The sequence below is a fragment of the Ochotona princeps genome, chromosome 8 (genome assembly GCF_030435755.1).
Source record: "Ochotona princeps isolate mOchPri1 chromosome 8, mOchPri1.hap1, whole genome shotgun sequence".
NCBI lineage: Eukaryota > Metazoa > Chordata > Mammalia > Lagomorpha > Ochotonidae > Ochotona > Ochotona princeps.
The window spans coordinates 30,547,039-30,691,217 of NC_080839.1; the positions used below are offsets into that span (position 1 = coordinate 30,547,039).

The 144,179-nt window shown below is 40.8% G+C and overlaps 1 pseudogene; it reads left to right on the forward strand.

The window, feature by feature from the left end:
• The first annotated feature begins 42,050 nt into the window (after positions 1-42,050).
• LOC101532597 (pleckstrin homology domain-containing family A member 1-like) lies at positions 42,051-108,927 on the forward strand (annotated as a pseudogene).
• The last annotated feature ends 35,252 nt before the right edge of the window (positions 108,928-144,179 follow it).

Below are 144,179 nucleotides of genomic sequence, written 5' to 3' on the forward strand. Positions count from 1 at the left end.
ATCAAAATACAGACTGGCAAAAGGAGAGAGAGAGAAAAAATGGGGCTGGGAGGAAGAGACAGACAGAAAGTGAGAGAGAGAGAACTCTTTGCCCTGGTCTACTCCACAAATGGCCATGATGACTTGGGCTAGCCCAGGCCAAACCCAGGAGCCAGGAACTCCATCCAGGTCTTCCATGTGGGTGACAGTAACCAATACCTCAATATGGGATGCTGGCATGGCAGATGGTGGTTCAATCAGCTGTACCCAAAGACAGCCCCGAGATTTACACCTTAATCTACATAAACTGCCTCTGTTTCCCACCAGTGAAACAAATGACTTCCTCAAAGAGCATGAGCGACACACAGAATAGAAAGTGGGTAGAAAATGTAATGGATACAGAAAGTTCACCAGAGGCTGGAACCCCCACCCAGAAGCTTCTACTATGTTATTCAGCACGAGATAAAGGGCAGCTCCAAAGCTTTAGGTGGGCAGGTGCTGGCATGCCAAGTGTGCACCAGCTTTTCATATGCACACTGCAGACAGATGTGTCCCAATGTGTCCGCAGCCATCACCTCCGGGTAGCCTGAAAGACTCACATTTCTTTGCATTTCTGAGTCTTCTGTGATTAAAGCATGTACGTGCTCTGCAATCAACTGAGAGAGCGTGAATCTCCACACACACCATGGATGTTCTTGTGCCCACATTGGCTCCTAGCCAGTGTCCTATGATGAGGAACAAGCCCTCACTTCACGAAAGAAACCAGCCTCACACGTTGGGTCAGCAGACCACACTGTGACTGACTTTGAGGCCCTGGTGTGCTGCCAATCTCCATTGACCATGCAGTGCCCTAGAAGGTCCCTGGAAGGACCCAGAAAGTGGTCCCTGCGCTGCCATGGCCTTCAGTCAAAGGATAAACCACGGACAAATCAGAATACACCCTGCAAAACGCTGTCTGCTCTCCTGACACCAGCTGTAGATGCGGTCAGAAGACCGACTCGGGGGAGACAGAAAAGTACGCATCCAAAGGGCCCCTGGGGGCAAATCGGCACAGGAGACGCTGCAGTGCCCACCCAGCAACAGTGGAAGAAACTGGTCCCCTGCCTTAGAAAGGACGCACGGGCCAGGGACGCCAGCACCACACAGCCCTGGCCCTCAGCCCTGCTGGCCGTGATTCCAGCTGGCCAGGCCTCCCCTCATGACCACGGCAGCTGAGTCAGCCCCAGCGCCTCGAGAAGCCTCCCCGGCCCTCTGGGCCGAAGGCCACCCAGCGCTTTTCCCCCACTTCTAACCTGGGCAGTCACGAAGAAGCCGAAGAAGTCATAGCACACGTCCCCCTCTTCCGTCACCGTTAAGTTCTTCTTTCTTCCAAGTTAAAAAAAAAGAGCTACACCTGGTTTTGTTCGGTCAGAAAGCGTGGCGTTCCCAGCGACCGGAAGCCCGCCCCGCAATCCAGGAAGAGGCGGCAGAGGACCAGGGCGTGCTTTCTGTGGAATCAAGTCATGGCGCACCCGAGCGGCCCGGGGCGGAACACGCCTCACGTCCGAAAGACGGCCCAATCACTAATTCTTTACATTAATGGACACTAAATAAGCCATTTTGGGGATGTTTGGATCCTGTTTTCTTGTAATTTTTCTCTATTTTGCTGTTACCAAATAAATCCGTATATTCTTTGTCACTGTATTTCTTGTATAACAGCAGTCAGGGTCCATAAAACTTGCAGTGTGTGGGCCCACTTATAACAAATCATCATAGTATGTTTTTTTTTTTTTTTTTAGTTTTAAGGACTTCTTTAAGTACAAGGATGGGGCTGAATCAATAAAAATTGGAAATATAGTCAAAGACCTTGGAGACATGAGCTAATACCAAAGTGTTATAATAATATACTTTTACACAGTAGTAAACGGGCTACCAAGTGCACTTATTTCACTTGGTAATAGAGACATTGTGATCCCTAAATTATAGGAGGACCCTTCTACTTCAAAGCACTTAAGTGACTTACCTGACTTCCTGTGCAGCTGGCAAACAGATAAAATTAAACTCAGACCTAAATATTAACAAACTTTAATTCAGAAGTCCTGAAGGAATATGACGTATTTACATGAACTATACTAGCAATCTTCACTTAATAGCCTCATATTTTACTTCCTCAAAGTAATTATCAGATTTTAAGGGGGGAAACAACCTTTACTTATTATACAAGTATAACTTTGGGCAACCAGATGCATCAAAACATTATTAGCAATAAAAGGGCACAACAAAGTGCCAAAAGACTGGAACATATAAGGATTCTAGGGAAGATCTGCTTGTTAGAAATATTATCTGAGTCCTGCATAATGGCTCAGTGGCTAAGTCCTCACCTTGCACACATCAGGACCCCATATGGGTGCCAGTTCATATCCTGGCTGCTCCACTTTCCAAACAACTCCTTGTTTGTGGCCTGGGAAAGCAGTAGAGGATGGCCCAAAACCTTGGAACCCTGCACCCACTTGAGAGACCTAGAAGAAGTTCCCGGCTTCTGGCTTCAGATCAGCTCAGCTTCCGCAGTTGTGGTCACTTAGGGAGTGAGCCAGCAGATGGAAGATCTTTCTCTCTGTTCTTTTCTCTGTAAGTCTATCTTTCAATAAAAATAAACCTTTTTTAAAAAAATCTTACCTGTTCTCAACACTGTCATTAACACAGGTTCAAGATTCTGTTTTTCCTTGCAAAGATCAGAAACCTGACAAATAACTTCACCATCTAGCAGTCATGGAGTAGATGCTTGTGCATTTCAGATGAAGATCATCTTCTAATAATGTCAGACTTTGCCATGCTAATAAGCGACCCTGATAGCCCATCTTCCCTTCTTCTAGAAGCTCTCGTCTCCCACAGAAAAAGCGAGCAGTTTCTAAGGAACAGCTCTTTCCTCAGGCACATCATATCCACCAGAATTTCGGAAGCATCTCCTGTTTTTCTTTTACACAGTGAAATACAGGAGGTCGTCGCATTTTGAAGCCATGTCCCATCATAAAGCCACGGTTAGTACAAAAAAAAAAAACCCTCTAGTAGGGCATTTTAGCACACCTAGCCCAGCTGCCACTGCAGCCCAGCAGCACAGTACCCCATGGAACGAAACATCAATTGTTTCCCTCATACTCAGGACTCTGCCTCAGAGCTGCAGCTACCACTGCACACAGTATTTTATCATGGAGCATTGCACCAGCCAAGGAAAAGATCAGTATTCAAATATGATTTCTACTGATCGTATGTCATTTTCAACTCATCAGAATTAACATGCTGTGGTTGAACCAGCGGTCTGTACTACAGTCAAGGTTGACGTACTTCATCCTTTAGCTGCCCTCCCCCCAAAGATAAAAGATAAACAGTACCTCTGTTACAAACAACTACAGTCATATCAAGAAAAGCTGTAAGAAGCCCTGATTATTTAAGGCTAACTGAATCCTGACAGTGTTAAACCTAAGGGCATCTGATTACTCTTGAAATGATAACTCTGATGTGTGGAAGCTGCAAGTAGAAATAGATTGCAATTAGTTACTTTAATTTTTACATACAGCTTTTTTAACCCAATTATTCCAACTCTGCCCTGTTTTTTCTTCGAGAAATAACTAAAGGAAATCTAATTTGCTGTACAATTTCAAGTCATTTCCTCTTTTCATGACCACAGTCTTATTTAGTATAAGACTGGAGGCTATGGGCTGGCACTGTGGCATTAGTGAGTTAACCTGCAGACGGCAACACACGTATCCTATATGAGCACCAATTTGTGTTCACTTTCTACCCACACTGCGAACACATCTGGAAAAGCAGCAAAGGACAGTCAAAATATGTGAGCCACTTCATCCACATAGGAAAGCTGGATGAAACTCCTAGCTTTGGCCTGGCCCCAACCTGGCCAATGGTGACTATTTGAGTACTAAATCAGTACATGTAAGATTCACTCCTCTCTCTCTCTTTCTCTCTTGTTTGCTCTCTCCATTTCTGTGTTATTTGTTCTATAACTGCTTTTCAAATAAAAGAAATCAATATAAAAAAATTAGATGCTCTATTTTTTCTAATGTAGCATTAAGTCACATTTGTTTTTCACCCTTAAATCAAATATATAATTAAGTAAATAAATTATAAATAAATATATATTTGTTTATTTACTTACTTATTTATAATACCAGCTCATAAAAATTTAACAAGTCATTCCATTATTTGGTAAAGAGTTATTTATTTTATTACAGCCAGATATACAGAGAGGAGGAGAGACAGAGAGGACGATCTTCCATCCGATGATTCACTACCCAAGTGAGCCGCAATGGGCCGGTGAGCGCCAATCCGATGCCGGGAACCTGGAACCTCTTCTGGGTCTCCCACACACGGGTGCAGTGTCCCAATGCATTGGGCCGTCCTCAACTGCTTTCCCAGGCCACAAGCAGGGAGCAGGATGGGAAGTGGAGCTGCTGGGATTAGAGCCGGCGCCCATATGGGATCCCGGGGCTTTCAAGGCGAGGACTTTAGCCACGAGGCCACGCCGCTGGGCCCAATGTCACTCATATTTAAGGAAAATGTTTTCATTCCTGCTGCCATAACTTCAATCACAGTCACCACAAAGTATTTAAACTCAAAGAATGTGCTGAGGTGAGCTATGTATTAACTAAAGTACATTATCAATCCTATCCACTCCTTCCATAGATTACTAATTTCATGTTACTTCAAAAGACAGAGTCATATGGTTATTGGTGGCTTATCCAGGACTTGGGCATAAACTTGGGCAACCTTGACAACTACTCCAGATCCACAAAACACAATTTTTATGAGCATCACTTAAATATTCCCAGTCCTCAGCAAGGCACGCACATTCTCCTGAGAATACTCACAATCACGCCGAGCTACGTTAAGCTGAGCTTCCATGCTTCATACTGAGTAGATGTTCACATCAGGACTGCAGGTACAGATTTCTGATGTGGACACACGGCATAGGATTCCAAAGCTTTCTGAAAGACAATAGAATCCAACCTGAGTTTGCTTTTTCTTTGTGTTTCTTTAAGAAAGGGAAAGATAGGAACAAGATGAACCTCTGATCTTTTTGTTATAATATTGCCAAGGGCTTCCCAACCCTCTGGGGTACAAAGGGTTAGTAAACCATTCCTTAAAAAGAAACTAAAAGAGGAAATTGGAACAAATGAGCCCAACCAGCATGTCAACCTTGATGAAAAGAATCTTCTATTAAATGCATGCTTGCCTTGTTTGGACTTTTCTAAAATTCTCCAAGTTCAATAAAAATTACGCTTCAATACTCTAAGTTGCTAAATATAACAACGAAAACAGACACGCGACAACTGAATAGTATCCTATAACCATTTTAAGGTGTATAGCAGCTGGTAGTGTATAAACTAAAACTGAAACGTCAACGAAGTAGTCACAGGATGTGGTTAAGAACTTTCATTTTCTAACATATTGGTTACTCAATACCATGTCAATTAACTCCATGATGTTGTAAATTGTTGTTGATGTTGCGTTGTGGCTTTTCATTGGAAGGGATGATATTCTGCCAGCTCTACTTTCAGACCAGAGATGGTCTCCCAATGAAACTGTTTAATTTATCTGGACAATAAGATGCTGGACTCTATGCATGGTGCAGGCTGGCAATGAAGGAATCATGACTGGATATAAACTGTACTACTGTTACAATGTGGAGGAATCCAACATATGGGGGGGGGGGGAATCCCAGAACCTATGAAACTGTGTCATAAAACGAAAATCTTATAAAAAATGGATGCTTGAAAGCTTCATTCCCGTTTCTCTTCCTACCTTCCCCTATGCTAAACATGTCATCTATCATTTTTAAAATAACTCTGTATTAAGAAAAAACTAAGGAAACCTTAGTATCTTAAAATACCTCTTACTGTGGCAAATGCCAGATTTTGAAAGGCCTTATTGAACATTATCTTGTGTCACATAATAGTCACATTGTTGTGTTGATAACAAGCCTTTTTAGAAACTAATTGCTTTTTCCAGAACTTCCTTCTCATGTTGCTGAACCACCTGGGGAGGATACACAGTTTCCAACCCAGTTTCTTCATGTCCTATCAAGATACTAATACTCTCCAAGGAATCAATGTACTTAGCACTCACCTATCAAAGCGCATTCAGGAGTCACCAGGTTTCTCCCTGGACTTTAGATATCAAGATTTAACTAAAACCATGTCTAGACATGGACAATTCAACCCTTAAAATGAAACCCAGAAGAAACCCAGAGACTGGCCAGCTTTTCACAAGCCGTTCTGTATTTCCACATCTAAAATAATCAGAATCTTAATATATGATTTTCATATCTGTCCACCAATTTAATATTGCTGATAGGTATATAAAGATTAAAAAAGTTAGATTCACTGCAATTTTAACTACTGACTTGCCTTTCCATGCTAACAAAGTACTGTTCTTTAATTAAAAACTATTTAAAATGCCAAGAAAAGGGCCCAGTGCAATGCCTCAATGCCTAAATCCTCACCTTGCATGCACGGGATTCCATGGAGATGCTAGTTCATGCCCAGTCTGCTCCACTTCTAATGTAGCTCATTGCTTATAGATCTAGGAAAGCAAGACAGGATGGCCCAAAGTCTTGGGACCCTGCACCTATGTGGGAGACCCAGAAAAAGTTCCAGTCTCCTGGTTGCAGGTCAGCTAGCTCAGCTCTGGCCATTGCAGCCGTTTGGAAGTGAATCAGCAGGTAGAAGATCTTTATGTCACTCCTTTCTATAAATCTGATCTGCCTTTCCAATAAAAATAAATAAATCTTATTTAAAAATTACCAAGAAAGACAAAAATACTACACAAATAATTAGTGGTCTACATCTGAATCAAACTAAAATATTGTGAATAGGTATCGCTATACCTTAAGAAAAGAGAAAAAAGAATTTATTTGCCCTTGACAGTAGCAATATGTTGCTGTAACAAACTACAATTCTTCTTCTGAAGGTCCAAATATACTATAAAGTAAACATCAATATGATAATGTCACAAAGTATATTTATTATATTTAGTTTTTAGAATCAACCTGTACAAGGCATAACTGACTCAATAATAAACATGTATAAAAAATGCACCACCTCTATTGCTGTACATAAAACAAGCTCCATAATAAGACAGTGTTGACTACTTCAGATTTAAAAGATATCATTTGTAAAATCAAAAACAAGCAACAGGTTGATATGAACTGCATTATGAATTTCTTGAAATAAAATACTGATGATTCTATAAAAAGATGAACAAAGATTATAAAAAGCAATATATAGAAGAAATAATAATTTTCAAATTCATTGATAATCAGGGAAGCATAAATTTAAAACTAGTAATATGGGCCCAGCAGCATGGCCTAGCGGCTAAAGTCCTCGCCTTGAAAGCCCTGGGATCCCATATGGGCGCCGGTTCTAATCCCAGCAGCTCCACTTCCCATCCTGCCCCCTGCTTGTGGCCTGGGAAAGCAGTTGAGGACGGCCCAATGCATTGGGACACTGCACCCGTGTGTGGGAGACCTGGAAGAGGTTCCAGGTTCCCGGCATCGGATTGGCGCGCACCGGCCCATTGCGGCTCACTTGGGTAGTGAATCATCGGATGGAAGATCTTCCTCTCTGTCTCTCCTCCTCTCTGTATATCTGGCTGTAATAAAATAAATAACTCTTTAAAAAAATAGTAATATGTAATTTCTGTTCCATCCAGTTTTAGTAAGGATAAGACACTTTCAACTGCATGTAGGCATTAAATTTTAATTTTAATTTTAATGCCCTTCTCAGAATAATTTGGCATTATCTGCCACAGTTTAACATGTACATGACTCTTTATTTCTATCTGTAGTAATATAGCCTAAAATATTATTCAACCTAGTAACAAAAGTGCATGTAAAAAATAATCACAGAATATTTTGTAGTGGTAATAATTAGACAGAATTACTAAACTACCCCTTAACAGGTGAGTAGCTGGTTATATTTTTTTACATTGATTGACACAACAAGTTCTAGTGCAGTGAGTAACATTATTTCCATTTAAAAAAAAACACTGAACCAACATCTGTTTAGAGACATATTTAATGTTCAATGCTTATAAGGTCTAACAATTAAAAGGTTTTAATTTTAAGGATGCACGAACATATATATGTATATACATACCCCAAAGCAACGTCTTAGGTCAGTAAGGAAAGCACAAGAGAAGTTAATAATTTTAAAAAGAGTATATGTGTTATTTTTACATAAAAAATAAAAGAAAAAGTGAATCTCCTATGTGTCGGTACAGACTTAAAAATAAGCCCATCCTGGTGAAATCAATAGGACAAATCAAAGATAAGGATGAAGAAAGAAAAAAGCCTGAGCCACGGGCCCACCCTCCTATTTCCATGCTAAAGCTTCCTTGTTCATTTAAAGTTTGCCATCTTGCTGCTTCCTACCTTCCACATTAAAAAGGTGAAAATAAAGGGATTAAGTATTTCAAAAGTGAATTCCTTCTATTCATATTAGTCAGGAAGAAGTGGTCTTCCTTGAACTTGTTGCTCTTTTTTAAAAGATTTATTTGGGGCTCGGCAGTGTGGCCTGGTGGCTAAGGTCCTCGCCTTGATCCCATATGGCTGCTGGTTCTAATCCCGGCAGCTCCACTTCCTCTCTATCTCTCCTCCTCTCAGTGTATCTGACTTTGCAATAAAAATAAAATAAATCTTTAAAAAAATAAATAAATAAATAAAAGATTTATTTGATCTACTTAGCAGTAAAATTCTGTGCCATGAGCAGACTAAACTGAAGCAGAATGTATCATTTGATAAGGAAATGAAGCTAAGAATCCTGCATCAACTCAAAAATGCCAATTATTTCCAGGAAGCAGTTGATACGAAGATATTAGATTATCAGAGAAAAATATTACAGTCAAAGTACATTAGCCAAAATATAATTTGTAAAATGGCTAAGGTGAAAAGACACAAAATTTTCTTTGTAACCTGAACAAGATGTCTTAATACTTTGTGCATACCTCATCTGAACAAGAACTGGGTAACTGCAACCTGTTAGAAAGAAATGAGACACAACTCATCACAGTAGTGATTTTTCATTGAGATTTTCAAAAGTTCCGAACAGTAGAAGATATATCAAGAAATAATCAATATTTAACTGGAAGTGTTAAAAATAATGTCAAACCATATGTCTTAACCGCACTGTCTGGGAATTGGTGATTTAAAGAAACAGAATCCACAAAAACAATTCCCAACTCAGCAGCTAAAAGCCAGAGAACTGTAAACTCTCAAAGCTACCTTTAAACATTTTAAGGACTGTAATATTGCAACAATAATGGGGAAAACAGTAAGGGTAGGGGAAGGGGGACAGAGGGAGGAACCACTGTGACTATGGAATTGTACCCTGTCTTGCAATGACATCAGGGTTGCTCCGGAATCGCCCCCCCAAAAATAAAATTGGATTAGATAGAGAGAAAACAACAAGGAAAGCTTAGTACCAAACAGGAAATGGTTAGCCTAGACTCACATATACCTTGCTAGGTAGGACACGAACATAAGTTACTCCTCACTAAGGTATTGAAGATTTCTCTGCACACCGCTCATAAAACTGCTCTGCACCTCAACTGTTGACATATGCCTTGTTAGAGTTACAAGTCAACATGGACTATTCCAAAACCCACCAAGTTCAGTAAAAATTATGCTTCAACACTATAAACTGCTAAATACAAAAATGAAAATAGACACGAGACAACTGAATAATACCCTATAGCCATTTTAAGGTGTATAGCAGCCAGTTCGGTATATAAACTAAAATTGAAATGTCAATGAAGTAATCACAGGATGTGACTTTCATTTTCTAACATACTGATTACTCAATACCATGTCATTTAACTCCATAAGGCTATAAACAGTTGTTGATGTTGTGTTGTGGCTTTTAATTGGTCGGGATGATATTCTGCCAGCTCTGCCTTCAGACCAGGGATGGTCTCCCTAAGAAACTGTTGAATTTACCTGGACATTTACATGCTTGCAATGAAAGAATTATGATTGGATTTAACCCTGGAGACTCCCGGATCCTCACCAAGGACTATCAGTACAGGCACCAAGGACTACATCCCAACTGCCAAAGAAACCACGGGGAACTGGAGTGCCTTCAGAGGCCGAGAACTCTGAGGTTATCCACCCTCATCTGGATCTACCACATCGGATGGAAGAAGCCCAAATCCTTCCTTGCAGGATCCAAGTCCATCAGAACAACAGCCAGGAACCCTGAGTGGTCCGCAGAAACAGGACAGTAAACTTCCTTCAGGACTAGGGAGAGGAGCTTTCTCTCTGGTCCTTACTTAGTTACAACTTTGGATCCCCACTCTCTCTTGCAATGACCATCAGGGTCGCTCCAGAGCCACCCCCCCAACACACACAGATACACACACACACAAATTAGAATAGATAGGCAGAGAACAACAAGGAAAGCCTAGAACCAGACAGGAAATGGTTAGCATGGACTCACACATACCTTACTAGGTAGAACACAAAGATTATTTACTCCTTAGTAAGGTATTGAAGATTTCTCTGCACACCCCTCCTAAAACTGTTCTGTACCTCAATTGTTGACATATGTCTTATTAGATTTATAACCCAGTTTAGACTATCCTAAAATCTTCCAAGTTCAGCAGAATTATGTGTCAACACAATAAACTGCTAAATACAAAAATGAAAATAGACATGAGACAGCTGAATAGTACCCTATAGCCATTTTAAGGTGTATAGCAGCCAGTTCTGTGTATAAACTAAAATTGAAATGTCAATGAAGTAGTCACAGGACGTGGTTAAGAATCTGCATTTTTTTTTAACATATTGGTTACTCAATACCAAGTCAATTAATTCCATGATGTTGTAAATTGTTGTTGATGTTGTGTTGTGGCTTTTCATTGGAAGGGATGATATTCTGCCAGCTCTGCCTTCAGACCAGAGATGGTCTCCCAAAGAAACTGTTGAATTTACCTGGACAATAAGATGCTGGACTCTATGCTTGGTATATGTTTGCAACGAAAGAATCTTGACTGAATTTGAAATGTAATACAGCAACAAGTTGGATGAATCCACCATGGGGGGAGGATACGGGGAGGGGTTGGGGGATTCCCAGAGCCTATGAAACTGTGTCACATAATGCAATGTAATTAATAAAAAGTATATATTTAAAAAAAGAAAAAAAGAATTATGATTGGATTTAAACTGTAATACTGCAACTAGGTGGAGAAATCCACCATGGGGGAAGGGTGCAGGGAGGGGTTGGGGTAATCCCAGAGCCTATGAAACTGTATTATAAAATCAAATGTAAAATAAATAAATAAAATACAGCACAACAAATAAAAATAGGAAATATAAAAACAAATAAGAATAGATTTTGTGCAATGCACAGGTATGTTTCCAAGATGACCACACTTACCTCATCCCCTGTCACCCTTCAATATTCCTCCCTACCTCACCTCTCTTTATCAGTTTTTACAAGGTCGCAATCTTAATCTACTACACTCTCACAAACTTAATTTACCATTAATCATAATAGTCAGCAAGTAAATGTCAGCTGCTCTGCTTCTGATTCAGCTCCCTGCTATTGCACCGGGAAAAGTGGCAAAGACAGCCCAAGTACTTGAGCCCCTGCCATCCACCAGGAAGGCATGGATCAATTCCAGACTCTAGGCTCCTGGTTTTAGCTTGACCATCCCTGGTCAATGAGGCCATTTAGGGACCAAATTAGAGGACGGAGGCAAGCTGTTACTTGTTCTCTATCACTCTGTCTTTTCAACAATGTTTTTTAAGAATTATTTATATTTTATTGGAAAGGCAGATTTACAGAGAAGAGAGACAGAGAGGAAGATTTTCCATTTGCTACTTCACTCCTCAAGTGGCCACAATGACCAGAGCTGAGCTGATCCAAAGGCAGGAGCTTCCTCCTGGTCTCCCAAGCAGGTGCAGGGTCCCAAGGCTTTGAGCTGTTCTTGACTGCTTTTCCAGGCCACAGGCAGGGAGCAGGATGGAAAGTGGGGCAGCCTGGACACAAATCAGTGCTCATATGGGATCCCTGTGCTTGCAAAGCAAGAACTTAATCCACTAGACTACTGTACCAGGCCCGTGAACAAATCTTTTAAATATACATAAATAAAAAATCTTATTGGTGTGGGTAAGACTACTCTAAAACCAAACACATGGTCATTGTATAGGCTTATATCTCCCAAAAAGCTAGATGGTCTAATAGTGGTATAGTGAAAAGCTGTATCTTGATGTTGACGTATATATGCTTTGGTACACAGATATCATTTTGATGTCAGTACTATAGAGCAAATTAAAAGTTAAATTTATAAATAACTAAACAGAACTATACTCTCCAGATCATAACTTCATATTCTCAATTTCTTTCTCTTGTTTCCTATGTATAATTATAACCATATTGTTTCCTATGTATCAATAACCATATTGTCATTCACTATTTTGGTTCTCATGTTTCTAGGCTCTAATGCAGACCTTTCAGGATTAAAATACCTGCCATGTTTGGGTAGAGTTTCAGTGAGTTCCACAAGGATTCAGCGTTCAAAGCAATCCCCACTGTGAATTATCAAAAAGGTGGAACACGAACCTTACCTCAGCGCTCAGAGGTGCAACCTTTGGGATGTGATTAGGTTTAGTTAAGGTTGTCAGAATGGCGCTCTCATGACTGAATGCTGGCAGCTTTGTAATAAGGGGGAAAGAAACCAGAGGCATATATAATCTTCCTTGCTCTTGCTGTAGGATGTTCTACACTGCCTCTAGATTGTGTCAGTCAGAAAAGGGTAGGTGTTTGGAACAGTGATTAGGTGGCTTTTTGGGATACTCACTATGTTAAAGAATCTGGTTTGACACTACCCTCCTCACCTTGTAATCCAGTTTCCTGCTCATGTGTACTCTGACCACACCAAAGGATAGTTCAAGTACTGGGATCCCTGACACACATACGAGACCAGTGTTGTATTCAGGCTCCTGCCTTCAGCCTGGACCAGCTATGACTACTGTGGACATTTCAGTAGTGGACCTGTGGATGGGAAGACCTGTGAATGGATCTGTCTCTGTTGCCCTCACACTCTCTGCCTTCCAAATAAAACAAACTAAATAAAAGTAGAAAGAAGACCATCACCAAATGGGATACCCTCAATCTCAGAATCCCAGAGCTGCGATCCAAAATAAGTATCTCTTCTTTACAAAGTAACTCAGCCTTAGAAATTTCATTATTGTAAGGTAAAACATTAATGCACAGCTTAATTGCATGCTTGAAGAGGAAGCACTCAATAAATACAAATCAGATTTGGCAACATCTTAATGGTATGTAGCAATGAACACATAGCCAAAGAAGCGAGTTGTCACTAAGCCACCAGGGTGCTGTCACGGGTCGCTGGGTGATTAGGAGGTGCACTAAGAGGTCCCCATCACACTGATACTCAGGTTGTGAGCACACACAAAACAACAGTCATGGAATTTAAGCCAATGTTTGATGCACACAAAAAAACTGCAGAATTAAACAAAGCAAGAAGGTCAAATGGAGGACAAAAATTAAGATCAGGAGAATGAAACTAAATCGGTAAAAGGTGTTTTTGAAATGCAAAATCTTGTACTAGACAAGTACCCAATCCAGCTGCACTTAAGAAAAACACCTGGAGAAAACTGATGCCAAGACTAGTGCATTCATGGATACTGTGAACCATTTAGTCATGCTTCATAAATTAGTAAGATCACAAAAGAGATCTAAGAATGTAGGGGGGAAAGTGCTTGATATTCGAAAGAAGGTATGGGAATTAAAACAAACTTCAGAAAGTTAAGTTTTAGAAATACAAATTAAAGAAAAAGATTTGGACAGTATGGAAAACTGCAACAAGATATAGATCACAGGACAAATTCTCCAGATGGAGACAGCCCTCGCACAGTCATTCTGTATGTGATCCTGAGGCTCATGTTGGGGAGTAAAGCTAACTCCACAGAACACTGTTTCAAAAGGAACTGTTCTGCAACTTGAAAAGAATCTCACCAGGGGCTAACAAGGATTCTATTTTGGTATTTTTGGGTTTGTCTTTGATATGTCATTTAAACAGCAGATTTCAAGGGAAATGCTTTTTGACACGATTGAAATATTGCACATTTTTTAGCTTGAGTTGACACTATAATATAAACTCTGTTGTTTTTAAATACAATAATTAAGATGACTGCCATACTCCAGAAGAACTCTGTAATCTTATTCTGGGAAGGAAGACACTTACTCCAGCTTTTCATTCAACATGTACATATTTTTCGTAACATTCCGGGCTGTCCCAACTCATACTAATATATTTGTTTATTTATCATACCAGAGTGTTAGAAAATTATAAACAAAATTGTTAACAGTTGCAGTTATTTGTAGTGGAATTATGACTTTTTTGTACATTGAACATATATTTCATAAGCTAAAAATAAAAGGAATAAATGTTACTCTCTTACTAATATAAAAATATTACTTGCCTATTATTACAGTGTCCCAATTATTTCCAAAAATTCTATTTTGACCTCTATTAATCATGACTTGCTGTTTATATTGCAAACAATATAATTTTAGAGGAAATGTATTCCTGAAAAGATGTACTACAATGGATAATATTAATTGAAATCTGCTTTTTAATAACAGAAATCAGAGATTTGCCGAACTTTAAATTATAAATACACATTTGTAGAATTTTTTAAAAGTGAGATTTAAAAGAATTATTTCTATAAACAGCAATATTCACTTGCATTTGGTGTCTGCATATCTTACCAGCATACCACTATTTCTCATTTCTGCCTTTTACAGAAAATTCTATCTGAAACAGCAAAAAATTAAAAGGACATGCCAATTTATGGAATACAGTACACAGGAAAAATTACAATGCCTTTTTCAAGGACAAGTTTCAAAAAATTTTTGAGAATTTCATTCCATGTCTCCAGGCAATGAGATTACATATAAATACAGTCTTGACTTGTCCAAATAATTTAGGGTAAAAATTTGTATAGCAGATTTTCCATTGAAATATAGAAGAGTTTTGTTCCAAAACAGGCTGGAATCCTAAGTACCCAGGGAAATGGAAATTAAAGAGAGAGAAAGAAAAGCTTTTATTTTTAACTCCTTGGGATTAATAATTTCTATGAAAGACACTATCTTATTTACTATATCTCCAAATTAATCAAGTATATCTCCACTTGGCAATGCCCTTTTAGAGAAAAGTGTTATTTTAAAAAGCACAAAAATGTTTTTCCCTAGTTGTGGACAACAGTCTAGGTTGCACTGTACCTAGGCAAGTGTTACACAGCTGGAAGAAAAGCAGCCAATAGCTGGCAGGCATCTGGGATGTGATTAATGCCCAATTTGTGTTAACTATACCAATGTGAGCACAATTGCTATTCTATTTTTTGTTGCTGTTGTTTAAAGATATGTAGGGGACAGATGCTGGCATGCTAATAGATAGGATCTGCAGACTTGTGCACAGGTTTGCATGGGCCCTGGGTAGGTAGGCAGGGCCCCAGGCTGACACACCAGGCTTGGAGATCCACGGGCATAGGGGGATGTGGATCGCTCAGGGAAGTAGGTCTGGAGATGTATGGGAGGGAGGACTGCTGAAGGAGAATGTGACAGGTGAGCAGTGACTTCTGGGGGATTTCCACCAACCTAGCAACTGCACAAACAGATAAATGAGGGGGTTGAGACTGGGTGGTTTACAGCAGGGAAACTGGAGAATGTTTTGGGGACACACCAATACTCCTGCCCACGTGGTAGGTCCAAGCTGGGATTATTGGTATCAACCACCATAAAATGGCATACAAGAAAGCCATGAATGTGGGGCCTGCCTGGCCAACCAGGAAGTGTTGGGCCAGGCGGTAGACCATGTTAGGATGGGCCATGACACTAACCAACTCACAAGAGAACTGGGTCTGGAAGCAGATTCTGTGGGGATCATGGACACACGGTGGGACTGCCATGCCACCTGGTTTGATTGAGGGATTGGGTAGTGATGGCTGAGCTAGGCATGATCATGGAACTCAACAATACTCATGGGTACTGGGGTTGGGAACAGGCTGGGCTGGACATGGCTATCGCACCTGTAGGTACACCCAACAATAGGGTATGGGGCTGTAATATCCACCAGCACAAAGGAGAACACTGGGAAGCAGACTGCTGGGTAAGGGCTAGCACCCTCTGGCGTATGTGAGATCTGGACCTGGTATGAAAATTTGGGTAACTCCCCTTGTGGGCTGTTGTTCCTACTGGTGAACAAGTGATTTATGTCAGGTATTGGTCAGGCCAGGCAGGGCTGCTTCACTTGTCAGCAGGTGTGTGGTTTGGCTCTGTGGGAGCCAGATAGGGCAGGGTCAGGCCATATCAGAGCACACTGGGACGTGCAGGAGCCAGGATAGAGTGCAGGCCATACCAAGCTAGCTAGGCTAGGCTATAACACCTACTGGTTTGCATTAAAGTCAAAGATTGGGGCAGGCTGGGCAAGGCTAAGCTGCAGCACCCACCAGATGTGGGTCAGGCTAGACTAGGCCAAGCTGCAGCATCTAATGGCAAAGACCAAGCTGGGTGATGGATTATACCAAGCTGTGTTGGAGCACTGACATGCACAAGGTCTGTGGCTGGGAGCCAGCTGGGTCGGGGAGCTAAGCAGATGCTCCTACTGGGCTGCAGTTCCCACTACTGAGTGTGAAAGCCATGAATGGGGGTAGTGCACTTGGCTGGACATGGCTGCAGCATCCCTTAGCATGGGTGTGGATTGGGTCTGGGGTGAGCCAGACTAAGCTAGGCTCTTAACACCTTCTGGTGCTCGCAAAAGCCAGGGTAGGTGTAGAACAGGCTGGGCTAGGTCTCTGCAACCACTGAACCATGCAAGAGTTAGGTCTAGGGTTGGGCCATGCATGGCTAAGCTGTAGCACCCAACAGTAAGAGCTGGAATGGGTGTGGGCTGATCAGGCAAGGCTGCTGTTCTTGCGAGGACAGTAGGTGGGTCAAGTCAGGCTGGGTCACAAACCCCCTGGTGTGCATGAGCTCTATGACTGGGAGGTGACCTGACAGAGGAGTTTAGGGAACACAGTCCTGCAGGTGAGCATAAGACAAAGGCTGGTAGCAGCTCCAAGCCAGGCTGCAGTAACAACCAGCATACATGTGGGTCAGGTCTGGGGCAGGCCAGACTGGGCCAGTTCATAGTACTCAATGGCAGACTTAAGAACCAGGGTGGGGTGCAGGATGGGCCAGGTTGGGCCACAGCGCCAGTTCACATTATGGCCAGGACTAGGGGCTGGCTGGGCTGGGCTAGTCTGTAGCACCTGCCAGTATGAGCTTGAACTGGGGGCAGTTCAGGCTGAGCCAGGCTGCAGCACCGCTGGCAGATGCCAAGGTGAGGCAAGCCATGTCAGCCTGATCCACAGCTACTACCAGAACACATAAGACCAAGGTTGTGAGGTGGGTACGGGACAAGCCCAGCAGGGGAGCTGCGGGGCTCCCCTACTGTATCACTGCTTACTGCTCCTGCTGGTGAGAGACTGAGGGCAGACAAAGCTGGGCAGGGCTACCATACCCATTGGCCTGCCTGTGAGCTGAACTGGGGGGAGAACCAGGCTAGGCTAAGTGACCTTATCAGGTTACTGGGAGCAACCCTCTCCCCTTTTCTCTCCACTTCACCCAGATACCAGAAAAGAAAAGGAGATTGGAGGCAGTTGTCTCATCCACTTTCCCCCATACATGAACCCACACCAGCCTAACCTGAAGTCCAGATGGGCATGCATCCCTCTCAACTACATAAACATCATCAAAATTAAAATGAATTTATTATTTTAAAAATGTTTTTACATCCTCTTACATTCAAGAGCTTAAAAAAATCATTTGAGGAGAGGTGTGGGAGATCACACCTCCTTGAAAACAGAAGATAAGCATATAGGCATACAAACTGAGTATTTACTTTGCAATTGATTTTCCTTTAATACTATCTTCTGTAAAGAACAGAATGTTCTTCAGAACTCTGGGCTTAGAGAAACCTACCAAATATTTAAGATTGAGTCTCGCATCATTAAAAGTATAAAGGGAGGGCCTACCTCAGTAGCCTAGTGGCTGAAGTCCTTGCCTTGCATGCCCCTGGATCCCATACAGTCACCTGTTTGTGTCCCAGCGGCCCTGTTTCCCATCCAGTTCCCTGCTTTTGGCTTGGGAAAAGAGTCAAGGACGGCCCAAAGCCTTGGGAACCTGTACGTGTATGGGAGACCCAGAAGCTCCTGGCCTCTGGCTTTGGATCAGCTAAGCTCTGGCTGTTGTGGCCACTTGCGTAGGGAACCAGCGGACAGAGGATCTCCCTGTCTGTCTCTCTTCTCTGTATATCTGACTTTCCAATAAAAAAAAAAAAAATCTTTAAAAAAACATAAAGTATAAAGGGTGAATGGCTGAGTCACAAGCAAATACTCAACTGTGATTAGCAGCATTTCAATATTTTCTTTTAAATTCTAATTTACCGGGCCCGGCAGCGTGGCTTAGCGGCTAAAGTCCTCGCCTTGAAAGCCCCGGGAACCCATATGGGCGCCGGTTCTAATCCCAGAAGCTCCACTTCCCAACCCGCTCCCTGCTTGTGGCCTGGGAAAGCAGTTTAGGACGGCCCAATGCATTGGGACCCTGCACCCGCGTGGGAGACCCGGAAGAGGTTCCAGGTTCCCGGCTTCGGATCGGCGTGCACTGGCCCGTTGCAGCTCACTTGGGGAGTGAATCATCGGATGGAAGATCTTCCTCTCTGTCTCTCCTCCTCTGTGTATATCTGGCTGTAATAAAATGAATAAATCTTTAAAAAAAATTTTCTAATTTACCAATTCTAATCAAGTCACCTCGAATGACTGTAGACACTCCACTGAACATAGTCTTTAAACACAGAATGTTAACAGTAGTTTTAGCAAGTAATACTTCTAATCTGCATGCCTGGAAAAATTTATAATGTATTTCAACTCTTGGCCTTTTTAGCATTAACAGAAAGCTCTCCCCAGACTTTTCTCTAATACCACCCTTGGTTTTGCTTCTACTCTTTATATATTCATATTGACATATTTAATTACCATTAGTAAAGAATTTAATAAAATTGAGTATAAATGGAAACTCAAATAAAAGCTACTCTTTAAGAGGTAGTTATATGGTCTTATGCAGCAGGTTCAGAGTTTGGAAACTACAGCTTTCCTGCCTTTGTAATCCTTTCTGCCAACCTGTGAGTCAAATGGCTCACCTATCATTCCCTGGAACCTGGGATCAAAGAGGGAGGGTCATTGTTATGTAGCCACTCCCCTCCCAAACCCCCATAAAAGCTCACTAGGGAAGGGGCTCACTCCTCTCCTGTTCACCTGCCTTCGACACACTTGCCCTCTGGCTTCCTGTAGACAGACTTCAAGAACAAAAAGTCGTAATCTCTCCCCTTTACCCTTTTCGTTTCTGGCTCACTCACCCTGAACGTGCCCCACAGGTTTGCATTCCTCACCCTCTGAATAAAGCTTACCACTTGCTTAAACCATGTCAGTGTCTGTGCTTAAAATAACAAGAGGCAAGAACGTAGAAAATAAATATTTGGCCCAAACAGCAGCATGTTCTATTTTACCCTGAATTTAAGGGAACCTGCTCTGTAAGCGCATTTCAGGTTTTTGGCAGCTGATTCTCCAGTTACATGTAAAATTTAAAGGAAGAAGCATTAATCTTTAATGAGATAGCCTGGAAGTATTTCTTTGTGTAATCAAAAAGGAATTCATTTGTAAATTTGGAATACCTTTGACAGAAGGAATTAAAAAAAAAACTTAACAAAGCAGATTTGACCTGTAAAGAAACGCTCTGAATTATTTTCTAAAAATGCATACATATACTGCATACATTATAGAACTCAAACATGCCTTGAGCACAGAAAATGAGGATATTAAGTTTATATATAGGAGGGTTTGGGAGGAAACTTTACCACTTCCTGCTGAAAAATTCACTCAGGAGATAAGGAGGACCAGGTTCTTAACATTACACTGTTAAAAAGTTTCTGATGTTGGGTAAGCCACATCATTGGGCTCACCCAACTTTCCTACTTTAAAAGAAAAATGTGAGGAGGTAGATATTCTGCTCCATAACATGGCTGCTCCCAGCTCTGCTGTTCTAACATTCACAAATCATGATGAGCGACCAGTTATTTTCGTTTCTGTTAAAACATCTACCAACAACAGTTAAGTGATGCTTTGCTGAAATTAGTCAATGAAAAGCATCTAGACCTCTAGATCAAGTTTTAATAAGTTTTTTTGAATATGAGAGACACTGAATGCTTCATGTTCATTTTCGTTTCTCTCAATATTGCCAAATTCATTTACTCAAAATACGTTCCTGCATGTTGAAAGTTCTAGCATTTTTTGGTGTAAGGTCTATCTGCTTTCCAAGATCAGTATTTTTTTTTAACAATTCCAGCAATAGTGAGAGGTATCAACTGTTGAAAGGCTAAACCTCTTTCTAAGTGAACAGTGGCTGGGGTTGTTTCTTGCATTTTTAATAAATGCATTTATTCTATTAGGCATTATATCTTATACCCCACTCTCACTAGACTGTGTGCTCTGTGCAAGCAGAGAGAATTTTGAAAAGCACCTAACTCAACAAATATTTTTGAGAATTAGAGGAATGTTGGCAAAGAATGTTAAAGTTAGGAAGATGTGGCAAAATTGGGACTCTTGCTCACTATTACTAGAATTGTAAACAAAAATAATAACCTTGGAAAGCAGATAGGCCTTACACAAAAAAATGCTAGAACTTTCAACAATCTCACTTCTGGGCATGCAAGCAGAAGAAATGAAAACAGTGTCTCTAGGTGGTATTTTCATTCTGATGTTTGGAGCAGCACCATTTTCATTAGCCAAGAATTTAAAGTAAATCAAATACCCACCATGAAATAAAACACCTGAACAAAATAAAATACCCTGAAGAAATAAAACATGACACTTACATTTATATTCTTATATTATCAAATTTTTACCAGGAGGGAAATATTGTCACATGCTCCAACATGGATGAAATTTGAAGACTTTATGCCACATGAAATAAAACAAATATTAGATGCCTAATATCACTTACATGAGGTATTAAAAGTAATAAAATTTACAGAAGCACAAAGTTAAGGATGCCCTCGCCTTGCACATGTTGGGATCCCACATGGGCACCAGTTCTAATCCCAGCGGCCCTGCTTTCCATTCAGCTCCCTGCTTGTGGCCTGGGAAAGCAGATGAGGACAGCACAAAGCCGTGGGTCCCGGAATCCACACTGGAGACCCGGAGGAGTCTTCTGGCTCCTGGCTTCAAATCAGCTCAGCTCTGGCCTTTGCGGCCACTTGGGAGATAAGTCAATGGATGGGAGATCTTCCTCTCTGTCTCTCCTCTCTGTATATCTGACTTTCTAATAAAAATAAATAAATTTTTTTAAGTGTTAAACATGCAGGTCACAATCCAGACTTTTGTGTGATAAGGTGCCAGGCTCTCTCTTAAGTATTCACTATGCCACATATTTTTTTGTCCTCTGTGGTAGAGACAAGAACTTTTTTCCATTTCATCAGCATGGAAAGCTTTAATCTATGCTTCATTATTTTTCTGAATATCATATTGTGAAACAACAAAAAATAAAAAAAACAAGGCATTACAGCACTGAAATGTTAACATTTCTGTGTTCACATAACTTCCTTTTAAAGGTTTACTTTTCATTTTTAAAGAATTAGAGAGAGAGAAAAAGAGAGAGAAAGAGTTCTTCCATATGGCCATTCACTCCTAAGATAAATGCAACACCAGGACTAACCAACCCAAAGACAGGAGCTTTGTTCAGGTTTCTGATATAAGTGGCAGACACCCAAGCTCTCAGGCCATCTTACAGTGCTTTCTTTCCCAAGCCATTAGCAGAGAGCTGGATCAGAAGCGTCGCACCTGGGACACAAGTCAGTGCCCATATTTGTTGCAGGTGTCGCAGGTGGCAAATTTACCAACCAAGGCACAAAAACAGCCCCTATTCATATAACTTTTTAAATGGCAAAACTGGAAAATTCTGTTCTCTGAAACATAGGTCTCCTGTTTCTAGCTACTTGCATACATAAACGTTGAGTCATGTGCATCCAAGGCTGATATTAGAGTGTTAACGCAGAGAAAATACAGTGACAGGTACACAAAGTCAATGCAAAAGCCAACTCACAGAGATCCAACAGCAGTTCAGTTCAACAAGCATTGGTGAGCATATGAAATGTGCCAGAGTGTATACTAGGTACAGGAAAAACAGATGAAACAAACAAGGCATGTTCCTAGTATTTGAGAGCTTTATAACACAGCAAGATGCACATATGCAACCATCATTTTGATGCAACATGACAAAGCACAGGAGACAGCTGGTAGCATGAAGAGTGAGAGGTGCAGATAGGACAACGAGGGTTTCAAAAACTGTGATTCTGGGATTTGCATTTAGAATCAAGGAGTCGAAAAAACCAAGAGTGGTAAGGGCTTCTCAAGTTAAGAAGAAAACATCAGAGGAGACCAAAAAATACCTCTATTATACATGTTACAGAATGTATAGCACATACAAAATAGACAAAGTTACACTTTGTGAGGTAGTGAGATGAAACTAATGTAGTTAAGCAATTAGCTAGAACGAGGAGGATGAGGGTATCAGTCTAACCAATGCTGAAGCCTACTCTACACCGTCCTGTCCCTGCCACAGTCATAGCTTCCACAAAACTAATGCCCAGTATCAACAACAGCCAAACTTACCCAGTAAGGCTGCCAGATACATGACTGTTCTTTATAATGTTATTATGTAAAAGTGTCAGAGCTGACACACCTACTCCCATGATGCACCTGACACTCAACACTTTTGTGATTTCCCAAATAAAGGCGGACATTGCTCCCCCAAACACTGCTCCTTAACACTGTTAAATAAAACCCTACCTCAGATGCTACCCCTATGCCTGGAGATCACGTAAAGCATGCCACAATCTTACTGAATGACACTATTTTGTGAGTGTGCTGCACTCCTTCTCAAGTGTGTACTTTTGCTCTGTCTGCAAATAAATCCTGTTTCTCTGCCTACCTTTACCTACATTTCATCTTTGAATTCCTCTTTTATTGAAGATACAGACCCACACCCACAGCGACTTCACAACAAACTAGAGATAGGTAGAGGCCTCATTTTGCAGGACCTCATATACTAAGCCAAAGGGAATTTAGACATTTCAGATGATGCTAGATAATGAAGTTCTCAATTCATAAGGAATATGTGGCATGATAACAACTAACCTACTGTGGATATGTCACTTCCACTGTCAGAGCCCAGCTTGCTTATTTGTTGAAGAGGGAGCAGGAACTAAATGCCCTCTAAGATCAACTACTTCTAGATCTGATTTTAAAGTTTTATGAAACAGACCTCGCAAGAAGCTGGTTATTACATTTTTCTCTGTATAAAGAAAAACAGAAACTAAAAAACAAAAAAATCAGAGATCTACTTTACAGATCTCATAGAAAAACTGAAAGACTTTAATAAGAGGTCATAAATGATTACATGTACAAATCACTTATCAATTAGAAAGATTACTAAAAGAATACCAAAGCTACGCAGTTCAAGATGTTTCAGATGTGATGACAATATACTGCAAGTCCTTTTTTTTTTTTTTTTGGAGCTGACTCAACTCCGTGTCAGAAAGTTAGCTCTGCTCTCTCTCATTCACACCTCGACAGTCTCAGGAACTGACCCTACTGTCTCCACCTTAATACTGAGGAATCCTAGGTTTGATGTATTAAGCAACTTACTGAAACTCCAAGGCAAGGAGGTGACAAAACTTGTTCTATTTTTCCCAAATCTAATTGAATCCTTAGGTTTTCTAAGCTATTAGTAGTATCATATAAGCAAATGGAAAGGATATACTATTTCTTGGGAACTCAGAGTAAACTGACATAATATCCAACTTTTCTCATTTCTATGTAATGTCTATGCTTCACTTCGTACGCTTAGAAAATGTGAAAACATGACAAAGACAGCAATAGCAACTGAAATACTGTTTACTCAGAAATTATCTGCTTGCTCTGAATAAATGAAATTGTATTTACAACTGCCCGAGTTGCATCCAAAATCCTTTTAAGAAGCCCAAAATGCTTTTAAGCAGCCACTTTAAATTTATTCATGTGTTGAAATGAGCATTGGAACAGCAACAAAAATTAAAGGATTATACCACAATTAAATTAAGAGGCTCCTTAAAATAACAATCCACAAAGCAGGCAAAGACACTAACAAATTCTGTTGTGTGTGGTTTTTTTTTTTTTTTAAGGATTATTTCCAAGGAAAAAAAAGCAAAGATCTAAGCCTTGGGTTGTAGTTATTAAATAGAAAAAGAAAGAAACAAATGAAACAATACAATTCCGTGGTTACTTTTCAAAGAAATGATTCGTGTTTTCACTGTAGACTTTTCTCCCTTTAAATATTTCTCCCTAAAAAGAAAACTTAAAAAAAAATTCTATAAATTTAACACAAACATTTAATTCAACAGCTATTGCTGTTGCCCAACCAGCTAAGGCACCCCAGGAATGTGATAGCAGGAAGAATGATAAACATAAGAGCAAGACTTGATCTAACATGGATTCTCACATGTATACAGCAGAATTCATGTCACATAGAGCGGGAGTGACACAGAAGGAGAGAGAACTTTCATCTGCTGGTTCACTCTACGAGTGAATGCAAATGCCCGGGTTGTGCCACACTGAAGCCAAGGTCCAAAAACTCCATTTGGGTCTGCTGCATGGCTGACCCAGTGCTTGAGCCGTATTTTTTGTTTCCCAGGCACATTAGCAGGGTTCTGGGTTGGAAATGGAGCAGCTGGACTCCAGTTGAAAGTCATAGGAGACACAGACATCATGGGCAGTGGCTTAACACACTGAACCACAGCTTCAGTCCTGCGAGGCTTCTTAAGCACAGGTCACTGGTCCTCACCTGTGATTCAGGAGCTCAGGAATGGAGTCCAAGAATTTGCTTTCCTGTTATTTTCCCTGAGGATGAATGTCAGAATCACATATGCATGCATCATTTTGGACTTGAAGTTTCATGTGCAATTTGTAACTGATAATTAACCCCACTGTTTACAGAGGATTATTTTTCAGGTTTGATGTAACAGCTCAAGACATCCCTTTTAGTTATTTCCAAATAACTAAATGTAAATGTAAAACTAAATAATTTTAATTGGGAAGATTAATATTGCTAAGTTTAACTACAATTCTAATTCAAATTTTTGCAGTAAATAAACAAGAAAAAGTTACATTACTTGCTGAAAAGTTATTATATAGTAGGCACTGTGTTAAGTATTCTCTTTCCTATACAGCATTTTATTTAATCGTTAAAATCTAGCTTGCAGCACTTGCATTCCATATGGTTTGTGTCCTAGCTGCTCGCCTAACAATCCATCACCCTACTTATGGCCTGGGAAAACAGCAGAAGATGGTTCAAGTCCTTGGGCCTCTACACCCAGGTAGGAGGCCCAGAATAATTTCCTGGCTCCTAGCTTCAGTTCAGCTCCAGCTGTCACAGTCATCTGGGGAGTAAACAAGCAGATAGAAACTCTCTCGCTCTTCCTCTCTCTCTCTCTTCCTACCTATCTCTCCTCTTTGTAAAACCTGCATATCAAATACAAGAAAAGAAATAAGAAAATCTATCTTGTAGTGGAAATGTCATGACACCATGAGGTCATTATTTCAATGCCTAGAGCCTGGGTTAAGTCTCACTCACTACACTTTCAACACAGCTTTCTGCTCATGAGCACCCAGGAGGCAGCAGATAACAGCTCAAGTGCCTGGGTCCCTGTCATCCATGTGGGAGATATAAATGAAGTTCCAGACTTATAACTTAGAATGGCACCATCCTGGCTGCTGTGAGCTTTGAGAAGTGAGCCAGCAAACAGAAAATCTTCCCCTTTTTCTGTCTTTCAAGTAATAAAAATAAACATATATTTAAATCTACCTCATAAATGTTCCCTATGACTCTTACTTCCAATTCATTGACTAAAATGTGCTTAGGCTAGTTATTTCATGACCCACATGGTGGAGGAAAGATTTAACTCAAGCAACTGATGCAAGAATTGGAGTTTTATTGCCTTACAACCTCACAAGTAAATGGTGCTGTGTTTACTAGCAATGACAAAATAATCTCAAAGTCTGAATCCAAAATGATAGACAGCAATTTATGATATAGATGTGAGTACAAGACTACTCAAGAGACCAGAGTTTCTGTTGCATGAAAATGTGTTTTGGTTGGTGTTGGGCGTTTCCTGACCAGTAGGCTCCAGGCTACCAAGGGTGAAGCAACAGTGTTCTTTCCCTGCAGAACCACCACAGACAAACTGATGAGGGGTGTGTTTATTATGGGAACTTACAGGCTTAAACAGTATTAGAAAAGGGGGAAGGGAAGGTAAAAGGATGGTCCCAACAGTGTTCCCACCCAACAATGACATTGTAAGTGGCTAGTAAGCATGCCTATCTCTCCGGACTCTACAATCAAGTCACAGGTCATGGTCCTCACCTGGAAGCTGAGCTTCAGGCCACAGGCAGGTAGGCCTTGATTCTGTGAATATGAAAGCTAGCATCCAGGCTAAAAGCTATGCCTGGGGACATATTTATCACATGTGACTGGTAAGCAGAATATGGGTGGCATTTGACTTCTTAGAGTTGCTTATCAGGGATATCCTCACACAGCTTGTTCAAGGACAGAGAAGAGAGACTGGGGTGCAGCCGACTATTCTTGCTGCATGCCCAGTGAAAAGGCCAGGTGAGAGTCTTGGTTAGCAGAGATAATTGTCAGGGGGCTCCTCCAAGGACATGGTGTGCCATGTGCCTAGGCCTCCCACATGGGCTAAGCAGACAGAGATCCAGGGGCAATCACCTACAGGTTGGCCACTAAACATTTTTAAAGGGAAATCTTGGTTTGCAGAAAATTGATGGAGCAACTCAACTATATTTAGGTTAGATTTCTTGGTAAGATAGTTTTATCATTCTCACTACAATTGAAAATATCATGTTAAGATAAAACTCAACTATGAGAACAAAAATAATGACTTGGCACTCAGAGTAAGGAAATGTTCAAAGGAATTAGAAAACTCACTCCTGTTTCAGTTATCAGTGTTTCAAAGCAAAAGCAAAGATTTCAGCAGGGAGATGTAGCACTCTGAAATGGCCAACAGGGCCAGACCTCATCAGGAGTCCATGCAGCAGTTGGGTATCATCTAAGAGATTTGTCTGCAAACATCTTATCTGGGCTATAGGTGGAGAAAAACAAGGTATCCAGATAAAAAAAGAAAGAGATGTCCCGAGAATCAGAACACAGAGAGATGAGATGAACTGTGACTCAGCAACAAGGCATAAAAACAACACATGTTGTAGCAAGAGGCATGTTTACAAGCAAAATGAAATAAAATTAACAGATACTTATGTAGGAATTTTGGGCCAGCAATAACTAGCCTAACTAGTGTTGAGAAAAAATAACAAACTGGATTTGAATCTTCTCGGAACACAAATTAGAAAACAGTGTCAATTGAGTAAATTTCATTTACTGAGGAACTGAAATTCCAAGCATATCTGCAGGAATTTAGAATGGCGGAATCTAGGAGGAAAAAATGCTGATACGCAGTAAAACATTGAAAATAACAGCAAATGATCCAGAGCCTTCCATTGGACCAGAGTAGAAAAAAGATTGCTGGGGCACTAAGTGTATTGGAAGGTCGTGAGGAACTAAATTGAATTCAACTTACAAATCTCCCAACTTTGAGATGAAAATCTTTTCCAAATCCCAATGCATAGAGCCAGAGCAATATACCAAAGAAGGCAATTGTGAAACACAAGCTTGTGAAGATTTTTGAATTGCTAGAACTAAACTCTCCATTTTGGTTTTGGAGTTAGCATGATAGAATTTTATTATTCCTTAGAGAAAAAGGTGTGGAAAGGCACTTTTAAAAGCAGTTCAATTATTTCTTTCAAACATGTAGTAAGTTGAGTTGACTCAAAGCCCTGGCAAGTCAAATGACAGGGATTTACAAAACCACATTCTGGGCCACATTCTGAGTTTTGTAAATTGTATTAAATAATAATACAATTCCAGATTCTTTTTAAAAATCTCTTTTAAAAATCCCTTTTTATATGCTAGCATTTATTTTTTAGGAAAACCTACAAAATATTTAGTGTTCAAAGAGAATAACTTTAATCCAATGTTCTTCACCAAAGATAAGAACACACATAAATAATATACATATATTATTGAAAATGAGGCATACTATGCTGGTACAATCTTATTTTTATACTGAGCTATTCAGATCTTTTTAGACATCATACAAAATTATTACCATTTTCATGTAATTTTGCGTAAATGACCCTATTTAACCTAGGAAATTCTAAGAATAGGTATAGGCTACCAACTTGATAGCACAACCTGTGAAACTATACAGCATCATCTAAAGGACTTCTGCTTCATGACAGATGAAGTATACATGTGTTGTGCCAGACTTTGAGATCCCCAGAAAATAACCAGGAGTCTGAAGTCAATGCAAACACATAAAGGCAGTTTATTCAGACGAGGCTCTCAGCTGCCGCCCCAGTCCAGCAACCAAAGCTGCAGCAGAAGAGGCAAAAGAAGAGAGTGAGGTTGAACAGCACAGGGTTTTTGTACATTTCAGGCCAATTCCATGTAATTATACAGTCATGATTCGTCAGTTTAACTGTTAACTTTTAAAAAGAGCAAGTTGGTAGGCTTCTATTGGTGGGTTTGAAGCAAGCAACTTGCAAAAGTACAAACTGGTGGGCTATAGCATAGTGAGCAAATTATCTAACAAGCACACTAGGGCCCTCCTTCCTGAGGAGTGCTCTGCCTAAGTGACCTGCCAGGTGTCATGCAGACAGTCAGGCCTGGAGTTCACACAGCCCCCAGCCAAGCAAGCAAGGCAAAAATCACAAAAGCAGAAAACTCTGAGGTTCTTCACATGCTCCTCCTATTATTCCAGCATGTACAGCTAAAATCCAGGTATTGCACAGAACCAAAAGTAAGAAAAGTCTAGAAGGTAAAAAGAAGAAGGGAGATCAACTAGAAATATTGGAAGCCAAACAGAAATAGCAAATTTTTCATACTTTCTTCATATTTCCCTATCTTGGACCAGGCAACCCAAACACAACAAGTAAGAGACACAGGTCAAAAAAAAAAAAAAAGATAAATCTCTAGCCAGAAAAATAAAGAACAAAAAAATTCAAATGGGATTAGAGCTGACAGATAACATTTTACAATAAAAAACACTGAGCTACAAAGGATCATAAGAAAGTAATGCGAAAATTATATCCTAATAAGCTGGAAAAATTACAAGAAATACCTAAATGTCTGGATACAATCCACCAAGATTAACTCCAGAAGACATGGAAAACCTAAAAGATCCATAACAAGCAATGAGAAAAGTCTAGGACATGATAGCTTTACCTCTGAATTCTATAAAACATTCAAATAAGAAAAAATTCTAACACTTTTCAAACTACTTCAAAAGAAAGAACTGTATGGAAGGCTACCAAACTTGTTTTAATTAGTAATTATTTTTATTTTTTATTACTTTTAATTAGTTGATTAAGGTGATTAGGGTCAAGGGCTACAGGAGGGTAGGTGAGATCACTGTTTCCACATTCTCTTTTTTTCCTTTCTGTGTCTGGGGGAAGGGAGGAGACAAGGAGAGAAGCCACACCCAGCTTCTCAAACACCTCTGCATCCTGGGATGGAGGCAGCCAACTGACACCATTCCAGGGTCTCCAATGTGGGGCATGGTCTGAGGGTCCTGCTCAAGAGGTTTCAGTGGTTCAACAGTTGCGAATTACTACTGATCTCACCATCCCAACTGTCGCTGTCCCGCAGCAATGGACTTGGTGCACGGAGCCGATAATAACACACGTGGACCCTGACTGATGGTCAAAAGCCGTAGTTTATTAGTGGCATCAGACTTTATACACTGAGGGCCATACAGGATAAGGGAGGAAGTATTGAGCTCATCAACAAAACCATCAATGCTTTTGTTAGGAACTCTTTTGTCTTGTATATTCCACCAGGTGTTCTCATATACATACTGTCCACTCAACTGTTCTTATGCAAATGACATCCAATAAGGTAAACAAAAGGTAGCCATTTGGTTATTCTCCTCCAAATATTATCCAACCAACTGTAATCCTGTGCTCACTGACCTTTTAGGGTCACAATGTCCTCCTATACCAACCAAACACAATGAAATCTCTCCAGAATCCACTGGTTGACATAGTCCACCAGGTATCCTCCACTGGCTCCAATGTTCTGCCCTAGATATGCACCTGGATATGCTGTCCACTGCTCTAAGCCAATGATGAGGTCCAGTTCTGACACATGCATTCCACAGTCAGACCATGGAACCAGCAATTCTCTTTATGGTTGGGGTTCTGAGTCCAGCAGTTGAGTTGGGGTGATTCCGAAAGAAATTTCACCTGAGGTGATCACAGACCTGATTGTTGTGTGTGCTTTTCAGTACAGGATCTGGCACAGTTCATTGCCTCAATCAGTGACTGCAATTGTGAGATCAGTTCAGTCTCCAGCCCTAACTCTTATACAACCCAATGGGTTTTGGAGCCCAGCCCCATCCTGCCCAATACACACACAGCCTTAACAGACACTAGTGGGAGTTGTAGCTTAGTTGGAGCAACCTGCAATAACTACCACCAGGCCCATCCCCTGACCTAGTTCCTGCACTTGCCAGTATGTACAATAGACTTGTCATGTCTGTCCCATGTCTCATTCAGCTCTCATGTGTATCAATGGTCATTGAGGCCTAATTCAATCCAACCAGCCCCACTACCTAGCCCACATACATGCCAGCGGGTGTCACTCTCTATCTAGCCATGCCTGCCCCAGTCCTGATTCTCACACTCACCAATCAGAGTAGTAACCGAAGAGGGAGGTGACCAATGTTTCCCTAATGGGCCCACTCTAGATATTGCACTTTCTAGGTAGTTCTGCAGTTTACCTTGACAGAATTTGCCCCCCATACCAGCATCTGCCAGCTGATGTTGCAGCAAAGCCCAATCAACCCACACTCACTCTGACTACTTACGTATGTACCAGTAGGAACAGTCAACCCAGGCTGACTTTTCCCTAAACCAGCCCACATGAGGCCAACAGGTGTTGTAGCCCTGCCCGGCCTGGTCTGCCCCCATCCCAATTCACACTCTCCATTGGGAGTGGTGGTCCAGCAGGGGAACCCCAGGTAGTCCCCCTACTTCATCCACCCCCTGGGGTCTCATGTGTGCTGGTTGGGTGCTATTGTCCAGTCTGATATGGCCCAGCTCTCCTCAACATTTGCCAGTGCAAGCTGTAGCCTGGCCAGGTCTAGCCTACCATCAATCCAACTCATGCTGGTGGGGGCTACAGCCTAGAACAGCCCATCCAGCCCCCAGTCTGGCCCTCATTTGAACTGGCTTGTGCTGTGACCTAACCTAGCCCTACCTACACTCCATCCTGGTGCTCAGATTCACCAGCAAGTGGTATGAACTGGCCCACCTGGTTCACCCCCAACCTGAGCCAAATGTATGCCAGTGGGTACTATTACCTGCTCGGTCTGGGCTGCTCCCTATGATGGTTCTTGCATTCACCTGCAGAGATTGTGTCCTGACCGAGGAGTTTCCCAAGCTCCTCCATCAGAACCTTTCCCTGTTGCGGACCTCGTGCATGCAAGTGGACAGGATCAGTGGCCTTTCCTGACTGGCCTTCACCCATTATGTTTTTTATTGATGTGTGTTACAGCCCAGCCCAACTTAGTCCATACCCAGACACAGCTCACATATGACTCTGCAGGGGCAGAGATCTAGCCTAGCCCGTCCTACATCTACTCTGGTTCTCATGAACACCAGTGGGTGCCAGAGTCCAGCCCAGTCTGACACAGGCCAGCCCCAGTTCACAGCCATTCCAAGGGATACTGCAGCCATACCTAGACCAGAACGCAGTCCCCACTCTGGCCTTCACACTCACCAGGGCTACCAAACCCTTTCGAAGAAGCCAGCATCACACTGACATGATGACAGGATAGAAGAATAAAATATACGATCACCTTAACATATGTGGATAAAGCTGAAATAAGATTCAGCACAACTCCACAATATAAAACATTTAAGTATAGAAGGAAGAAATTTGAAAGCTATAAAGGCTATATATCACAAGCCAACAGTCAATATCACACTGAAATTAGATCCGTACATCTCACCATATAAGAAATCAATTCAATATGGATCAAAGACCTAAATTTAAGATCTCAAACTGTGAAACTGCTGGAAGAAAATGTAAGGAAACTATTATAAGGAATCACCACAGGAGACAACTTCTTAGGCAAATCCTCAAAATTCAGGAAACAGAAACAGAACTAAACAAACAGGATAATGTCAAACTCAGAAAGTCCTGTACCGTTAAAAAAAAATTATGATCAAAATGAAGAGAGCTCCAACTGAATGGAAAAAATCATTATTATTTACTTACCTGACGGTAAGCGAAAAAAATTAAAAAACAAAACCACAGGTCCAATTTAATAAATGGGCAAAGAACCTCAATAGATATGTCTCAAGAAATATAAGTGGCAAACAAATATAAGAAGCGATGCTCAACATCACAAGCTACTAGAGAAATGCAAGTCAAAACTACGATGAGCTATCATCTCATCTACATCAGAATGACTCAAATCAAAAAGTCATAGAGTAATTGATGCTGGCAAGGATGTGAAGAGGGGACCATTGCACACAGTTGATGGGAATGTAAATTAATAAAGCTTCTGTGGAAAACAGCAAAGAGGTTTCTTAAAAAACTAGAAGCAGACCCATGTGATACAGTAACCCCAATATAACAGGCATACACCCAAAATACATGAACATGCTATATCAAAGAGATAGCTGCCCCCCTCTATATATACAGAGAATGTAACTGTTCAAAACAGTCAATATAGGAATCTACCAAGACATCCATAATCAGGTGAATTCATTAAGAAAATGTGGTATACATACACAATGGAATGTTATTCACTTATTACAAAGAATGAAATTCCATGACTGCAACAAACTGGATGCAACTAAATTACATAATGCTGAATGAAATAAGCCAGATGCAGAAAGACCAATACTGTATGTTGTTACTTATATGCAAAGGCTAAAATTTAAAAAGAAAAAAATGTCTGTGTGTATCAGTACTACACAAATATATCTTTGTTTTATACAAAGACATACAAATATATGAAGCTGCACAAATACAGCACTTTTATAACTTTGTACAAACCAGTGATTAAGAATGCTAAATTGCCATAGTTTTTTATTTTTTGTTTTTTAAAGATTTATTTTATTTTTATTAGAAAGGCAGATTTACAGAGAGAAGGAAATAAAGATCTTCTATCTTCTGGTTCACTCCCCAATGGCGTCAATGGCGAGAGCTGAGTAAATCCAAATGCAGGAGCCAAGAGCTTATTCCAGGTAGGCCATCCTCCACTGCTTTCCCAGGCCATAAGCAAGGAGCTGGATTGGAAGTGGAGCAGTAAGGACAAAATCAGCTCCTATAAAGGATCCCAGCATGTGCAAATTGAACATTGAGCCACTGAATCATCACACCAAGCCCAGAATGCAAAGCAACTATCGTTATAATGATTTGTGATAGTTTAATGATCTGTATTAAAATTTACAGTATACTGGTAAAATGAGCATCTTTCAATTATTCCTTATAGTGCTTGCCTATATTCCTGCTAAAGTGGGATATTTTTATTTCATGAAGCATTAAGCCCCTGACTGTAATGTAAACTAAAAATACACTATTTTAAAAACTAAGAAGAATGGAAGAAAAAGAGTAGGAGGGAGAGTAGAAGGTCAAAGAGAGGAGGAGGAGGGGAAGTAGAGGGTCAGTATCATTTTATTTTAAAATTGTACCTATGAACTATACCAATTCAGTTAAAAACTGAAAAACAGGGCTAGCACCATGGCATAGTGAGTGAAGCCATCAGCTGTGATATCAGCATCCTTCATGGACACCAGTTCTAATCCTGGCTGCACTACTTCCATCCAGCTCCTGCTAACATGCTGGGAAACCAGTGGAAGTTGGCCCATGTGTTGGACTGACACCCATTTGGCACCAGGATGAAGTTTTTGTCTCCTGGTTTCAGCTGGGGCTAGTCCTGGCTTTTGCAGCCACTGGAGGAGTAAACTAGGAGGAGATGGAGGATAGCTTGCGCATGCACTGGCTCCCTCTCTCACACACAATTATAACACATGGTGCAAGAGTGAATGCTTTTTTCTTCAGATCAGGAACAATTCAAGAACATCAGCTCTCACCGGTCTTGCCTGCCTTAGTAATAGAAGCTCTTGCAAAGCAAATGGATGGTATACAGATTGGAAAGGGAGAAACAAAATGTTCATCTTCACAGATGCCATGATTACATACTTTGAGGCCATCAAGTATTCTACTAAAACAAAAGCTCCAGAGATTGACAAAATCAGTACAGCCACAGGATTCAAAAGAAACATCCAAACATCAATTGCATCTCTACACAAAAGCAATAAACAATGACATTAAAAATAAAATTCTACTCATCATCACCAAAATAACGTATACTTAAGTATAAATTTCATCAAAACGTGCAGGACTTGTAGACTGAAAGATGAAAAAACTCAAAGATACAAATAGCAGGAGAGACACACAATGCATTCTGATTGGAAGACTCAGCACAGCACACATAGCCATTTTCACCAAATTGATATACAGGTTTAATTCCCATTAAAATCTGGGAGAAATTTTTGACAGATACAAACTAGATTATTGTAAAACGCATATGAGAAGGCAGAGGAAATAAGAATTGCAAGAGTAACTTTTTAAAATGAGACTAAATTGGAAGGAATCCGTCTACTGCATCTAAGAGCTGACCATATAGCTACAGTAGTCACAAAAAACAAATACTGTTATTATGCAAGTTAACTACAGTGTTCAAACACATAGAGACAGAAAATAGAACATTTGCAGGTGCTCCAGGGAAGAGAAAATGAGGAATCATCATTCATGACTATGAATTTGAATTTTGCAAGATTCAGAGTTCTGGATATTGGTTGTACAACAACATGAATACACTCAACACGACTGAACTACATAGAAGGCAAACATGCCAAATTCCATGCTATGTGTTCATTATCACAATTTTTTTTTTTTTTTAAGATTTATTTTATTTTTATTACAAAGTCAGGTATACTGAGAGGAGGAGAGATAGAGAGGAAGTGGAGCTGCCAGGATTAGAACCAGCGGCCATATGGGATCAAGGCGAGGACCTTAGCCACTAGGCCACACTGCCAAGCCCACAATTTTTTAAAAATAGACAATCTCCTGAGATAAACCAGAAGCAACAACCCTGAGAGACATCAAAATGGAATCTGGTTAAAGTCATTAATATGTTTTCATATAGTTAAAAGAAAAATAAAGTGTAAAGAGTTACAGAATTTATTAAACATGGAGTCCTATAAAACATACCATTAAATCTTTCAACATTTTTAATGAAGTCATTTAAACCACTAAAGAAACTATTATTTTTAAAAAGGCACATGGATGGCTATAGTTAGAGTAGTTTTATGCAATTCTGGTCAAGACATTTTCTTGACGATTCCTATAAATTCTTGATGGGTACCATCAACAAGGAACTTTGTTCTGACTAGAAAGTGATTCAGAAAGAAATAAAACCCTTTTTATGTAACCATTCAAAAATACACAGCAGTTGAAATTATATTTTAAAAATTTAAAGCTCTTCCAATGACAAATGTAACTATAATTTCTCATAACATGAAGAGATTTTTAAATCCAACTGGACTTTTTATGTCACATATTTTAAAATAATGACAGAATCCCTGACTTATGCAATACATACAGTAGAACATCAAGCCTGGATCATGAACAACAGACAGTAGCACCTGACATTTGACAAGAAAGTTTCCAGAATCCTGTCTGGGGGAGATTCATGGAGCCTCTTGCCCTGTGCCATCGCCACTAACATCATCTTAACCTGCATCCTTGGCCAGTGTTCTTAAGATGCCTAGAACATGAGATCTTCCAATAATGTGCAAACTCCTTATGAATGACGGAAAGCAGATGTTCTGCAGAACGCTGCAAAAGGAATTGCTGAGGAGGTAGATGCGCCCTGTGGTGAAACTGAGCTAGCTGAGTACCAAAAGCCCTGGCCCAGTGGGGATGTGCTGCCGGACACTCTGCTCTCAGCGGCTTTCTGGGACACCAAGACTCCTGCCTCCGCATGGAAAGCCACTGGGCAGCTCAGACACCCTCACTTTCCTTAAGGCTTGGGGGATCTGTGAGTATCTTGGCATGTGATGGCAGGCCCTGGGAAGATGGAGAGAAGGAGGGAGTGAACACGGTCATTTTCAGTAAGAGTGGCACCTGTTTATTCTTTGAACATTCACTGCTTATGTTTGAGCTACTCAGTCTCAACTTTCTTATTAAACCTAAGTGCCTCTGAGTTATATAGTATGAGTGTCTGATGAACCTTCAACCCCAAATGAGAGAAATAGCAAGATCTGTCCCAACACAGTATGTACTCACTCCCTTCCAATCCACATATCATTTATGAAGCAATTCTTATATGCCAGGAAATGTTTTAAGGGCTAAAAAACCTAAATATAAATTTAAAATTAATTAAGATTAAAACATTTTAATTAATTAAAATTAAAAATATCTTCCCTCAAATATATTCCCAGGAAATATTTTTTTTCAAAATAGCAATAAGGAAAGATTAGATGGTGCTAGATAAGAATATATGTTGTAGAGAAAAATGTAAAACAAAAAGATGCCAGAATAGAAGAAAGATGAAGGAATTTAGAAAGTTAGATACAATGTTCAGAAAGGCCTCTCCAAGCAGGCAATGCTTGAGTTGGTGAGACAGAGGAAATGCCCTGGGAATGTCAAGGAAGAGACACTACAGGTGAAGTGGAAGGCCCTAAGTTTAGATCACACTTGGCATTTCTATAAAACAACAGGCCAGGGTGACTAAGCAGCATGAACAGCACAAAAGGCAGTGGGACACGAGGATGTTGTTTTTGTTTTGAATATTTATTTACTTCAAGGTCAAAGTTAAAGACAGGGAGAGACATAGAGTTCTTCCATCTATGGGTTCACACTCCCCATCCCCCAATGACTATAGTGTCTGGGGCTGAGTCAGGCTGAAGCCAGGAGTTTCTTCTAGGCAGTACTCATAGTTGGAGGTGCCCAAGCACTTTAAGACCATTTTCTGTTGCTTTTCACAGGCTATCAGCACGGCCCTGAATTGGAAGTGCAACAGCCAGCACATGAGTTGGAGCTCATATGGGTTGCCAGCATTGCAGGTAGCGGCTTTACCCACTACACCACAAAGCCAGCCCCAGACATAAGGTTTCAGTCTCCACAAGGTGCAGATCATCAGGAGCCCCAGTGGGCTACAATCCCATGTGGAGGACCATGGAAGAAATTAACTGAAGGAAGATCATAAGACGGCTTATTTCCTCTGTGTTATCATGAAACTTTATCTACCAATATAGGCAGCAGGCAGCATTTCTGTTACAGGCTGTAGTTTTTAGTCCTGTTCTAAGACTGAGAAATTCTTTTAAAAAATTGACATTTAATTTAGATGCAATATGGTCATTCTGCTTGGTATAATGCAAACAATCACAGGATGCAGAATACCATCAAAGACTAGTTGATTATTCAAAGATGGCTGCAATTAAAGATAAGCAGTGGGCCCAGCGTGGTAACCTAGTAGCAAAAGTCTTTGCCTTGTATGTGTCAGGATCCCAAATGAGTGTTGGTTGGTATTTTGGCTGTTCTACTTCCCTTCCAGCTCTCTGCCTGTGACCTGGGAAAGCAGTAGAGGATGGCCCAAAGACTAGGGAACCTGCACCCATGTGGAACCAGGAAGAAGTTCCTGACTCCTGGCATTGGATCAGCTCAGCTCTGGCCATTTTGACCACTTGGAGAGTGAACCAGTGGATGGAAGATCTTTCTCTCTGTCTCTCCTCGCTGTATATCAGACTTTCCAATAAAAATAAATAAATCTTTTTTTTAAAAAAAGGTAAGCAGTAATGCTGGCTTGGACCAGGGTGCCAGCAATGTGGATGGTAAGAAGCAGTTGTAGTTTTTATTTGTTTCATATCCAAAATTTTCTGCTGATACATGTAGGATATAAGAGAAAATAAAAGTAAGGGCAACTTTAAAGTTGTTGACTTGAACAATTAGATACAAGTTGCCACTTACTGAAGTAAAGAACAAGTTTAAGCTAAAGCACTGTGTAGAGATCAGTATCAGAATGTTTCATTTCAGGAGCTTAGGATCCAAGTAGGGCTACTGAGTTGACACATACAAATACCTGTATCTGCACTTCAGGGAGAGGGAGCACAAAGAGATCTGAGGAAGCAATGGCATGTGAAACCAAGAGACTCTTGTCACTGACAGAAAATATTTCAGAAAAGAAATAAAAAGAATAAAATCAAATCATCTAAATCCTGAAGGCTTAACAATGGCCCTGAAAAGAGAGCTGTGTAATTAGGAGCTTTCCAATAATCCATCCTAAAGCCCAAGGATAGACCAAATTAGGGCAACTCTGCACTCAAAATGCTTGAAGGACTCCTGGGACTGGAGAGTGAAGCCCGCTCTCCTTCACATGACTTGTGGTTTCATCAGGCAGTACCTGCTTAACATCTCTTTCAGCTTCCTGCTGAGCCAGTGTCCCCATTGCTCCCCCAGATCCATGAACGCCTTCTCCATGTCCAACAGGCCAGATGGCTTTGAAAACACCAGTACTTTCATTTACCCTCAATTTCCCATCCTCCACACTCTCAATCCCACTAATTCAGGCTGCACTTCCCAGTTTCCAGCCAGATACCACTTCATACTTCACTCTGCCTTTTAACTTACTAAAGTATACGCTTCTTAGAAGGCAGTTTATCAGTTTCCTGGGACTCCTACAACAAATCATTGCTAACAGGATGACTTACAACTGAAAGTTATTCTCACACAGGTGGAGACCAGCAGTTGTTCATTAGGTTCGGGGGCTGGAGCTGAATTATTCTGGAGAAGAATCCTGCTCACTGCTTGCATTCCCCCCACTCCCTGCCCGGGAGGCTGTCCACCTTCCCTGGTTCATGGCTTTTCATGCAAGAGCTTTTTTTCTCCTCTGCTTTATCATGTTACCTCTCCCTCTTCTCTTATATCCCCCCCTCTGACTCCATAGACAAACCCTGTGAATGCATTTAGGACCTATTAAAATAATTCATAATAATGCCCTCCAACTCAAGACCCTTAACTCCATCATGTCTGCATAATCTCTTACCAGCTAAGGCAATAAATTCACCCAGTCCATGTGTTAGGATTTGGACATCTCCATGAGTCATTAGCTTGCCTACTTCCATCAAGACTGTGATTGCTTTGCTCATCACAACATCTCCAATAGCTAGGGCTGTGACTGTCACATAAGAAACACTCAGTTGGGGCTGGTGTTGTGGCACATAAGGTAAAGCCACCACGTATGACACTCCTATCCAAGTGTGTTTCAAGTCCTGACTTCTCCATTAGCAATCCAGTTTCCTGTTAATGTGCCCGTGAAGACAGTGGAAGATGGCCCAAGTGCTTATATCTCTGCCACCCACAGGGAACACTGATGGAGTTACCAGCTCCTGGTTTTTGCCAGGTGCACCTCCAACCAGCACAGTCATCAGGGGAATGAACCAGAGAATGGAAGATCTCTTCCCAGTCTCCTTCAACTCTGTCACTCTGCATGTCAAATAAATAAATCATTAAAAGAAACACTCACTTAACATTTTTTAATGAGTAATTGAATTTAATGAGTTTTTAATCGCTTGACTACTTCATGGATCTTTCTCTCAAATATAACAAGAGGCAAGTCATCATCTATTATCAATTTACCACTGGTAAAGAAAAAGCTTTTATTTGAGCAAATATGTTTTTTGCTTCTAGCAACAGGTTTGACAACATTTAGTAAACTGGAAGAAGAAAATTCTTGATCAGGTTATTGAGATGAAATATAAAAATACTGGGGCCCGGCGGAGTGGCCTAGCAGCTAAAGTCTTCGCCTTGAAAGCCCCGGGATCCCATATGGGCGCCGGTTCTAATCCCGGCAGCTCCACTTCCCATCCAGCTCCCTGCTTGTGGCCTGGGAAAGCAGTCGAGGACAGCCCAAAGCTTTGGGACCCTGCACCCGCCTGGGAGACCCGGAAGAGGTTCCTGGTCCCGGCATCGGATTGGCGCGCACCGGCCCGTTGCGGCTCAGTTGGGGAGTGAAACATCGGATGGAAGATCTTCCTCTCTGTCTCTCCTCCTCTCTGTATATCCGGCTTTCCAATAATTATAAAATCTTAAAAAAAAAAAAAAAAAAAAAAGAGGGCCCGGCGGCGTGGTCTAGCAGCTAAAGTCCTCGCCTTGAAAGCCCCGGGATCCCATATGGGCGCCGGTTCTAATCCCGGCAGCTCCACTTCCCATCCAGCTCCCTGCTTGTGGCCTGAGAAAGCAGGAGAGGACGGCCCAAAGCTTTGGGACCCTGCACCCGTGTGGGAGACCTGGAAGAGGTTCCTGGTCCCGGCATCGGTTTGGCGCGTACCGGCCCGTTGTGGCTCACTTGGGGAGTGAAACATCGGATGGAAGATCTTCCTCTCTGTCTCTCCTCCTCTCTGTATATCCGGCTTTTCAGTAATAATAAAATCTTAAAAAAAAAAAAAGAAATATAAAAATACTGAAGTTCTCATCAAATTTAAATCTTACTCTAAAGTTCTAATTGGCTCCCCAGTACGCAAATAATAAATCCTTCTGGGAGGACCAGTTCTTGCTGGGAGAATGCATAATGAGAGCTGATGTTGGAGATTCAGTAACCAGGGTTGGGGAAGGTCCCAAGAGCCTGGACCACAAGGACCTTGAAAGTCTTAATTTCATCAGCTTTAATGAGTCGCAACAGTGTTTCTCTCACATGGCATAACTTACTTTAGAAGTTTAAATTCTTAAGAAAAGCAAAGATATGAAAGAAAAAATTGTGTCATTTGAAACAGAAATGTAAATAATAACTACTTTCCCCCTGTGACCACTCAGAATGAAGACATTTTTCATCTTCCCTTCCAGTGAAATGATACCATGTGACTTAGTGCTGGCAGATGCAAAACAAATGGAAGCTATGTGTACGATTTCTAACAATTACATTAAAGAAAGAAGATGTATTCTCTGCTCTCCCTTTTCCCTATTACTGGCTAGACAGTGGCTGTGAGGGTCCCTGTTCAAGCCATTAACTTGGATTATGAAGCAACAGATTGAGAAGGTCAAGCACCAAGGTAAAAGAGATGAAACTTGAAATTACCATATAAATCTCAGACTGCCTACCTCTAGAGGCCCCTGTGTTACACAGAAATAAGTATTTGTCTTCTGCTTTTGTTACTTACAGATGAATCTAACCCAAAGTGGTTCAGAATCTAGCTTCAAGAAGAAAATGCTACACATGAGACAACTTCTAGTAAGCAGAAAGTGGTCATTACCTAGTTACCTCAGTGGAAATTCAGTGACCCTCATTTCACATAGCACACTTTTGGTCATTTACAATTCTTGACCAGGAGCCAGTGTTGTGGTAAAACATGTTAAGCCTCTACCTATACCACTGATCTCCCATATGAATATCAGTTCAAGTCCATATTGCTCTACTGCCTATTTACTCACTTCCATGTTAATGTGCCTGGGAAAGCAGCAGAGCATGGCCCAAATGCTTGGACTCATGTGAGAGACTTGGAAGAAGCTCCTGGCTTTGACCTGGCCCAGCCCAGCCACTGTGGCCATCTAGGGAGTGAACCAGAAAGTGGAAGACTTCTCTTTATCTCCATCTCACAGTGTAACTCTGCCTTTCAAAAAGAAATCTTGACCAAAAAAACATTAAGTAAAATGACAAGAAATCATCAAAGTTATGGTGGTGGATTGTTTCACCATCCATTTTCATCAATTTCCTATAAGATGACTGAAATCATAAAGCCAGAGATAACCAGTCAGAAGGACAAGAAGGATTGTGATCCAGTATTGCTGAAGGAGGTATCCTCTGTCCATGGCTTTAAATATATAGTGAACACAGTCATATGACTTAGAACATTGATCACTGATTTTACCATTCAGAACTTCACTCTGAAGTAGAACACAGGTAAAACAGTGACCAAGAAGTAAAGATTCTAACAAATTACATTAACATATATGAAGCCTATGACTCTAATAACAAACCTAACATTTAAACATTTCCTTCATCCATATACCTATTATCCCAGAAAGTCACAAAATAGTCATCAGGAAAATGAGAGAAAAGGGTAGAAAGATTGAAGAAACCAACCATAAGAGATCCTAGCCCTAAAAACTAAAACTTAGAAGACGACTGTTTTAAAATAAAGAGTTTTATTGGCAAAATCATCACACCTATCCTACAGAAGCTTTGTATCCACTAATTTTTGCTACATAAAAGCCACCCCAAAGTCCATAGTGTGAAACTACAGCGATTCTTCAATATGATTCTCACCATTCCTGTCTGCTCTGTGAGGTGATCATGCTGAAGCAGGATCTCGCATGCAGTTGCACTCAGCCAGTGGTTAGGGCTGGAGTCATGTCAACAGCGGCCTGACATACATGTCCTGTGGCTGATCATGGCCACTGGCGATAACCATACTGAAGCCTGTGAGCCAGAGCACCATATGAGACTTTTGCATAAAGCCAAGCTTCCTCAGAATGCAGTTGTTGACTTCCAAGAACAAGCACCCCACGAAAGCTGGCTGAAGATATATCACACTTTATGGTCCAGCATTGGGAATCATAGCTTTGGTCTAGTATAATTTTAATCTAGAGAACAGAGTTGCATTTTGACAGCCTGTTTTGGCTAGTACGTAGAAATATTATAACATGAAAAGTATTAAAATGAGCATCGGTTATATGAGTAACATCCTTTTCCACACAAAACAGACTAACAAAAATTGAATCAGGCAAGTTTCCTGAAGTAAAATATTTTAGTATTACAATTTTTAAGATTATGATGAATGAAAGCAAAGTCATGACATGTGTAAATCAAGTGTTAAAGTAGTGATCTTAACACATCACCTGCCCCACTCCTGCCCTGCCCACCTTAGGCTTACTTCCCTAATTTTAGCAAGTAGCTCTATCCTTCCTCAAACCCACAAAGCCTCCTCCCATGCCTTCTGCCCTATTACCTCATCTTCCATATCAGTTTTATTCATTCTTCAGGTATCAAACATACCTGCCAAATAAGAGTCACTCAGCATGCCATAGTGCAATGCATGATTCTTTGATAATATGCCGACTTTCCCAAGGAATCATGTGTATGCGTTTCTGCGCATGTTTGACAAACATCAGTGTTACCCCATAAGGACACAAGGCCTGCAAGTCAGAAGACAGGTGGGTTTTAGTTCATTAATTTATCTCCAGGGTGGAAAACTGTACCTGGCAAATAAATAGTAGACTGTTAATAAATATCTGGTGCGCAATCACTGAGAAACTCATGGAAAACACCAAAAGAGTGAAAAAGATTCATCTAGTGAGAAAGAAGAAACAAGCTGAGAGCACATATTTAAGACAGCATGACCACAGATGGCAAGTTTAGAGAAGGGCCGGTGAACGGCACTGTTCCAGCTGAGGAGAGAAACATGGCACAATGGTACAATCCTGGCCACCAGTAGATTGAAGATCTCTCGCTCTCTCTATGTATTTTTCTCTCCCTATCTCTTTGTAGCTCTGATTTTCAAATAAATCAGTTTTTAAAAAATAGTTTAAGAAATGAAACCATGCCCCTACCCTTAATAAATATGGCTATAGGCTATAAGATCAATGCAAAAGAAAGAAAATTTAACTAACAATGAAAACTTTTAAAACGAGCTATTAATTGAAAAGGACTAATAAAGAGCTTACCATAGTATTTCCATGTCTGAAAAAGACAACACACGCTAGAAAAATTCAAGAACAACAATGATTTTTGATAACTCACAATGTACCAAGAGCTATGTTAGTATCTTCTCATTTTCCATCTTATTTAGTACAGCAACTAATCAGTAAAATATGGTAAATGGGGACCAACATTGCTGTGTAGCAGGAGAACCACCATCTGTAATGCTAGCATTCCATGTGGGCAATGGTGTGTGTCCCAGTTGCTCTGTTTCTAACCAAGCTCTCTGGTAATGGCCTGGCAAAGCGATAGAAGACGGCCCAAGTGCTTGGGCCTCTTGTACCCAAATAGGAGACCTTGATGAAACTACTAACTCCTCTGTGTGTGTGTGGGTGGGTATGTATGTATTTTCCCCTCCCTCTCTTAGGTCTGATTTTCAAATAAATAAATCAGTTTTAAAAAAATAAATAGTTTGAGTTGAAATTAATATTTTTCAAAAGTTTAGTAGTATTCAACATTGGAGCCATCCAGTCTGACCTTTGTGTTTTCTGTCATCATCACTCAGTTTAGGTAGACTGTGTGTATCCAAAAATCTATCCACTTCTAGATTCTCTAATTTGTTGGCTTTAGCTGTTTGGAGTAAGTTGTGCAGATTCTCTCTATATCTGTGGTGTCTGTTTTTTCCTGTTTCCTTTTCCTGATGTTTTTGATTTAGATCTTCTTCTTGTTTGGTGCTGGGGGGTGACGCAGTTGGGCAAATTGTGTGCTGATTATGTTGGTTTTTTTTTTTTTTTTCAAAAAACCAGTTCTTCAATTAAGTGATCTTATGTATGATTTGGGGGTGTTCAATTGTAATTATTTCTTCTCTGATTTTTAACTATTTCTTTCTTCCTATTAAGTTTGGTTTGTTGTTTTCCCATGTCCTTGGGATGCTTTCATAGGTAATTTATTTGAAGTCTTTCTGATTTCTTGATATAGGCAATTATTAGCACTTACCTAATTAATTAACACTTAACTAATTAACAATTAACACTGCTTTTGCTGTGTCCCGTAAGTTTTGATACACTGTGTTGTCATCTTCATTCATTTCTAGGAATATTTTTATTTCTCCTATAACCTACTGCTCATACAGTAGTATATTATTTGATCTCCATTTATTTTCCTTGTTCTAGAATTCCCAGATTTGTTCCATTTGGTCATAAAAGACAAATGATAAGCTTACAAATTTTTTTTTTAATTTGGTAAGGCTTGCTTATGGCCTAGCATTTGGTCTATTCTAGAGTAAGCTCCATGCACTGCTAAAAAGGATGTATATTCTGTAACTGTACGATAAAATATTGTACGTATTTCAGCTGGGCTCATTTATTCATAGTACAGATTAGCTCTACTGATTTTCTTTCTAGTTGATGGGTGGGGAACATATGCAGAGGGAGGGTTAGGTGGGAAGTATTACTATGCTCCTAAATCTGCATTGTGAAATTCGTCCACTTTATATAAATAAATCAAGTCTCAAAAACAGCAAAAATTCAGGTGTATCATGTATTATTATCCTTACTTTAAGTGGGAAATCTAAAGAGTTTAAGTATTCTTAAGTAGCGGAGGTTAATTTTAGCTATATAAACTTAGCCTTTCAGGACTCAAAACCAGTATATTAAAATCTTAACCATAATTCTTCTGAAGGCAAAAGCAGTATTTACATTGTAAAGTAAGGGTTCCGTTGGACTCTAGAGAATGGCAGGACTGAATGAAAATGAGGCAGGAAGTATATAAGAGCAAATTGTAAGGAAAAGTCAAGGCATGGTGAGTGAATGGAACAGCCCAGACACAGCTGGAGTCCACTCACAGCTTTCAGGTCCCCAAGGTGATAAAGTCCAACATGAAATTGGCAACAGAATCTGGGCAAGACTGGAGAGAGTCAGATAGCTAAGGCATAGTTGGCCTTCATCTTGTGTGCAGTTAGAGGTAATTGCAAGATCGTGAGTTAACAAGTGGAAATATGAAGATGGTAAACTAGATGATCATTTAATGTAAGTCCTATTTTGCAGATAAGGAAAATATAATCTAATTTAAGTGACTCCTCAAAGTTCATAGTATCAATAGGACTGCAATTTGGTTTTCTGATTATTTTTATTTTCAACGAGAGAGGTACAGAAGTAGACAAAAATTGTAAGACTAGCAGAGGGGAAAACCAGAATCAAAGCTGAATCTCAGGTTTCAGGCCAGAATAACTTTGGAAATTATGACATCACTTTCCAACAGAAGGTATTCATAAGAGTTATACTCTAACATGGATGCCAGTGATTCTTGTCACCTGGTATTTGTATCTTTACGTAATTCCCTTGGCTTGAGCAAGCGTGAATTCTTAGAGAACAGTAGCATCTCTGTGCTTAGATAATAGGAGAGCATAACTCAGGAGCTGCTGGCAGAACTTTCCGCTTGAATGCCCTGTCTAAATATCAAATGGTAAAACTAATGGTCAGAGTATCCTTTAAGAACACTAACCGGGCCCAGCGGCGTGGCCTAGCGGCTAAAGTCCTCGTCTTGAACGCACCGGGATCCCATATGGGCTCCGGTTCTAATCCTGGCAGCTCCACTTCCCATCCAGCTCCCTGCTTGTGGCCTGGGAAAGCAGTTGAGGACGGCCCAAAGCTCTGGGACCCTGCACCCGCATGGGAGACCCGGAAGAGATTCCTGGCTCCCGGCTTTGGATCAGCGCGCACCGGCCCGTTGCGGCTCACTTGGGGAGTGAATCATCAGACAGAAGGTCTTCTTCTCTGTCTCTCCTCCTCTCTGTATATCTGACTTTGTAATAAAATGAATAAATCTTAAAAAAAAAAAGTTTAAAAAAAAAGAACACTAGCCATGAAGGCATTCCTATATTAAAATGTGAAAATCATCAATTTGGAATAATATTACTACAAACTTTCCAAACCGTTTTCAAAAACACTATTTCACTTTCAATTTTTATAACCTTATTTTTTTAAAGATTTATTTTATATCTACTACAAAGTCAGATATACAGAGAGGAGGAGAGATAGAGAGAGGAAGTGGAGCTGCCGGGATTAGAACCAGCGACCATATGGGATCCCAGCACATTCAAGGCGAGGACCTAGCCACTAGGCTATGCCGCCGGGCCCTATAACCTTATTTTTTAAATTCTGTAGGTTTTTAATTCAAATATTCATTACTGATAAGAATTAATTTTAGTAGTCTGTTATACATGCAATTTTAGACATTAAAGGGAGAATTTCAATAACTACTTTTATTCTACATGGTGATTTGATTTTAGCACAGACAAAAACAGCAACATGCAATTGACATTGTAGGACACAGTATTTTTTAAAACCATAGTCATTCTAATATATGGGTCTATAAGGTTTCCATGAAAGAATAAATTTCTATTCTTAAAGTCAGGTATCTTTGATAATTTGTTGTGATTATCCTACCAAATTAATGTAACATCTAGTTGATTGGGTGGTACCTCACAGGATCGCTGCCATAGGCAGCATTCAAGAAATATCTCTAAGTATAACAGAAAGAGATGGAATAAAATAAACTCTGTATGAAAAATGTTATACAACACTACGGCTATTGAGGAGTACCTAGTTTTCACAGAAGAGATTTAATGTGTAAAGAAGCAACAAGAGTGATGCAGACTATAAGAGCTGTGGAAAGTCAGTAAGAAGAATCCATCCAAGAGAAAGGACAGTGAAAGGTGAGCAGCTGGACAGGACAGCGCTGATGCCACTGCCACCTGACAGGCTTCACCCACTCAGTAGCACATTACAGTGTCCAATGCAGATATAACAACCACAAAGTATCGCTGTTGTTTAATACACATGTACTCAAATTCATCCTTATATATTAATTAGATGTAAGTATGCATTACCTTACATGCCTTGTCTTTGGTTCAATAAATTTCCATAAAGGAAAATTTAACTTCATATAAAAATCAATTCCTAATACAGTATTTTTAAGTGGCATGCCTAGCAATCTTATGATATACACTTTTGTTTATATTTCAGGATAGTTTTAAATTTACAAAACAAGTTGTACAGAAGGTTCCTATATACCGTTACACCCATATTCTTGTATTGTGTGTTTACTTTAGAATTACTCTAGGGTACAAACAGTGTTTCTCAATTTATATTGCTCAATTCTCAATTTGTATTGTTATTATAAGGCCCTTGTAATTTTAAAACTTCTTAAATGTCAGGGAGGAAAATGCTACTGATTTAACAGGGTAGGACCAACTATGCTCCTCAAGATTCTGTTGGGAGGGCCCGGCGACGTGGCCTAGCGGCTAAAGTCCTCGCCTTGAAAGCCCCGGGATCCCATATGGGCACCGGTTCTAATCCCAGCAGCTCCACTTCCCATCCAGCTCCCTGCTTGTGGCCTGGGAAAGCAGTCGAGGACGGCCCAATGCATTGGGACACTGCACCCGTGTGGGAGACCCGGAAGAGGTTCCAGATTCCCGGCTTCGGATTGGCGCGCACCGGCCGTTGTGGTTCACTTGGGGAGTGAATCATTGGACGGAAGATCTTCCTCTCTGTCTCTCCTCCTCTGTGTATATCTGGCTGTAATAAAATGAATAAATCTTTAAAAAAAAAAAGATTCTGTTGGGAAAAAAAAAAAGAAAAAGATGCACCAACAAACTTGTTCCTGCCTGGGACCCAACCCTCAAAACACTGTGCTAAGAGGATACTGGGTCAGAGCAGCTGTTGCAATGTTTTTAACCCTACCATAATTTTGGAAACATCTTTCCTCACCAAGACTGAAACTGATCAAATACAGTATAAAGCAACTGCATCTGCCAAAATTCTTTAGAGAAATGCAGTGCAAAGGATATATCTGATCTGGCAGTGCAAAATGTACATGGTAGTCTAACAGTTCGAACTTGTATGATGCAAGCTTAAGGCAGAATTTCTTTGTCCCAGGAAACCTCAACTTTTGTTCACAAACTTCTGATTGACTGGACAAGGCTCACCTATGTCATAAAGAGTAAGCTATTTTATTTAAAGTCACATCTGCAAAAATACTTTCACAATTCTATTTACAATAGTACTGATCAAGTCCCAGACTACCACATGCTAGTCAAGTTAACACCTAATATTTAACCCTTAAGGAAACCTAAATAAACCTCTAGAAGGCAGAGCCACCAAGCTAACACTAAAACATAAAATCCTTACATTTCTAACAACTCAATGCGTAAGTCAACTTTATCATCAATGCCATCTTTTGAATATAGAGCAGATACAATGAGACTTCACAAAAAAGGCCTACCATTGTACATATAATGATATTTAAAACACGACCTTCAGACTGGCCAGGACCATAAGTAGTAAAAGTTATTACTTCCACAAAGGAGTCAAAAGCTCTGAAACAAACTCCCTTGCAGCTTATGTAAAGTCTTTATCGTTAATTAGGATGGAGAAAGAACCTGCCTACTCTATTAGCTATAAGATTCATGAACATTTAGGAAGAATTTATACATTTTTTACTGTAGAAAGTTAAACCATGGTAGCATTTTAGTATACGTAGGTTACCATCTGCAACACTTGCATGTCCTTTTATTTGCAGTTCTAAATTCCTCACACCTGCAAACTTTTCAACCCACACAGCATGTGCTACAACATGATTTCTTATAGTACTCTCTCTTGATGGAAGAGTTATGTTATAATCAAGCACTTTTTTTAAAAAAGGAGGAATCATCTAAATTAAATTCTCAACTTCAGGATTTTTACAGATTGACTCCACTCCTGATAAATATGCTTACTGCATCATTGGAATTTCTTTTTGAATCAGTTTATTGGCTATAGATGTACTGTTTCATGATTATTTGCATTAGATTGAAATATCTAGTTATCATCTGAAAAACAGCAAAGAGTGTATGGTATATCATGATCAGGTTCCCTTCTTTTCAAATCTACTCTGCAGCATCTTTCATGGTTTTTAAAGCATTTAGAACTTTCCATTCTAGCTCTCCTTTTAAAAAGAATTAGTAGTGATCAACTTCAGTTTATTGCTCATCTGTAGATAATATCTTGTCGGCTGAGATTGTCACCTTATCACTTCACTCTGATATACATCTGTAGTGGGTTGAATTAAGTCTTCCAAGAAGATAATACTTAAGCCTAACCTTTGGTAACTGTGAGTGTGACCTTATTTGGAAGCAAGGTCTTTGCAGATATAATCAAGTTAGGATGAAATCGATTGGATTAGACTGGAGCTCAGGTCTAATAACAGATGTCCTCAAGAAGAGAGGAAGATATGGAAACACACGGACATACACAGGGATTAAAGGAGGATAGAGGCAAAGATTGCAGTGTTACTGCTACAAGCCAAGGAAAACCAAAGAGAAGACTCTCAGTAGACACAGGTTAGCCCTGTCGACATCTTGAGATTGGACATCTGGCTTCCAGAACTTGCATAAATATATTTCTTTTGTTTCATATCACTGAATTTGTTGTAATTCATAATAGGAGCCCAATGAAATGAATGTGTATAAAAATTATTCCCATAACCCTATGTGTATTCCACTAAGGAGAACCTTGATTTTCCCCTGTTGATGCCTAAATTAGAAACACTACCATTTATAAAGCTCTTTTTTCTTTATCTGGGGCCTGGCACAATGGCTGAATTAGCTAAAGCTTCTGCTACAAGCTCTGGGATCCTGTCCTGGCTGCTCCATTTCTCATCCAGCTCTTTGTTTATGGCCTGAGAAAGCAGCAGAAAATGGTCCAAAGCCATAGGACCCTGCACCCATATGGGAAACCTGACAGAGGCTCCTGGTTCCTGACTTCAGATCAGCTGTCACCATTGTGGCCACTCTGGGAGCGAACCAGTAGATGGAGGATCTTTGTCTCTCCTTTTAATAATGCTGCCTTACCAATAAAATTAAATGAATCCTTAAAGAAAAAGTCCTTTCATCTTTAGAGAAACACCATTTAATGATTTTTCATACTTCATACTATAATTGTTCTCACTATTAATAACATTGTTATTGTTTCCCGGTTACAGGTTTAGACACAGATCAGAAAGAACACACAACTATTAAGGAAAGATAAGAAGTAACATAAATCACTGATTTCAGACTGCATTCTGTGGGGCACCACTGAGATGAACAAAGGAGCCTACTATCCAGTTTGTGAAATATAATCAGAAACTGTGTTTGGAAGATTTACCCTGGTGTCTTCTGATCTCAGATTCTTACTACAGGATTATAGCACTGGACCATCACAGGTCTAATCGTAACATTGTTTAGGATTTATCTTTATATCTCTGTACTCAAATGTTTAGTTCTCCATATAAACATTGATTAACTTTATTTTTTTCTATTAGCTCTATATTTTAAGTTTACTTATTTATTTGAAATGGAGAGAGAATTTGAGGAAGAGAGGAAGAATCAAATAGAGATCATAAATCCAGTGATTTATTCTCCAAATGCCTGCAATCGTTAGGGCTAAGTCAGACCAAATCCAAATCCAAGAGCGTGGAGCTCTGTTTAGATCTCCCACATGGGTGTTAGGAAATTAAATACTCCGGCCATCAGTTGCCACCTCCCAGCAGGAAGCTGAATTGAAAGCAGATGCAGGATTCCAACCCAGGCACTCCAGTATACAACTCAAGTGTCACAAGGAGGCTGAGCCTCCTGGACTACAAGGCCACCTCTAATGTTATATTTTAAATAAACAAATTTTACTTGAAATGCCTACACTTGAATTCTTAAATACGTAAAATAACAAAATGCTTTTCATTGTACACACACACACACACACACACACACACAGCATTTTGTTGAAAAGCTGGTGTAATTCCTTGGTTTTGCATGCTTTGAGTACCAGCATTTGACCTTAATGATTACCTTGTGCTTACCCAACTACAGAATCAACTTCCAAGGACTTTGTTAAGATAACCAAAAAGTTCATTTTCAATAAAAAAAAAGCACCGCTCTGAAAAGAAATCTCAATTTAGAAGATATTGGAGCAGACATCACTGTGTAGGTACAGTTTGGGTTTAAAAAAACTGAAGAATTTTTTCCTAAGCCAATTATGTCAACATATACATTCACTTGAAGTTACACAGTATAAGCAGTTGATCCTTAAACCCTCCTGTATCCCTTCTCACTGATTAAAATCAAACTATTGTAGCCAAAACCACAGCTCCTATTTGGATTTGGCTCTGGAGCCTTCATGTTCTCCCCGTGCTGCCCAGCCCCTCATCCAACGACAAGCTGTGCTCCATTGTTAGATTGCTGAGTACCAAGTTAATCTCAGAACTCTGCTTAGTGTATCATATACCAAATTGACCAAATTAGGCGATTCTTTCTGAAATCTTTCTTCCTTCCCAGATCACCAGCAATTTGCATCTTCGCTACTCTCTAGTCTTACTCCCTTCCTAACAGAACATTCAGTTGCCTGCTCACTACAGTAGTCATCTTTACAGCAGGTGTGAAGAAAGGACAGGATATTTAAATGCTGTGGAAGACAGTAATATTTGTTTACACTTTGTGTTCCTTCCTCTCTACAATTGCCATGGCTTTCCTGACACTGGGCTTGGTCACTTGAACTGCTTTGACCAGAACACTAGCAGAGTGACATAAGATGTACCAGTCCCCAGTACTCCAGTGTCCACCGTAAGAGCATACCTGGGGTGGGAGATGATCAGATTATCCCAAAGTTTGCTTTTAGATCAGATCTAAACTCAATCCACAGCCTAGAGCCAAGCTCAAAGAATCCTAATGATGCCCAACCAAGCAACCTTGAGACCACAGAACAAAAAACGTTACATAAGCCAATGGAATGTTGGGTGCTATGTGTTACAAAGCACTTTTACAGTAAAAACTAGCAAAAATCAAATCATGGAAACAGAAAGATTATTCTTGAATATGGATCAAAATGAAAACAAATCTTCACAGACATGTAACAGGATGAAAATAATCCAGTAAAGCAACATTAAGACTATTGAAAGTAGCAGCACTAACCTGTTGTCTAAATTCTATTTTAGTGTACCTACACACATAAAGTAGTAGATTAAAACTACAAAACTTCTCAACTTCATCACAAAACCAGGAAAGTGTCAGCTAATATCCTACCAGCCATGGAAGAAGGCACTATGGGATTGGAGATGTCCACAATAATGCCTGAAGCACAGAAATTAAAGTGCCATGCCCACATGCAGGGACAGAGCAATTTGCTTAACTTTTAATGCTCTCTTAATCCACAGCGGTTTGGAATATTAGCTGTTTTTTTCCCCCCTGTGTGTTGTCCATTTCACATTCTTTGTTTTTTTCTCTTTTCAGAGAGAATTATCTTCCTCCACTGGATCACATCTATGGAAATGTTAATCAGAGGCTCTATCTTCCCTTAGCCAAATTGGAAGAAACACATATGTTTTCCTAAAATGTGAATCATGAGCAATGTGATGCAAATACTGAAAATAGCTGGAGAAAATTAATTTGAGAACTCAGCCTGGACAAGAACAGAGACATGTCTGCCCCCAGTGCCATCTGGAGCTGCCTGGGGCTTGTCTGCTCTAAGCCTAGTGATTCAGTCTTCTCTCCAATCCCAACTATTCACTGCCATCTTCCAAGAAACACCCTTTTATTCTAAATGAGTAGAAGTGGCATCTGTTGCTTACAACTGAAGGATCTGAACTGACACCAGGAGAAAACACAGGAGAGGGGAGCAGCGGGATACTCTGCTAGGTAAGAGACAAACAGCCCCGCATCAGCCTCACTGTCCAGATTTGTGCTTACTGATGAGATCCAAAAGTAAAGCATCAATGGCAATGCTTAGCCCATGGAAAGACAAGCTATGAAAGCAAAGCAATGCATACCTGTACACGGCGTACAACCATTTGTGTTTTAGAATATAAGCTTCTCAAGACACATTCTGCTGGTCAAGTTATCATTTGAGCAGAACTTACTCGTAAATCAACTCAGAAATATCTTGGGCAATGGCAGCTTTTTCCGTATAGACTTGCAATCACCACCTCACTTGGGATCTAGACAATCCAAGAGACTTTCCAATGTGGAAAATCATAAAACAGGACGTGTATAAACCAAGAGGGGATTAAGAAATCAAATGAGAATCTTGTGAAGTCTTCCCACATAACTGCTTTGTAGATTTCTGAAGCTTCATAATAAAAAAATTTTATATTGACCTGATTATCACTCTATATGTCAATGCTGTATCCTTAAGACATTTTTTAAATTTAGTTGCATAACTCAGAAAATACTATTATTCTATAAATATTTTCATTATGAACTTCTTATATCTAAACCATTCATTCTTTTTATCAACTCAGTTAATTTATCTTGTCTAACTCTGAATTTCTCTGAGTTACAGAAACATTTCAAAAAAGGACTTAAAGAAGCCAACCTGACCTACCGTTCACTACAGCCTTGAGCATACAGGGAACTCAGGATACCAAGCTCAATTGACTCCACACTATCCTGTTTTCAGAATTGCTACCATCTCCACAACCTGGGTCTCTGGCCATCAATCTCCAGCTGCACAAACACTGCATGTGCATCTTTAATTCTCTTGACTAACTTATCAACAGCCCCATTAATATTCTAAATTATCCTCTCTGGAAGGAGAGGATAAACATTTTCTAGTCACAAAACATGAGCTCAAATTCTGTGCTAATAAGTTTAAGGATATAATCTGTCTTCTACTCTCCAGTCAAAACTTGGCCCACCTCTATTTTCAAGGCTAATGATCACATGAGACAAGTACCTGTGTCTCTATGGGCCCATGTATTCTCTAAGCAAGTATTTTTGGATTTCCTACTATATCCAGGCAAGCTTAAAGATCCTAGAAATGCAAACTAAACAAAAAGCTTCACCCTCATAGAGCTTATAATTGTGGTGGATATAAAACTGACATTGTACAGGTTATCAACTTAAAACAATTATAATATGTCACATGATTAGTACTTAGAAAAAATAAATGCTGTGAAACCGGAAGTATTAAAAATGTAGTAGATAGCATTTTTAAATTGGGATACACATGGAAAGCATCACTGAGAAAGGAATATTTCAGCTATTTTCTAAAAAGGATGAGCCAATGACCTACCCAGTTTCACAAAAGGACTTGCCCATCAAAGAGCATAAAAATGTGCTAGGAGGCTGTCACTGTGGCATAGCGAGTTGGTCCTCAGCCTACAGTAATGGTTTCCTATGGTGGAGTTGGTTCATATCCCAGCTGTTCCACTTATTTTTTTTTTAACATTTTTAAAATTTTTATTGGAAACGGAAATATACAGAGAGAAGAACATACAGAGAGAAAGATCCTCCATCCACTGGTTCACTCATCAAGAGCCACAGTGGTAGGAGCTAAACCAATTAGAAGCCAGGAGACCTCTCTAGGTCTCCCATGTGGGTGTAAGGTCCCAAGGCTTTGCCCCATCCTCTGTTGCTTTCCCAGGCCACAAGCAGGGATCTGGATGGGAACTGGAGCGACCAGGACATGAACTGGTGCCCATATGTGATCCCAGCACAAGTAAAGCAAAAACTTTAGCCATTAGGCTACTGCACTGGACCCAGTTGCTCCACTTCTGGAGCAGCTCCCTGCTTGTGGCCTGGAAGGGCTGTAGAGGATGGTTCAAGTCCTTGGGCCCCTGCACCCATGGGAGAGATCTGGAGGAAGCTTCTGGCTCCTGGCTTCATGTCTGCTCAGCTCCAGTCACTGCTGCTGTTTGGGGAGATAGCCAGGGAATAGAGGACCTCTCCCTCTCTGTTTTTCTTTCTCCCTCTGACTCTGCCATTCAAATAAAAACTAAATAAATCTTTTAAAATATGCTAAAGCCCAGAAGCAGGCGTGTGCAGTTGGGTTTGAAAGGACTGCACTCCAATTTGTTTGCTAATCTCATTTTCCTTTATAATTCTTTACCAGTCTCTGTTTAAAACCAGCCCTCATATGTATCAGTAATGTTGCAAATATAGTTTTGTCAAACTGTGCTATGCTTCTGTCAAACTGATGGTTAAGAATGTTATGCTACTATATTTTTAATGATCTATGATTAGTCTAAACTCACTGTATACAGGTGAAATTGTCATTTTTGAGTAAATTGTAGCCTTTGCCTGCATTTCCACTAAACTTGGTTTGCTTTTTACTTGCTGAATACCATATTTATTGGAGCATTAAGTCCTTGACTTCAATGTGAATTTAAGATATACAATCTCAAAAATGAAGCAGAGACGGGGGGAAACTGGGAGGAGGGAAAAGAAAATACTGTATTCTCAGAACTTTGTCTATGAACAGTATGTATTTTAAAGAACTGGGAAAACTTTTTTAAAACTGAAGAAGCAGAGCCATCATATAAGAATCCTATTGCACTTATTATTCTAAAGTCCATCTCTTCTGACAAAGTCACCCCATTCTCATAAAACCAATGAATCTCAATTCTGTCAAGTGCAGATATCCTCCTTGAAGTATACTTCGATACTGCTGAGTGTTGCCATCTTCCTCTGAATATCTCCCAGCAAATTCACGAGCAACATGTAAGAATCCAAATGCATCATCTTTTGACCCACGTCGGCTCCTCTTCCTGTCCCCACCACTTCAATCACCCAAGTTGGAAACCACTGGTATAGCTAAGGCTGCCTCCCATTTCCTTGCATTCTACATCCAGTGTGTTACACAACAGAAATACGCTGCTTGTGGATGCTAGCACATACAGGAGCGTAACGTCAAAGACCTTCGCATATATTCACATCAGTTTGACTGGCAGCTGTCAAGATGCAGTTTAGACCTTGCCCCCAACCCAACTTAGAAAAGGTGGCACTTTTGAACTATTGTTAATAAAGCCCAGCTCACATCGCTACATTTACCTCTTCCCATTTAAACGCAAACTGCCACCACCACCATAACTAATAGCCCATTACGATATATGCCCAAAAATAAAATTTTTTTCATAGCTTTTTATCTTTTTGGCAATTCGATGGGGTATATTAGTAATATCAGGCTATAAAATTTAAGGAAATCATTGACAGATTATTAAAAATACATTTAGGAACAGCATTGTTACATCGAAAAAAGTCACATAGATTTTATATAACAGATAGTGTAAAATGAGTATTTTTCTATAGATAACTGGATTACTTGGGCTGTAATGCATCTGACACTTCAGTAAAATTAATACTTCACAGTATCTCTTGTTTTCTTAGATATGTTTATTCGAAAAGTAGACTGACAGAGAGACAACGAGAGAAACACAGAAAACGAGATCTTCTACCTACTAGTTCTCTGCTTAAATGTTCACAACAGCCAGGGCTGAGTCAAGCCAGGCCCCTAGATCTCTATGACGACCTTCCACATGTATGTCAGGTATACAGTACAGAACCAGCATTTGCTGCCGTTTAGGTGCATTAGCAGGAAGCTGCATTGGAAATAGAGTAACCAAAACTTAAAGGAGGCACTTTATATAGGAAGTGGTAGCTTAACCTGCTGCACCCTGACTGTTGCCTCCAAATCTTTGATGTTACAGAGGCCTGATACGAGAAATACGAAAAGGACATAATGGCTTTCTACCTTTAGGCAAAGAACTCAAGGAGAAACAAGGGGGAAAGCTTAGAACTGCTTTGTCAGCATTCTTTCAGTCCAATCTCTTGGTATGTGTACCCCAATCAGATTGTCCAATTTTCTCTTCACTGCTTACTGCTATATAGCAACAAAATTCTCCCCTAGGGTTCTACCCAAACTGGATGAACGATTAGAAGATATTTTGGCCAAGATTCTCAGTTTTATTTTCAAAACTGATGTTGAATTAACAATGAGAGTCTGATCTCTAAGTAGTCCTTCATACCTTTTTTAAATGATTTTTTCACTGTTATTTGAAAGACACAGTGAGAGAGAAGGGAGAGGCAGAGAACAAACTTGTGAGAATGCCTCCATTCTCTGACTTACTCCTCATAGGCCTGTCCCAGCCAGAGCCGAGTTCGGGATGAAATATGGGAGTTAAGAATGCAGTCCAGATCTCCCTGTGAGTGGCAGGGACCTAATGACTTTGAGACATCACCACTGACTCCCATTGTGGGCACTGGCAAGAAGCTGCAGTTGGGAGCATAGAACTGAATCCAAATACTTTGGATTAACCACTGCACTAAATGGTCACTTTAAATGGAGCAAGAGGGGAGGGTGAGTCATGGGACCTCAGCATTCTTTTGATCTGTAAAATGAGATTATTTTATGACTTTAACAAATGTCTAAACAAGAGGACTTTATTCTCTGTGTTAAGTTAATCCTCAATTAGCTGCACATTTCTCTTATTCTGGCCCTGCTAATTTCCTTCCAGATTTCATGTAATGTTTATGATGAGTGAGTGAGACTACAGCTGTTTTAAAAGGTATAAAGCAGAGGGGCGGCTTAGTTGTACAGCAGCTTAAGGTGCCCCCCTTGCAACTCTATTATGTATGCAGCCCATTACAGCATACTGCTTCATGTTCCCACGGTTCTGCTTCCGATCCTGCCACACGTTAATGAACCTGGAAAAGCAGCAGCAGATGGCCTTAGTTCTTGGGCCCTGCCACTTGCATGTGAGACCTAGATGGAGTTCCAGGTTCTTGGTGCTGGCCTGGTTCAGTCAGCAAGGAGAGTGAGGCAATGGATGGAAGATCTCTCGCTCTCTCTCTCTCTTCCTTCTTTTCTTTCTTTCTCACTCATTCACACACACACTCACACTATCCTGTTGCCTCTGAAATAAACACCGCTAAAAAAAAAACCACAGATCTATACTGTGCACTATTATAATCCTGCTTAACAAATGAAAACAAACTGAGGCATGAAGGAGTAGAAAGCCTACTTAACAGCAAAGGCAAACATCACCCTTGGTCTAAAGCTTTTTTCCATTTCTACACATTACCTTTAAGTCAAAGTTTAAACCACACCTCTGAGAGCTACAGAAGAGGCGAAAACTCCTCTAGCCTGTCATGAAATTTGACTTGCTTCTGCAAAGCAGGATTTAGGAAAGTCTTACTTAAAAATATCACCAAGCTACGAATGAAAAACCTTCCCAACAGGGAAAAGATGGAACATCTGCCTTCCTTTGGCTTCACAGAACACTACAGAGCTGCTTGGATAAATGTTATTTAGGTTCTCTTGATTTCTGAATGAGTTCTTAGTATCAGTCTCCTGAGCTCATTCTCTCTCTTTCCTCTCTTTTTGTCATTGTCTTCTTGCCCAGAATTTTATGTGTAATCATCTGTTCCACCATTGGCTTTTCTGAAACCAATCTTCCTTGTCTTTTGTAATTATGTAAAGCTGTTCTCTTTGCAGGCCACACACTGTAGATATCTAAAACCTGGAGAGAAAACACCCTAATTATAATTATAATGGATTTCAAATTCCAATTATTCAGGTTGGAGAGAAAACATACAGTGAGATTTCATTACCCATTCTCTCTAAAACTTAAGGGAAAAAAAATAGTACTTGAACTTATATCTGCTAGAGCAAAGTCTTTAATTTAAAAAATTCTTAATTACTTCTTCAGAATTTTTAAAATGTAATTCCATTTTTAGGTCTCTCTCTCTCTCTCTGAGTTAAAGAAAACTGCAGTCTTCTGGTCATGCCACACAAACATAAATAAAACCAAACGGCTCCCAAAAATCGACCAATAGATCTGTTCCCCTGGGACAGACCAAACTTCAAAACTGGCAATCATTTTGAAATTCTGAACCCCAGTAGTAGCAAAGCTGATTATTATGCAGGTCTTACACTAATCTAATTAAGCAAAATGGAAATCCAATTTCAAGCATTGTTGTACACATTTGCATATGACACAAGTAGTCAAAAATCTGTCTGAAGTAAATGAAGCACATGTACAGTCCCCTTATCAATTTGAATTTGGCTTTTCTACTCAGCCCCATTTTGAAATATTACATTCTCAACATCTGCAAACCACTCATGGCCTAAATGCCATTGCTAATAGCTGCTTGCTTTAGTGTTGCCATCTCATTCCCGGAGCTTTAGCAAGAAGGAGTGGGCATAAGTCAAGCCTGTATTTCTAAGCAAAAAGATCTTCTGGGAATTTCTTAAGGAAAGGAGAGGCAAATGGATTCTGAATTTACTGCCAACTCAGTTCCTCTTGGGCTTCAAGAGGATGTGGGCAGCATGAGATTTTTTCTTCACATATTCATAGTGTAAGCACCAAAAAGGAATTTTACTTTGCAATGGACTTCTCAGAATTACAAGGCATCTTTTTTTTCTTTGAAAGTGAAGAGAACTGTGAAAATTAAACAACAGGAAACATGAGAGCTAGCCACAGATTTCCTTGTGTTATAGCTTGAACAAGATTTGGTTCTCCAACTCAAGCAGATATGTAATCCCCTATGATAAATCATTTTTATAGGGTGAAGACTTGATCAAATAATGATGGACCTAATAGGATGTCCTTAAGTCATTGAAAGAGTGTCTTAGGAAGGTATGGCTGACAAGAATCTCACCAGATGGGCCTGGAAGTTGGACCCAGTGGTTCCTGTTTCCTGCTCATCCATGATCCTTTCCCTTCCACATACTCCACCATGTTCATCCTCCAGCTTCACTAGAGAGCAGAAGCAACGGGGGCCCATCCAATCTAGAACCTCCAAAACTGTAAGCCAAAGAAAAATCTCTATCATAAGCAGTTATTCTTGGGCATTCTTCTCATAGAAGAATTTTCAATCAATTATCAACATTCACTTCAATGCAACAGCCTGACCTCTATATATGAGAGCACAGCCCAATGTAAGAAAAACATGGAAGTGAAGTCCTTGCCACAGATTTCCTCAAAACACTGAGGGATGTTTCAGTGTTGAATGTACTCTGATTAATTTGACATTAAAAATGGTCTGATTAGGGTCCAGCATGGTAGCCTAGTTGTTACCTAGTATGGGTAACAAGCCTAATAGCACACTTGCCTTGTATGTGCTGGGATCTCATATGGGCACTGGTTAGTGTCCTGGCTGCTCTGCTTCCCATCAAGCTCCCTGCTTGTGACCTGAGAAAGCAGCAGAGGATGGCCCAAGGCCTTGGGACCTTGTACTCACATGGGAGATCCAGAAGAAGCTCCTGGCTTCTGGCTTTGGATTAGCTCAGCTCTGGCCATTGTGGCCACTTAGGGAGTGAACCAGCAGACAGAAGAGCGTTTGCTCTGTCTCTCCTTCTCTCTGCGAATCTGTGTTTTCAATAAAAATGAATAAGTCTTTAAAAAAAAATGGTCTGGTTGAATAAAATGGGACTGGAACAGAAGTGGGAAATGTTCCACTCACATTCTCTCTGTGTTTAGTAATTTACCAATAGCTTCTACCAAAAGAAAAGTAAAAGTGAACGAAATGTGTAAGGAGAGAGAATAATGGAAGCATACACAATAAACAGCAAGCCTTAATAGAGAGCCATCATGCCAGGCAAAATATTGATTGCTTTTATTCTAGGAGAGAATTCCAAATGAAAGTCTAGAGATTCACATTAACATTTGAGGTGAAGTATTCAGCTTAGCATCTCAAACGATAATTAGAGGAACTTATGTATAAGAGTCAATAGCACAGCTTAGTGGACGTTTGATTATATTCTATGCACTCCTGAAGGCACATGGTTTACTAAGACATAACCTCTGTTCCCCTGAATTATTCACACCTGGACTACAAATAGCCCCAGAGAGTAAATAAACCAGGATAATCCCTTTGCCTTGAGGTCAACATCTACATTGAAAAATTTCCTACAAAATCTCACAAATTCTGCAATTTCACTTTTTAAACCTTCTCACGTACTTATATATTATGCTAATTGGTAGGAGTTAGAAAACAGAAGACACTTGTAGAAGAATCTGTTTGTGTCTTGGTATCTTCAATTGTTTTAAACAAAGTTCAACCTTTGAATAAATATTTTTTAAAGAAAATAGCTGGGCCCGGCGGAGTGGCCTAGCGGCTAAGGTCCTTGCCTTGAAAGCCCCGGGATCTCATATGGGCGCCGGTTCTAATCCCGGCAGCTCCACTTCCCATCCAGCTCCCTGCTTGTGGCCTGGGAAAGCAGTTGAGGACGGCCCAATGCATTGGGACACTGCACCCGCGTGGGAGACCCGGAGGAGGTTCCAGGTTCCCAGCATCGGATCGGCGCGCATCGGCCCGTTGTGGCTCACTTGGGGAGTGAATCATTGGACGGAAGATCTTCCTCTCTGTCTCTCCTCCTCTGTGTATATCTGGCTGTAATAAAATGAATAAATCTTAAAAAAAAAAAAAGAAAATAGCTAACAATAAAAAAGAATTGCTTAAAGATATAAACTTCCATCCTTTATTTCAAAATATTTATAAGGGCAAGCATTAAGTACGGTGGCTAACATGCCATGCGAAATGTCCACATCCCATTTCAGTGTACCTGCATTCCTATTCTTGGCCTCTCCCATGGTTCTAGTTTCCTGTGCCTATGTACCCTAGGAGGGCACAATTTGAGTGCTTACTGTTCATATTGCACAGCCTGATTGAGTTCCCTAATCCTGGCTTCAGTCTGGCCTAACCTTAGCTATTCTGATTGGGAAGTAAACAGCAGACTGAGAATGGCTCTGTCTCTCCAACGTGCTACCCATCCAATAAGTAAATTGAAAATACATATATAAAGCTGTGTCTGTCTCTTAAGTGTTTCTCTCACTGCCTATAAAATGAGGCTAGCATGGTATATGACTGCCTTAGTTATCGCGTAAGGATTCAGGATGTTCAAAAAATTAAAATGTGTGAGGTATATCTATAAAGCACCATGTTAATACTTGCAGTTATATTATACTCAAAAGTTAAGGTTGCCAAGAAGTTGAATTCAGTTCTCATTCACAGATCCACAGAAAACATGTGTATGAGAAAGAGTTACAGAAAGCGCAAACAAAACTATTCAGATTTATCAAAAGCTCAAAAGACTAATCAGCACAAGGAAACGAGGAAGACAACACAGTGGACCAAAATGGACACAATTGGGATGTTGCCCAACCTCCATAAACAGGACTGTGATTTGGGAGAGTGGAATGACTCATGGTTCATGCCTCATTAATCATCTCTCAATGTGTTCTGAGCTTCTCCTGTGATAAGCCTGCTTTATGTAAGAGAAACAATTTCCCCTAAAATTATATTCAGAAAATTAAATAGTCTACAATATTCAACTTCAGAATGTGGATTTGTGACAAGACCAAAAGCACTCATTGGAGAGTTAGTGGGCTAAAATAAATGAATTGTTCACTGTTAAACAAGGGACTTCAATAAACAATTTCAGTTCATTTTAAAAAGGCTCATCTCCCAATAAGTAAAAAAAAATAATTAACTCAAAATCCTACAGTATTGGAAAGGACATTTGGCACAATTAAGTCTCTTTGGGCCACCCAAATCGTATATCAGAGTGCCTGGGTACAAACCCCAGCTCCCCACCTTCCACTCTGTGCTCCTAGAGTGTACCTAAGAAGGAAGCAAGAGTTCAAGCATCCTGGCTTCAACCTGACCAAGCCCTGGACTTTGCAAACATTTAGAGAATGAAGAAGATGAAAGATCTTTCTCCATCTCTTTCTCTCTCTCTCTCTCTCTCTCTCTCTCTCTCTCTCTCTCTCTCTGCCTTTTGGATAGACTAAAGATCAATTTTAAAAACCGTATATTCTGTGATATTTGCTTTAATTCCTTGCCACTTACCAATTGAATATGCTTGCATTTATTTTAAACAAATGAACAGCTCATTGTGCCATCAAAGTGACTTAAAAAAAAGACTGTACATGAATCTATAACATGTTTCATGCCTTAGTAGACCACCAGAAATTAGAAACATAAGAGCAAACAGAACTAAAATGCAAAATTTTTTGCATAATCTAGAATGGGCATGAAATATTCTTACTACACCAAAAATGATGTGAGCCGCTATGTATCAGGGTTTAGTGCAAGGAATAGAAAACACAAACATGCATTTCAAAAAGAACATAGCTTAAGAGGGAGTTATTTTCAAAGTTACTGAAAGGGATCAAGGAAACAAAGTCAGAGAGTTGTACTGACTTGGATTCCTTGTTTCAAAGTCACAGTTGTGACCAGGAGTTACTGAACTAATGCTGGGAACATCTTTTGCCTCACAGTCACATACTACTGATGGTTGGAGACTCAACTGTGCTACCTGACTGATGTGCCACCTTGGGAGTCAGCTTGTAGCTGATACCTCTGTACAAAAACACCCCCCACCTCTCACCTTCCAACCCCATGCATGTACATCTCACTTGCTGAGCACAGATCGTATCATCACCTAGGTTAAGCAGAAGTCTAAGAAATGAAGCTGTTATCCTTCCAGACCATCTATAATATATTGGTTGGGGGAGTAAAAAAGTAAATCCTAAGTATGACATACTGCATATGGCCTAGAATTACATATGCAGAGCAATATTCTAAGCATTTGGAAAGATCAAAAAGTATATAGGACAGAAAACTTTTTCTTAGAAGATATTTATTCTAACCAAAATAAGAAATATACTGTGAAAAGTTAACACCAGTGAAAGAGAATTATTAGTATTCAGCACAACAAATGAGTAGTTAAGGGGTTGAGTATAAAGTTGCATGGATATAGAACATAGTAAGAAAATAGGCTTTGTGTTAGATAAAAGACAAGCCACTTGCCTCTCCTTATTAGCGTCTAAATTATTTCAGTAATGAAGGGTAGCATTGCTAGTACAAGAGGGATTGCATGGAGATTTGAAACTCCTCCAGGGTCAAAACAGACTCATCTTCAAATAGATCTACCTAACTCTCAAAACAGATGAAAGTTTCAGTAGCAAGTGATTATAAAAATGCACGCCATTATTACAAAGTAAATTCTCCTCTTCCACTTGGCTTATAAGGTGATCACATTGTGAAAAACACAATAAAATATAGATAATAAACATGTAAGAAAAATGGAAATAAGTGAAGATGGAATAGTGGTCTCAAAGGAGAAAGTCTGGAGAAAAACATGTATGACAGGCCTCAGGAGAGAGAACAAGTCCGCTGGTTATGGTAGGCATCAGCTAGAAAGATGGGCCGATGGCCCTGCAAGACCATACAGTCTGCAACCTCTCATAGGAGAAATCACAAGTGATTTCTGGTTGGTGAATCTCTTATAGTTTGACCTTGTCTTTTGTTCAAGGTATAAGAGGTCCATCTGCAGGAACACTCAAGGTCTAGTCAGGAACAGTTCCTAATAAGTTCCATCACCACACAGTGGGTAACTGTAGTTCACAACGTATCATACACTGTGTAAGGAACTGGAAGTGAATGGTTGGAAGGCTGCAAACACAAAGACAAGAAACTGAAAATACTTGATGAGCGACTTAATCAGTCTATGTTGTCTACGCTTGACATACTGCACTATGCCTTATAAAATACACCAGCATCATGTTTGATAAAAACTTTCAAGTAACATTTACAAAATATGTAGAAAACACAAAATAGGTAATGGAGACTCAAAAAGCAAGGTTTATGAGCTGGACGCCATAGCTGTTACACCATAGCTTAATTGAAATAATATGTAACAATTCAATTTCTATTAAAAGTAAGATTATTTAGAGCATGGCAAAATGTCTTCCAGTTTTAGGTAGCTATTTCTTGGTTTGTGGGAATCATAATTTCTGAATCAGTACTCTGTAATATGAATGTATCTGTTTCAGAATCAAATACAAAAAAATCTGTTCTTCAGTAATCAAATCTGTTTTCACGACTTCTTTAAGATCTCTTTCTTAAAAGAGGAGGAGGGCTAGTACCATTATGGCCTAGTGGGCTGAGCCAAGCCATGGCCTCTGACAAGCATCATACATACATGCTGGTGTGGGACTCAGCTACTCCACTTCCAATCCAGCTCCCTGCTAATGCTCTTGGAAAAACAGTTGAAAAAGGCTGAAGGGGTTGGCCACCGGCATCCATGTGGGAGACTCAGAAGAGGCTTTGGACTCACAACCTCAGCATGGCACAGCCTTGGCCATTGCTGAATGAACCAGCAGATGAAGAACTCTCTATGTTTCTCCCTCTCTCTGTGTGACTCTGCCTTACCAATAAATGATAAATAAATCTTTAAAGAGAGAAAGAGAGAGACAGAGAGAGAGGGAGCTTATAGAATATCTTTCTTCCAGAATTTTGTTCCTTTTTGCTCTTGGTCCATTTTTTAAAAATCAACTGGTGATATCAAGAAATAATGTTTCCAGAAAATACCATCCATACTACAGTTGTGTGATTCATTAACTTTGAAGCAAAACCATTACAGACTATCTTTTAAAAGGCTTGACTAGTTCACAGTATTTAAGCACACTTCAATCTCACAAATGTTTTCTGAGTTCTTGTTGCACAGCAGACACCAAGTTAGTCCATATTGACATTGCTTTGTGCAAAATATAACTATAATCCTCAGAGAGATCTCTTCTCTGAGTCTGTGATTGATTGATAGATAGATAGATAGGGAGGAAGGAAGGGAGAGAGAGAGAGAGGTATGGAGTATGAGGGAAGAGAAAAGAGGAGGATTAATAAGATGAATTAATTAATTATATTTTGGTGGAATAAATTCCATTGTGGGCAATTGCCTAAGATCAAGGGAGCTCCTACAAGGGATATGATTCTAGTTAAAAAGAATTTCCTAGGAAAAACAATAAAACCTATTCTTTTAAGTCAGGACAGCATTTCAAATGACTGGTTTCTTCCCATAAGGACCTAGGCAGATAATTCACTGAGAAGTTGTCACAGATTATTTTTTCCTGATAACTGATTGTGAAATTTACATACATGTAAATTATTGAGGAAGACCCTTGGATCAACATTTGTAAGACAGTGAAGGGAGCAGAAGTGGACCAAAGGTGAAAATGAAATGTGAGGCACTACAAGAGGTAGCAGCTGGCCCAGAGGAAACTTCAAAGTTAAGATGTGCTCCTTTGAGGCAAAGGGACCATGCATCTGTCATTGGATACAGCAGCACCTAAGGAGGGAACCAAACCTAGGTGACATGGTGCCCCTGTGAGTGCTTCTGGGGAGGAGTGCTCCTGTGAGCAGCCTGCCCACATTTGCAGAAGCTGGGAGAATGAGTATTCCATGGAGACAAAGGATTAAGGCAAGTGTACCACAGAATTCACCACATGTACGAAAACTCCCATCTAGCACATTACTTTTTGGGCTCATTGAAAATTCCCTGTCTTTCTTCATGAAAACTTTGATGGATGGAAAATCCACTTGTTGGCAAGAGTCAGATCTTCCATTTAAGCAGAGTGTCTACTTGGGTCCCACATTTCCAAGAGCCAACCTCACTCCCACACTTCAGGCCTTTCTACCAAATGGATGGTTTGGCCTCATTGCAAGTTCAAAAAGGGGCTTGGCTGAAGAGAGCCACTGTTCCTGCAGTTAAACCTGTCATCCAAGTATGAAAATGTGCTTCATCAGATAATTAGAATTAAGAATAATAAACTAATGTGACTAATGTTGGAGATAAATACAACAAATTTTGTATCCATATCAGGGTTAACTCTATTCAAGCCGGGCAGTTTTGGGATTTGATATTACTTTGGTAACTGCCTTTCGGGGACTAATTTCAAAGCCCATATATACATATTTATGGGAGAAATACGATAATGTGATAGGGAGAACTTAGGACCTGGTAAAAATACATCCAAATTCAAACATTCACATCATGAGCTATTTTGCTTTGGCCAAATTATTTAATCTTTCTGAGTATTCTTTTTTTTTCCTTCTATAAGATTGAAATAATAACTACTTTCAAGGGCCATTGTGAGAAATTAATGAGAATATGGACATAAGATTCTGAACATAATAGACACTCAAGTTTCTCATTGTTCCATTCCTTGGTTATTGAGAAGACTTAGAAAAAAAATATACTATGAGTATGAGGCTTTTTTTTCTATTTTTCCCTTCAGAACAGTTTTACACTTACAGAATTTTTGTGATGATGGTAGAGGTAAATTCCATTCCATTCCACACTCAGTTCCTTCTATTGCCAGTATCTTGCATTTCTAAGATATATCTGACTCCATGAAAGAACCGGACAGTATTGACTGAAATTCATTATCTATCCAAATATCCTCAAATTTTCCTAAATATTCTTTTTGTGTTTCAAGGGTTTTTCTTTCTTTTTTATTTGACAGGCCAAAACAGGTGACAAGAAAGACAGAGAAAGATGGCAGACAGAGCTCCCCTCCACTGGCCCATTCCCCAACATGTCCACAACAGCTACAGTTGGGTTACACCAAAACCAGGAGTTAGGAACACAATCCAAGTCTCCCACCTGGAAGCCTGGTAGGAGCCCAGGAATTGTAATAGGGAACCCATTGCTTGAGTGGTCATTGATGCCTCCTGTGGTGTCCCTAGATAGGAAGTTAGAGGCTGGGCTGAGAGTTGGGAATGAAACCCAAATACTTTTATACAAGATGTCAGTATTTAACCAATAAGATAAATGTCCACTGCCCTACCCAGGTCTACCTTTATCAAATAGCACACCTTTTCAAATAAAACTAAAAAATTAGATATTTTTTCAAAATACACTATCAATATAAACTTTCAATGCAGAATTGTCAATATAAATAAACAGCATATTGTGTGGTTTATAAATTGATCTTGCCTGAAATTTCTTTTAAAAAATGATATTAGCCCCAACAGCACCCTGAACCCAGAGTTTGTTCACAAACTAACTATACTAGAAGGCAGCACATTGTTAACATAGCGGATTGCTTTGTGAACAAGCTTATCAAGTCTAGCTTCCAAGCAACCTTCCTCATCATTCTCACCTTCACATCTTACTGATATAATTATCTTTGAAACTCAAGTAACAGCTTTGACCCAAAATATGGGAGTCATCAAAAAGTAATTTGAGAAATTGGAATCCCAAGGAACAGCATTTGCATTTAATGATGTAAACAGATCTTTCAGAGAGAAAATATTTTAATGAAGGGCATCTGAACTCTACATAAATTGTTCATCTTTTATTAAAAATTTCAATGAAATAAACTTAAATTTTAAATACCACAAATCTTGCTAGTAGTGATGGTTACATCCTAAGAGACTTGTCCATGAATATTTGGTTTGAGGTTACAGTAGGCCGTGGGCTTCATAGGATGTTTATGGGGTTGTTTTGACTTAATAACAATATGTCCCTACTGCTGAGATCATGTTTTGAAAGCCATTCTCACAGGTCCTCATTTGCCCCCTTGCATAGTTAATGTGGCCTCAATATAGAATATGCGTGCTACTGGTTAAGAGTCTGAAGTATTCAAATCACCCAAGCATGTTATAGCTAAGGATTAACAAAATCTCCCTCTGTGCCCCAGAGTAATTAAAATATGCATTTGTGGGTAGAGCTGAGAATTGGGAATACACCTGAAATTTCACAAAGACTCATTAAACCATCAAAGATAATCCTAAGCAAAACATACTTCTATGTTTATTCCCTTGATTGCTACATGAAAATAGGACTGCTTGCTTGCCCACACAAAATTAAATTTGTTCCATCCCACTTTTAAAGGAAAGAATGCATAGCTCCTTTTGGATGACATTGCCTTTAAATTTTAAGTCCCACGCCTCCATGCTACAAAAATGCAATAGTCCTCAACCTACTGACCTTTGCAAATCTTCATGGACGTGGAAAGTAGGCAGCTACTCTTGCTTTATTTCACATGGAGAAGTCAGATGATAACTTTGTAAAGTTTGGTGGAAGGAAAGAAATCTCCTAACCTCTTTGATGAAGCCTCTCAATTCCCATCCATGGCCTATTGCTAGTGAGGCTAATTCCACCTCAACACCACTGAGGCTGCATTGTTTCTCAGTTCAAACTCCATGCTTAATCCCAGTCAAAGAGCAGATGTGTTGATGCAGCAGGTATTTCTTTGGATCTGCTTAGCCCTGGCACCCTGCTAACTTCTTTCCAACTCTTCTCTAAAGTTCTGAATCTGACAGACACAATACCTAAAAAAAATCCATGGAGAAAAGGAAAGAAGATGCAAATAGACTAATACTAATACTGAAGAGGACACTGAGAGAACACTCTATAGCAATTCCCAAATGTCAAAATGCCTTTTATTTAAAAAAAAGTTTCCCTTGAATGCACTGGAATAGGAAATAGAGGCCAATAGTTTCCATTTTTGGCTGCCATATGTGTGTGAGTACATCTCAAAAAGCACACACAAGAGAATACAATGGGCCCTGCTCAGAGCAGGTCAATAATTCCTCTAAAAGAGAGAAACAGGGGGTAGGTGTTGGCCTAGCAGCTAAGACACCAGCTAAAAAAACCATGCCTCATGTGGAACATGAGTTTGATTTCCAGCACCGGCTTCTGATTACAGCTTCCTAACAATGCAGACCCTGAGAGGCAGTAGGTGACAGGTGACAGGTAACAGCAAGGGTTGTGGGGAAGTAAGAAATGGAATTGGAGAATCAATGGGATAGACTTTCACATATGCAAGAGGAAAAAGTTCTGGAGATTTGCACAACACCCTCCCATAAATGTATTCCACATTTATGGTCACTCAGGAAGGTCTATCTCATGTAAAGTTTTCTAACCAAAGTAAAATCAAATCATTTATAAAATGTTAAATAAATAGATAGGTAGAAGAGAAACAGTGTGAATTTGTTGCATTTCAAGCCAATGAGAGAAGTAACCAGTGATGAGAGCTGGTAAGTAGTTGAATGGGTAAGTCCTGTGTGAATTTTGCAGCCTGAATCACATTTAAATAAATTTGTAAAACTTATTTAAAAACACTTGCTGGGTTATTTCTAACGTCTATAACTAAACATTAAGTGACCAGAATAAAAGCAGAATTTAGCATAGCTGCTGACTGGGGAGGAAAGGCATCATGAGGCCAGAGAACTAGAGTCAGAATAGATTGGTTTCAAAGGTCAGCTACAGCAGTGCATGTAGAACTTGTTTGCCATGTCCATTATCTGTACTAAGGGAGTGTGGCTTTGGCCATATTTGTATGATTAAGGAGCTAATGAATCACCTTGCAGTAGCTGACCTCTGAATTAGAACTGCTTGAGAGTTCCTGTCAGAGTCAGTGGCTTGCAGAAAGCAGGTGCTGATACATAGTCAATGAAAGGAACGACACGTACTAGAATCTGGGACCAGGATACATTTTAAGATGGAGAAAACAAACTAGTGGTCTATCAAACAACAATATTTCTAACTTATTTGCAAATATTTTAATTACAGAGTATTTGCCTTTAACATATTCACAAATATAGTGTTCCATGCTTATTAGAAACTTGATTTTTCTACTGATTTACCTTGAAAATTTCACTACAGCACAGAAAACTCTGAAAAGGGAGAATGTAAATCATAACACTACAAATTCCTGGGCACTATCACTGCTTATCGATTTCAATGAAGTGGACTGGGAATATTCAGTAAAGCCAATACTCACCTCTTAGTACTGAAAAAAGGAAACAGAAAACTAGAAAAAAAAAGGTTTCCAGTTAAAATTGGTCCCTTAGTATTTTATATTCATAAAAATCAAGAGTTGCAAGCTTCACTCCATGGAACATGGCTGCAAGTAGCACATCAGTGACATGAGGTTAAGATTTTTTCTTACAGGGTCGCTTCATGGATTGGATGGTCAATTATATTCCAAAGAACCTAGCAGGAATGAGCATTAGTTCAATAAAGATTTTTAAATACCAATTTGCCTGCTCTTAACTTTTTAACCTGCAAGAACAAATAGAAACCAAGCAGTACTTTTTGACCTGGAAAGAGACAGTCTCATTACCTCAATATCCTCCACGTTTGGAATCAGTTCTTCATCTCTTCCTATTCCCATAAAATATCTATCATTACATATTTCTTTATTATACATCTATGCTTTTTCTTTTAATTATTATTATCATTTTATGATACAGATGATACAATTCCATAGGCCCTGGGATTTTCCCTAGCTCCTCCCCAAACCTCCCCAATTAACATACACTGAGTTCTCCCATATCATTACAACAGCTTAGTTTCTCATACACAGTCACAAGTCCATCACTGCAGGAATGGACAGTGGCAGAGTCCAGCATCCCATTTTCAAGACACATCCAACAGTTTCTCTGGGAATCTGTCATTGATCTAGGAGTAGAGATGCACACTGCACTGTATCCTCACATCTGGACATGTCAGTCTCCACTACACAGTCACTATAAATGCCCCTCAAGTGAAAAGTCACAAAACAAAATCAACAACAGGAAGAAAAACAGACATTTACAATGCATGAAGTTAAACAACATGCTACTGAATATGATAGTCTCCATGATACAGTTACTGTACATCCCCTTAAATAAAATGTCGCAAAACAAAATCAACAGGAAGAAAAAGAAATTAACAGCACCATGAGGTTAATAACATGCTACTAAATGACTAAGTGTTATGAACCTCCTTGAAGAAAATGATGCTACTGTATGATCTATGAGTCACTGAAGAATTTAATGAGAGTTTTGAAGAAATGAAACTAAAAACAAAAAAAATCAAGATCCATGAGATACAGTTTCTGCTGATTTTTCATGGTGAAATGTATCTCCTGTAGGTAACAAATAGATGGGCTTTGTTTTTTTCATGCAGTCTGCTAATCTATTATGTTTGATTGAGTTTAAGCCATTTATATTCAGAGTTAATATGAATAGGTGGTAATTTGGTGCTGTCATTTGGCAATGGTTTATTCATTGATTTAGTCTTCTGTGATTTTATGGGGATGATTTTCACATTTGTCTTTGATTTTTGGCGGGTGCTATTCCTTTTCTCTGTCAAGAGAATATCTTTAAATATCATTTGTAGGGCAGGTTTGGAAGAGGTTTATTTGAGTTTTTCTTTACTGAGAAAGAATTTTATTTCATTTTCAAAGACAAAGGAGAGCTCTGCTGGGTATACCGGACTGACAATTTTTTTCTTTTAGAATCTGGAATGTCACTCCATTCTCTTCTTGCCCGTAGAGTTTCCTCTGAGAAGTTACCTAGGAATCTAACTGCCATTCCTCTATAGGTCAGTTGATTTTTTTTTCATGTGCACAATTAAGGATCTTTTCATTACAGTCAATTGAAGAGAACTTGCTTATCATGTGTCGTGGTGATGATCATTTTTTGGTCAAACCTATTGGGAGTTCCGTGCCCCTGCTTGATGTTGTTTACCAATTCTTTCTCCAGATTAGGATAGTTTTCCGTTATTGTTTCATTAAACACATTTTTTACCCAGCTTCTCTTTCTGCACCTTCTGGAATGCCCATAACTCATATTTGACCTTTTAATAGTGCCTCTAAATTCTTGAATATTTTGTTTAGCTTGATCCAGCTCTGCTTCCAGCTTTTATTTTATCCCATCGTGACAAAAAATACCTCCCAATGCTGCAATTCTTTCTTCCTCTATAGAGATTTTCCACTGAATTTTTTATTTGTTCCATTGTCTCCTTCATTCCCAACAATTTGGCTTGATTTTGTTTCAGTGTTGCTATTTCCTGTTTGACATATTCCTTAAAGCTCTGCATGTGATTCTTGTTAAGAAGCTTAAATATAATAACTGTTTTGAATACTGTATCCCCTATTTTCTCAATGTATTCCTTAGTTAACTCTGAGCTTGGCAAAAGCTTTTGCTCCTTTGCAGGGGAGTCTTCAGTAACATTCATTGTGCTTTTGTCTCATCTTTTGCTCTTGGTCATTGTCCTTCTGATTAGCAGATTCTTCTCCTAAGGGCAGGTTTCTAAGATGTGTCAGCCCACAGGTCTGCAATTCAATTTTACTTATTATGGTTGCTACACGATTCTTTGTTTGCAGTCACTTGTATCACTCCATACAGTGAGTTTCAGATCTGGGGCTCTTATGTTACACTTCCACCATGGTCTCCATAGCCCCAGCTCCTGGTTCACCAGTCTCTACCTCCTGTGATACCATGCTGAGGCTGCACCATTTTCTGTACAACGTTTCTCCCACTTCCGGTTCACACAGTTCCCAGGATTAGGGAGACATCAGGTGCCCTATATAGCTAGTTGGTTTGCTGCGCTGATCTTGCCAGAACCTGCTGATAATTAGGCATGAGGGCCACATGGACCTATTTTGAGTAGTAAGATGCCAAAGTTAGCATTATTTTAGATGTGGGACCAGTACAATACACTGAGTTCAGTAAGTTTGCTCCCAGACCAGCGCATGTGCAGCTCACTGTTGTCCTTGCAGTCTCAAAGCCTTTGCTACACTATAACAAAATGGCACCAGATATGCCAATGTTGGAGTTCTTGATCTGCTGGCTGTTAGGTCTAGGGGCTACCTAGACCTATTTTGAGTTGAACCTGTAGGATGCCATGCTGTTGCAGTTCACTGAGCAAGAAACTAGTTCACTCCCAGCTTAGTGCATGCACAGAGCTATCCCAGAGCCTTTACCTCTGTACACAAGATGGTACCCGATTAGGCTCTATTGAGGGTTTGGGTTGCGAAATCCACCCTATTCCTGTACCACCTATTTTGGATCTGCCACTCTGTCTGTGCCTGGTCAAATCAAACAAACCAGTAAACAAGCAGTTCTTTGTCCAGGTTCACCTCTTAAGTTCCCAGTGAACTCTCAATTCTACCTGGTTGCTGGTGGAGTTCCAGTCACCAGGGCAGTTCAGATTGTTGCAGGCTGAATGCTGCGGGAATGTCTGGTCACTGAAACATCACCCCATTGTTTCTGCTGCTTTCCTGTGTTTCTCAGTCTCCAAGTATCCCTCTGCTCTCAGTCTGTCCTCTCCTATTTCCTGGAATGTTCATTCTGTGCTTCAACCTGGCTAATGTTCCTTCGTCTATTTAAACATGTCCTTATTCTATCATCTTAATTCTCTTCATGTTTCTGCTTTTTTGTAAAATGGAACTATTTGTTTAACATCAAAGACAGAAGACATACTGGAAGCTAAAACAGAATCTTATAAGAGCAGTAAAAATGGCATGTTTGTTTTACAAGCAAGAATATAGAAATCACCATCTAGGAAGTTCTTTGAGATGTTTGCTGTGAGAAGAAATGACTAATCACTTTGCCTCTCTGAGTTTCATCTAGGAAATTTTGTCAACAATATCCCCTTCTCAATGGTATTGGGAAGACCAAAAGAGATCTGCAACAGTAACTGGCCTATATTCACATGGTGCACATCGGGGAGCAAACCAGCGAGATTCATTTTCTCTCCCTCCCTCCCTCCTTTTTTCCCCCTCCTTCCCTCCACCCCCTCTCTTCTCCGTGTGTGTGTGTGTGTGTGTGTGTGTGTGTGTGTGTGTTGCTACCTGAATCACAGACTTGAGCTTTAAGTTTTCCCCCAAATGACTGTAAGCTCATTAGAACATCCTTTCTTGAAACTGTTCCCAAATAGAAATGGATCTTCAACACATTGGTGTTATTCATATGAGTAACTTGTGTCTTGAGCTTTCATAGATGCACACAATTGATAAAACATCATCCCAGATAGTCTCTATAGTGTATAAATTCACACTTGCCATAAACATGATACACCATTTTGTGCCTGTTTCTGAATCAGCAGCTACCTACACACATCAATAAGAACCACTTTCTTAAGATATGAAGTGCTTCATATTATCCTATATGCAGGATATAACCTTCACTATTTTCATAGAATAAGAGAGAAGAAAGCAAGAACTGCCTGTCTGGGGCAGGTTCATCTCTTTTAAACAACAGTTTCATGATTATTTTTCTTTTTACTGAAGACTGTTGTGAGGTTGGATGCTACTCTCCCATTGCTTCTTAGGCTGTGTCTCAATCATGTAACTTTCACTGTGGTTTGGTCTTCAAAATATTTGTGTTTATCTGTGCCAGTCATGGCTAGGTACCACTTAAAGCTGATTTCAACTGAGATCAGTCTCCTACACACAGGGTCCAAGTTCAAAGGAGTTAACATCCAGCATGGAAGAGATCAGGAAATGAAACACTGACCACAGCAAGTTTTGCGAAACCCAGGGCCCCTGCTCTGCCCCTTGTGTCTGCCTCTGGTAGTGGTAGTAACTATTTCTGGTTTGGGTATTCTTCTGTTGTTCTAAGTAAAGACATGTTAATAAATTAATTCAATAATGTCCAGCTTTCTCTAACCCTTTTTTAAAACATATTGATCAATGGTTATTTAAAGGCAGAGCTTTTACTAGCCAAAACTTCTTTACAGAAATTTATACTTCCTTGCACACAACTTACCACACCATTTGCTTTAAAGATGTTTAAGGAAGTGGTTCCACTGAACTTCTGTGAAGTAACCACAGATGAATAGAAAAAAGAAGATGAATGACCAGTCACCCAGCTTTTCAGAGCCAAATAAATGAAGCAAAAAGTGGATTAGATGCATTCTGTTTTGACATAATCTCATATTTTCACAGGGTACGCAAGCAGGTGAGTAGAGGGATCTTTGTAATTCAGTAAAGCTTGTGAACATTCTAATTTTTGTAAATGTACAAAAATATACATTTACAATTTTACTATGGAACCACCCCATGAACAAAATTTTACCTGACAGGGGGATGGGTCATAAGCTAATTAAGTTATACTCTATTGGAAATTTTTTCTCATTGCTCAATGCATTTGACTTTAACAACACCTTATAAATTTTTTAGTATTAATTATTTTTCTAGTGGGAGTATTGACCTTGCTTTTTAAGTACCTTTAATTTTACTCAATTAAGAAATGTAAAATCTCACAGCTGCCCAATGTTTGTAAGTGGATGTGATTACGGGAATAATATTTCTTTAGAAAGCTGCGTGTGTGCATGTGTGTATTGCAGGTAAAGTTGTTATAGGATGATCAAAGTGACTAAGGAAAATTGAGAACTAAGAAATAATAATTTTAATATAGCATTACTATGCTTTTCTTTTCTATTCATGATTTTATTCTCGTATCAATTAATTCTGAGCAGGCCCAATTTTATCCTAGAAGTGACTCACAGGGAATGGGGAAGAACAGAAAAGTCTAACAGCTAATATTCACAAACCAGAAACATGTTTTTTTTTAAATAACCTGGACCATTAGGATCCTTTGGCAGTTCAGGAAAACTGGGTGTTGTAGAGAATTTGAAAGCAGCACATGAACAGCAGCAGACTGAGAGTGGATCATTGCAGCTGGATACTGGAGTGAGTGCCATGCCTTCCCAAAGACGTGGGACAGACCGACCCCATCCACACGCACACTCCTGAATCCTTGGGAAATAAAAGGTGTGCATAAGCCCAGGTTCTGGAATCTGGATATGGGAGGGTTTCAAATTCAACTGAAAAAGTTATTTATCTCTGCTTATATATTAAATGAGATTTACAAAAGGATTTGTTTTATAGAATTGTCCCAAGGGTTAAAGAAACAAATATTTAAAAGTGCTTATATAAGAGCTCTCTAAGTTTGCATTAAATAATGGGGTAAAGATTCATGAATTATATATGTAAAGAGGGATCATCAAATAATTTCATGTGAATCATTCAGGTGAATAACACCTGAAGGATTCCATAAAAGCCCTGTGTCTTCTTCTGTCTTAATTTCAATTTAATGTTGGGGTTCAAAAGATCAAGCGTTACACTTTTCTGAATCCCTGCCCATGCCTGCAACAATCTTGGCATATCTCAGTTTAACCTTCAATCCTTCAGGGAAACAGGAACAGTTGAGTAGGAAATGTGATTATATTAAGGTCCTGCCAGGACTTCCACATCCTTATTTTCAGAATGGTTTAATTAAAGTTTCTGACATGAAGAGAGCTATTTCTGCTCATCTATTCAGAGCTGGTTATAGGGAGGAAAAAAAACTGAAATGGATGGTTTCAGCAAATTTGCAACAACATAGTTATACAATTAAGCTGGAAGAGTACAAAGAAAGTTGGTCTATATAATTTTTCTTCTTATGGAGGTATTCATTAGAGAACAAATTGAGGTCTCAGATGGAACCATGTTCAGACAAGCCAAAGTAGAACATGGTAGTTTCAAATGATCACTGTCCAAAATTTTAATAGTAGCCCTGTTTTACAGGCAATTCTAAAAACAGATACAGAACCATCAAACTAGTTAAGATATCAATTATCACTTATTAATGCTGATACTATACTTTTAAATGTTCCAATAATAATAAATGATTATTTTAATAACTAAAATGACAGAATTTAAATAGTTATCTGCAAAGCATTTGGATGCTCCTGCTAATTGTCATATCCATACTGGGAAGCAGACACCATACATTAGGAAAAATGTCTAGGAACCACTCGAGCTTTTAGAAACAAGCTGAAAGGAGTGTAGGTATGAATTCTAAGTAGTTTTTCTCTGCAGCCTCCAAGAAGCCTGTCAGGTCACAAAGCTCATGCGTTTCTTCTCAGTCTGGAGCCAGAGATGACTACAGAATTATTAATTCCGCCTGCAATGCACAACTCCATTTGTCAGGTAGCCTGAGCAGGTGAGCAGTGGCAGCATTTGTCGGTCACCTAGAGGGTAGCAGCTGCTCCAAGTTCTGAAAAGACCCAAGGAGGGAAGGGCAGCCTCATGTTGCAGGCCAGGGAGCATCATCTTGCTGTCCACATGGATCTGTACTCAGCCCTCACACACCTGGGCCAGGATGTTGGGCACCATCCATTATGCCAACGATCACACAAGTCTCCAGCTTCCTGGGGAGCTAAGGTGAGGAATACTTAATTGCACTGCAAAATAGGTTTTGCAAGAACAGATGTAGCCTTTCACATTCCAGTGACTTTGGGGAGGGAGTGGAGAGAAGAGGAGAAAACGAACTGAAAGGAAGAAGAAAAAAGAGAGGTAGAGGATCAATAATAGAAAACCTCCTGGAGTTCTGCCTCACTCTTTTTCTGTCTCTAATGTACACAGGTGGTGCCTAGTTAATAACTAATGGACTGCTTCTTTACATGTGGTGCATTCGAGTAGCCGTTCTTTCTGGAATGCAGAACAGATTGAGGAGCAAACTTCATTCTCAGTTTTTTTAACCTGTTTGAGATATAACCAACATGTTTTAAATGTACAACCGGTGAGTTTTCATATATGTACAGACCATAAAACTACCACTACAACCAAGGAAAGACTGGATCCATCATTGCCCCAAATATCCTAAGACCACACTGTAGCCTTTCCCTCTAAGGGAAATACAGCACACTTCTGGTCACTAGAGATTGAGTTGCAGTTTCTAGAATTTTATGCAGGGGGAATTGCAAGCACTTTCTTTTTTCTGCCTGTAAAGGTGACATATCCAATCATATGCCACATAACATTTCAATCAAACATTCCAGCCAGAAATATGATGGCTTTCACAAAATGATCTAACCTGTTGATGCTCTAGCCTTCCAGGCTTGTGTACCTTTGTGATATTCACATGGGGATGAAACAGATAGACTTTCCTACCTTGCAGGGTGAACTCCATCATTAAGTGATGGGTGACGGTCCTTGGTATATCAGCCTTTCACATGTACTGTTTTTTACTACACATTGCGTACATCATCCTTGGTTCTTTAAAAAAAGTTTTAAATTCTAACATTGCCCAATTAATACAAAACATAGTTTAAATCCATTCACACGTATCAGAACTTTTACACAGACCATTTGTAATAGTTGGTCTGGTATTCTGATAAAGCCAATACAAAATGTACTCTATGTCACAAATTACTTGCAGTCCTTCTCCTCACACAAGGATCAAAGTTGTTCCCATGCCGTCAAACAAAAGAAGCAATAATGAACTATGCCCTGGGTCCCAGAGACAACCATTTATCACAGTTCCCTGAACTTTTCTTGGAAAAAATTTATTTTTCTTGAGTTTTCATCTTATTTTTAAAATACCAGAATAAAACACAAAAGTATAAAGAGGAGTTTATCATTTTCAATATTTTTGCTACATTCACCTCACATGTAACTGTTTCATACATATGTACATCCACAGATACTTTTTAAAGAAAAAATGGAAAAATCAATATAAACATACTTTTTAAAGAAAAACGGATAAATCAATATTATATAATATGGAATTAATAACAAGGATGATAAAATGAGAAAAGAAGGGTATACTATTATGTAATGGGCATAATTCAGTGAAAATAATATCTATATTACATGGCACCCGCTTTTTTTCTACATATGCACATACTTTTACAAGAAGGACAACATGAAAAAAATGTTATACATGATGTCTTTCATTTTATCATTAGAGCTTCATTCTTTAAAAAAAAAAAAAAGATCTAGTTTTCATTGGAAGGCAGATATACAAAGAGAAGGAGATACAGATAGAAAGATTTTCCGAGGGCTGCGGGAGAGGACGTCTAGCTCGGATCCCGAACCCAGTCCGCCATGTGCCCATGGCTCATGGCGGGCTGGGCTCGGACATGCCTGGGTGCAGCCTGCTTCCTTCTGGGGTGAGTACGCCGAGGGGGGAGGCCTCCGTGACTGGGCATGTCCGGGACCCACCCACCATCCTCATTGGGTGGTGGGGGAACGGGATTGGGGAGGGGCGCAACCTTGGGCCTGCAGGATTTAACCTCCGGCTGCCAGAGGCGAGCCGAGGGCTGCGGGAGAGGACGTCTAGCTCGGATCCCGAACCCAGTCCGCCATGTGCCCATGGCTCATGGCGGGCTGGGCCAGGGCGGCCAGTGCGCCATTTGGCGCCAGGCTGTGCCTGCTGGCCGCCCGGCTGGGGGGCTCTGGGGTATTGGACATCTGAATCGCTGCTGAGATAGCTCTAGAGTGACCCCACTGTTTCTGGGATCTGAGTCAATCCTAAAGATTCCCAATGCCAGTAATTCTTCCTTTGAAGAACTTCCAATCCCTTAATAATGCTGAGCTTTGAACACCTATCAAGTAAAAGATAAGCTCCGGCTTGTGTAGCAGGCTGGCACCTAATGGTCCTCGGAGCAACCACAGGCAGGTGCGTGATTCACGGCTAGGAACAGGCCCAAACTGGGATGCTACAGCTGGGATGAGGTTCCCACCAAGGGGTGTATGTGCTGGAATGGGGGCTGCGTTCTATCTAGGAAACAGTTGCAGTCACCCGAGGCACTAGTGTGGGCTGGGATTGGATGCACCAGGCCGGTTCAGATCCCAGCACCATCTGGTGTTATGGAGAACCAGGGTAGATGTGGGACTGACTAGGCTGGGTCTCAATCCCCTTCTGAGCCATGTGTGAGCTGTATGTGGGTATGGACGAGCCATGGCTGGGCTGAAACATCCAACAACAAGAGTCAGAATGGGGTGAAAGCCAGCCAGGAAAAGCCACTGTTCCTGCTAGGACAGGAGGTGAACTGAGTAGGGTTGGCTCAAGAACCCCCTGGCAAGCGCAAAATCTGGCATTGGGAGGGGTTCTGATGGAGGAGCATGGGCAACTCCTCTGGCAGGACACAGTCCCTGCAGGTAAGCGCGAGAAGCATGATTGGAAACAGCCCAGAATAGGCCATGGAAAGTTTCCCACTGGCATGCATTCAGCATGGGTCAGGAGCAGACCAGGCTGAATCAGTTCATGTCATCCTCTGGCAAATCCGATCACCAGAACAGAGTGTGGAATGGGCCGGGTTTGGTTGCGACAAAACCAGTACACATTATGGAACGCCAGGGCGTGGTTGCCTGTACTGGATTTGACTGCAGCACCCATCCAGCACACGTGAGATCCAGGAAGGGAGGGGCAGAGCTGGCGGGGGGATTAAGGGGCTGGTCCCCTCGCTGGACAACCACTCCCACTGGAGAGTGTTGGCTGGGATGGAGACAGACACGACTAAGCAAGGCTACAACACCTGTGCGCTGCATGTGGACAAGATCAGGGCCACAGCATCAGCTGGCAGAAGCTGGCACTGGGGACTAATTCTGTCGAGTCAAATCACAGGACCACCTAAAGAGTGCATAAACCGGGACAGAGAGACCTGGGAGGGAAAAAGTGGGTTCCCCCTTCTTGGGTCACTATTCCCGTGGGAGGGCATGAAAACTAGGACGGGGGCTGGGATGGTTAGATAGAGAGGTACTCAACAATATCTGTGAGGGCTGGATGGTTGAGTTGGTTAGATAAAACCAAGCTTTAATACCCATTGACAAGTGCCAGAGCCAAATGGGATGGGGGACAGATTGGTCTTCTGCTACACACACTGGCAAACCAGGGTAGGGGGCGGTCTGGTGGGGGTTATTGTGGGTCGCCCCAACTAGGCTGCAGCTCCCACTGGTTGATGTAAGGGCCGAACCAGACTGGACTGCAACACCCATTGGTTCCAGTGCAACTCGGGACTGAAAACAGAACCAACACAGCAATTGCAACCACCAGCTGATCAGGGTGATGGACTGTGCCGGGCCCTGTGCTTGCTAGAACATACAAGAATCTGGTCTGGGAATACCTCAAAGTATCTTTGGAGATCTCCCCACCTGAACTGCTGGACTCAGAATTCTAACCAAGAAAAGACAGAAGACAGAATAGGACAATCATTCATCTCAGCTACATGTTGGCAGCGAAATATGGGACAAATGGAGACTTCATGATGGACCATATCAATCAGTGGACCACCTCATCGAGCGAAACTGGCAGTGACTCATAACTGGAGAACTATTAACTCCACTTGAGCACATATCTCAGAGCATGCCCCACATCCGGGACTTGGGGTGGGCGGGAAACCGGGTGGGGCTTCTCCCTCAATATCCCCTTTTACCTCAGATACATGATGGAAACAATATGGACATAATAGCATTGCCCACCTCCCTATCCCCCTGAACCTTTTTTTTTTTTTTCTTCTCTTTCTTGATTTTCCTTCAACTATAGTTAACTATGTAAAGATTGTCAACAACAATACAAGAAAATGGATTATAAAAAAAAAAAAAAGAAAATAAAAGAATAGCGAAACATTCATGCAGATATGAAAATTCTGAAGATGGTGAAGGATTAAAATATATTTTCTCAATATTAAAAAAAAAAAAAAAAAAAAGAAAGATCTTCCATTCATTGATTCACTCCTCAAGTGGCAGCAAAGGCTAGAGCTGAGCCAATACAAAGTTAGGAGCTTATTCTGGGTCTCCCAAATGGGTGCAGGGTCCCATGGTTTTGGCCTGTCCTCTACTGCTTTCCCAGGCCACAGGCAAGTAGCTGCATGGGAAATGGAGAAGCTGGGACATGAACTGGTACCCATATGGGATCCCGGTGCATGCAAGGCAAGAATTTAGCCACTAGGCTATCATGCTGGACCCAAGAGCTTCATTCTTGTGGAATCTTAAAGAGCCCTTTTACTAAAATGCACACAGCTTCTGAGATCATCCAGGTTTGAACTCATCAGAAAATCAGCTAAAGCTGACTGAGATCATCATGAAAAGACAACTGGGAAGAGAGCACAGGGGAGAAAAAATGGGATTCTCATAAAGGCAGCAAGAGCATCCCTGCCTTTCCTGGTTCCACAACCGGCTCTAACAGCGATCTTCAAATAACAGCATTCGAATCTGCCAGCTGGGTACATTCTACAGATGGCTGGTCCAGATGGCTAAACTGTACCATGACTTTCACACCAAATTCCACTGGCTGTCAGAAAATTGGTTAAAGCTCCAAGTTTTTCCCTTATCACAAATCGTATCTCCTGAACTGATTAGAACTCTGGAGAAGGAAATTAACCCAACCCGAAAGCTACTTACCATGAAACATGATGCACAAGTCAAAACAAGTATGGCTAAATTGGTGGGGCTGCCAGGCACCTCTGCAGACACAGAAATTCTTACCACCATCAGAACCAATGGACTAAAAATTGTCATTTTGATTCTCAGCTAAGAAAAGTTATGTACCAAAGTAACTCCACTCCCAAAGAAACACACCTATGCCAAAAATAAGATAGTTGACAGAAAAGTCCGTATCAGAGGCAATAGAAGGGGACAGCCTTGCAGCACTGGAAAGGAGAGCACAGGATGGCCTGGGGGCAAGTTGTGTACCCACCTCAGGACAACAGCTTTTCATGTTTGAAAGAATCATTTACTTTTATTTGAGAGGCAGATTTACAGAGAGAGGGGGAGCAACAAAGAGAAAGAGGTCTCCCACTGGGCTAGTGTGGTGGTTCACAAGCCAATCCTCCATCTGCAGTACTAGCATCCCATATGGGTTCTTTTTCTTGTCCTTGCTGCTCTATTTTCAATCCATTTCCCTGATTATGGACTGGGAAATCAATGGAGCACAGCCCAAGTACTTGGTTCTTTTTCCCATGTTGGAGACCTGAAAGAAGCTCCTGGCTCCTGCCTTCAAATCACCTTAGTTCTGGCTATTGCAGCCATAAGTGAACCAACAGATGGAAAATCAGTCTCTCTCTTCCTCCCTTCTTCCCTCTCTTTCTCTCTCTCTTTGTGTGCTGTGTGTCTAGCTCTCCTCCTCTCTGTAACTCTGCCATTCAAATAAATAAATATTTAAAAGAAAAAGAGAGGGTGAGTACTGGTTCATTCACCAAATGGCTACAATGACCAGAACTGAGCCTATCCGAAGCTGGGAGCCAGGAACTTTTCCAGGTGTCCCATGTGGCTGTAGGGGCCCAAGCACTTGAGCAACTCTCCACCACTTCCCAGGCCATAGGCAAGGAGTTAGATCAGAAGTGGAGAAGCCAGGACTTGAACCAGCATCCTTGTGGGATGCCAGCGTTGCAGGCAGAACATTGGCATCATTTGCCACTGTACCAGCTCCAGTTTCTCCTTCCATGGTGTGACAGAGTGAGGCTAAGGGTCCCTCCTTCCATTTCAGCTCTGAATCCAACAGGGAACAAAGAAAGGCAGGATAACAGCAAGAAATGGGATGGTAGGAAAGGGATGACTCAATGACCAGTATGTATCTGTGGCTTCTTGCATTTTTCTTAAAAATGCCTCAAGATTTACTCAAGCCCAAAGGCAGAGAGGGTTGGTGTGTTAGAATGCACAAACAAGGCACAAACATTCCATCTGGTCATTCCCTTTGCAGTAGGCATTGTGACTGTAAACCTGCAGGCTACCTGGCATTTAGAATGCAAGGTCACAGTCCTGTTAAATATCTTCTGTAGCCCTGGTTACATTCTGTAGTCTCAGTGAAAACAAGGCAAACCACGGGGGTTAGTGTGTAGCAGAAGCAGCTGTGACTGGAGCCCAGGGTCACATTCTCTCAGACAATATGACACTTTCCTGCTGGCAAGAGAATGCAGCCTATGTTCAACAGCTTTAGGGGGTTTTCTTTGCTTTTATTCTTGTTTTTAAGAGATAAAATTGACTCTTCTTAAAAGTACTTTTATAGAATGAAAAGGATAAACATTGCCAACATGGGTAAGGAGGTGACTCAAGTATATATTAACTGCTCAAAACCAATGGTCCTCAATCTTCCATGTGCATTGAAATCTCATGGAGTTTTTTTTTCAAAAATACAGATATCTGGACATTACTCCTAGATATTCCAATTCAGTATGAGGACAGAACCATGGGGCCAGCGTGGAGGGGAAGAATTTTCATTCTGATGTTGCTAGTCTGGGTATGGATACTTTAAGAATGTGTGCTTTGAATTCCCTTCTTAGACTTGAACAAATGAGGTTCTAGAACAAGCAACAATAATAATAGCTAGCAATTATGAAACTCTTTGCTATGTAGCAGACACCAAATGCTAAATGACTAATTCATATGAATCACTTCATTTAATCCTCACACCAGCCCTGTGTGATGTTGCTTAGTATCCATATTTTAAAAATTAGGAGACTGAGGCATAAAGAAATTAGCAGATGAGACTGCCTAGTCCCATAAGATCTCTCAGGAAAGCAAGGGAGCAGGTAACAAGTACTTACGCATGTGAGATCCAAAAATCACAACTGAGCACATGGAGGATTAAAATGACCAAGAAAATCAGCAATGCCTTGGACAATAGCGTGGGTTTCATAGGCAGTGAACTCAACAGATTCAACATCATGGTATGGTTACACCAAAACCTATTATAATTTCAAGCTGCATTTCCAGTATCCAAGGTGGGGTTTCAAAGTCTATATCACACAGAGGCCAGAGAAGTGGCATCGTTGTTACTATTGCGTCTGTTGTTAATTCTGATAATATTGTCACCATAACCATGCAACTTGTTGATACCTAATAGCACCACTTTGCTGTCAGCCCTCTTTAAGGTTTTGGTTTTGTTTTAATTTCTTGCCTGACACTCTTTGTGTATGTCAGAAACTAGAGATAGGTACATATATTATTACAGGTAAATGCTTGTAATTTAACACAATTAAGATTTCTTCCTAAAGGAAAATTTAACCTAGTAATCAAGATCAACAATGCAGCAGGCACTAGAGTACAGTGGGTTAGGCAGTCACTTGAGATACACACGTATCCCATATCAGAGTACCTAAGATGGAGTGCAGACTCTGGTTCAGTGCTTGAGCCACAGAGGAGGTCCTAGGAGTTTGTGGCTCCTCAATCTAGTAATTCATCAACCACCAGGGACCTGGCAGTATTCCATGGGATGCCCCTGGAATTTCTGAGCAGCTTCTTTTAAATCTCCATTTGATCCACTAGAATTCATTACATAGCCTTGCTTAATTACAGAGTAAGCAAGAAATGAATTCTAAATGCCCAGATGATGCAGCAATGAGATGAATGCGTATCAAGCCAGTGTTTTCCACAGAAAATGTCCTTCAAAATGATTTCCATTCCTCTTCCTTCAGAAACTCTGACACATCCCAGGTTTCTGACCAATCATGTAGGTCTCTCAGAAATTCATCTTCCTTTACCAATACATTTAGCAATTAATTTATTATCTTTTTCTACTTCTCTACCTGTCACCATTCTTGATTACTTCAACATCTTAGCATCCATAGAATTTTACCTCTTCACCTCGGAACATTTTTTTCTCCATCTTGCCTCTGCCCCAACTCCATAGCAATAGCTGAACCACCTGCAAAAATCCCAAGTTACAAAATCCCAAATTGCAAAAAAAAAAAAAATATATCCTTGTTTAGCCATCATCATTTATTCATCTGGCACACTGAAGACTGAAGTGCTATACCCATCCCTAGGTTCCTTGACTTCATCCTCCTCCCTGTTACACTATCACTTTCCTGCTTACCAAATTGAAGATCTAAATAATCACTCTCTCTGTCAAAGCACCAAGAATTAGCTGATTCTTATCCATTGTACTCTTTCTATTTGTAGTCAAATGCAAAATTTCAAACACATTCCACCTCACCAGATTTCTATCTTATTCCTGCATTCAAGTGGCTAAACGTTATCTTATACAAGTATTCCAATTCATCCTTTTCTGGAAAAAAAATGAATAAATTCCAAACAACTCGATGTTAGGCTAAGGTCAGAGTTGCCAAACTAGACTTGCAACAAATTCAGTTAACCTGAATGAAGTTTTATTAGAACACAACCAGTCAGTTAAACTATCCATGGCTACTTTCATACTACAGCAGTAGAGCAGTGGTGTCAGGGGCCTTATGTCCCCAAAGTAGGAAATAGTTACTCTACAGCTTTTTTTATAACAGTACTTTTACCTTTTTTTGTGTTTGTTTTTCATGATACAGTTCCATAGGTTTAGGCATTTTCTCTTTCATTCTCTCCATTCCCCCTTCCCCTATAGCCTTGTTTAAAAATTAAACAACAACAAACTCTTACTAACTCCTCAGACTGTTATACTCACTGGTTTCTGCAAATTAAAGGACATGAAAAATCTCATCCATTTTGAGACACTATTTTTCTTAATTGGAAAGTGAGATATACAGAGAGGAGGAGAGACAGAGAGGAAGACCTCCTGTCCACTGATTGACTGTCCAAGTGGTTGCTGGGGCTGAGCAGATGCAAAGTCGGGAGCCAGGAGTCTCTTCTGGGTCTCCCACGTGGGTGCAGGGTCCCAAGGCCTTGGGCCATCCTCGACTGATCTCCCAGGCCACAAGCAGGGAGCTGGATGGGAAGCAGGGCAGCAGGGACACAAACGGGCACTCATATGAGATCCCGGTGCATTCAAAGTGAGGACCTTAGCCAGTATGCTACTGTGCTGGACTCTGAGACACTTTATATTAAAGCGTTGCAGTTTTTAAATTCCATAAAGGTTACAATTTTTTTTTACAATATTTCAGGGTCAGCATTGTAATATAGCTTGTGAAGCCTCTACCTGCAACACAATCATTCCATATGGGCAACAGTTTAAGGCTTAGCCGCTCTACTGCTGATCCAGCTCTCCACTAATGTGCCTAAGCATCAAAACAAGGTCCAAGCACTTGGGCCCTAGACTCAATACCCAATGTGAGAGACCTGGAAGAGGTTCCTGGTTCTGCCTTCAGACTGGTCTAGCTCCAGCTATCATGGCCATTTAGGGAGTGAACAATATGACTCTCTCTCTGTCTCGCTCTTTCTCTCTCTCTCCTTCTCTTCCTGCCTCCCTCTCTCCCCATCTTCCTCTCTCAAGTAAATAAATCATCTTTAAAAAAATCAATGATAGAGGCATACTTATAAGCATTAATAATGACTTTTTTGTCAGGTACTTTAAATCATGCAATTGAAATTTATAGTAAGAGGGTGGGACAGACATTACTGACTTGATTTTAATGAGACTAGAGTTTGAATGACAACAAATCAGCTTGAGTAAAAATAACAACTCACTCATTATTTCTAACTAGCCCCTGCTAGCAGTTTCATTCAGTTTTGCTCCCTCCCTACCTAGCTTTTGCAGAAACACGGACTCCTCTGTTACCTATCTCTCCCTACAGTCTCTGCATCCAGAAAATGCCACCTCCTGGCCAGAAACCGGAATATTGACCATTTTCACAATGACCACAACCTAGTGGTAAATGGTGTAGCCAAAATACCAGAGGGTGGACATTATAACACCTGGATATGGCAAAAATTTTTCTTTATGATAAAGTAAAATATAATTGTCAAGGTGGGAATCACCACCTTCTCTGAATAGAGCCAACAATCAAAGTAATTTTTTTGTTCATTTGCCTAGCTTCCTGAGTTCTCATCACACATTCTCATCTATATCTCCCTACAAAGTAGGATGAAAACTGACCTTGTAGTGTATTTATGGCTTATCTAGTAAAACTTCAGCTAAAGACTTCCAATTGCTTTGAAAGTGAGCAATAGAGCTGGGATTATGTGACTACGTGGAACAGCCACAGAGCTTAAGTTAGGAGAGATTTAAAAAGATGACCATGCATGACTTCCATGAAAAGTCGTTGAGCCACTGCTAAGTCTGGCTTCAGAGACAGCCAGTCAATCTCCCAGAACACCCACCAGGCATCCTACCTTTAGGAATGAGCACTCCTCACAGTCAACAGGGGCATAAGCAGCTGGGCATGCTGCTTTGCATCTTTTAGCTTGCGATCCACATGCAGCATTCATGCATATCCCATGCATTTGAGGCACTCAGAGACAGTCTCTGCTTGTGCAAATCAACAAGCAAATGATTCTTCATCTCATGTCACATTTCTACAATGATAAATGCAGTGTGAGCACAGCTCCTACACCAGCCACACAGATTTTCTCTCTCCATTTTTTTCTCCCTATATCCTTTCTCCTTGAAATCCCAACAGTCTGTCCTTTATGGTATAGATGAGACATTATCCAGAATATAGAATCTGCAGAGCTGTTCCAGATCATCACTCTTGTGTATTTCTAAAACAACTCAGAGAGGAACAAGCACAAACTGAACTTGCCTCACATCCAAAAAATGTGTATGCTGAGGCCTAACTCCAACATGATGATAGCTGGAACTAGAGTCTTCAGAAGGCCATGAGATTACGAGGTTAGAGCCTTCATAAAGGGAACCACTGCCCTTTTAAAAGTGGCCCCAACAAGATCCTCTCCCCATTCCCTCTATGAGGTGATAGAGGGCAATCAACCTTTTATAAATGAGGAAGCTGGCCTTTATCCGATCCTGAATTGGCCAGTCTGCTATCTCGAACTTCTTAAGGTTCAGAACGATGAAGAATGAATTACTGTTGATGAATTAGCTTACAGTATTTCTTTATAACAGCCTAAAAAGTTTAAGACAGGAACTAAGTGTTCATTCCCTAGCGGAGCTCCCTACTGGAAATTACAATAGATTTGCAAGCCCCAACTTCAAAACAAAATCAAAGCAGGCTAGCGGGCCCGGCAGCGTGGCCTAGCAGCTAAAGTCCTCGCCTTGAACGCCCCGGGATCCCATATGGGCGCCAGTTCTAATCCTGGCAGCTCCACTTCCCATCCAGCTCCCTGCTTGTGGCCTGGGAAAGCAGTCGAGGACGGCCCAATGCATTTGGGACTCTGCACCCGCGTGGGAGACCTGGAAGAGGTTCCTGGTTCCTGGTTTCGGATCAGCGCGCACCGGCCTGTTGTGGCTCACTTGGGGAGTGAATCATCGGACGGAAGATCTTCCTCTCTGCCTCTCCTCCTCTCTGTATATCTGACTTTGCAATAAAAATAAATCTTTAAAAAAAAAAAAGCAGACTAGCAGCATGAACATTGCACTTTAATTATCGTTTCTCTTTTCTGTGCCCTTCCATTCAGTAGACTCCAAACTCCTTAATCATGAAGGCTCAACAGCGGGTCCTCCATCTGCAAGCACCAGTATCCCATATGAGCATAGGTTCATGTCCTGGCTGCTCCACTTCCAATCCAGCTCTCAACTCATGACCTAGGAAGGCAGTAAATGGTGGTTCAAGTCCTTGGGTCCTTGTACACACATGAACCACCTGGAAGAGCTGTTGGTTCTTGGATTTGGATCAACTCAGCTCTGGCCATTGCAGCCATTGGAAAGTAAACCAGCAGATGGAAGTCCACTCTCTGTAAGATCTACTTTTCAAATAAAAATAAATCTTTATGAAAAAGTCCATAATCCTCATCATATAAACTATGTTGCATTTATAGTAGGATACGTACAAGCACCAACACTTGAGAACTTGAATAAATATTGCTAAATTCCAAAGGTTCTGGAACTTTCATTGACTATGCAATTGAGTTACAAGTCACATAGTAGATGATGTAGATACAACACTAGACAGTATCACTTTTATCAAGATTGATTATCGAAGCAAAAAGTCCAATATACATTATAACTTAACTCAACAGCTTCCAGCTACAGCAGTCAAACTTAGAAACATTCTACCTACACACATGTTGACAATTTTTAGTACTTCTACAGTGATGGTTTTTAATACAAGAAATAACTGAAAACATATTAATTTTGATATTACAGATTTGGGTGTTTTTTTTTTAACAACCTGGGATTTGGCCATCCACCATCATACTAGCAGGCAGCTCTAACTGTGGCACTGTCAGACAAGCTCACAGGTAGCTCCAGAGCTGCATGGAGAAATGAGAATTTTTGTTGGTGGTTCAAAGGTTTCTGTGCTGAAAGCACCATTCCTGACATGTTCTTTACAAGGAGCATACCTAAGATGCCTCCTTTGTCCTGGAAAATGTAGCTTTTCCAGGAGCACCTTAACAGCACTGAGCTACATGAAAAACCCACAGTGTCAGTTGCACGAAAACATAGCTTGTAAATGGCCACATTTTACAAGTGAAGCCACAGGTCAAATGTGAATAAGGATGCATAAATGAGATCCAGAAGAAGACACATGAGCCACACTGGTCCTAATCAAAGGCAGGTGCACACTTAGATTCTCGCATCCATTCCTCCCTTCCCCCTTTTTAAAAATCAGATTCTAAATCCTCCTAAGCACAGACACTTGATAATAAATCAAGAAAAGAAAAAGAATTACAGCACACATTTCACATTCTTCATAAGATCCAGGAGAAAGCTTCTGTCTCCCTCTTTTTATTACTGTTATTCCTGTGCTACTCTAATAAGAAAGATTTCATTCTGATCTAATTCCAAAGCTACATTGCACCCTTTCTTTCCACATCTTTGAAGACTAGGAGTTAGAAAACATTCCAAAAAAGAGCCCTTTTAATAATCAATGTGTTACTAGTTACTTTTCATTAACAAATTCTTTACAATTCTAATTCCTTTGATGCACTCAGAAAACTATCATTTTGTTATCAACATTCAGAATTCCCATGAAGTTGTTGAGTAAAGAAAATGCTAGAATCAAATATGTCCCTGAAAATATTTCTGAATCCATATAAGCATATGTTACTAACGCTCATTCTGGATCATGTCTCTGGTGATAGATTAGTGGCTTCTTATGTACTCAAGTAAGTATATGCATTGAAGGTACCCTGCTAAAATGAACCCTATGGAATTTTTAATCAAATCTTGCACTAGCCAAGGCTCTAAAGGTGGACCTATTTCTTCTCAAAGAAGAAAAGCAGTTCTGTTTGAATAAGTGCCTCAATCTCAGAAAACACTGCAGAAGACTACATCATAAAAAAAAGTATACTAAGGTCTTTGCCAATTCAAAGGAAAAACATGGAAATAGGTGAGCAAAAACAGGTTTAAAATATCCTGAATCCTAACGTGTCAGTACACACATGCTTCACGATACCATAGCAACATTCTCCCCTTTTTAATGAAACTGATTAATTAGCCTGGGAGCTCACAAAATGTCAGAGCCAAAGGATTGAAAATGCTTCTCTCCATAGCTAACGCCTTACCTGCCTCTTTCTTCTTGAGCTTTTCAATCGGAAACACTAGAGGTCGATCTTTGGAAGAAATCTCACAACTACAGCTCTATTTTAAATGCATGAGAATGTGGAGGCTTCAATAGCTTGCATTCCAAATCAGCTTGGAAGATCCAGAGATGAGAGTGTCTTGAATACATAAAGCTCAAACTAAATGCAACCTCATTTGACTGGGTTGAGGGTGGAAGGAAAGAACTGGGGAAGTTGTTTTGCAAATGAAACCAGCTAGAAACCAATTTATGTGTATGTGCGTGGGAGTACAATGTGCACGGCTATTTGCATAACACAGCTATGAAGTAAACAGGCCATTTTCCACAACATATACGTGGAAATTTCATGTGCTGGTCATACCTCACACAATTCATAGATACATGGAACAATATTAGCATATCAATTTCCAGGAGTCACCAGGCAGAAGCACAAAATGAAACAGTAGGTTTTGCTATTTGGTAAAATACAAGAGTGATCCCATTCTTCTGTGGAAACAAAAGACTAAGCCTCATCAGAGTGTACGTAGGTAAATTGCTGGCTAGCTGTCTTGTTTTACTTGGTTCTTACTAGAAATAGATATTAAACCTGTTGGTTCACTCCCCCAAAACACTAACAATGGTCAGGGCTAAGCCCGAGCCGAAGACAGAAGCTGGAAATTACACTACATTTTCCCATGTACATGGCAGGGTCTCCTGCTACTTGAGCCATTACCAACACTTCATAGGGGATGCTTTGCTAGGAAGATGGATTCAGAAGCCAGAGTCAGGAATCAAGCCCAGGTACTCTAATGTGAAACACAGGCATCCTAACTACTAAGCCAAATGCTTGCTCCTGTGTTATTCTAGCATTATGGCCTTACTCAGGTAAAAGACTGTCATTTCCACTGCACAGTGATGAGAAAATGACTGTTCAACCTCAGCACTATTAGCATTTTGACCAAGATAAACTATTCTTAGATACTATTCTGTCCATTTTAGGATGTCAAGCAAAAGCCCTGGCCTCTACTTGCTACAAAAATGTGGCATTCCACAGTTATGCAAACAAAATTATCTCTAGACATTGCATTGTCCACCAATCTTTTTTATTGCTGTTGGTGGTGGGAGTAATCACTTTCAATTAAGAACAACTGCATTAGAATAACCAGTAATAAGAAAAATGAGAGTACTGACTCTAATAGAAATAAACAAGGGGTCCCAAATTAGAACAGCCAGCCATTTATTCAGAGCTTGCTGTAGTGTGTGTGTGTGTGTGTGTGTGTGTGTGTAGTCAGCCACATCACTCATGGCTGGCACATTTAAAGGAAGGCAGAGGGGAGTGGGAAGGCTTTCTAGGGAAAAAGGGGGGTTAGATATGCTGCGATTGTAGGTTGCTGACCTAGGGAAGCTGGAAGCATGATTGGTTCTGAGTTGAAAGCAGGAAAAAAAAAGAAAAGAAAAAAGGGAAGCTCCATTGACAAGTTGATTTTCACCAGCATGCTACCAATACTACTGCAGTACCCAGAGGCATCTGGATTAGTTTCCTTCTATTGCTATAACAAATTACAGAAAGTTAGAGGCTTAAATCAATGCAACTTTGTTGTCTTACAGGTCTATGAGAACTGACACATGCCCTAGTGGGTAACCATGAGAAAATCAGCAGGCCTAAGTTCCCTCCTGGAGCATAGAGAAATCATTTTCTTTCCTTTTCCAGCTTTGAGAGACTGTTTACGTTCCTCCCTCATACCTCCCTCCTCCATCTGCAAAGTCAGCAACATTGTACTATGTAGAAATTATCTGCTCCCCTGCTTCTCCTCTTCCACCCCAGACTTCTACTTTGCAGGGCTCTGATTTCACTGGGCCAACTGGATAATCCAGAATAATCACTACTTTAATGTCAGCTCTTTGGCAACCTTGATGAATTGATTAATTAGCAAATTTAGTAATTTTCCCTTTTCCATCTAGCACATCCTATTCACAGACTACAGGGACGAGACCAGAGATATCTATTCTTCCTTCCACAGTATTCAAGAAAAAAGATGGAGGCTGATGCTTTGGTACAATGCATTAAGCCATTTGCAGTGCTGGCATCTCACAGGGCATCAGCTACTCCACATCCAACCCACTTCCTTGATAATGAGCCTGGGAAAGCAGCAAAGGATGACCCAAGTATTTGGGCCCCTACACTCATGTGGGAGACCTGGAAGAAGCTCTTGGATTCAGATCAACCCAGACCCAGATATTGTGGCAATTCAGGGAGTGAACCAACAGATGGAAGTTTTCTATCTCTGTCTCTCTGTAACTCTGCCAAATAAATAAACAAACCTTTTAAAAGCAAAGAAAAAAGTATGTGTTTTTTATTTTGAAAAAAATCATAAGAAAAGGTGTTCCCTGCACCAGCCGCATCGGCATCACCTATGGATTTGGTAGAGCTACAAATTCTGAGGCTCCTCCCAGAATCAACAATTGAGAAGCTCTGTGGCTGGAGTCCATCTGCCTGTGGTGGTTTGCAATCTTTTTTTTATTGTAGAATAGCTTTATAGTTACAAACCAGAGCTGGTGAGGTGGAACACAGAGATCCATACACAAGCCCTCAAGGTGGTTCTGATGCACACTCATGCCAGGGAGACGCTGATGTGTGCTCTACATCCTCTTCCCCCACTTTAAAATTGTGTCATCTGTTGCAACAACTAAATTCCACAAAAACACACTGTTTGCAGAATAATTACTGAGGAATCTTTCCAAAAACATAGGATAGCAATAATCCTTAAATCATATAATAGCTAATGTAATGCCAACTTGACTGGGTTAAGGGGATATCCAGGCAGTTGGTCAAACATTTACAAAAAGCATCAGCACTGGAATTGATAGACTGAGATAGGAAGCCATCCTGACCAGTTTAGGTTTCATTCAGCCCCTTAAAGGCATGAGTAAAACAGGAGGTCACAGGAAGGGGAGTCTGCTCTACGGATCAGTTAAGACATTGTTTTCTTCCTATTCTGAGACACTAGTGCTCCTGATTCTCAAACTTTTAGGCTATAATTACACTTCAGAATATTGGGGCCTCTCCTTTGTAGGGGCCAGATCGCAGATCTTATCATCATCACATAGGCACTACTCATAGGAAAAAGCTTTTTTTTTGGCTTCATGTATTAATACACTATAGAATAGATAAAGAAAGTGTGGTACACATACAATGGAATATTATTCATTCATAAGAAGGATAAAATCCAGGGGGCCAGCATTGTGGACTAGCAGGCAAATCTGTCACATGTGATGTTGGTATCCCAAATGGGCTCCTGATCAAGTTCCCCAGGCTTTACTTCCAATCCAGTGCAATGCCAATGGCCTGGGAAAGCAGCCTGACTGCTCGAGCGTTAGTCACTTACATAAGAGACCTGGATAAGGCTGCTGGCTCCTGGCTTCCCCAGGCCAGGCCATGGTCATTGTCACCATCTAGGAGGCCAACAACGGGTTGAAAGTGCGCTCTCCCTCTCTGTAACTCTCACTTTCAAATCAATCAATCTTTTCAAAAAGAGGATGGAATTTTATCATTTCTGACAACATGGATGGGAATAGGTGGCCATTTGGCTAAGCAAAATAAGTCAAACACAGACAGACAAGTTTCACATGATCTTACCCAAATGTAGAGGCCTCACAGAAGTGCGAAGACAGCTATCATACTGTGGAGGAAAGAAAGGAAAGAGGAATGAGAAAAGGATGCTTAACTGGTACTAAGTTGTAACTGCATAGGATTAGAAGGTCTGGAGTTCTATAGTACAGTAATTATAGATGAGATTAATGTACTACATCTTCCTCTATAAAAAATTTTTTTAAAGAAGGGAGTGAATATCTGTCCCAACGGTTGAGAAGCTACTTGGAATGCCCACATCCCAACTGATTCCAGTTTCCAGTCTACTTCCAATTCAGCTTCATGCTAAGGCACACCCTGGAGGCAAGATGTGATGACTCAAGTACCTGGGTCCCTATTGCCTGCATGGGGAACACAGTTATAGTTCATGGTTCCTGGCTTCAGCCTGGTCCAACCCTGGCTGTTGTAGGCATTTAAGCTAGCGGGAAACTCTCCCCCACCAATTCTTTGTCTCTGCCTGCTGTTTTGTCTTTCAAATAAATGTAATAAATAAATAATCACTTTTAAAACCTAGAATATTTTGGATGTTTTCAATGTAATGTTGATAGTTTGAGGAAATCGATATACTTATCCTGATCAGACATTATACAGTGTACACATGTATCAAAGCATCACACAATACCCTATAAACTCATGCAATTCTTTTCAAAAAAATCTCATTCTGTGGGGCCATTTTTGCGGTGCAAATTAAGTTGCTACTTGAAATGCAAGGTCCCATTTGGACACTAGCTTGAGTCTCAGCTGCAGGTTCCAGTCCAGCTCCCTAGTAATGCACATGGAAGACATCAGAAGATAGTCCAGGTTCTTGAGCCCTGACACCACATGGGAGACCCAGGAGGCGCTCCAGCTCCTGGATTCTGCCTGACCCAGCCCTGGCCATTGCATCCATTTGCAGAGTGAGCCAGTGGATGCAAGATATCTATCTTTTCTTGTAAGATAAATTTCAAGTAAATAAAGCTTTTAAAAATATCTTTGTTAATATGCACATAAAAGATGTTCTAAAAGTTCACAGGAAACATGTATTATGAAATAACTATGAATACATTTCAAAAACATTTTGCACCAAACTTTCTTCCTTATCCCATTTTTCCACAAATTTTGTCATATGCTCTCATATATACTGTGTTCAATTCCGTTTCCCCAGCAGTTCCTGGCTAATGCAATGCATCTAGTTCCAGTGCTCCGTGTATAAAATCAATCTCCTGACCAGAACATAAAAGTTCCCCAACTTTCTCATCTATTCCTGACTCTCTCCCTTTCTACCCAACCCCCACTGAGTTTCTCACACCTTCTGCAATTGGGTACTTGAATGTCTCTAGTGTCTCACTCAGCCTCCCCATGCAACTTCTCCCCCAAGATCCTTGAGCTTTGAAGCATCAGGACATGATCCCCCAGGTCAAACACAGAGTCTAGAATATGGGAGATCCTCTGTGAATGTTTGAACAAATGATGACATTTAATGAGATGGTACTTTAGCAAAGCACCTGGTGATGACCTAAGGAGCAGTTATGGTCAGATCTGTCCAGAAAAAAAAAAAACTCTCTGAAGATATATTAATATTCAAGTGACTGAGAATAATCACTTTAATATTCCATGAGAACAAAATTCCTCAGGGATATAGAAATATTATTAAAATCCCCCTCTCATATCCTAAACCCATCACTACACACCCCTCTCAGCTTGGTCCTGGAACCTAATGAAAAAGCCATGGAACTACTAACTGGATATGGGTCAGTTTGGCAAAGGTCTGCTGCTCTCCTGCAGCCTCCACACGGGCAGCCACTAATGTGGCCTGTTGGGGCTGGGCAAGGGAAAGGAAAAAGGGGAAATGCTCATTGTGGTTCATGTGCTTGTCCTCCTAAGCTCATGCAGGAGCCTTGTTCCTTACGTTCAAAGTTCCAAGAGATAGAAGCTTAATCATATGACAGTGTTTACAGCTTTTGGGAAGTCATTTTGTTGAACTGGGTCATTAGAGGGGAGCCTCACGTCCTATGCCTTCTTATGGCTTTATACAAAGAGGTCTGGAAACCACACATTGGTGAATGCTCACTCAAATTCTTGCCAGGTTACTCCCTGTGGCACTTGGGGACTCTAGCAACAATAGTGCCCACATCCAAGGCTACATCAGTGGGCAGGGATCTGCCCAATCCTGGGCTATGAACCTCCAGAGCATGAGCCAAAATAAATTCCTTTTCTGTACAAAGAAGTCTCTCTCGAGTATTTTACAGTAATTTAAAGTTGACCAATGTCTACGGTCATACCACCCTGAACGCGCCCGATCTCATCTCATAAAGTTGACCATTACATTTAATTATTGAAATAATCTTTCTGTAGAAAAATTTTCTGGACTGCACACACACCAGGCCCAAGTGCTTAGGCCATCTTCTGCTGTGTTCTCTGATCCATTCGCAGCAAGCTGGATGTAAGGTAGAACAGTAAGAACCCCAGCCAGCACTCCACTATGGAATGAAAGTGTTTCAAGTGATTTCTTAATGTGCTATGCCATTATGCTGGCCTCTGCATTAAGTTTTTTTTTAATTTTTATTTTATTTTTTTAAAGGTTTATTTTTTATTGGAAAGTCAGATATAGAGAGGAAGAGAGACAGAGAAGATCTTCTGTCTGCTGATTCACTCTCCAAGTGGCCCTAATGACCGGAGCTGAGCTGATCCAAAGCCAGGAGCCGAGAGCTTCCTCCAGATCTCCTACACGGGTACAGGGTCCCAAGGCTTTGGGCCGTTCTCAACTACTTTCCCAGGTCACAAACAGGGAGCTGGATGGGAAGTGGGGCCACTGAAACATGAACCGGCATTCATATGGGATCCCAAGCATGCAAGGTAAAGATTTTAACTGCATCAGGCCCTGCATTAAGTTTTTAAAAGTGAAATTTGATTGATGTATTTAGAGAGAGAGAGAGAGATCTTCCATCTGCTGGTTCACATCTCAGACAACACAATATCCAGGCATCAGCCAGCTGAAGACAGGATCCAGGAGTTTTTCTGGCACTCCTACACAGGTGGCAGGGGCTCACACATCTAGACCATCTTCCACTGCTTTTCCAAGGATTTTAGCAGTATGCTGGATTAGAAACAGAGCAGCCAGGACAGGAACCAGCATCCACATGAGATACCAGCATTGTAGGCAATGGTTTTAACCACTACACCACAACATTGGTCCTGGACTTCATTTTTTGTTTTTTACAACAAAATAAACTTTTCTTTCAATGCTCTTTTCCATGAACATACTGAAATAAGTATCTCCTAATAGTACTGTTATTCTAGAAAACCTCCACTAACATAGGATGACAACCAATTAATACGGCAGTTAATCACAGTGACTTCCTTAAAATGGAGCATCTCATTGCGTAAAGCACTAGCAGAAATGAATGCAGTACAACGGAACAGACCCAAGTGCACAGCACATAGAAAACTTGAGTATCTTTTCAATTTCATTGTTTCATACTCATAAAACAGGAGTCTTCAAAGTGTTCATGGAAACGCATATTTTGAAAAGCAGTACAAGAATATCAAGGCTGGTTTATATCAAAACACTTAAGTTTTAATTTCACTTCACAAGCTTTTTGGAGTATCCTCACATGTACATAATTGTGGTATAAAGTATTTTCTTACTACAATTCAGGGTCAATGCAACTTGAAAAACATTATTCAAAGCAATGTTGGAGTGGTCCTGGGCACTCCTCCTATACAGCCCCATAACTCCTCGGCTGGAAGTAATCCTATCTGAAATGACTGCATGGCTCAAAGCAGTTAATAATTTGGCATATAAAGCTATTGCAACCCACAATTTCACTTGCATCAACTTCTTCTAAGATTTATTTATTTAACGTGAAAGAGTTACAGAGATGTGGGGAGAGATGAGGAAAGATCTTCCATCCACTGGTTCATTCCTGAGATGGCCACAATGGCAAAAGCCAGGCTGGTCCAAAGCTGGGAGTCAGCTGTTCTCCTGGGTTTTCCACATGGGTGCAGAGACCCAAGGACTTGAGCCATCATCTAGGGCTTTCCCAGGCCATAAGCAGGGAGCTGGATCAGAAGTGGGGCAGCCAGGACTAGACCCATTGTTCATATGGATGCCAGTGCCACATGCAAAGGATTAGCCCAATATGCCACCTTGTCAGTTCCTACCTTCTTATTTGAGCTCTAGATTTTCTGTGCATTAAGGCAAGATTTTACTGTGCTTCACAAATTCCTTTTATCTTGGCCCAATACTGGCATAAGTAGGTTCTTAGTAAATAATAGTTGGGGGTTGGCATTGTGACATAGCTCATAAAGCTGTTGCCTGTGGTGCCAGGAGCACACAGGGATGTCATTTTGTGTCCTGGCTGTTCCACTTCTGATTCAGTCTCTGTCATTGGCCTGGGAATAACAGAACTGGCCCAAGTATGTGGACTTCTACTGATGTGGGAGACCCAGAAGAAGCTTCTGGCTTCAGCCTGACCCAGTCTAGTTATTGCAGGTCTTTGGGCAGTGGACCAGAGAATATAAAATTTCGGGGTGTCATTTCCTCTTTCTCTGTAACTCCTACCTTCAAAATCTATATGAACAAAACTGACATTCTGAAATTTGATTATAGTTTACAGCATTTGTCTATACGCTTGAGGAACAATAGTTTTTCTTTTTTCTGCCTGCTGTTTGTTGAATCGTTAACCTAAAGGGGTGTCAAGCCTGATTGTGAAGTGAATTGGAAACCTGTCTTTGTAAAAATTAAGAGAAAAAAACAATATGGAAGGAGGAAGATGGATTGGGAATGCGTGAGGAGGGAGGATAGGAAATATCAGTATGTGTTGTGAAATACAAGAAGTTTGCTCACCTTATATAAATAAAATAAGTTGAAAGAAAAGTAAATAAACAAGAAATAGTTTGTAGACTTAGTTTTATCAATGATCATAGAGGAAAAATAAGTGAATGATCTCTCAAGAAAAATCCAAATGGCAGATCCTCCTTGGAAATGATAGAAGAGCAGTCAAAATGCATATACTACGCAACCATTAAGAAGAGGCAACGGACCCAGCTTTCCATAAGATTATGCCAGTGAGTTTCAAGAATGTCCATAGGATTGGGCCTTGGTTGGTTAAAAAAAAAAAAAAAGAATTTCAAAGAGAAAAATTATAAAGCTATTTATATATTCAACAACAACCACATACAGTTGTTCAGTGATGTTACTATTTTATACATATATATGTATGTGTGTGTATATATATATATATATATGACATAAGGTATTATAATAAAATCACAAGCAAATGCCATGTACAAATCAAAAAGAATCACCAAAGCAAGGTCTTCGCAACATAGGACTTCCCACTCCAATGTATAATTTAAGCTGTCTTTAAAACCAGCTCCTGGGAACTACTAATTTAATTAGTTTGTATTGAACACTTAATTGAAGTAAGCCAAGGTTTCAGACTAGTTTGACAGCTGTTTTCATTATATCTAATTAATCTACAACATTCAGTTCTCTTTCTCTCTGTATTAGTCAGCTCAGGCTACCATAACAAAATAGCAAGGCTGCGTGAATTAAACTATGCAAATTTATTTTTCTCACAATCCTAGAAGTTAGAATGTCCACAATGAAGCTTGCTTCAGGGTTCAGCTTCTGGTGAGGACTTCTGGAAAGCGTGTTAGAACAACAATTGATGGGCCCCACACCCAGAAATGAGGCTTCAATAAATCTAAGCTGAAGCCTAAGGTGTGTGGGAGTGTGTGTGGATGGATGGATGGATGGATGGATGGATAGATAGATAGATAGATATAGATCGATAGATACAGATATATTAAGATTTACTTTCTTCCTTCCATAGATGGCTGCAAAAGCAAGGGTTGAACCAAAATGAAGCCAGGGGCCTGAAGCTCTGAGTCTCCCACATGGATAGCAGGGACCCAAGGACTTGGGCCATCTTCCACTGCTTTTCCCAGGAGCATTAGCAGGAACCTGGATCAGAACCAGAGCAACCAGCACTAGAACCGGTGCCTATGTAGAATTCTGGCATCACAAGTAGTGGCTTAACTTAATAGCCACAGCATAATGCCCACAAGATGCTTGTAAGTGGACCACCACATAGCAGCAAAGTTACATGCAGCCCAGGGCCCAAGACAGGGACTCTTCTGTTAAGTTTAAAAGCGGCCCTGATATTTGCAAAATATTTTATGCCAAACAATCTACTCACAGAATATTGGGGAAGAGTACCTACAACTACAGTAACACTAATACCTAAACACACACAGAGAGAGATAGGCAAATATATATGAAAAGCCAGCATAATGCAAGTATTATGTTAACTACCTTATTCATTCATTCATTTATTCATTCAAAGAATTAACTATCAAAGAATAAACTATTCATGTGAAAGCACTCATAGAACTATACAAAAAAAATCGGGCCACTTTATTACATAAATATTTAATTTTTAAAAGTAAAAGTAGGGCTTGGCAATGATGACTCTGTGGCTAAATCCTCACCTTGCATGCACCAGGATCCCATTTGGGCACTGGTTCATGTCCCAGCTGCTCGACTTCCTATCCAGTTCCCTGTTTGTGGCCTGGAAAAGCACCAGAGAATGGCCCAAAGTTTTGTGACCCTGTACCCATGTGGGAGACCCAGAAGAAGCTCCCGGCTCCTGGTTTCAGATTGGCTCAGCTCTCGCTGTTGTGGTCACTTACAGAGTGAACCAGCAGATGGAAAATCTTTCTGTCTCTCCTCTTGCAGATCTGCGTTTCCAATAAGAATAAAAAAAAAATCTCAAAAAAATAAAATAAAAGCAAAAAACAGTCAATGTGATCCACAAATTTCCAGTTCTTGTAATGGCAGAAAGCTTGTATCATGGTGTGTATGTTTCTCTTGCTATTAATTATAAGCCCTATTCAAAATATATATATTTTTAAAAATCTATATGGAGATACTAAAAAATAATTTACTTTGTACCACATACAATTCCAGCTATTACTATATTTCAGTGGGAAAGATAAAAACTATGCTTTCTTATATATAGTATATATAATAAATGAAATAAAAAATAAAAATCATGCCATCATATAGATAGATATGTGCCTATCTCTTGCATTCATAATTCTCCTAATATCAAACATTAATCTTGGGGAATCTTCATTTTTAAGGTGAGGAAACTGTTTCTCTAAGATTTTAAGAAATGTGTTGTTACACAGAACACAGAGAGCAAAGAACTCAATCCAAAATTTCACCCACACTGCCTAACCACATGTTCTTTCTACTCCTGTGAGGAACTCAAGAGGCCACAAGTTCTAAATAAGAGTTGTCCTAACAGAGGTAATGAATTCTGACTAAGAGAAGGTAGAGGGAGAAAAGGAGGAAAAGAAATAAGGTCCCCCGACGAAGAGGAGTGCTCGATTGGAGCAAGGGTGTTACATAGGATTTTGAATTTGGGGAATCAAGAACGAATCATCCCATTTGCAAGGAGCAGTGAACACAGCACAGCAGGAGGCACATGTGTGAGGAACTGCTAATGTTGTGTGCTTTAAGCTAAAAAGATTGAAGGAACAGCAAGACAAGTTTTGGGGAGAGACAGGAGGCCCATTTTGGACATATTCTTCCCACCTTGTCACTTCCTGCAGTAATTAATGTCTGCAAAGTTCATTTCATAATTACTCACATACCTCAGATAAAATTGCTGATATTTTGAGCATTTATGTAAGAAATCTACAATTATTTCACTCCTCACATATCTATGTCTTGGCCCTTCAACAGCCTGTGTCATTTGCAAGCAAGAACTGTGTGGGTGGATTTCACAGAACAGGTATTTGTTATTTGTTGATTTGGTTCAAAATATGATGTAAGAGTCAATATACTTTGCAAGGGAGTTATCAGCAATGAAAATGTCAATTTCCTTCTCACTGGTAATGAACAGAGCACACACCATGAGAATACTAGGGAACATTCGTGCTTGGAGAGCCTGACTTGACAGGCAAACACATACAAAAACCAGCTCCTAATTGGATCAGAGCTTCCTTTTAATCTTGATCTAAACAAAGCTAATAACTCTGGCCACGATTCCCCATGTGGATTTTAGTATGCAGAATGTAAAATAGTCTCAAAATCTTCCAAATAAGCTTCAGCAGCTCCAGTATATGTTCCTCTAACTGCTGAATAAGAACAAACGAGAACCACTACAAGGTATTTGGAATTTATATACAATGGAAATGAGCATCAAGGTGACTTTTAAGGAAGTAAATTACCTTTGAATTGTTGACCTGGAGATACAGACTTGACCACTGTTGTCAGTTTATAAAGTTACAACAGTAACTTTAAGGTTGCCATTGAAAAGAAAAGTGTAGATCCCCCCACACACAAACCACACAATTTGGGCCTGGTGCAGTGGCCTAGTGGCTAAAGTCCACGCCTCGAATGCCGGGATCCCATATGGGCACTGGTTCTAATCCTTGCAGCCCCACTTCCCATCCAGCTCCCTGCTTGTGGCCTTGGAAAGAAATCAAGGACAGACCAAAGCCTTGGGTTCCTGCACCCACATGGGAGACCTGGAGGAAGTTCCTGGCTCCTAGCGCAGCACTGGCCATTGCAGTCACTTGGGGAGTGAATCATCGGAAGGAAGATCTTCCTGTCTTTCCTCCTGGACGGAAGATCTTCCTCTCTGTCTTTCCTCCTCTCTGTATATATGACTTTGCAATAAAAATAAATCTTTAAACACACACACACAACCTGCAGCTTAGCACAATCTTAAAAAAGGATAGGGGTTTAACTTCTTCTGTACCTAAAATATGGTTTGAATTATCAACTCCTCCTACACATTGGGGCCAAGTATCTTATGCCAGGTCACTCTGCCACAGAAAACCTGGCCCCTACCTTAGAAAACTTGCTCATAGCTATGCAGAAATGAGGAAAGTGCTCTCAATGACATGGGCAAGGAGGTATCAGATACAAACCTTGCAAACTATCTTAAGGCTATGTGAGAGTCACTGCTCATGAGGTTGGAACTAAGGCTGCCCTCAGCTTGACTGAACTTCAGATAGTCTCTCTCCTGACCACAGGTCCCTAACTTTCTTAGCAATTACAAATTCTCTTCTTAAAGGTTTATTTTATGTATTTGAAAGGCAATGTTACAGAAAATGAATGAGAGAAGTCTTCCATCTACCAGTTTAATTCCCAAATGGTAACAGAAACAAGGACTGGGCTAGGCCAAAGTTTCCTTCAGGTCTCCCACTTCGTTGCAGGGGCCCAAGGACTTGGGCCATCTTCTGCCATTTTCCCAGATACATTAGCAGGGAACTGGATCAGAAGTAGAGCAGCCAGGACTTGAAGTGATGTCCATACGGGACGCTGGCACTGCCGGTGACAGTGAAGCCTATTATGCCATAGCAGTGGCCCCATTCTTTATCTGCTCCTTTGAGACGTAAATTTTTTGATCCAAGAACGTTTTTCTTCACGAACCAGAAGGCAACACCCTGGTCTTTGTGAGATACAGGACCTAACTTCCATTCTTGACAATTGGCAAATGCAATGGCCTAATCACACTGGCCTCCCACTTGGTCCTTTCACAGATTACTGGAGAATGGGGAGAAGATGAGAAGCACCAATATAACTTTTGTGTAGTGGCTAGAGCAGACCAAGGGTGATCTAAGACACAGTGACATATAAAAATAAAACACCATGAAATACGATCAATACCCAAGCCATATAAGGATATCAAAAACAAAAACAACAAAAGAAAAAGTTGATCCATTTTTTTAAGTGGGAAAATAATTTAAAGATTCTTCTCTAAGAAACAGATATAAATGACCAACAAGTGAAAAATACTCACTAGACTGGCAAACATAAATTCAAACCCAAAAAGATCTGGTCTCACTCCAATTAGAATAGCTACAAAGACAAAAAATAGCAAATGCTGATGAAGGTGCAGAACAAAGGGGATCCTTATGCGCAGCAAGAAGGGATACAAAATAGTGCGATCATTATGAAGAAAAGTGTGGTGATCCTTTAAAAAAACTAAACAGACTCAGCATATGATGCAGTTATCCCACTTCCAGGTATAAATTGAAAGAAAACAAAATCAGCTTATGAAAGCTATTTGTGCTCTCTATTTGCGTTGCAGCACCATTCACCATTGAGAGATAAGGAAACAACCAAGGTGTCTGTCCATAGATGAATGGATAAAGAAAAGTTGGGGACTGGTGTTGTGGGGCAGCAATTTAAGCCACAGCATATAACATTAGTATCCTATATCTGAGCTAGTTTGAGTCTCAGCTGCTTCGCTGCTGATCTAGCTCCCTGCTACTGCACCTGGGAAAGCAGCCAAAGAGGGCCCAAATACTCGAGTCCCTGCCATCCACTGGGGGAAACAAGGACGGAATCACAGGCTCCTGGCTTCACCCTGACTAAGGAGCCATCTGGGGAGTCCAGCAGTGGCTCAAAGACCTCACCCCTCTCCCTCCCTCGCCCTTTTCTCCCTCCTTCCCTCTCTCTCTCTTTCTCTCTTGCTGTCTATCTCTCTGCCTTTCAAGTAAATATATCTTTTTTAAAAAGAAAATACGGGGGCCCGGCAGCGTGGCCTAGCGGCTAAAGTCCTCGCCTTGAACATGCTGGGATCCCAAATGGGTGCCGGTTCTAATCCCGGCAGCTCCACTTCCCATCCAGCTCCCTGCTTGTGGCCTGGGAAAGCAGTTGAGGACGGCCCAATGCATTGGGACACTGCACCCGCATGGGAGACCTGGAAGAGGTTCCTGGTTCCCGGCATCGGATTGGCGTGCACCGGCCCGTTGCGGCTCACTTGGGGAGTGAAACATCGGATGGAAGATCTTCCTCTCTGCCTCTCCTCCTCTGTGTATATCTGGCTTTCCAATAATAATAAAATCTTTTTAAAAAAAAGAAAAGAAAATATAGTACATACACACAGTGGAATATTATTCATCTATTTAAAAAAAAGAATGAAATCCTGACACATGAACCAAAATGGATGGAGCTGCAGATCAATTATGTTAAGTAACACAAGCCAAACACCAAAAGACAACACCATGAAATCTCTCCCATATGTGAGAGTTTAAAAAAAAAAAAGCAGGCTCAAGTGAGGAATAGTGACTTTGGGCTAAGAAGGGCAAGGAGAAGAGCAGAAAGAGGTTGGATAATAAACACCGAAGTCACATTCAAGTAACAACTCTATTGTTCCATAGCAGTGTGGAATGAACACAAGTGGCAATGATGCATTCTGTTCTCCATTAAGAGGAGTGGTAGGCTCTAAACACAAACAAAAGGCAAGGAAATGTTGAAGCAAGCTTGGTCAGCTTATGTTTTGCATAGGAATTACGTTTCACTACAACAACAAAAAACATACAAATTTGCGTGTTTTAAAATTTTACGATTTTTCTTTTTCAAAATGCATTTTGCATAAACTTTTTTGAAGGCCATGATATTATATTAAATGGATATATGATGGCTTCAAGTGACCTTTTTGTAAAGATATATTTTTCTTGAAAAGGCAGATTTGCAAAGAGAAGGAGGGACAGAATTATGTTGCATCTGGTGGGAGCCAGAGCTGGCGCAGGTGCCCCAGGCCAAGGCTCTGTGTAACGGTCCAGCACAGAGATGCCTTATGTGACCAGCAGAATCACATCTGTGGCTTTCTCAACATCGAAAAGAATGAAAACAGTGGGAAATTTCTTCTACTTCCTACTAGATACTAGAGAAGATATGTCTGTATGGCACACAGATAATCCACAGAACCTACCCTCTGGATCGTTCTGATAACCAGAGTCACCAAGGCGAATATGGGAAGAAGCAAGTGTCCCCATCATTACTCCAACTCAGAAAGAAGCAAACAAATGCCGACCCACGTATGAGGGGCCGCAAGATGGCGGCTGGCCGAGGGCCAGAAGGCGGGATTTGTCCCGCCAGTAGGCAAACAGGAAGTCGCAGAGATAGGCTAATCCTCCCCCACCCCCGCGATTGCTGGCCTATCAGATAGCGCCCAGTGGACCCACGGGGAGAAGTGATTGGTGGAGAACTGTATCTAAGCAGCCCGTTTTCGGCAGTAAATCCCCTTTTTGGTTCGTCTGCCCCTTTTCGTGCGACCTCTATTTGGTTCGGCTTTTCGTTCGTTTGTGTGTGTGTGTTCGTTCAGTGTGTATGTGCCGTTGCGGTGGCGGTTCCTGTTTTTTCCAGGCCCTCGAGATTACTTGTCATTTTAGTGTCGCTGCAGGGCGGGGACAAAATGTGGCCAAAGTAAGGACAGGAGTAATTTGAAACGGTCCCCACGCCAACTTCCTTTACTCCTAAAGCACCCTCACACAGTGCCATTATCAAAGCTGGATATTGTGTAAAACAAGAAGCAGCGATGAAAAACTGAAAAACGAAACATATTGGTTGAAAGCACAATAGGCTACTTCAAAGCTGAACTGGAAAAGAAACCTCTCTGCATGATACCGCTTAAAGAGGTTCATAAGGTCCAGCAAAGTGACATCATGGTAAGGGATAATCTCTTTGAAATTTTAACAACATCGTGAACCTCCTATGTGCAGGTTGATAGTCCCGAGGAGATGCACAGCTGGATTAAAGCGGTCTCTGGCACCATCGTGGTCCAGCGAGGGCCCGGCAGATAGGCCACTGCTGAGCATTGTACCTGTCCCACAGAAGCCAGACTGCCTGTCCCGCCAGGGCAGCCGCCTCACACTCCACAGCCTCTCGTAGCCACTCTTTAGCCTCAAACTTCGCCTTGGAGAAGCCAGGATTTTACAAATCTCTTGCCGAGGTCAAGTCAGGGAGCTTCAAGGTCCAGACTCTCTGCAAGAGAACCAGATTCCTCTGGAGGCCAGCGAGCTCTGCTGAAACCTCTGAGGAAAAATGGTCCTCAGCAAGAAGATTGTGACCCGGTGGACTTGGATGACGGAGGCCGTCCTGTCAGTGATGTGTGAGGAGGCAGCACATGGGGCTGGCCTGCCTCTGCCATCCCCACTTCCTTTCTTGAGGCTTCTAGCCAAAGATGGCAGAAGCTGAGGTGGCTCCCCAGGCGTGTGCTCCACTGCCTCTGAGGGGACATTTTTATGAGCTGGTGAGCCAAGAATCTAACGAGTGACCAAACAAAATAGAATTTCTTTAAGAAAGGGAAAAAAAATATGAAGTGTTCCATTTCAGCTGTTTATAGAAGTCGGTGTGTTATGTGGGTGGTAAAAACATGGGTGTGATAATCCTGTTTGCATGGTGATTTTGAGTTTAAATGGGTAACGTTTAAAGTGCTTACTAATTATTTGGGTCACTTTTTAAAATGCTACTGTAACTTCCTTTTAAAGTTCAGTATTTACAGATTCTTATTGGTTAATAATTAACACATGAAATATTGACAGGCTAAGATACCTAAACTCATGATGTTTGTGGTGCTGTCAAATTTATACTATGTTATTTGGACTCTTGAAATTACAAACATTTTTGATGCCCTCAATCTCAAATGAGTGGTGAATTTTGCATAGAAAATATTGTCAGTCCATCAGTCAGGGTTAGGAGTTGCACTGGGTGCAAGGTGGGGAGAACTAGAATTCAGACAACTGACATACAGACATGTGTTTAAAGAAGGTTTGGCAAGACATGCAGGAGTCAGCGCTGCATTCAGTAAAAATCATTCAGTAGGAAATTTGGGGGAGATCTGATTTTCTCATCAGAGTTTCGTAAAGTAATTTTCATTTCTATATTTGAATCAATCAAAGACCTCAAATTTGTATGTAAAGACATAATAACTGCCCTGAGACACGAAGTGGTACGGCCTCTACCTTTTGTCTCTAACAGCCTAAATTCAAGTGGCTGTGTTTTCTCAACTTGTTTAGAAATGATTTAATATGCTCAGAAGTCCTACATGATTCGTTTAAACACTGGAATACAGTTCATTTCCAGTTACATGGTTTAATGTGTTCAGTAAAGTAGCATTTGATGTTACAGATACCAGAAAGCTGGTCTGTTACTACCTGCACAATATGTGTTTTAAAGAGCAAATTTAAGTATACATTTAGTCATGGGAATATCATAAACACCTCTCCTAAGAATCTTTAGTTGTAGGAGTTGAGCAAATACTGTGTGTGATTTAGTCTTAAACATTTGCTATTAAAAAACTCTTCAAATTCACATGCTGCTATTTCTATAATTTTTTTTGCCTTTTTACAGTACTGTTTTGTTTTGAACACATACACATCAGTTTCTCCTTTTCATTTTCTAAGATGACTTGTCAGAGAGAGAAAAAGAAAGAAGTTCCCTCTGCAGGTTTGGGGGTCCAGAGATTAAAATATATTAAAGTAGAAGTACATATTTCACTTTCAAAATTCATATACATAACAAGGCACCACTGAACTTTTCTATTCATAAGCTACTTTTTAAAGTTATATTTAGATTTTTTTGTTATGCAGCTACATTTGAAAATGAGAATGAAGAGATTTTAAGTAGTTACCACTTTTTCTGCTCACATGCAATATATTGGCTTTTTTGGAAATTTCCTTTTCTTGAATACATGGAAGATACATTGTATAGACACATCACACTACTCAAGAGCTTGATACTGTTTTCTTTGGTACAGCTTCCACATTGCCTGTTCATTTTAGCATATTTTGGTGTTGGTAATTTGATATATTTCACAGTGACAAAATATGAACTCTATTCTGAGACTTTTTATAGAACTTCCCTTATTCAATAGCATAGGAAAATGTTCTGATTGTCAGGGTCTCCTTATATTTATCTCAATTCTTTTATAAGTCTATGGAAATTATTTGTTTTAAAACTTAGACTTTTCTTGTAAATATTTCACCTCTGAAATGTTAAAGAAATCACTTTGAATACTTTAATGTTTGCTACCATGTTTTTCTGTATATATAACATGTCTTTCAAAATGGGAACACCTGCCTCTTAGTGTTTAATGTGGTTGCGTATGTCATCTTTATGTTAGACAGGTTCAACACTGTAATGACTTGGGAATAAACTGCTCAGAATTCCTGCTTTAAAAAAAAAAGAAAAAGAAAAAAAGAAATATCTTCCATGTGCTGATTCACTCCCCATTTGGTTAAAATGGTCAGAGCTGAGCCAATCCAAAGCCAGGAGCCCGGAGCTTCTCCCAGGTCTCCCAAGTGGATGCAACAGGTTCCCAAGGCTATGGGCCATCCTTGACTGCTTTCCAGGCCACAAGCAGGGAGCTGGATGGGAAGCGGGGCCACTGGGACATGAACCAGCACCCATATGGAATTCTGAGGCATGCAAGGTAAGAACTTTAGACATTAGGCTAACGCACCGGGCCCTCAAGAGAAATTTCTGCAGGTTAACTCTTAGCAACTATTCAGACACATACACATCAATATATATAATATTTTTATTTCTGTAGCATATGAAATTTTACTGTCCCTTTGAGATAGCTGTACCATTTTGTGCACCAAAGGCACGCATGGTTGGGAGAGTTGCTTTTTCTTTTTTGTGACTTGCCCTCACCTTCCATCCCTAACCACTGTGTCAAGAAGGGGTTTACATAGACTTATGAAAAGCACTTAATGTCCCACTGTTATACAGTCATTACCAATAAGCATATTTCAGCCTGCTGAGTGGAGGAGATCACACCGTATCCATTAAGGTGGAGAGGAGAGGATGCTCATCCTTAGATGGAGGACTGCATCTCTGATGAGTGCAACCTATTAATTAATCTTGTAGGCCCTATCATTCACAACATCTGCACACTAATTAATTGCTTCAGCCTTACTGGGTCACCAAGCAACACTTTAGTCAAATTTGGCTTGCTCTGTTCTCCAACATCACTTCTGCTCTTAGGTTGTCTTAAACTTTCCTAAGTTAGCGAAAAGGAGATGAAATTCCACTTCTAGAAGCCATTCGACTTCCTGCTGTTGTTTGAATGAAATGTTTCTGACCCTTATCATAAATACATTAAGCAAAAAAAAGAGGCTACAAGTCTGCAGAAGAAAGCACAGTCAGCTACGAATCATTTATGCCTTGGGTGAAATCATAAGTTCTAATTCAAGGCAAATCAATTCCAGGGGTGTATCCGAGAGAAGAGGAAAGGCCCATCTTAGGGCCTGTCTCCTGTGCAGGGTGGGAAGCACTGTATGGTGAATATGCTCTAGAGACGTGGCTCTAAGTGCAGACAGCAGGAAAGACTCTTCTCCAAGGACTGGGACGCTAGCTGCCGATGATTTGAGGTGCAGTGTTTGTAATTCATAATCAAGCAGGCAAGTTTCTGAAATCACATCCTTTAAGTTTAAATGAGATTCCAGACCCTGTTGCCCCATCAGCTCCTGTATTGTGTTCATCATGACAGTTCTGGGTGACTTTGACCATCGGTTCTGTGACTCTGCACAAATTATCTAAGAAAAACCCCATCTGTTGGCAAATGTATAAGCTGGTTTTAGAAGGGGGCAGACCAGGCAGGCCGAGCAAACCTTAGCTCATCAGCAAGAGCAGAAACCAGGCTGGAGGGCAGGTCATGCCAGGTTAGGCTGTTACACCTGCTGGTTTGCATGAGCCAGGGATGGGATCAGGCTGTGCAGGACCAGGTTCCAGAATCCCTAGGCAAGAGCTGGGATTGGGGGCAGGCCAGGTCAGGCCAGGCTACAGCATCCAAAGGCAAAGGCCAAGACAGGTGAGGGGCTATGCCAAGCTGGGTCAGAACAACCACTGGCATAGGTGAGATCTGTGGCTGGCGACAGGTCTGGTTGGGGAGCGAAGGGGATGCCCTGGCTGGGTTCTGGTTCCCATTGGTGAGTGCAAAGACCAGAATGGGGGCTGCTGTCTAGTCTGGGCATGGCTGCAGTATTCCTCAGCATGTCTGTGGACTGGGTCTGAGGTGTACCAGACTGGGCCAGACTCCAGCACCCACTGGTGCTCATGAGAACCAGAATAGGTGTAGGATGGGTTAGGCAAGGTCTCTGCCCCTGCAGAGCCATGAGTGAGCTGTGCCTGGGTGTGAACCAGCTTTGGTTGGGCTGTAACACCCAAAAGTAAAAACTGAATGGGATGAAGGCCAGTCAGGAAAGGCCACTGATCCTGCTAGTAGAGGACATGGACTAAGAAGGGCTGGCCCAGGAACCCACTTGTGTGCACGAGGTCCACAATTGGGAAAGGTTCTGATGGAGGAGCTTGGGGAACTCTTCTGTCAGGACACATTCCCTGTAGGTGAAAACAAGAAACATGATAGGGAGCAGCCCAGACCAAGCCAGGTGATAGTACCCACTGGCATACATTTGGCTGAGGTCAGGAACAAACCAGGCGGGGCCAGGTTTCATATCACCTGCTGGCAAATCTGAACACCAAAATGGAGTGGGAGTCAGGCCAGGTCAAGCCACAGCACAAGCCAGGTCACATGAGAGCCAGGACTGGGAGCCAGCTGGGCTGTTCTAGGCTGTAGCCCCCACCATTGTGAGCTGGAACTGGGAGTGGGCTGGGCCCAGCCAGGCTACAGCACCCAATGGCAAATGCTGAGGAAAAGCAGGCCATGCCAAACTGGGCCACAGCCCCTAACCAGCACACGTGAAATCTGGGGAGAGAGGTACTGAACCTGGTAGGGGAAGTGCGTGGGGGGGTCCCCTGCTGGACCACCACTCTCACTGGTGAGCTTGAGAGCTGGGATTGGGGCAGATGAGGCTGGGCAGAGCTACAACACCAACTGGTTTTATGTGAGCCGGATCAGGGGAAAGCCAGGCTGGATTGGCTGTTCCTACTGGTACATGCATCAGTCAGAGTGGATGTGGATTGGTTGGGCTTTGCTGCAGCATCAGCTGGCAGATGTTGGCATGAGGCAGGAGGAGGAAGCGGCGAAATTGTCAAGTTAAACTACAAACCACCTGGAAAGTGCAAGATCTGAGAGTGGGAGTGGGCCCAGTAGCGAAAAAGTGGACACTTCCCTCTTGGGTTGTCACTCTGACTGGTTAGCATGAGAACCAGGACTAGGGCAGTGGTGGCTAAACAGAATGGCACCCACCAGCACATGTATGGGCTGGATAGTGGGGCTGGTTGGGTTAAACTAGGCTTCAATGCCCATTGACATATATGAGAGCTGAATGGGATGTGGGACAGACTGGACCAGTTTGTGATACATATTGACAAGCACAGGAACCAGGGCAGGGGGTAGGTTTGGTGGGGTTATTGTGAGTTGTTCTGACTAGACTGCAGCTCCCACTGGTAAGCGTGAAGGCCAAGTGTGTGGTGGACAGGATCAGGCTGGGCTGTAACACCCACTGGTTTGTGTAGAAGACAGGGCTGGAGACAGAAGTGACTTAGCAATTGCAATCACCAGCATATGCACAAGCTGATTGGGTCTGGACCCTGTATTGGCAGGTGCATACAACAACCAGGTCTGGGATCACCTCAGATGAAATTTCTATGGGGAATCCCTCAAGTGAAATGCTAGACTCAGAACCCCAACCATGGAGAGAAGTGCAGGTTCCATGGTCTGACAATGGAGTGCATGTGTCATAGCTGGACCTCCTCAGTGGCTTAGATGGAGCAGTGGACAGCATATCCAGTTGCAAATAGAGGATATGGTAGTACATTGGAGCCTGCAGAGGACACCAGGTACCATAACAGAGGATGGAGGACAGTACAAATCATCAACTACCACAGCCAAGTATTGGCAGTGAATATCTGGGCAAATGGAGACTCAAAGTGGACTATGTCAACCAATGGATTCTGGAGAGATCTCATTGTGCTTGGAGTGGCAAGATCGGCAGTAATTCAGAACTGTTAAACTATCAAAACCTCTTGAGTAAGACCCTTGGATCTTTCCTCACATGGGAGACCGTGAGGTGGTGTTGGGTCTCTGTTCTCCATCCCAAGGTGCAGAGGCATTTGGGAAATTAGGTTTGGCTTTCTCTCCTTACATCCCCATTTCCCCCAGATGCAGGAAGGGAAAAAAAGAGAATATGGAAACAGTGGTCTCATCCACCTTCCTGTGTAGCTCTTGACCCTTATCACCTTAATCAACTATGTAAAAATCATCAAAAATAAAAATGACCTTAAAAAGTGCAGAAAAATCTATAGAATTCAAATACATGAATTTCTATTTTCCAAATCCCTTTTAGAATTAACACTCATCATTACCAAACAGATCAATAAAAGTTTTAAAAACAAGGATCAGCTAAGTATAGTCTACAAGTCAAATCTAACTTGCAATCTATTTCTCTAGAGAGCTAACATTATGAATTTTGTATTTTCAAGTGTTATACTGGAAAACAAAAATTATACAAAAGGGACCATAGATTTACTGTCTGATTCTTCACTGAGAAAGCTTGCCAAAACCTTTCGTAAAACAACAGATATGAAAACCAAACAGGACATTTCATTACATTTGATTCTTTGCATGAAGTAGTAACTATGAGGGCAACTATCTCTTTAGACAAAATAGGTGCTAAATGAAGATTCATGTTCTCAGGCAACTACAGAAATGAGTAATCATGGCTAAAAACAGTATCAGGGTGTTTGGGTAGAGACTTCTGTTTCAAAACCACACAAAAAGGAGGGGAACATTTTGTTTTTGCATATTTTTAACTTTGTAGTTGAAGATCTTAAACCTTTTATACCTGTTTTCTTAAGCTAACCTATATCCAACATCCCATACTTATACTAAACTGCAGATAATCTTAGCTTCTCCAAAAATACCTTCAATGGGAGTAGCTCTCGCTTAAGGCACTGCCTAACGTGTCTCTTTATCCTTTGAAAAGAAAAGAGAGCTGCCACTATTTATACTGATATCTGCCCTAAGCCCCCTAAGATTGTCTCATCCTGTGCTATATAACATCACAGCAACATCTTAGTTCTCAGAACTGAAGAGTCTATATATATTTAAGACAGACACTTAGGCCAGTTATTGATGTGACACATTATATTTGTGTAGCACGGATGGAACTCATGTTTATAACTTAAATACTGAAAATTCCTGTTCCACTCTTTCATTGGAGGGAACGGGGGAAAAAACAGTATCAATGACCTCTTTGCCAAGGCACCCAGTGTTATTTCAGGAGAATTGTGCATGTGCAGCTGTCAAGCAGTCCATAGGCAGGCCCTCTGTGACAGCTACAGCAGCTGAGAGGAACAGATGAAGGGCAGAACGGGGAATCTCGGCTCTACCAATCACTTTCTATGAGACCACAGATTAATCTCTTAAATTCTCTTAGTTCTTAGTTTTCTCATCTGTGAAGTGGAGTAACACTATTATAGAGTTGTCATGTAGATTAAGTGAATTCACATTTATCAAAACACCTCGAGAACATTTTGTGCTTGGTAAACACTATATAAATATCTGTTAAATAAATAATAAATTCTTTCTAGTTGTGAAGCCACCTGCCAAGACCTTTATATGACCTTAACTCATTCTGCCATTCAAGCACAAAACTTCCCTCACTCTTGTTCAAATAGCCCAGAGATCAAATGGATTGTTCTCAACCTGGAGAGCAAAGAAACCATACAACTACTTCTGTATTTAATCAAAAATAAATGAAATCCTTGGAATGTTGTCTTCACAGGCAATCCACCAATACAAGTCTTACAATTACACAAACATAACCAATATAGTACAGTTACTCTGGCTGTAATTCCCCAGGTCTTCAAAGGAGACCAATGTTTTTCCTGTTTCACAGGAAAATTCATCACACAAATGTTGCCTTGAAATCCAAAATTTACTGTTTAAGTCAGAGAGAAACACAAACTTGCCTGTTAACACTTTGGATTTCCCTTTCTTCAACAAAGGAATGACAGTTCAGACAGAAAATGGCTGTAGGCTCAATGCATAAAAGCCCTCAAGATAAATCATTGTAACTTAAATACTTTTAATTAGACAAATTTTTAAAAAGAGAGATTCTGGCTGGGAAAAATCTCTAGGTACATTTCTAAGCTGTAGAAAGAAGTTTGATGAGCACATTTTACATCATTATGGAATGTGCATTATTCTTCCAGAATTGTGTGCTTCCACAAAGTAGCCAACAGCCACACGTGCTATTAAATACTTCAAACAGAAAATTCAAATTGAGTTGTGCTGCAAGTGCAAAACACATATCAGATTCAAAGGCATATGTGAAGAAAATGCAAAGCTTGAATAATTTCTATACAGAGTATATACTAAAATAATGTTCAGGATGTATCAGAATTGATGAAAATATAACTTTTCCTGATTTCATTTGTTTAAATACTTTAGTGACTCCTATAAAGTTTAATATCCTAGAAAGCTTTAATGTGACATATTACACAGCACTGATCTAATAAAAGACCAAACTTATGTATTACCTCAGATTAATCAGAAATTTCTAGACAACAAAAAAAATTTGTCAACTAATCTATAACTTTTTTGGCTTAGAAAAAAAAGCATGTATCTTTGCTGTCTTTTTGTTGTTGAGGGGCTTAAATTACTTGTATCTTTGAGTAGTCTAGGAAATACTGCAATTTAGTCTTCCTATTTTTGTTTTTCCTTTTATTTTCCTTTATTATTGTATCCCACTTGAGTTCATGTCATCACTTATTCTAGAAATATATGCAATAGTGATTTAAATAATTTTAACATCTATTAAATGTATTGAAGTCTTCCTCATCTTTAGCTGCTATCCAAGCAGCCTTAGGAATTCATAATAAATGGAAAATACAACCTCAAGGACTAAAATCAATAGTTCAGTATATAAATAATCAACAGCCAAAAGTCTTGTGAATCATATATCATATTTTATGGTCCTTGATTGTAACAAGAGGTAGCTCTTCAATTACTCTATTAATTGCATCCTAAAACCACAGTATTTAAACCCAGTGAAGTCAACAATAGGGCTGACAATTCTTTAGCCATTGTATTCAGTTAACAGAACTTTCTTCACTCTTTCTCTAAGCAATTCTTACAAATTTTCCTAACTACACCCAATACCTAAGTCAGTGACGCCCACCCCTGACAGCACATTGGGTATCTTCGCTTAACAGGGATGAGTAATGTTTGGCTCTAAGATCATCTCTGAGGCCTCACCAAAGCAATCTCAGATGGGATTTGAAATTCAGTAAGTCTAAATTAGGCTGGTTTTAATACTTGTGTATGCCCTATGAATGATGTTGCAAACATTCAAATGACCCTTGGCAGAAAAAAAAAATTTCCCTACTCCTGCACCTCACTGTTTCCTCTATAAAACTCAGGCATTCTCTACTCATATTACAGTTCAATCACCCAGACTCAGACTTTGCGATCACTTTTACTCATCTTTCAATGATTAGTCAAATGAATGATCAGGTAAATCTTCTCCAAGGGTTCCCCTTCCATTTGAAAATAGAAATCCTGCAGTATAGAGGCTTCCAAGACCATTTATGCAGTATTACTCAACTGTTTGGGAAGTTTTAACCAGGCAGAGCAAAAAATACTTGGAAACTATTTGTCTGATAAAGGACTCTGTCCAGAACATTTAAGAAGCTTAAGAAACTCAATAGCAACAAAGCGCACAATTCAAGTAAGAAAGGAAAAAGATGTATCCAGATATTTTTCAAAGGAATAAATAAAAATGACCAAGAGGCAGATGAAGAAGTGTTCAGGATCACTAGTTATCATAGAAATGCAAATAAAATTCACAATGAGTTATCAATCCACCCCAATCAAAATAGCTACTATGAAAAAGCAAATATTAGTAAATGTTACTGAGGTTGTGAAAAATAAAAAAGGGGCACCCTAACACATTACTGGTGGAACAACCTCATGGAAGATCCTCTGGATTCTTTAGAAAACCGAAAGCAGATTTACCACATAATCCAGCTACTCAACTCCTGGGAATGTGTCCAAAGAAATAATAGAATATGAAAGGGTTACCTGTACTTCCATGTTTACAGTAACTCGATTCATAATAACTAAAATACGGAATCAATCTAGATGTCCATCAGACGATGGCCAGATAAAGCATCCATCTTTTTCTACTCTGGGACACTGCAACTTCAGGGTCCAGGAACTCTGGACTCCAACACTTACCAGAAGCCTATCTCCCTTGTTCATTCTTTTCTCTCTCTCTCTCTCTCTCTCTCCCCGCCTCCCCCACACGCGCACACACACTTTTCAGCCTCCATTTTACACACATCCACACAATTACATCTAATTTGTTTCATTTCTCTGAGACCTTTGTATTAGAGAGAAAGAGATATCAGGAAAGAAAAGTTTCCCAAAATACTCATATTCCCAAAAAATAAGCCCTGCCATCTTAGCATATCTGTGCTTCTTAAATAAAATATACAGAGCTGCAAACATTCCCTTCTGAAAGATGATTCAGAAGTATATTTGTTCAAAGGCTTTGTGAATCAAATTTATTTGTTTTCTTAAAGACCTGAAAGAGAGTTAGGGAGAGACAGAGAAATCTTTTATCCCTTGGTTCACTCCTCCAAAAGTCGCAATGGCTCAGGCTGGGTCAGGTTGCAGAAAGCAGCCAGGAATTTTCTCCTGGTCTCCCACAGGTGGGAGCCTGAGCCATCTTCTGCTGCTTTCCCAGAAACATTAGCAGGGAGTTGTATTGAAGTAGAGTTATCTGGAACTCAAATTCATATCTGTATGGGATGCTCATATTGTAAGCACCAGCTTAACTCACTATGCCATAATGCTAGCCTTCTCAAATATTGTTAAAATTCTACCATGTACTTTGTGGAAAGTGAAGGGAATATCTCACTGTTGCCAGTGAGTAAAGGACATTATGCAGTCAGAGTGAGTTTGACACTCTGCAAGTTCACACATGTTGAAGAATTTTGCAGTACAACACAAGGTGAACGCATAGGTACTTCAAGGAGAGGAGTGTTCTTTTGTAGAAGTCACTTCTTTCCAGCACCTGAAAATCACAATCACAATCATCACAGATATCCACAAGATACAGGTTATTTTTAGGAAACAGATACTAAAAATAGATACCTGAGGATCTGCTTGAGTTTCAAACAGTAGCTTTGTGTCTACACTTAAAAAGGTCCAAGCCAGGCTGGGAAACAGTCCTGAAACTACCTCAACACAGCTTAAAAAGGAAGCACAAACGTCTTTAAATGAAAACAACCCTAAAAAGAGTTTTAAAACATTCAGAAATACAAAAAAGACAGACATTAAGAAGTTTATTGGGAGAGTAATCTGGAACCTTCATAGCTGGCATTTGTCCTAACTTGAACTTCTTTCTTCAATTTTGCTTTTCTCTGCATTGTCTCTCTCTCCATCTTATACTTAACCAGAAAAAGCAGCTGATCACTATCACTGTTGTATGCTAACTTGGGAACCCTCAAGTACTCAGATTTTAATAATCTGACCTCAAGTACTTGAAAAATGTGGCTGCATTTGGATACAGGAACTTTAGACAGGGGACTAAATTAAAAGAGGATTTAGGGTGGGTCCTAACCAATCCAACTGGAGCCCTCACTAGAAAAGGAGATGTGGCCACACTAAGACCCCACCTGGAAGGCACGCACAGAGATAAGAGCCCACATGAGGCCACAGTAAGACAGTGGGCCTCTGTGCATCAGGGAGACACACCTCAGAGAGCACAAAACAGCACACACCTAAGTGTCAGACCTCCAACTTCCAGAACTGCATGTGTTTCTGCAGTGCAACCTCCCAGATGGGGGGTATTCTGTTAGGGCAGCTCTAGCAAATTACCACAATTACTTTGTCAGGGTGGACCAAGCAAGGAGATGGAGAGCAAGGAAGTTGAGGTCACTAAACCCCATCTGCAGCTTCACCTGAAAGACCCCAACCCCTCCCAGCCTCATGAAGCAGAAAACTGCAATCTCTATCAAACTGCTGCCCAGAAACAGCATCAACCAAAAGTAACCAACATGACTACCAACTGTGTCTGTGCTGTCCTTCAGCTAATTACATCATTACAAAATCACTGTGACTGAGACTCCATGGCTTATCCAAGATTTCCAAAACTCAAACCCTGACCCTGGGAATATTCAAACATCACCTCAACACCGCTCCTTACGCCTCACAAGTGTGGAACCTTTCTCTGCCAAGGGTTCATTTGGATATTTAAAACACCACTGAAGGGACATACAAAATTATTTGTTTAAAAATTAGCTACTATAGATTTACTGAGTTTTGAGTCACACCTCTGGTTACCTTGATAGGGTCAGACTAGGGGAACTTCTCTGTCCCCAGGGCCCAATGTTCCTCACACTTGAACAGATGGCTTTCAACTTCATTGAATGCAGTTCACTCTGACACATGTCTGCACTCCCTTCTCCAGAATGTGCTCTCTCCTTGCATGAAAATATATCTTCCTCTGTTAACCTTTACCTCCCTGTCATCCTTGGGTTGTTTCTTATGTCAGAGATAAGAATCTAGAACTAGACATCAAATAGCAACTCAACTCTCCATGCCCGTGACCCTGGTTAACTAATCGGCTTCTTTTCTCATCTATGCAACAGACAGAAGTAACTTGACCTTACCGGAACAGAATTGCTTTGATAAGTTACAATATTTTTGAAAATTATATAAAGGATTATTAAAATTTAATAATAAAGAATCATTTACCTTGTGTATCTTAAGGCAGATTGAATAATCAGGGCACCTTGATAGATCCCCTGTCATGACTCACAGTCATAGGGTGCCATGACTAGCAATAGCTGTAGGCTCCTACAACTCTGATTTGTATTTATTGCCTTGAGTGGTTTACAGTTGAAGATAAAGAAAGGCATACCTTCAATATGAGTAAGAGAATGTGTTCTCAACCCATTTTCGAGAACTCCAAAAGTAATGACAAGTACTCTTTTTAAAAGGGGAACATAACTAACTCAATATTTATACTTGTTAGGTAGTCAAAACTGCAGAAAGAAAAGCTGAAGACATTGACATTTGGACTATACGTTCAGAGGAAATGGAAATAAGCAAAGAGTTTTAATTAGAGTTTTGTAATGCATTGAAAAAGTAGCTTAAAAAGGAAGATCATTCAAAGTTGAAACAGGAATCACTGAAAAGCATTTGAATTCAATGTAAAGGACTATAGCTGTAGAAGAAACCAGAGAAATAAAAACTGACTCTTAAAATATAAGCAGTCTTTGAGATACTGAAATATTTGTTTTTAAAAAGTAAGCAAATATTAAAATACAAAAAATATATAAAGTCAAATATTGTATTTCAAACCAAATGTCATTTCAGCTTTCAAAAAGCTTAGAATGTTGCCTGTCACACAGGTTCTAAAGTAGTCTGATGCAAAAGACACTATGAAAACTTATCTATACAGGAGGACTGTGTGTACGTGTGCATGCATATGAAGTTTCTTTGAGTACAGTTAACTCTCCACAAATACCCGGGTTCTGAATCCTTAATTGAAAATATTTGGGGAAAAAATGCATCTGTACTGAATACATACAGTTTTTTTGTCATTTTCCCTTTAAAAAGTAACAACTTTTACAGAGTATTAAATCATATTAAGTATTGTAAGTAATTACAATTTCACATATATATAAGTAATTTAGAGGATTGTATAGGTCAACTGCAATTGTATCATTTTATATCAGGAGCATGGACATAAGTGATTTTGGTATCTAAATGGGGACCTGTAACCAATCCCTCATAGATAGCAAGGGACAACAGTATTTGTATTTATCTTGTCTTTACTACCATTAAAAACAGAGTTTTAGGTGCAGAAAAACAATTCGAGATGAGGCAACTGACGCAGAAGACGAGAGAAAGCTGGAAGCCAAGTGCCCTATGGGACAGTATCTTACAGCAGCATGCAATGGAGCAAGACTGCAGGCATCAGGTATCTTTAAGAAAAGTGTAAGAGCTAGGACTGAAAGTAGACGTCATTAATAGTCATTAAAAGAAGCAGCTATGCTCCAAATCTCCTAACCCCAGAGAAAGTTACATGTTTTCTATCAGAAGAGTTTAAACTATTAAGGACTTGATGTTGGAGGAACCTGGCAAAGTGTGGGAAGTGCTCTATTAAAACACACCATGAAAGGAAAGTCTACACATTGAGACATAAACAAACCCCCCTTCCCAGCAAACCAACTTGCACTTCTGCCCCTCCCCCAATGGTAACTGACAAGCAGAAAACTGAAGTCTTACTGTTTGGTGAAACTAACTGAGCCAAGCGACAAAATCCATAGACACTGATATTAGGGGTTCTCCGTGAAATGGGATTACTATCCAGTTAATCTACACTGAAGGCACCAAATATGCCCTTGCACATATAAGGAGGCTTTGGTCCAGGCTGCATGTCTTGTTCTTTTTTTTTTTTTTAAGATTTTTTTAGATTTACTTATTTTTATTGCAAAGTCAGATATACAGAGAGGAGCAAAGACAGAGAGAAAGATCTTCCGTCCAATGATTCACTCCTCAAGTGACCGCAACAGCTGGTACTGCGCCGATCCGATGCCGGGAACCTGGAACCTCTTCCAGGTCTCCCACATGGGTGCAGGGTCCCAAAGCTCTGGGCCTTCCTCGACTGCTTTCCCAGGCCACAAGCAGGGAGCTGGATGGGAAGTGGAGCCACCAGGATTAGAACTGAAGTCCATATGGGATCCCGGTGTGTTAAAGGTGAGGACTTCAGCCGCTAGGCCATGGCACCGGGCCCAGCATATCTTGTTCTTCATTAAAAACTGCTAACCAAGAGTGATCAGACATTCTGCAGACTCACATAATAGGATAAAAGAACTTAGAACAAAGCTAATTGAGACAGAAATAAATTAACTATAAATATTCTATAAAAAGATGCCTCATTCATGGAAAAAGCAGAATGTTATTTTTAATTTGTTAAAGGAACACTCTGAGAATAGCAAACATTAAATGATGATAATAGAAATGAAATGTAAAATTGAGAAATTTTCCATGAAAGGTCAGAAATATAGCAAAAAGAGGTGGAAAGCGTTCATGGGAACAGTGATGCTCAACCAGGGATAGGAGGCGATTTTGTCCTGTGAGGGATATTTATAAACATTTCAGTTGTCACAACTCTGGGGATGAAGGCTGCTACAGTCATCTAGTGAGTAAATGCCAGCAAGGCTGCTAAACATCCTACAATGCACAGGTCATCCCCCAGCACAAGGCATTATGCAGCCCAGAATGTCAAGCACTTCAAAGCCAAAAAACTGTGTCATAAAATAATGTATAAAGATCTCGATCTCCCATAAAAATATACAAAGCAATGAGAATAAATAAAAATTCTTGTAATAGAAACCAACAGAACAAATAAGAGTGAGGAAAAATACTATGAACATCTAACTGCTTGTAAGAGAAATACACATCCAAATCTAGAAGAGACAAGGCAGAGAATATGTAAGAAACGGCAGAGGAGAGGCATGGAGAAGAGCCACAGGCTCGATGTTTATGTTCCCTCAAAGTTTAGGTGTTGAAATCCCAAATCCCAAGGTGTCAGTATTTACGAGAAGACCTTTGGTAATGTGATTAGGTCATAAGGATGGAGACTTGGTGAATAGTACTAGCGCCCTAAGAAAAGAGACCACTAGTCCCTTCTGCCATAGGTGTTAATGGAAGACAACAGGCCCTCACCATACACTCAATCTGTCCACACTTCCGTGCTGGACCTTAAAACATTCCAAATATGACAATCTACTGCTGTTGTTAAACTACTTTGCCTTTGGTATTCTAGTATAGCAGCCTGGAAAGTCTAAAACAGGAACGGATGGAAGAGCAAAAGAAGTAGAGAAGAAACTATTCTACATCTTCAACATTTTACTTGCAAGCTCTTAAGCTGTGTACAATTTCAATACTCTCCAATTCTATCTGCATAACTACAGGATGCAATAATTCACTTATCTTTAGCTTCCAATAGTCATGCTCCTCATGTTAATGTTCATCCAGCTTAAAAAATTCTCAAATCTTTGTGTATACTATTGCTTTTTTTTTTACCAGTACACAACATTCATCAAATCAAAAAACCCCAAGTCAGTCTTTGGACAAAAATCTATAGCTCAGGGTTTCCAGGATGTTGGAAATAACCAACAGAATTATCTCTTTCATTGATTAAATAAGTGCATAAACCTCTCTTGGCGCCAGTGCAGTATATAGTAAGCTATTCTGCTCCAGTACAGCATCCCATATGGGTGCCAGTTCATGTCCCAGCTGCCCCTCCTCCAATTCAGCTCCCTGCTTATGACCTGGAATCAGCGGAAGACGGTTCAGTCCTTTGCACCTTGCCCCTATGGTGGAGACCCAGAAAGAAACTCCTGGCTCCTGGCTTTAGATTAGCTCAGTTCCAGCCATGGTGGCCATCTGGGGAGTAAACCAGCAGATGGAAGATGTCTCTCTCTTTGTCTCTGCTTATCTCTCTGTAAAATCTGCCTTTCAAATAAAAATCAATGAAAGCTAAAAAGAAAAGATTTCTCTGAGCTTCTATCCCTCATATGTGACAGGATGGTTAAAATGTCTACTCATGAGGCTATGTTTTGTAAAGAACTTTTATTTTTAACTGACATATAAAAATTATACATATTTATGGGGAATGATGTGATATATATATTTACTTTGTATAATGACCAGTAAGTATAAATGTGTCTGCCAATATTGATCATTTCCTAATAAAATATTCAAAATCTTCTCTGCTAGTTTTTTAAAAATATACAATATATTACCATTATCTATAATATTTTGATCTCATAGAAGTTGAGAACAAAATGATTGTTACCAGAAACTGGGGCAAGGAGAGAAAAGGTTATATAATGGGTACTAAGTTATAGTTAGCAGGAAGTTGTTTTGTTTTAAGAGATACTTAGAGCAAAGTACTTAGCACAGCACCTGGCTGTGGTGAATGCTGTTCAGATTTCCCTTAGAAGAAATGAGCTCTGAGCTCCTCAGAGCTTAACAAAGGGTAACTATCAATGCTTCTGCCCTTGAAACCTTGCATGCTAAATTTAACGGTGGTAAGTTCTTCAGGGACAATCAGTCAATGTAGCTGTGTGGAGCCAGAAATGGACAGGCCAGACATTTGCAGAACAGATAAAATGTTCTCATTTTTCTATCTTCTAACTTTTGATGTTTAGCATAATATTCCAGTGTCAGTAAACACTTGCACACATACACACACACCTACACACAGAGACAGATTTTGTTATCCTGAGAGCAGTGGCACTCAGATTTGGTTGTGCATAGCACCACCTGCAGAGCTTGATACAAAGATTGCCCAGCCTTAACCCCAGCATTTCTGATGCTATGAATCCAGGTGGAGTTCCACAGTTTCCATCCTACCCAGTTCCCAGGTAATGTCACTGCAGCTAGTCCCATGACCACAGGAAGGGAATTATTGCCCTAGAAAATGAGGTAATGCCGACCCTTCTTTTAAAACTATTTAATCACCCTATCAATGGCCACATAAGGTTAAAATAGCCTTAAAATAAACATGAAGAAGTCAACATTTTTTATACAATTATCCTTACCCACAGGCAGAAGCATAACCAAATGAATAACCCTCAAAAGGAAGAACTGAATTTAACTCAGCTTCTTTGAAAATTACAATCCATAATCGCCTTCTCTCCAAAAATCTAGAGGCTCGCCTTTGAAGAGCCTAAAAAACATTTACGCATTTTATTAAAACTGGTGGTTATGAAGCATTACTGTAAATCTTGCTTCTGTTTCTGCAGAGTGGCTCAATAAAGTGCAGATAATATAAGTTTCAGACAAATACTCATTCTTATTGCCCAAGAGGATAAACAAAGGATAAATTACATTCAAGGAGTTCGACCTTCGCAGGAATTTTCGAAGGCACTCAATATCTACCAAAGCTAATCAGCTACCGCCTTCTGGGGGTAAATTGTATTTCTTTTTCTTTTTCAGGTTCTCTAAGGGCCAACTAAGTAGAGAATTTTTTTAATAACATGAGGTCTTATAATTCTTCTAGTTTATCAGTACAGGAAAATTTTGCTGAAGTAGTTTCAAAAATTTCTAACATAGTTTGAGACATATAAAGCTAACAACTTTTTGAATTTTTTAAAATTTATTTAAGGGTCATAGGGCTTTTATCTGCTTGTTTACTCCCCAACTGTTCACAGTGGCTCCTAAACTGTCTACAGGACAGAGTTGAGAACTAGAAATTCAATACAGGTCTCGCACGTACATGGCATGACATCATCCTCTTCTCCCCAGGGTCTGAATGAGGCTGGAATCCACAGCAGAGCTGGGACTGTAACCTTCACCATGGAAGGGAGGTAGCACAACCAGCATCTTTACCACCTCACTTAATGTCTGTCCCAACAACAAATTTTGATTGTAAGGTAGACCTGATCCTACTCTCAGTGCATAACTTTCTGAGTATGTGCATGTGTGTGACCCACACAAAAGGCCTATTTCCATACCATTCTAAGAAGGATCATTTTTGTTTTCACATCCCAAGCATCAGGTTGTGAATACACACAGCTGCTCAATCTACCTGGCTTGTATGCCTTTCCATTATGCTATAGGAAGCAGCCCTTGCTATTGAGTTCATTTAGACACTTTCCCCAATCTCCAACAAAACAATTCTCATGAATGTTCACCATGTTACTGAACCCAGTTTTCAATTTTACTCTTTGTCTTCTTTGATGTTTCCATGGCAAACACTAATGACCGTATCTGTCTTCTTGGAATAATGATTTCTTTTTCTTTCATGCATCCTTACTGCCCCTGAAGACTCAGTCTGTTCTGCTTGGACAATCCCCAAGGCTTTCTCCTTAGCTCTATTTCTCCTCTAAGCCTTTAGCCTCTAAGGCACTTCTTATAAACTATAGCATCTATGTAGGCCTACACATACACAATCAATTAGCATTTATTTGCAAAGCTTGGGTCCAAAATAACCCGTGAAGTCTATTTGTCTCTACCTCCACAACTACCACCCCATCTTTACCACAGATTCCTCCAAAGGCAAGGTCTATACATTCTCATCCACTCTGGTTCCCTCCAATGTATTCTTGCAACCAATACAGTCTTTCCAAATTATGAATTTGGTGACATAGCCTTTTACACGAAACTCTCTGTTGGCTTCCCATTGTTCCTGGGACAAAAGCAAATCCCCTGGTACATTCAGAAGGCTTTGTAGAACAGGAATCTTTTAATTCCCCAGCCTCAATTGCTCCACAGGGTCCCACCACACTGACTCCTTTCAGTTCATTTAAGAGTGGTCCATGCTCCCACTTGCCCCAGAAGTTATGGCTCTTTCCTGCCCTATGCCTACTTAACTCCTGCTCAGCTTCAGCTGACAGTCTATAACCCACCTACTGAGATAAACCTTTCCTGACCTTCAAGACTGGGTTTATACTGCCTTGTACTTGTCACAGCTGTAGTTTTATGTTTATTAGTATGATTAGTTGAATAATGTCACTTTCCCACTCTAAACTATAAGGCATACTCTAATTGTTTTGTCATGTATTATATCCTGAGCACCTGGCACAGCCAGAAGCTCAATAAATGCTTGTAGAATAAATAAGTACATAAATAAGATTTAGTTGAGAATACGTTAATGCAAACTCTAATAAATAGCATGTAGTCAGCCAACGAATAAAATAGACACATGAAGAGTTACCTAGGCACACTCACACAAAACATCCACCATACAGAAGCTTGACTCAAGTGTGCCAAAGGCGTGATTTCCAATTTTTCCTCCCTGGCAGGCTGAAGTCCATGGACTTGAAAGACTCACTCAGAATTTTCTTTTCTCTTATAGTCTGGTCCTAAATCAGCTACTGAAACATTATCCGCTTCTTAGTTGTGAATATGCCAAATCATACTCAGTAAACCATTGACTGGATTCTCACTTATCTACTATTTTCTGTAAGATTTGTTTTTATTGGAAAGACAGCTTTATAGAGGGAAGAAAATACAGTAAGAGCTTCCATCAGCTGGTGCACTACCAAAATGGCCACATCAGCCAGAGCTAAGCTAATTCAAAGTCAGGGGCTTCTTCTGGGTCTCCCACCTGGGTACAGTGTCCCAAGGCTTTGTGCATCCTCTGGTGCTTTCCCAGGCCATAAGCAGGGAGAAAGCTGGATGGGAAGTGGAGCAGATAGAACATAAATCAATACCAGTATACCATTTGGGATGCCAGCTCTTGCAGGTTGAGGATTAGCCAGTTGAGTCATCACACCAGTCCCTACTATTTCTAATCTTATATGAGATGAACTAGCAGTCCAACTGCAGTCTTAGAAATGTTCAATTGTATGAGCCTCAAACTTTTTACATCTGAGTTTGGCCCATTTGGCTTTGAGGGACAGAGTAGGCAGAGGGGAGGCAAGCATTAAATTTGGCCATCATTTGGACCTGGCATGATAGCCTAGTAGCTAAAAGTCCTCGCCTTGCACATAGCAGGATCCCATATGGGCACCAGTTCTAATCCCGGTGGCCATGCTTCCCATCCAGCTCCCTGCTTGTGGCCTGGGGAAGCAGTCGAGGACGGCCTGAGGCCTTGGGATCCTGCACCCATGTGGGAGACCCAGAAGAGCTCCTGGCTCCTGGCTTTGGATTGGCTCAGTTCCAGCCATTGCGGTCACTTGGGGAGTGAACGATCGGTCGGAAGATCTTCCTCTCTGTCTCTCCTTCTCTCTGTATATCTGACTTTGTAATAAAAATAAATAAATCTTTTTTTAAAAATTTGGCCATCATTTATAGAATAGTAAGTTTATCTTGGTAATTGTGAGATAAGCAAGGGTTAAATGCAGGAAGTGTAAGGATAAATGGTCCTTCCCTTGAGCAACTCTTTCTCTCTCTCTCAATGGGGACTGGCATCTATACAAACAACACTAACATCAGAGAACAAGAAAGGTGGGAGGGAGACAAAGGCAAGGCCACACGAAAAAGAAAGGTTCAGGCAGGACAGCATAAATGCTGTGATAACAAATGAGCTCTTTGGTATCTAAGAAATGACCTTCTGCTTGCCTTCAAGGCAAATTTTACATTCAGCCACTTTGTTCTAGGCAGACACTTGCTACACATTCTAAATAACAACAAACCTCCACTGGTTTTTTTTTTTTTTTTGAACCTTAACTTTAAAAATTGCTGCTGTTGACACTAAGGCACAATTTATAATCCAATGTATTCATCTTGTCTAGACCTAGAACCAAATCGAGTGTCTGTCAACTTCTAACCAATTTCTCCAACTAGCCTCCACATAATGCTTAATGATGATAATGACACAAGACAATGACACAAGACAAAGCGAGAATGAAGGTACACAATATTCCATAAGCTCTTCAGGTTTATTCCTTCAACATATTCACATTAGAAATTACCAAATGAATACTACGTTTGCACAGAGCTCACAGTTCAACAGAGGAGAGAACACACAAATAGAATATCACACAGTAAGACGGGAAGAATGGGCAACACTGAGCAACATGTGTGTGCTGGGCACAGGCATCAGTTGCTTACACATGTAGCTCACTGCATCATCATCCTATCATTATTCCTATTTAACAAGGAAACTAAGGTACTTGGTAGGAAGCTACTATATTTCAAATCCTACAAGATTATCTCAAGAGCCACAATCTAAACCACCGCTTTTACTTCAGCCCCCTCCCCTACATCTCACTTTTGCTACCCTTCCTATAAATTTCTCATGACCTTTTCTTTCTCTCTCATTCCCACAAACTCACGCAGATGGTCAGAATAAAGAACAGGTGGCATGTGAGGGGGTTGGCACTATCGGTATGAAAACGTATCTACTTTAAAACAAAAAAATCTCAAACATTGCACTGGTGCCAACAGAAGTCATGCCTGACCCAGTGCAGTCAAAAATAATAAAAAACAAGACTGAACACCTTTAGATGTAACTCAAAGCCATTTATCAATCATGAAAGGAGAAACATCCCAGTTAATAGTTTCAAGACCTCCAATTCACGTGGCACTTTTTCCCCACAAAGTGTCAAGCAGTGCCATACACTGGCATGCTCACTGCTAACTTCAAATACAGGAGGAAGGAGGCTTAGCTATGTTTGAGAATGAATGGATTCCAAGATCGTTTTAATGTTTGAGCAAAATTACAGTCTGATTAAAAGGTACTATTTATCATAGTGTAGAGTCACCTGCTTTCCACAAACTTTCAATGTGCATCCTATTTTGTCCCCACAACAATCCTCAAAAGACAGATCTAACCACATTTCACAGCTAAGGTCACTAAAGTTTGGAGATTTTAAAAACAAGGGAACCGGTGTGATGATGACTCAACTGGCTCATACTCCACCTACCAGTAACAGCATCCCATATAGGCACCAGTTCACATCCCGCTGCTCCACTTCCCATCCAGCTCCCTGCTTATGGCCTGGGAAAGCAGTGGAGACCAGTCTAAAGCTTTGGGAACCCGCACCTACGTGGGAGACCTAGAAGAAGTTCCTGGCTCCTGGTTTTGGATTGGCTCGGCTCTGGCTGTTGTGGCCATATAGGGAGTGAACCAGAGGATGGAAGCTCTTAGTGTCTTTTCTTCTGTCTGTAAATCTGCCTTCCCAATAAAAATAAATCTTTAAAAGGAAAAAAGAAAAAAGTTGAATAAAATGCTTTTTCTAGGAAATAGGATATTAGAAAACCTATTTTTTTTTTTTTTTACCAGTTACCTTGGTTTATAAACAGTAAAAACTACCACCACTGGGAGAAACTATTTGAAGAAACTCATCTTCAAGGAGTGAACAATCAGGGGGCAGGCACTCATCCTCTAAACCTAAGCAGCTTTTCACACTGCCGAAGCCCACTCGGGTGGACTCCTGACCTCGCATCATAGCTCTATTCACAGTGGATTTCCCAGTGGTGAAAAGCAACACTGCATTTGACCACTGCATAACTTGTGACCTGACACTTGACTGATTAAACTATGTTTAGTTGCAGCTGTAGGCATTTTGCATTCAAAGAGCAGCACACCACTCTACGCACTGAAGTGTTTAAATTCCCCAACTGCTAAAGCTAAGGGTTTATCTAGCTACACCTGGGGCAAACGAATTCTCACATTTGAAAACACTTGAGAGGGAAAAAAAGCCTCTACTTAAAAAGAAAAAAAGAGAGATTCTGTGGTTCAACTGCAAAGAAAACTGAACAGTCACTAAATGTTTTTTTGCTTTGTGGCTTTCAATGGGCAGTTTCACACCAAAATAATGTGGGGCAAAGGAGGAAGGCAAGGCCTACTTAGCCTATAACTTCCTCCCAGGGAAGCCACTTTATGCAGCAAACGGCTCACAGATCTGAGGTTCCAATAGAACCCCCACTTTACAGCATTTCAGCCTCTGCAGCTACATTCAAGAGTGAAAACGAGACCAACTAGATAAGGTGATTAGGTATAATGTTCAGGCTGCTGTAGCAAAGTGCCCACTAGTGAACAACCTGCTGCCTCGCCGTGTTCTGGAGACTGGAAGTCAGAGATTGAGATGGTGGCAATTTTGAGTCCTTCTGTGGGCTGTTGAGAGCAGGATCTGTTCCAGATGTTTCTTCTTTGCAGGCAAATGACTACCTTCATGCTCCCATGATGCTGTCTCTATAACCTGGTCCAGATTTCCCCTCACTAGTGGTTGTATTGGCCAATAACCCGCTTACTGACTTATCTTTAACTGGATGACTCTGTACAGACTTATCTCCAAATATAATCACCTTCTGAGCTACTGGGTACTAGATGTCAACAAAGGAACCAGGGGAAAGACTGGAGAGCAACACATAAGTCAATCCTTAACAGACAGATGTTCTAAGTCCCTGCCAAAACACTCGAACACTGTCTCTCTCCTTTCCAGACCTGGCAGTGCCACTGCCTGCCATGTCATTTTGGGCAAGTTATCTAACCTAAGACATGGGCGCCATCCCAATGAAGCGAGGCTGGTATCATGGGCTCCAAAGCCCTCCTAACATGAATACCCTCTGCTTCTATACCTCATCAATGCCTTTTCTAATATATGCTATAACTTGTCATATGACTTCTAAAAGAGCAATCTTGTTTTCACACTACATCATCTCTACTGAAAAACTTGAAAGCATTTGAACACTACCATAATATGACCATACTATATTCACAGTATGAAGGAAACAGGCTTCATTAGCTGATTCTTAGACTAAAGGAAACAGTCTCAGAGGTTTCTAGGAATGCTTCCAAAACCCAAAATAGCCAAACTACTTCTGGAAAGCCAATTAAAACATGCTTGACCTATCCTGAAAGTTCAATAAGGATCCATGTAATAAAATATTCCATTCAAAATCCATTATGATCCAAATCACAAAATTTTAAGATAAAAAACTTGGGGGTGCTTTGTGATACACATTTTTCAAAGAGGATGTTAGGGTCCAGTGGGATGAAGTGTTTCGTGTGTGCTAAAGCCATTGTCCAATCAGTCAAAATTAATTTCAAACATGGTAATGATTAATTTTGACATACATGGATGAGATTATACCACATCTCATGCTTTCTCTACAACAAGCAGCACCAGATGTGATCTTTAGAACTGTAACGCTGCCAATGTCATAGTGGGATTACGAATCCAGACAACAGAAGATACATTATTGAATCTTTCTTCATCAGATTTTTCATATATGCAGAGGCAATAATAATTCTAGTCTCCTCTTGGGACTAGTGAAAGGGTAAAAAATACAATAAAGTATGTCAAAGCACTTTGAAAGCACAAAACCTTTTAAAAATATAAGATACTTTCATTATTAGCTATGCCCATACCTGCCTTTTGCTGCCAAATGAGGTCAGGCCAGCTCCCCACGGGCTTGCTCCCCACTTTAAATGGAAATTAAAATATATTCTGCCCGTAGGTTCACACTTCAATCACCGGCACTGGCTTCTTTTGAACATCATTAAGCAATGAAACCTGAAACAGATCATTCTCTCTTTTGAAACTTCCTACTCATCACCTGACCGAATATCCAGAGGCACCCCTCAGGTAAAGGAAGTTAGAAATATGAACACGATCTTCCAAGACCCAAGATAATTTTAACAGAAGTTGGGGATACTTTGTGTGTGTGTATCCGCTCCTCTGTCTGGAAAAGTGAGGAGTGACAATTGCCCACATAAATGTGCTGAGAAAGAAGACTTGACTTCAGTAGAATCCCTTGGGGCTACTAATGTGCTCATATGATTTTTAAAAAGCCTAGAACATACTATAGTTGGAAAACCTTTAGAACTGGCCTTGAGGATAGTGCGACTTGTGCTGAGGCAGTGGCTCGCACAGTAGTAGAAGCAGAGGGCTGGGAGTCAAATGAGCCCAGCTTAGGACCAGCTTTGCCCCTTGCTCACATCACTTATTTTGAGCCCCCTGGGCCCATGCGCTATAGTCCTGCCCCAAACACATCACAAGGATTGAATTGCATACTCTCACGTCTGCATTAGTGAATCTGAATTCACTGATTTAGACTGAGTGAAGCTACAAATTATGATTTTTTGAAATTCCAGATGATTTGGGGCCGGAGTGATAGCCTAGTGGCTACATACTCACCTTGCACACCCGGGATCCAGTGTTCTGCTTATAACCTGGGAAAGCAGTTGAGAACAGGCCAAAGCCTTGGGTCCCTGCACCCACATGGGAGACCTGGAGGAAGCTCTTGGCTTTGGATCAGCTCGGCTCTGGTCGTTGCAGCCACCTGGGGAGTGAGCCAGCAGACGGAAGATATTTCTCTGTCTCTCCTTCTCTCTGTAAATCTTCCTTTCAAATAAAAATAAATAAATCTCTCTTTAAAAAAGGATTCCAGATGATGTCTTATGCAGTAAGAAATATTGTTAAGGTAGTTGGCTATGCCTTATCAGCCTCAGCTGGTGTGAGTCAAGAGGACGGCAGGGAAGGAGACCTAGTCTCCACAACCCAATAGCCTTCCAGCTCATTACTTCTCCATTTTCCACAATAGCTTCTCAATGTTACGTGTGATGCCTCAATGTTACATGTTACATTAGTGACACAGCTTTCCTGTCACTGTAGCTAACCTCTGAGCACTCTAAATAACATTAGCTCCTGGCTTCTCAGGACGAGCCAGCAGATGTCAGAGTTCAAGCTGCCCCACCTGTCAAACCTTCAGCACAGAGGTGTTCTCCTTTGGCCTTTAAAGGAATCTGTCCTGGAGTAAAGTGATGCTGGAGAAAGGTCTCCCTCACAACACCCCCCACCCACCCACCTCAGGACAGGCTTCTACGTTTGTGTAAAAATGACCCCAACAAGCCTGACTAGTGACTTCTTCCCTGTATGCAAACACACCCAGAAGGCACTAACCTGTGAGTCTCCTCTCATCCACTCGTCTACATCAGCTCCCATCATCGACCAAAATCCCACCTGTCTTTAAGGGTCTGGATCCAATCAGACATTCATGACTCCAGGCTGCCCATCTTCTCTCCACCTGAACTTAAGGTCAGAGATTACATCATCTACGCCTCTGTTCCCTCAGGACAACTAACACAGTGCTATGTACGTGAAAGTTGCTTAATAAATACTGGCTTAATTTGAAAATGTCAGGACAGGTATTAAAACAAGGAAGCCCTCACTGCAAAGAGCTCTATAGAGAGACACAAGGAGAAAAGTGAAGAAAAAAGTCACCGTTGTTCTTCCAGTTATAGTCAGTTATTAGTTATCTCAATTATGTATTAGGTTATCTGCAATGAGGACTAGTTCACAGCAGAAATTAAAGTTTCATTCCTAAGTCATATTAACTAAATTAATGTTAGATATAAAAATAACATGAGGACAATGTAAAGAGCTCAGAATTTTTATTTCACTCTGCATAAAACTTGATGGAATAGATTTCAACTGGAAATCAGGTGACAAATATATGAATTAAAATCTCTAAAGTTGATACTGTAAGTTTAGATAGTATTTCATCTACATGTCTAATTCTCATGCTGACATGATAGTTAAGGGCTAAGCATATCAGAATCCCAGGAAACAGCTCATGTTGAACTAAACTGTCCAGCAAAAATCAGCCCAGTCACTGATTCAGGAAATCTGCATTCAGCACCTATCATGCAACACACCGTCAGGAAGGACTGTAGCAGTGGGAGACCACTATCTAATAAAAACACGCTAATATTGTAGAAGGTTGTGATCCAGGACAATTCAATGTATACAACCATTAAATTGGAAAGTAAAGATGGCCAAAGACAATTTTAGTTGTAGATGTATTTTCTAATACCTCACTATGAGCATACAATGCAAGTCTGAGTCCAAATTTGACCACAAAGGTAACACTGATTATCAGCACATTGTCACAAGACTATCCATGTATCTACTCTGTCTCTGACTTCATCCCAGAATTCCATCTGAGCTGTCAGGTTAAGATTCACCTAGAGCAGGGGCCCGGCAGCACAGCCTAGCGGCTTAACTCCTAGCCTTGAACGTACCAGGATCTCATATGGGCGCCGGTTCTAATCCCGGCAGCTCCACTTCCCATCCAGCTCCCTGCTTGTGGCCTGGGAAAGCAGTCGAGGAAGGCCCAGAGCTTTGGGACCCTGCACCCGCGAGGGAGACCTGGAAGAGGTTCCAGGTTCCCAGCTTCGGATCGGCACAGCACCGGCCGTTGCGGCTCACTTGGGGAGTGAATCATCGGACGGAAGATCTTCCCCTCTGTCTCTCCTCTCTGTGTATATGACTTTGTAATAAAATAAATAAATCTTTAAAAAAAAGATTCACCTGGAGCAGACAAAACACTATTTGCAAAGATGGCCTAACTTCCAGCCCTAGGACAAACTCAAGTGTGTCTCATTTTGTAAATGAAGTTCAATTGGAATATTCACATCCAATCTTCAACTTGTTTTTTACCACGACTTTCACAGGCCAAAGGCAGAGTGCAGTCTGGAAAAACAGACTACTAACTGCCTTGTCCTTCATAGGAAACATCTGCTGATCCTTGCACTAGACGCACTGGGTAGAGATCTCCCTGAAAGTTCAGACTAGTGGGCGTGCTAAATTTTTATATCTTATTTGAATAAAGAAGGAGAATGTCTCAGATATTTTAACTAATCCAGTCTTGCTAAGTAAAAATCAGAGAGAAACCCTTTCAAGTATCCATCTTCTAATTAACAAGCTATTATTTTCACCTGTTAAATTTCATGCCTAATATGTATTATGCTAATTATGCCTTTGGGATTGGTGAAAGAGAAAGGAAGGAAGGAATGAAGGGAGGGAGAGGAGGGGGGAATCCCCTATGGTAGCTTCTGGAGTATTGTTTCTAATTGTTAACTAAATATTCTCAGAAAATAAACTTCTAATTAGGGCAGCTAGTTTTCCCTAAAATGTGGTTTAAATCAATTCACACCCATTCTCCATGTTGACTGATCTAAGCTGAAGTATTTAAAGTGATTCACAGACATCACAACATGCTGACCTCAGCATTTACTGCAAGGCACGATGTCATACTCTCAATTCCCCAGAACTTGGCTCTAGCCACATTTGTAATTCCTTTACGTGCGTTTTACTGAATCACAGCTTTGAGCACCCTCTGCCAGACTGCACCAGTTCTCTATAGTTCAGTCCCATTTACTGCAAATGTAACGTAACTGATGCCCAGCATCCCTAATTATGGAGCAGGGCTGACCATGGAAAATGAACTTGACTCTTTTGCTAGGGTGATTTTTTTTTTTTAATTTACACTTCAGTCTCCTGAGGATGATACAGGAATTTGCCTCTTGTGTTTAAGATCTGAACCATATGTAAAAACGTGTCTCCTTAGTACACTGGGACCTGGGAGTATTTAGAGCAATGTCAGTACTGTGTTTTTGCAACCAGGACAATCACCTTTACCCACAGGACAAAGAAAAAGAATTATGCAACACTAAATAGTTATTTCTAAACATTACTGTTAAGAGATATTTAATTACAATAACTAAAACATTAATATTTAAGGGTCATTTTATTTATTTTTTTTATTATTGTATTGTTGTTGACAATCTTTACATAGTTAATTACAGTTAAAGGAAAAAGAAAAAAAAAGAAAAAAGGAAAAAAAAGGTTCAGGGGGATAGGAAAGTGGGCAATGCCATTATGCCCATATTGTTTCCATCCTGCATCTGAGGTAAAGGGGGACATTGAGGGAGAAGCCCCACCCGGTTTCCCGCCCACCCCAAGTCCCGGATATGGGGCATGCTCCGAGATATGTGCCCAAGTGGTGTTAATAGTTCTCTAGTTATGAATCGCTGCCCGTTTCGCTCGATGAGGTCGTCCACTGATTGATATGGTCCATCATAAAGTCTCCGTTTGCCCCATAATTTGCTGCCAACATATAGCTGAGATGAATGACTGTCCCGTTCTGTCTTCTGTCTTTCCTTGGTTAGAGTTCTGAGTCCAGCAGTTCGATTGGGGAGATCTCCAAAGATACTTTGAGGTATTCCCAGATTAGTTTTTGTATGTTCTAGCAAGCACAGGGCCCGGCACAGTCCATCACCCCGATCAGCTGGTGGTTGCAATTGCTGGGTTGGTTCTGTTTTCAGTCCCGAGTTGCACTGGAACCAATGGGTGTTGCAGTCCAGTCTGGTTCGGCCCTTACATCAACCAGTGGGAGCTGCAGCCTAGTCGGGGCGACCCACATTAACCCCCACCAAGCCCGCCCCCCACCCTGGTTTGCCAGTATGTGTAGCAGAAGACCCGTCTGTCCCCCATCCCATTTGGCTCTGGTACCCGTCAATGGGTATTAAAGCTTAGTTCTATCTAACCAACTCAACCATCCAGCCCTCACAGATGTTGTTGAGTGCCTCTCTATCTAGTCATCCCAGTCCCCGTCCTAGTTTTCATGCCCTCCTACGGGAATAGTGATTCAGGAAGGGGGAACCCACTTTTCCCTCCCAGGTCTCTCTGTCCCGGTTTATGCACTCTTTAGGTGGTCCTGTGATTTGACTCGACAGAATTAGTCCCCAGTGCCAGCTTCTGCCAGCTGATGCTGCGGCCCTGATCTAGTCCACATGCAGCGCACAGGTGTTATAGCCTTGCTTAGTTGGGTCTGTCTCTATCCCAGCCCACACTCTCCAGTGGGAGTAGCTGACCGGCGAGGGGACCAGCCCCTTAATCCCCCCGCCAGCTCTGCCCCTTCCTTCCTGGATTTCACGTGTGCTGGGTGGGTGCTGCATTCATATCCAGTACAGGCAACCACGCCCTGGCATTCCATAATGTGTACTGGTTTTGTCGCAACCAAACCCGGCCCATCCCACACTCTGGTCTGGCGATCGGATTTGCCAGTGGTTGACATGAACTGATTCAGCCTGATCTGCTCCTGACCCATGCTGAATGCATGCCAGTGGGAAACTTTCCATGGCCTATTCTGGGCTGTTTCCTATCATGCTTCTTGCGCTTACCTGCAGGGACTGTGTCCTGCCAGAGGAGTTGCCCAGGCTCCTCCATCAGAACGCCTCCCAATGCCAGATTTTGCGCTTGCCAGGGGGTTCTTGAGCCAGCCCTACTCAGTTCACCTCCTGTCCTAGCAGGAACAGTGGTTTTTCCTGGCTGGCTTTCACCCCATTCTGGTTCCTGTTGTTGGATGTTTCAGCCCGGCCATGGCTCGTCCATACCCACATACAGCTCACACATGGTTCAGAAGAGGAATGAGACCCAGCCTAGTCAGTCCCACATCAACCCTGGTTCTCCATAACTCCAGATGGTATTGGGATCTGAACCGGCCTGGTGCATCCAATCCCAGCCCACACTAGTGCCTCGGGTGACTGCAACTGTTTCCTAGATAGAACACAGCCCCCATTCCAGCACATACACTCCTTGGTGGGAGCCTCATCCCAGTTGTGGTGTCCCCTTACCTCCCAGTTTGGGCCTGTTCCTAGCCGTGAATCACGCACCTGCCTGTGGTTGCTCTGAGGACCATTAGGTGCAAGCCTCAAGTTCATTTGGGATTCCCTAATTGCCAGCATTCTGTTTCCTCCATTTTGATTGAAGGGATCCCCAAAGAGACTTTGAGGTGTTCAGAGATCAGGTTACTAGCAAGCACAGTGCTTCATGCCCCCAGCACTGTGGGTTCAGGAGGGAGCCTCCCCGGAAGCAGGTCAATGAACCAAAAATCAAAAACTCTGGCCGGGCGGCCAGCAGGCGGAGCCTGGCGCCAAATGGCGCGCTGGCCGCCCTGGAGCAGCTCCCCACGTGTACGTGGTAGCTACTGTGTGTTCCCAGGCTTGAGGCGCGGCCATTCCAAGGCCCCCCGGCAGGCAGTGGGGTAGCTGCCTGCCGGAGGTTCAAGTCCTTGGGCCCCAGTCCCACCCTTCCTGGCTCCTCCCCCCAGCTCAAGCCACATGGCGAGCAGTAGGGGAGGCCCAGACTCGCTACGCAGACCCCCGGGACTCACCCAGAAAAGGGGTAGCCATCGAGGTTCCAGCAAATCTGGGAGCAGCTCCCCACGTGTACGTGGTAGCTACTGTGTGTAAGGGTCATTTTTTTAACGACTTAAGCAACACATTGGTCATTCTGTAGCATGTTGCTTAACTTCACGTTAATATGAATGGTCTGTTTTTCTCCCTACTGTGGACTGTGTTTTCTGGCTCTGTATTTAAGGGGATGTATGATAGAAGTGCAGTGGAGACTGACATGACCAGATGTGGAGACGGAGCGCAGTATGTCTCTCTGCATCCAGACCAAAGACGGACTCCCAGTAAAATTGTTGAATATATCCTGACAGTCGGATGCTGGACTCTGCCATGTCCATGCCTACACAGTCAGGAAGCACTTCAATAGCAGAATGATTGACTTCATGACTGTTCATGAAGGACCACCTGTTGAAATACTAGAGGGGAAATCAGTTGCAGGGAGGAAACTTGTGGAGGAAGACAGGAAACCCCAGAGCCTATGGAACTGTATCATAAAATAATAATAATAATTAAAAGCAACAAAAAAGAAACTTAATTACAATAACTAAAATGCTAACATTTAAGTGTCATTTTCTTAATTAGGGGTTAATTTCACTTTTTCTCCCATTTGCCATACACTTAATAAATTAGGTATTTTATTATTACTATTGCTATTGGAGAAATAATACCTCCAGTCATTTCTAAGCAAAGGCTGATGGAACAAAACTAGAACAATGGAGAAGTTTCTTTGGTATTTCAGCAAGCCACTGCGACTCCCATTTGCTGCTCAGAGGAGGCTGCGGGTAGCTCCCTATGATCTGAAAATGTATATGTTGAAGAATTCTTCTGAGGCCCAGGAGCTCAAGGTCTCACATTAATGCCCAGCACATGTATTAGCTCTATTCATTAGGATTCATTTCCTCCAAGACAGCACATCTGATTAGAAATACTTGGAGATTGTTTTATAGCTGGCATTTTCCATGTTTTCTATCAGTCAGTAAGGAAGAGATGCCACAGCTAGGCAAAGCATTTGCTTATAGTTCATTGATAGCTGCTCGTAAGTAGAAGAGTAATGAGAACCAAGAATAAGTCATTTTTTCCACCACTTAACTAGCACTAAATGCTGTATTGAATTCTATCTTCTCCTTTGCTGATACTGAAAATGAAATTCACAGGTTAACAGAGAGGCAGTTCTAAGCATTATTTTTGCAGGCATATCTCAGCAGACTCCCAATGTAGATGGGTTTTTTAAAATGTGCTGGTAAGAATCAGAATGAGTGTGGGCCAGTTGAGCAAGGTCACTGTTCTTGCCAGGACAGGAGGTAGATAAAGTCAACCTGAGCCAAGGACCCACTGGTGTGTGCAAGAACTGCTACTGGGAGGAGACTCAGTGGAGGAGCTTGGTAAACTCCTTCCCTGGGATGAAGTCCCTGCAGGTGAATGCAAAAAGCAAGGCAAGCAGCAGCCCAGACCACGTCAGAATACAGTACCCACCAGCATACATGTGGGTCAGGTCTGGGGGCAGACCAGTCTGGGCCAATTCATAACATCCACTGGCAGATCTGAGAACTAGGTCAGGGGGCAGGAGGAGCCAGATTGGGCCACAACACCAGTCAGTTCACATTAGGACTGGGACAGCAATCAGACTGGGCTGAGATGGGCTGGGACAGCATGCACCAGCATGAGCTGCAACAGGGGGCAGACTAGACCAAGTCAGGCTGCGCAACAAGATTGTGGATGCTGAGATGTGATGAATCATGCTAGCCTGGGCCCAGGGCACACCAGGTTCATGAGTCTCGGGGTGAGGGGATCTGACAGGGCTTAGGTAACTTGGCTCAGGTCCTAGGGCCCACCTGTGTAGTAGGGGCTGGGTTTGTGAGCCTCAGGGATGGGGGATATGACCTTGGGACCCCTGGCCCATGTCCTAGAAGGATCCGGCAGGGCTTGGATTGTTTCGTCCAGGTCCTTGGGTTCACCTGTAAGAACATGTCCTACTTAGTGAAAAAAGCAGAGTGGTGGACACAGGCCCTGTTGTAAAAGGTGAATATGGCAGCTCATTTGGTGTCACAGTAGAAGAACAGAATAAACTGAACAACTACCCCAGTCAAACGACGACAGAAAAAAAAATCTCAGTGACTGGAGACTTGAGGCTTACTATGTCAGCCAACAGACATTGGGAGGGGGACATCATCCTTCGATCAGTGAAATCAACAGCATTTTAGAACTATCCAAACCACTTGGGTAGAATCCTCGGAATATGAACACATTGAGACTCTGGGCTGATATGAGGCGGTGGTTCCTCATCCCTAGGTACTGGGACATGTGGAAAATCATGAGTGGTTTCCCCTTTGTCTCTCCTCTTCCCCAGAAACAACAAGAAGAAATAGCAATGGAATCTGACAGGAAAGAGCTGGCGTGGATTGGCTCATGCCTCGCTGGGTGGGACACAAAGATTAGTCACTCCTCACCATGGTGTTGAGGATTTTCCTGCACACACCCCCAAAAAAATGTTCTGCACCTTAATTGTCGACAAATGTCTTGTTAGAGTTACAAGCCAGTCTAGATTCCTAAAATCTGCCAAGATCAGCAAAATTATACTTCAACACAACAAATGGCTAAATACTAAAATGAAATAGACACGAGACAGCTGAATGGTACCTTATAGCCATTTTAAGGTATATAGCAGTCGGTCCTGTATATAAACTAAAATTGAAATGTCAATGAGCTAATCATAGGTTGTGGTTAAGAACTTGCTTTTTTTTTTTTTTTTAACATACTGGTTACTCAAAACCATGTCAATTCCATAATGTTGCAAATTGCTGTTGATGTTATATTGGGACTCTTAATTGACTGGGATGATATTCTACCAGCTCTAACTTCGGACCAGAAATGGTCTCCCCAAGAAACTGTTCAACCCATCTGAACAATAAGTAGCTGGACTCTATGCTTGGTATATGTTTGCAAGGAAAGAATCTTGATTGAATTTGAACTGTAATACTGCATCAAGGTGGAGGAATCCACCAGGGGGGAGGGGCGTGGGGAGGGGTGGGGGGGATTCCCAGAGCCTATGAAACTGTCACATAATGCAAAATAATTAATAATAAAGAAGAAGAAATAGCAAAATTGGCAACAGTAAGTTTACCCAGTTTTTCCTAGACATCTATCCTTCCCACCCTTATCAACCATGTAATCATTATAAAAAACAAAATCAATTTAAAAAGTGTGCTGGTATGGGAGACCCCCAAGAGATAAGAAGTTTCCTGCAGGTTGCTTCACTGCCTCATACTTCCACCAAATGGTCTCAGGCATTAGGAACCTGACTAAAGTTCTTTCGGCACTTTGGGAAATTAGCCACTAATTGGACTTGGCACTTCAGTCACTTCCTAACTGAGGCTCCTGAGAGAGGAGCTCAGTAAGAAGCAAGTCATTTCCTGTGGGGATCATCCAGCAGAAAACATGGCATTCTGATTTCCTGCCCCTTCTCCATTGCCTTCACTCAATCCAGTTCACATCATCCCAGCCATTGGTCCTCAGCCTGTTGCTGTTTCTGTTATACTACAATAGCATTTTGGAGCACTGTACAATTTAAAACACAACTTCACAGCGATTGTCTCATAATCTTAACACCATTTTACATATGAGTATGTGGAAACTCAAGATGGTGAAGAGGCTGGTTTGGATTCACAAAGCACACAGGAGTGCAGGTATACACTCAACCATTGCCAGAACCTCGGGCTAGCCCAGGACACAGCCTGGCCTACCAAACTATTTCCCAACAAGAAGGTCCCTCCTGGAGAATGTTTAGCTAACTCCAAATTTTGATCAGCTTCAGAAACACGGGTCAGACACGTGGCTATGCCACCGCTACTCAAGCATACCAGTCTATGGAGCTCTTCTTAGGCAAAATACAGCCTTTGTTCAGCTCAGAGTTTTGATGGTCACTCACAGTGAAGGGTGAAAGTCAGGGGACATAGCCTGGTTGAGCTAAATGGAGAAATGGGGCTAGGAATGGTAAT